The sequence below is a fragment of the Scyliorhinus torazame genome, chromosome 16 (genome assembly GCF_047496885.1).
Source record: "Scyliorhinus torazame isolate Kashiwa2021f chromosome 16, sScyTor2.1, whole genome shotgun sequence".
NCBI lineage: Eukaryota > Metazoa > Chordata > Chondrichthyes > Carcharhiniformes > Scyliorhinidae > Scyliorhinus > Scyliorhinus torazame.
The window spans coordinates 121820518-121951479 of record NC_092722.1 but is presented as its reverse complement, the minus strand read 5'-3'; the positions used below and the strand labels follow the sequence as shown (position 1 = coordinate 121951479).

Here is a 130962-nt window from a genome sequence, read left to right as displayed (position 1 = left end):
GTGGTAAACCTCTCAAAATGCCCTCCATAACACGTTGAAAAATTGCGCCGGCAGAGGATACTCCAAAGGGCAACCGTGTATATTCATACAGGCCCATGTGTGTATTAATCCTTACATATGGTCGGGAGGCAGGGTCCAGCTCCAACTGCAGGTAGGCGTGACTCATATCTAATTTTGTGAACGAGAGTCCACCTGCAAGCTTCGCGTAGAGATCCTCTGTGCGAGGCATTGTAGGTGGCCAACCTGGCCTGTGAGTCGGTTAATGTAAGGGTCTGTATACCCTGCTTGATGCGGTCAAATATCCTCTGGGCGATCACCGAGACCGCTGCGCCAGTGTCCAACTCCATCTCAAGCGGGTGACCATTGATCCGTACTGTCACCTTAATGGGGTCACACAGGGAGCTGCCACACAATGCAGCTGCAGGCAGTCGTCCTCCATCTCCACGTCCTCAGGAGTAGTCGCCGCAGGTTCATCCACATGGAAGGTACGACCCCTGGGCTGGTCCCAGTTTCTGTCGGAACGACGGCGCCTCTGGCTCCCCCAGGACCGGCGTCCGCGACGGGGTCGGCGCCTACAAGTCTGACACGGACATGGCTCCTCATCCATTGGTTCTGGAGAAGGCTCCCTTCGGGGAGAAATGTCAGACGGCCACTGGCGTCGGTCTGGACGTCGCCTCGCCCAAGGTACCGCAGGAGTGCGGGGGGACGTTTTCGGGCGGAAGGGGTTGCGCCCCAAGGCATGCACTTCCATTCCCTGTAGCTCCTGCACTCCTCGTTCTGCGCTCTCTCGGGACAATACTATTTGAATGGCCTGTTGAAAAGTCAATGTTGGCTCAGCTAACAACTTTCTCTGGGTGGTGGCATTGTTAATACCGCAAACCAAACGGTCGCATAACATTTCTGACAAGGTCTCACCATAGTCACAGTACTCCACAATCCTGCATAGCCTGGATAGAAAATCGGCAAGGGATTCTCCAGGGGTCCTCTCAGCGGTATTAAACCGGTAACGCTGGACTATCGTGGACGGGGTTGGGTTAAAATGTTGCCCCACTATAATCACAAGTTCATCAAACATTTTGGTGTCCGGCGCAGCTGGGTACGTAAGGCTCCTAATCACCCCAAACGTATGCGGGCCGCAGGCGGTGAGCAATATGACCACCTGGCGCTCGTTTTCAGTGATATTGTTTGCCCGGAAATAGTAACGCATCCGTTGTGCGTACTGGTTCCAGCTTTCCAGTGCAGCATCAAAAACATCCAAACGTCCGTACAGAGGCATGGTATAATAGAAAACAACTTCCAACCTGTATCCAACAAAAATCCAGGGAGGTGGCTTCAGCAGTGTAGACAGCTATTCACTTTAACCCTCGTCGCCAGTTTTGTGAGGGCCACGAAGACTATCCAGCACGAGTTTTGAGGATACAAAGTAATAACATTTATTTACAATAACATATATATATATAACAGCAGCAGCAACTTCGCTTGCTGCGCACTCCTTCCTGCTGGTTCCAAACTGGCCAGCTTTATTGATACTTGGAGTTTACTAATGGTTTCTCCGCCCCCCTCATTAGGGAAGCTCATACTCCCACAGGATTGGGGGATTGTCATTAGTCCCCAGCCAATGGTAAGCAGGCAGGTTATAACAGGAACAAAACTGGGTAAATAGCGTTACGATACAGATCAGACATAATGGTAGGACGCGCTCAAGAGGCTGAATGGCCTACTCTTGTTTGTAAATTCCTATCTTGATTCAATGAATGGGGCTTGACACATGTGTGGAAGCATTAATGAATCAAGCTCTTTCTCCAGTCAATTCAAACCAGATCAGATTTCGAAGAACTATTAGTCAGTTAAATTAATGACTCACATTTTCTCCAGCATTCGAGGTTAAATGTTATCAGGAGTAGCAAATTGAGCCATCTTCAGTGCCTCAAACCAAGCTAAGGTCATTTATGTATTTGCATTAAAGGAGTCAATATCTAAAGCATTTGTATCTACTGCTGTATCATCTTCAATAGTGAAAATGAATATAAACCATATATATTTACATTTCAATCATATCTTACTCCTCTATCCTCACTACCATATTAAATCTTTAAAAGGATCTATGTGGATCTCTGGGCACGAACAGACTTATAAAGTTTTAATATGGGAGTGCCAACTGACCAGTTGTGTTTTTATAATGCATTTTTGGCATTCAATTGTGGCTTCAGTTAACTTCAACTGTATCTGATATCTATTCATGCCATTTTGCCAATGTTTTGTACTTTGTGGAATATTTATTTATTTTTGCAGTTACATTGATTATTTATGTAAATAACTTTATTTTTTCTCTCTGCGACTTATTTCCATCAGCCAGCAACCCCCCCCCCCCCCCCCCCCCCCCAACCCCCCAATCTCCATTTTTGAAATCTTTCTTCATATCTGAAAATTGCACCCATTTTTATGTCCCATGTAAGCTCCTTGAGCTGTTCCTTCAGGCGCTCCTTCAGCAGAGCCGGAACCCGGCGTGGTGCATGGACCACAGGCTTGGCATCAGGTCACAGTAGGATCTTTTACCGATATGGCAAAGTGCCCATCCCATCAAACAGATCTGGATACTGAGCGAGGATGTCGTCAATGCCAGCTTGAAGATCCACATTGGAGGATGTTATTGAATAAACCCACTGCACCAAGGTTAGCTTTTTGCAGGCATGCGTGCCCAGTAGGGATGCCCTGTCCGGCTTGACAATTTCAAACCTTAGCCGTGCATGGGTACTCCGTTTGGAGACGAGTAGATGGCAAGACCCCAGTGCCGTGATGGCATTACTGTTATTGTCCAGGAGCTGGCAAGCTGCTGGAAGGACCTTGGGGGAGCTTCTTGATGCGTTTGAAGTCTGCCTGTGAGAGGAGGTTGGCAGAAGCACCTGTGTCCAGCTTGAACTGGATGGAGCAGCGGTTGACCTGTATCACTGCACACCATTCGTCCTGCGAACCCACAGCGAGGATGGACTGAATGCAAGATGAGTTCTGGGTCCTCTGCTGTTTGTGATTTTCATTAATGACTTGGATGAGGGAGTTGAAGGGTGGGTCAGTAAATTTGCAGATGATACGAAGATTGGTGGAGTTGTGGATAGTAAGGAGGGCTGTTGTCGGCTGCAAAGAGACATAGATAGGATGCAGAGCTGGGCTGAGAAGTGGCAGATGGAGTTTAACCCTGAAAAGTGTGAGGTTGTCCATTTTGGAAGGACAAATATGAATGCGGAATACAGGGTTAACGGTAGAGTTCTTGGCAATGTGGAGGAGCAGAGAGATCTTGGGGTCTATGTTCATACATCTTTGAAAGTTGCCACTCAAGTGGATAGAGCTGTGAAGAAGGCCTATGGTGTGCTCGCGTTCATTAACAGAGGGATTGAATTTAAGAGCCGTGAGGTGATGATGCAGCTGTACAAAACTTTGGTAAGGCCACATTTGGAGTACTGTGTACAGTTCTGGTCGCCTCATTTTAGGAAGGATGTGGAAGCTTTGGAAAAGGTGCAAAGAAGATTTACCAGGATGTTGCCTGGAATGGAGAGTAGGTCTTACGAGGAAAGGTTGAGGGTGCTAGGCCTTTTCTCATTAGAACGGAGAAGGATGAGGGGCGACTTGATAGAGGTTTATAAGATGATCAGGGGAATAGATAGAGTAGACAGTCAGAGACTTTTTCCCCGGGTGGAACAAACCATTACAAGGGGACATAAATTTAAGGTGAAAGGTGGAAGATATAGGAGGGATATCAGAGGTAGGTTCTTTACCCAGAGAGTAGTGGGGGCATGGAATGCACTGCCTGTGGAAGTAGTTGAGTCGGAAACATTAGGGACCTTCAAGCAGCTATTGGATAGGTACATGGATTACGGTTAAATGATATAGTGTAGATTTATTTGTTCTCAAGGGCAGCACGGTAGCATTGTGGATAGCACAATTGCTTCACAGCTCCAGGGTCCCAGGTTCGATTCAGGCTTGGGTCACTGACTGTGCGGAGTCTGCACGTCCTCCCCGTGTCTGCGTGGGTTTCCTCCGGGTGCTCCGGTTTCCTCCCACAATCCAAAGATGTGCAGGTTAGGTGAATTGGCCAATGATAAATTGCCCTTAATGTCCAAATTGCCCTTGGTGTTGGGTGAAGGTGTTGAGTTTGGGTAGGGTGCTCTTTCCAAGAGCCGGTGCAGACTCAAAGGGCCGAATGGCCTCCTTCTGCACTGTAAATTCAATGATAATCTATGATTAATCTAGGACAAAGGTTCGGCACAACATCGTGGGCCGAAGGGCCTGTTCTGTGCTGTATTTTCTATGTTCTATGTTCTATGTTCTATGAGTTAGGTGTGGCATGTTCACGTGTGGTAATGATGCCCACTCAGTAGCGGACTCCAGGCACTCGTCCTCTGGATCCGTTGTACTGCCAGGATCAGAATCCTGTAATCGTCGTTGGACATTCTGGATGCGCCGTCGTCGGAATTGGGAGCGCTGGCCTCTGACTGGTGGTGCAGACCTGCACAAGGCTGCATAGTGTCCAGGCTTCCCGCAGTTTAAACATCGCCTGCCTCTTGCAGGGCAGTGTCCCTTTAAGTGGGCGTTGCCACAGTTCGGGCATGTCATGACTTCGGCGTCGTGACTCGGTGTACGTCGTTGCACATACGCAGTGCGGTCGGCAGGCGTCTGCACCTGTGCAGTGCGGGTGTCGGCCGCTTCGCTATCCCGTTCGCATCACGCATGCCTGGGACTCTGGGAAAAGCGCGCGAGACGGCCACTGTCTTCAATGCTGAGGCACTGCATCCGGGAGATGGCCTGCACACTCTCTGCCTCGTGGGAGGCATGTTTCTCATTTTCAGCCGATTTGTATTGGGAATACCGATTTTATGCGTGCTCATGCACTGTACATGTTTCAATCCCGACTGGCAAGGTCATATGCTTGATTTATAAGAGCTGCTCTCTCAGAGGATCAGAGTGAACTCCAAACACGATTTGGTCTCTGATCATGGAGTCAGCAATATCACAAAAGTTGCAGGACAGCGCTAGCAGGCGGAGGTTTGTTAAGAAGGCATTGAAAGATTCATCTTTACCTTGAAGACGTTGTTTGAATATGTAGCGCTCGAAGATTTCATTGGTGTCCACTTCACAGTGACTATCAAACTTGTCCAGGATGGTCTGAAACTTTGTCTTGTCCTGGCCTTCGGTGAAGTTAAACAAGTTGAAGAGTTTGATGGCTTGATCACCCGCTGTTGAGACAAGAAGCGCGATCTTTCTTGCATCAGACGCACCCTCGAGGTCTGAGGCTTCGATGTACAGCAGAAACTTTTGCTTGAATATCCGCCAGTTGGCACTGAGATTGCCGGAGGTCCTGAGCTGGTGAGGAGCCTGAATCTTCTCCATGGTGCCGGGATACATTTGCTGGCCATCACGGAACGGTCTGAGGTAAGACACCTTCAATTAGTAGTCCCCTGGTATCATGTCGTGTTAGGTACACTGGTCTGACACTGGCTGCAACTGGATGCAGCTTAGATCAGAAAGATACTCCAGACCTTGAAGTTAGTTCAATCAGGTTTATTGAACTAATAGCACAATTAGCACAGTTCTCTGTGAGTTCGACTATCTGCTAACTTAAGTGCGGTTACTCTGTCTGACTGAAGCAGACTAGCTCTTAGCCACGTGGTGGAGGTATGAGATTGTAACAACACCCTTGACTGACTCTCTAGATGTTCATCAGTGGAAAGAGGCGGAGTGTGAGTGCCTCGTGTCTTTTATAGTCAGATCCCACCCCTGAGTGTCCTGCCTGCTTATTGGTCATATCCTGTTCTCTGTGACCATTAGCTGCTTTTCTGTATATCATTATGTGTGTGTCTGCATATCATGACAGATGGGTGAGTGAAGAAGGGAGAATGGGTATGCGAAGGAGAGGGGAAAGATGGGTGAAGGAAGAGGAATGGGCCATGAAGGAGGGGGAATGAAAGAGTAAAGTAGGTGGGGATGGGGGTGAAAGAAGGGGAATGTCGGCTGGGGAGTGAAGGAGGGGATAAGTTAAAGCAGGTTAAACGCCTGCGATCCTGGTTCCTGCCGCCGTGGGCTAGGATTTACAGGTGCGCACCTTAATTTCCAGCCCTGACCACATGACAGTTGCTCCCACTCAAGTGCTCTCTGATGCAAACTCCGAAATACTGGGCATCAACCGCTGCTGTGCTCCGTGGGCTGGGTCTTTCCCTGAAAGGTGGTTCAATGGCACAGTGGTTAGCACAGCAGCTTCACAGTGCCAGGGACATGTGTTCGATTCCAGCCTTGGGTGACTGTGTGGAGTGTGTACGTTCTACCCGTGTGTGCGTGGGTTCCCACCAGATGCACCGGTGTCCTCCCACAGTCCAAAGATGTGCAGGTTAGGTGCACTGGTCCTGCAAAATTGACCCTTAATGTCCAACGGTTAGGTGGGGTTACGGGGATAGAGCTGGGGTTTGGACCTAGATAAGGTGCTCTTTTGGAGGGTCGGTGCAGACTCGAAGGGCCGAACAGACTCCTTCTGCACCACAGCGATTCTATGATTCTAATGCTCCTCACAATGCAGATGCTTGGCTACATGGGTAATGTAGTTCTGAATATGTGACTGTCTCCATGGCACCTGCATAGAACCAAGAGCTGTAACGGATCAGATTAGTTCCGCCCTCTCATCTGCGCTTGTTCGGGAATAGTGATTGATTTATTAATTGTGGACGGGTTTGCAATATATGTCTGCACCTGTGAGTAAGTTTAATCACAGTACCTACATTTTGGGGACCCCCGGCCTTTGGGGTGCCCCGTACTCGGGCACACTATGCTTCATTATAAATCCGCCTTGATATAGGGTGTGCTGTAGAGAGCCAGGCTGCTCTCTCCCCTTGTACTCAGCTCTTGACAAGAGCTTCCACTCTGACACTGTTAATCTCACTGTAAAAACCCTACAAACAATGTACAAACTGTTAACAGATGTGTAACTAGTTTTAAGCATTGTACTAACATAGCCCAGGAAGCTAATCTGATAAATTGTGTGATGCACGATCAATTGCACAAAGACTAAAGTTGGGTACGACTGTGGCTTTATTACAGTCAGATGTGTGGCTTCCTGCTGCAGCTGGCGAAATGGCAGGGCACTGGAGGTCATGCATATTTATACAGTTCTCCGTGGGCGGAGCCAGCCGGCAGGAGCTACCGGCGAACCTGTCATACCTTACATCTCCTATTACAGTGGTTCACCACGTTGTGCAATGCCAAATCTCTCCATAATGATTACAATTTTCACAAACATTTGCATAAACATTAACTTCCTGAAAAATGTAGCATTATTTATTTCATTGTCTGAAAATTGAAAACGAGGGCGATTCAGTGCTTTGAACTTCCTGGTTTGCGGTGCATGAATATTTCCATGTGATTGGCTGCCTGTCTGCTTGCTGATATCACAGCTACTGCATGCCAAGTCAACCCTTGGCTTGGTGCCAGGTTCAAACTGCCATTGCGAATGGGGAAATGCCTGCCACAAAGATTGCCTGACCTTTATGGGCAGCTTTCTTCAAAGTCAGCAGCGAGTAACCCTTGCACTGCAGTTGGCCACAAAATCCAAGCCTGTAACTTTACCGAGGAAGCTATGCAAGTATTAAATGTAAAGGCATCAGCAAAAAGATGTTAAGCCCACCAGTAACGATAGATCTGTGAAGCACGGAGGTCCATGGCCCACTCCAATTCCTAACTCATATCCGGAACATACAATCTCAGGAAAAGAAGGAAAAACTGGCTGCACTATGCACGCCAAACACACTATGCTGCTGCTGCTGCCTATAAATCAATCACCAGGAAGTGGAAACTAGACAAATTTGAAAGCTGAGTGACACAAATATGAGGAAAAGAGGAGAAAATGCAATAATGGTGAGGTCGTTCACCTTCAGTAAAGTGATAATAGAAAAAGAAAATCAGACATGGGGGTCTGCAGAATGGATAGGAAATCATTTTTTAAAAAAGTTTAAATCATCATTTAAAAAAATAATTTCATCTTCATATTCAATCTGTGAATATGAAATATTTGTTGCACTTCCAATCTTATAGAATCAGACTACCATGGCATTATTCCAATGACAGTAATGTTGTTGTTTTTAATGACAATTATTTTTGAGTCAATAGTAAGCAAATATGATACGCATTTTTGTTATTTTTTTCTTCTGATACACTCAACACCACAAATATAATATATTAAAAATGTCAGCACATACTTCCAATCAATTTTTACTGTTAGAAATTTCTATTTCCATTCATATTGGAAATTACCCATGTAAGCTTGTCACACTGTAATTGCATCCTTAGACCAGTGAGGGCAGTGTAGCACCATCACCGGCTTTAATCACAGGTGATATAGTTAGGTAGGCAGTTTACAATATAAATGAGGGGATTGGAATTAGTAATAGAAATATACATGTGTATATATTTTTAAAGGATAAGAATTATGATCTTAAAATGGGAACTGAATCAATTAATATTTCCAAGTTGCACTTTGGTCCGATGTCTCTGTTCTCTAATGCAATCTTGAAACTCAGGGTCGCGACCCACGAGTGAGTCTCGGGAGGGTCGGGGGTTCATCAGTCACAGGGTTCCAGATCACAGAAAGAAGTTCCAAATGGCTGCGACCGGCTTTTAGAATGACAGCCGTCCTGCGCCTGTGTGTCCTCTCAGCAGTGTGCAGGCCCAGATCCAAGCGAGGCAGAATACCTCCACCTGACATCACGTGCTTTGAGCGCGAGAGAGGTTCCTCCATTTTGTAGCAGCCAGCACTGCTGGTGTGAGCTCCTGATGAACAACAAAGCAGTATAAAGATGATTCCTTGAGGAATGAGTTTATTGTGCCAATCAAATCAGGATGCAAAGTTCATGGGCGGGATTCTCCGAACCCCGTGCCGGGCCGGAGAATCGCTGCAACCGCACCATGCCGCCCCGCGCCGGCGCGCTCCACTGAGGAGCGGAGAATCAGCGCCATTTGCGCCGGTGCATTTGGCGCGGCGCCGATCGCGGGCCGCTGTCCGCGCCGGACTGCCGATTCTCCGGCCTTGATGGGACGGCAGAGTCCCGCCGGCGCTGTCCACACCTGCTCGCAGCCGGCGGGAACTCTGCGCGCAGGGTTGGGGGGTCGCCTGTGGGAGGGGGGGGCTCCTTCATCGGGGGGGGGGGGGCCTCCGATGGGGTCTGGCCCGTGATCGGGGACCACCGATCGGCGGGCCGGCCTCCCCAGCCCCGGCCCTATTTTGTTACGCGGCCAGCCCCTGAATCCCCGTGCCATGTTGCATCGGGGCCGGCGCGTTGAGGAAGTCCACCGCGCATGCGCGGGTTGGTGCGGCGCCCAGTTGGCGCTGGGAAGGGAGGCTGGAGCGGTGTGAACTGCTCCAGCGCCGTGCTGGCCCTCTGTGGGGACCAGAATCGGTAGTGCCCGTGCCTGTTTCGCGCCGTCACAGCGGCACGGACACTCTGCCTCCATTTCGGAGAAGCCCACCCCATGTGTGTTATACGCAGGAAGCACTGGCAAATGAAAGTTTAAAACCCTCAAAATTTCAAAGCTATTTGAAGGCGAGTTTGCGAACAAAGCTCTTGATTTTTTTCAACAAATGCAGTGAGACCGTAAATCATTAGCTGAAGTGATTAGCAGGAATGTAACAGTGAAGTGAGATTGTGAGGACCAAGCAGGTCCACCTAAGGCACCAAGCGCAAAATGGTGGGTGGTGAAGCTCGGGGGGCGTGGGTCACTAACGTCGGCCGGTTGGTAAAAACATGGGCAAAAAAATTTGAAAACACGGGCAAAAAAGTTTGGAAACATTGCCCTATCGATCCCTCCTTCAGTTAATCTTGACTATTAGGCAGTCATTGTGCTGGCTCTTTGGCAGAACGATTCAAATCCCATTTATCTTTCCCCAGTCAAGGTATTTACCCAGTTCTCCAATTAAACCTGTTTCCATTACTCTTTCAGATAGTGCACTCCAGATCACAAGAGCAAAAGTTCCCTCCTGTTTGTAATTCAGCACACGACGAACAATGGATACAATTTTAAGTTTAATTGCAAAACAGCAGTGGCGCGTTTTATTTAAAAACACGTTTAATTAATAAATACATTGGGCCAAATTGACACCGGCTTTATTGGCAGTTGTGAGTTCGAACACAGGAGAAATATCAGGCGTGGCATGTTTCTAATCAGCAGGTTTTTTTTTTGCAAATCCTGGTGTTCTCTTTTCTGAATAACTGAGCCGGTAAACAAGTTAATCTTGTAAAGGTCTGATTCCGAACACACAAAAACTGCACCGCTCCATCTAAACATGCAGCAACTTGTTCCCTTCCATTCCAGAACCTCCACTCAGCCGAAGTTTAAACACGACCTTGCCCAATGGACGGGCTGGGGAACTGACACTCCCACTTCTGTGGTCATCGCCAACATTTAGTGTAACCGGTTTTGGGGCACTCTAAGGACATTTCTTTGAAACAGGTTTTGCATTTCGCGGCTGTATTGGATAAAGCTCCAAAGGGCTCCCCCCCCCCGTTTACAAGGTGCCCAGAAGAGGTAGCGACCCCCAGGTTCTCAAACTGTTCACGCTGCCTGGCGCCGAGAGAGTCCACGGCACAGATGGGGATCTTGTATTCCGAGGTAAGCACTGGACTGTTGCCTGCACTAATTGCTGCGAGTGTGCTTTGAACTGTTCAGTAATCCGTGGCTGGGGTGTGATTGCTGCATTGAGAGTCACCGTCAACCTTTCCTGCCTTGTGCTTGTATGATTCTGCTCGAAACTCTTGAACTCTCGTGAAAACCGATTTAGGAGCCACCCACACCTTTGCAAATGAGGTGAAACTTTGGACGCCGATGTGAAATGTAACCAGCGTTATCTGTTTGTTAAAATATGAGAATGAGTTACATTTGTGATTTTTTTTTAAACATCTCTAAACGGCTCTTCTGGATTTCAAAAATGTGGTCAAATAAATCTTGCCTTCTGGATCCTTCCTATTAGGCTTTGCAGATCCACTCTTATCAGTGCTGACCTGTTCCCAGCCCAGTGGATTGTGCCAATAAATGTGTAAGGCTCTGGAATTTAAGGTGTGTCCAAGCTTCAGGTAAAAGTCAGCCTCGAAGCAGCTCCCTTCTGCTGCCACTGTCAATTACAGTAAGAAGTCTTACAACACCAGGTTAAAATCCAACAGGTTTGTTTCGATGTCACTAGCTTTCGGAGCGCTGCTCCTTCCTCAGGTGAATGACCACTGTCAGTTATGTTGTGTTGCAATATGCACGCTGGCTTATGAAGCAAAGCCAATTGCTGATGTTGGGCACGATGGGTGGTATGGTGGCACAGTGATAAACCCTGCTGCCTCACTGTGCCAGGGGCACAGGTTCAATTCTGACCTTGGATGACTGTGGATCTGACCTTGGATCACTTTATCCCCTGTGTCTGCATGGGGGTCCCCCCGGTTTCCTCCCACAGTCCAAATATGTGCAGGCTAGGTGGATTGACCATACTAAATTTAGCCCCTTCGTGTCCCAATGGTTAGATCGGGTTACTGGGATGGGATGGGGTGTGGGCCTAGGTGGGCTGCACTTCCGTGTGGCGAGAGCGGAGGAACGTTTCACAACTGGCGCGTCCCTTCCAAATTCGTCCATACATGTCGGATCGGTTTTTGTTCCACAGAATCTTTAATGCAGCAGGAGGCCATTCCGCCCATTGAGTCTGAGCTGGATCACACCTGTTGTGCACTTTCTGAACAACTTGAACGAGTATAGAAACCTCCTTCTGCATTGTTTTCATTCAGAACATTCGGGGCAGGCCTCTCCGTCGGCAGCATCCTCCGCTTCGCCGGCAGTGCACTCGCGTCTGTGGATTTCCCGACGGTGTGGGGGTGGCCACGATCGGAAACCACATTGGATGGCATCCAGGACGGAGGATCCCATGCTGGTGGGTGGGGTGCTGCACCAGAAAACAGGTCTGGCAGGACTCCGAATCCCACCTCCCTGTCTGTTCTGCCTCTGAAAGTACTGTCTAATTTAATTCCACACCCAATGTTTTACCCATAACCCGAGTCTTCAAGCACATGGCCAATTGACCTTTTGAAAGTTACTGGGGAATTTGATTCCTCCAAACCTTCAGGTGCTATCTTCCAAATCCTAATAACTTTCTGTCACAAAATTCCCTTTAGTTATTTTCTACCAGGGAGGAGGAGGAGGAGGGGATAGAAAGGAGTAACAATCCGGGATAAACCTGAGACTGAAACTGCTTAGCATGAGCTTTTGACAACTGTAGTTTTCAGTGGAGCTACTGGATATCTGCAACTCGCGTCTGATCACTGATATTCAGCACCAGCTTTTACCTCTGGGAGGTAAGAGGCTGGAGACCTCCATTTGAGATGCTCCAGGTTCTATAGAATTTGCATTATAGAATTTACAGTGCAAAAGGAGGCCATTCGGCCCATCGAGTCTGCACCGGCCATTGGAAAGAGCACCCTACCCAAGCCCACACCGTCGCCCTATCCCCATAACCCAGTAACCCCACCCAACACTAAGGGCAATTTAGCATGGCCAATCCACCTGTGATGAATGGTTACTGTAACACTGTACCCTTGTCATCATGTAAGGTGATGTCCCCTTTAAGACCGGGCTTGGAACCCTGGGGAACTCCGCCTCCGCCCATCTGGGAGCCGTATATAAGGAGCCGCCTTGTGGGCAGTGCAGCAGTTAGCACACGTCTCAGCACTAGTCTAGTTCTTAGTTTATTAAAGCCTTCTTTACTGTTTACACTCTATGCGTCGTTATTGAGGGTACCACAATTTAATAAACTAAACTACATCAAGATGGATGCAGGCCTAAAACCAGAGAAGCTCAACCTGGAAGCACGGACACCGGAGGCATTGGAAATGTTTTAATACTGGCTCCGATGCTTCGAGGCTTACCTGGACTCCTCAGAGACTCCCATCCTGGGGCTGCGCAAGCTGCGTCAACTCCACGCCCGGGTGAGTCACAGAATCTCCGCCACGCTCGAAAAGGCAAAGACTTATGAAGAGGCGGTCGAGCTACTCCGCAAGCGGTTCGTCAAGCCTATCAACGTGGTGCACACCAGGCATCTGCTTTCTACCTGCCGGCAGCGCTCGGGGGAATCGCTAGACAAATTCGTCAAAAAACTCACCGCGCTTGCCAGGGACTGTGACCACCAGGATGTGACGGGGGAAGTCCATATGAACCTGCACATCAGAGATGCTTTCGTGTCTGGCATCCACTCAACCTACATCCGGCAGCGGCTACTCGAAAACGGGGCAAAAGACCTCCAGGACACGCTAACGCTCGCCTCTTCGCTGGAGGTGGCCCAACATAACTTGGGTACGTACCCCGTGGACTCTGCCAGCCCCCTCCCGGACTTCCTCAGACTCAGCCATATTACAGGCCTGCGCCACGCGGCGACCCGCTCATCATGGTGGCACACTGTGCTACTTCTGCGGGCAGGGCCAGCACCCACGCCCACGCTGCCCAACCCGCTCCACGATCTGCAGCGACTGTGGGAAGAAGGGTCATTTTGCGAGGGTCTGCCTGGCCAGACCCAGGGGCCAGCAGAACAAAAACCAGCCGGCCCGAAAATCTAGCTCTCAAGCCCACAGGCCTCTCAATGCGGCTGCGCACCGACCCGACACGCCCCCTTCTGACGCGTCATCAGCCTCGTGCAAAATCATGGAAGCGGCCATCTTGTCGGTGGCCATCTTCTCGACCCGACACGCGCAGCTGCAGCAGCGGCCATTTTACGAGTCTGACTCGGCTGAGGACTCCGACTACCCGCTAGTGGGAGCGATCACCCTCGGCCAAAACACCTGCAGAACTCTATGATGCAGGTCCAGGTCAACGGGCGCGACACTGCATGCCTCTTCGACTCCGGGAACACGGCGAGCTTTATCCAACCTGAAACGGTAAGGCGCTGCTCCCTGCGCACCCATCCCGCACCCCAAACCATAGCCCTCGCATCCGGGTCCCACTCGGTACAAATCAAGGGGTACTGTATCGCGATCTCTCAATCCAGGGCGCCAAGTACACCCGTTTCAAATTTTATATCCTTCCCCACCTCTGTGCCCTCCTGCTGCTCGGACTGGATTTCCAGTGCAGCCACCAAAGCCTGACACTGAAGTTCGGCGGACCCTTGCCCCCCTCACAGCATGCTGCCTTGCAACACTGAAAGTCGCACCCCCCTCGCTATTCGTGAACCTCACTCCCGACTGTAAGCCCGTCGCCACCAGGAGCTGGTGGTACAGTGCCCAAGATATGACTTTTATCAAGTCAAGAGGTTCAGCGTTTACTGGGAGAGGGGGGTCATCGAGGCTAGCAACAGCCCTTGGAGAGCGCAGGTGGTGGTAGTCCGGTCCGGGGATAAGAAACGGATGGTCGTGGATTATAGCCAGACCATAAACCGATTCACGCAGTTTGATGCGTACCCCCTCCCTCGCATCGCAGAAATGGTAAATCGGATCGCCCAATACAGAGTATTTTCCACGGTCGACCTCAAATCCGCCTACCACCAGATCCCCATCCGACCAAAAGACCGCCCCTATACTGCCTTCGAAGCAGCCGGCCGGCTCTTCCACTTCCTCAGGGTCCCCTTTGGTGTCACAAATGGGGTCTCCGTCTTTCAAAGGGCGATGGATCAAATGGTGAACCAGTACGGTTTGCGGGCTACATACCCGTACTTGGACAATGTCACCATCTGCGGCCATGACCAGCAGGACCATGACGCAAACCTCAAAGTTCCTCCAGACCGCCCGAGCCCTTAACTTGACCTATAATGAGGAAAAATGCATTTTCTGCACAACCCGGCTAGCCATCCTCGGCTATGTCGTGGAAAACGGGGTCCTAGGTCCCGGCTCCGACCACATGCGCCCCCTTGAAGAACTCCCCCTCCCCCGCAGCCTCAAGGCCCTCAAACGGTGCTTGGGGCTCTTCTCCTACTACGCCCAGTGGGTCCCCAAGTATGCGGACAAAGCCCGCCCCCTCATAAAGACCACCGCTTTTCCCCTCTTGGCTGAGGCTCGATTGGCCTTCAACCGCATCAAGGCCGCTATGCGTGCGGTGGACGAAACTATCTCCTCCCATGTAGAGAGCGATGCATCAGACATCGCCCTGGCTGCTACCCTCAATCAGGCAGGTAGACCAGTAGCATTCTTCTCCCGGACCCTCACCGCCTCCGAGGTTCGACACTCTGCAGTCGAGAAGGAGGCACAGCCATTGTGGAGGCTGTGTGGCCCTGGAGGCACTACCTAGCCGGAAGGAGGTTCACCCTCGTCACCGACCAACGGTCGGTCGCCTATATGTTCGATAACATGCAACAGGGCAAAATAAAAAAGACGATAAAATGTTGAGGTGGAGGATCGAACTCTCCACCTACACGTACGATATCAAGTATCGTCCAGGGGAGCTCAACGAGCCCCCAGATGCCCTATCCCGCGCCACATGCCCCAACGCGCAGGACGACCGCCTGCAAGCCATCCACAATGACCTCTGCCACCCGGGGGTTATCCGGCTCGTCCATTTCATCAAGTCCCGCAACCTACCTTACTCAACCAAGGAGGTCAAGGCCATGACCAGGGCCTGCCAGATCTGTGCGGAGTGCAAACCGCACTTCTACCGGCCAGTCAAGGTTCGACTCGTGAAGGCCTCTGGGGCCCTTTGAGCGACTGAGCGTGGAAATCAAGGGGCCCCTCCCGTCCACCAATCGTTATGCCTATTTCCTCACCGTGATCGATGAGTTCTCCCGCTTCCCATTCGCCATTCTCTGCCCCGACATGACCTCAGCCACTGTGATTAAGGCACTGCACCGCATCTTCACTCTGTTCAGTTTCCCCGCTTATATCCACAGCGACCGGGGTACATTGTTCATGAGCGATGAACTGTGTCAGTATCTGCTCAACAAAGGCATTGCCTCGAGCAGAATGACCAGTTATAACCTGCGGAGAAACGGGCAGGTGGAGAGGGAGAACGCGACAGTTTGGAAGGCTGTCCTTCTGGCTCTACGGTCAATAAGTCTCCCAACTACCCGCTGGCAGGAGGTCCTGTCCGATGCCCTACACTCCATTAGGTCACTCCTCTGCACGGCACGAATGAGACCCCTCACAACCGATTGTTTGTCTTCCCCAGGAAGTCTACCTCCGGGGTCTCGCTTCCACCTTGGCTGACTGCTCCGGGACCTGTTCTTCTCCGGAGGCACACGAAGAGCCATAAAACGGACCCCCTGGTCGAAAAGGTCCGATTACTCCACGCCAACCCCAGTTACGCCTACGTTGAGTACCCTGACTGCAGGCAAGATGCGGGTTCCCTCCGGGATCTGGCACCCGCTGGATTCCCCACTACAGACGCCCGTTCCCATGCTGCTCCCCTGCAGGACCTGGCACCCCCTCCCGGCCGCACTCCCCGTTGGTAAGCACCTACTGCGCGCACCCCCCCTTTACACACCCCGCCTGCACCGCTACCCCCCCCCCCCGGCCCCGACCGCCGTGCTGCCGGACGTACCCTCAACCAAGACGTCAATGTCCGCCGCACCACCGCCCGAACTGAGGAGGTTGATGAGGACGATCCGGCCACCGAGACGGATGGACTTATGATGGCACTTCACCCCGCTGGACTCTTTTATTTTTTTAAACGGGGGGTGAATGTGATGAATGGTTACTGTAACGTTGTACCCTTGTCATCATGTAAGGTGATGTCCCCTTTAAGACCGGGCTTGGAACCCTGGGGACCTCCGGCTTTGCCCATCTGGGAGCTGTATATAAGGGGCCGCCTTGTGGGCAGAGTAGCTGTTAACATACGTCTCGGCACCAGTCTAGTTCTTAGTTTATTAAAGCCTTCTTTACCGTTCACACTCTAAGCGTCGTTATTGGGGGTACCACACCACCTAACCTGCACATCTTTGGGCTGTGGGAGGAAACTGGAGCAAATCCACACGCGCACGGGGAGAACATGCAGACTCCGCACAGACAGTGATCCAAGCCGGGAATCAACCCTGGGACCCTGGAGCTGTGAAGCAATTGTGCTAACCACTGTGCTACCGTGCTGCCCATCTACTGTCCCTCCATTTGGTTTCTTTCAAAATGCATCACTTCACACTCAACTGCATTAACGTGCACCTGCTACCTGCCTTTGTCTATTTTACAAGTTTGCCCATGTCCTTGTATCTGCTACTATCCTGTTCACTACTTGTGTCACCGCAAACTTCAAAATTGTATTCAGCATATCCAAATCCAATATTTCTAACAAGCAAAGCAATGGTCTAATCTTGACACCGGGGGGGTGGGGGGTGGGGGGGGCATTTCTCTCAGAAAAACATTCATTCACCTCTACTTTCAATGATCCTTCAATACCCTGTGCTTCCAATTCCTGAGTAACTAGGGCATCCAGAAGGTGCAAAGCACTGACCAGGTGCAGTCATTATGTTTGGAAATACAGCAGCCAATTTGTGCACTGGAAATTAATGAAAGATTAGATCATGTTATCAGTGGTTGAGGGAAGATGTTGGACAGGATACCAGCTCTTCATTGAAGCATCTTGCAGTCTTTAACTTCCACGACAGTTTAATGCCTCATCCACACTCTCAGTACTGCATCGAAATGTTAGGCTGTATTCTGTACCCAGGTCCAGAATGAGAATTAAATCTTTATTTTTTGTCCCTGAGGTAAGAATGCTTTAACTGTACCAAACTGATCATACACAAAGCCATAACTGCTCTCAAAAGGTGTGGTTGAGAGCATTTCAAACTTTGTGAAAGCTTCATTTTTTTCAGTAAGTACAGGAACAGAGATTAATTTTTCTTTCACAATCCTTGACACCATTGTCCATACAGACCACAACACCCTCAAGTCCTCAATGTGTTCTTGCCTCCCAAAATCCATGCCCATCGTTCCTAGAATTCCAGACTTGGAATTCCTCCAACCAGGTTTCTGAAACAACTTTTCTAAAAATCTCAGGTCACATAATGTGACCTTGACAAAAGTGAACAAATCCCAGGAGTGTGATGACCTTCGATGGCAACATTTTCTTCTAGGTGCAGCTCCAGATTTGGCCACCACTCCCCAGTGACACAGCTGGTCCTCTGATTGGCCAGCAGTTGCTGAGGTGGGAGGCACCATCCCTAAGAGCAAGCAATTACCTGCCTGATCCCTGTAAAATGTGGCTCTGGGTCCCAGGATGCCCCCAGTTTCAGGCCTGTGATTTGGAAGCCCAGTCCCAAAGGCAAAATTCAGGCAGTTAGCGGACTGAAATAGTCAATTGAGTAAAGACCATACTGAGGGCAAATGATTCAGATTGATGAAATGATGGGGTTTGTGAATGAAGTAAGGGGTTACAGTTAAGAATTTATTGTAAAGTAGTAATAACTGAAAAGTCTGTTGAAACCTTTAACTGGAACAGATGTCAAAGGAACAGGATGTTTCCAATAGTTTCTATTTTTAAAGAAAAAGTAACAGATAATGTCTTAAATGAAACATTTGCTAAGCACCAAAGGGTTGGAATTAGGATGGTTTTCTATTCGGAGAAGAGACCAATCTCTCTACCATCAGCACATGTTGAACAGTCCCGATGAGAGATTTTAGTTTACAAATTGGTTTTCAACTGGTTAGAAAGAAGCTTGTACCCATGGTGGAGAGTGAAACAATTGAAAAATATTGTAGATGCTTGAAATTCAAAATTAAAAACATATTATGCTGGCAAACACCCATCTAGTCGGGCAGCATATGAGCAAAGAGGGGGAAATGAGAGGAATTAAAATTTTGGGTCGACGAATGAGGTTTCACCAGGGCAATTTGGTGTGGCTAATTCACCTACTCGCACATCTTTGGGTTGTGGGGACGAAACCCACGCAAACCGGGGGAGAATGTGCAAACTCCACACGGACAGTGACCCAGGGCCGGGATCGAACCTGGGACCTCTGCGTCGTGAGGCAGGAGTGCTATCCACTGTGCCAACGTGCTGCCCTGTGAAATGTTGGGCTGAATTTTAACTCCATAAATTACGGGAACCGAGGCGGAAAGTGTGAGTGATATAACAGGGAGCTGAGTCAGGCTGTCTGTCTTCCCATCCCTGGTAAAACTACCAGGGCAGGCTCCATGGATCTGAGCAGCTAATTTTCATATTAAAGGCCCCAATCGGGCTATTAATATGCATTCTGCCAGTGACCTGACAACCTTCCACAATGTGGGGAGTGTGGTGAACCACTGTTATTGTAGTTCGTGTTGTTCCACTTTTATTTACAGCGCTGTATATATTCTCTGTTACTGTTTGTTCCATTGTTACTGTATTATATATTGTTGTTCTTCCGTGGCTCCGCCCCACTGGGTGTTGTATATAGTTGACTGATCTGTCGCCCTGTCTCCAGTCTGGGTTCAGCAGCAGATAGGCTACATCTTGGAGTATTAGAACCATTACTTCGTCTTCTGCAACTTGCCTTGTGTGTAATTGATGGTGCATCAGGGAGGCAGAACGTGTTTGGGGAAGGAAAAGCAGCCCAACAATCCCTCCGGGAGGAAATTGCTGAACAGTAGTGCAGGCAAGAGGGCCTGAATGGCCTACCTTGCTCCGAACCTAATTTGATCATATCGGCTGTTAATATCTAATCGGTTCTGGGGTTCTTTTTCCAGATTTTTATTTTTTATTCGATCCATAGCCAATATGCAGATTGGACAGGGCAAGACATCAATACATCTAATTCTTTGCTCCAATAACCAATTCAAAATTGAATCCAATTCATGGTCTCCACAACAGACATACAAGATCCAAGCTGACAAGGAAAGGCATTGCACCTCATCTTGTGTTTGATCTTAGCCAGAGAATGTTAAATACCTAGTGGGTAAGGTGAACAGATGTTGGGTATTGATTTAGTTAATTATAATCAGATGTGTATAGAAAGAGTCAGCCAGCACCAGGGGAGACTGAGTTGATTTATAAGGTCTGTGGGCGAATAATAAAGTCTCTAACAAATCAATCTAGTCTCTGTCATCAGAACCAGGTTCGGGGGTCCTCTTATCATTGGTAACAGAGAATGGTTGCCTGAAAATGAAGTTTGAAGACTTGAGATTTACTTCCAGACAAAAGATTAATAGAGTTAATTTATTTTTGAGAGAAGACTGCAGTTGGAGTCTCTTAGAACGATGACTGAAACCAGGTATATTGTGGATGGATATGATTTTCCTTCACTGCTTTGTGAAACAGAACGTTATGATTGATGGAAAAATGACATGGGTTACATCCTTACATAGAAAAAGCAAGATCTGGCTTTGGCCCTTTCACTTCCCCCCCTGAAGCAGGACCAAGTGCAATGTATTTTCCGCAGTAGAGGCTCATCAGTTGGACACCCTGAGGAAGGTTTGGATACACTATTAAAATTCATGGACAAAATCTATATGGAAGATGACATTGAAGCATAAATGGGAGAAGAGGTGGGGGCCAGGACGTGGGCGGCAGCCTTGTGGAGGGTGAGCATGTCCGTGTCATGTGCGAGGTTAAGACTCATCCAGTTTAAGGTAGTGTATAGGAGGGCTCATATGATGGTGGCGAGGAGTAGGTTCTTTATGGGAGTAGGTGTGGGCGATATGCAGTGGTGGGAAGGGGGAGGGGGGGGGTTGCTGTTGGGAGGGTCGCAGGGCCATGAGTCGCAGGAAGTAATGCCAACGGTCGCAGCCAGCTTTTATACAAATGTCGGCCTTTAACTGGCTTTCAGAATGCTGGCCGTCCCATGCATGCAAGCCCTCTTAACAGCGCACAGGCCCAGCAACAAGCTATGGAGTCTTCCTGCGTGGAGTGCCGGCAGGGAGCAGGTCCCATGTCTAAAACACTGATGTCACGTGCCCTTGGCTGAAGTGAGACTCCTTCATTTTGTTAGCAGCAAACAAGCAACAGGACTGAACAATTTAAAATGTACTGTTTGGTATTTGGTAATAAGGAAGAGAGGGCCAGAGACACAAACAGGCCAGGATCTCACAACTAAATCTGTTGGAGAGTGCGGCGCAGGAGAATCCACCAAAGCAGTGGTGGTGCGAGCTGTTCAGGAGAGTCCTCAGCAGGACAAATCGGTTCTGGTGTGAGCTCCAGGGCCCATTTAAGAAGTAGCTGAAATCAAGAACAAAGCAGTTTGGCTTTAGTAATTGTGTCAATGCAAATCAGGATGCAAAGCCCCTGTCTGTTATTTGCAGGGAAGTACTGGCAAATGAAAGTTTAAAATCCTCAAAACATCCAACGGCATTTGAAGACTAAGCATGACAAGTTCGAGGACATTTTTTTTCAAAGGATGCAGCGAGAACTTAAATCGTCAGCGGAAGTCCTCAGCAGCAATGTTACGTTGAACAACAAAGTGCAGTTAGCCTCTTGTACATGGTAACTTAATGTCTAGCTAAAGAGAAAGTACCTCAGGCTGCAGCGAAGAGATTAAAACTCCTTCTGTGGAGGGGACTTGCTAAAGTGTGATGTGGATTCTTTAAATAAGACCGAAGTCAAATAATATGACAGTTCTACTTGTTTTAGATTCAGTTATGATAACACTTGAAATCACTAAAAAGATTCGTAATTCTGTGTAAAATAGCAGGAGTAAATCACTATCAGTATTTGAGTGAAATACTTTTACTGTTAAGCAAGTCTTCAATGCAGAAGGCCCAAATGAAGTTTGACATGGAGCATAGCGAAGCAGTTGTCTTTGGGAGATCTGCAATTTACACAGTCGGGTCATTGTTGTACTCCTTAAAGCTTATCTCTAGACAGAATGCTAGAGGTAATAATGGCAGCTGGGGATTTAAAGGAGAAACAAATTATTACCAAACTACATCGACAATTTGCACATCCCTCTGGCAGTAAGTTATAGATTGTTAAAGGATACAGGGGTACTGGATGAGGAATACACTAGACTTGTTTGAGGCTATTAGTGAAAAATGTCAAACTTGCAAGAAGTACAGGAGAACGCCACCGTGACCAGTAATAAGTCTTCCGTTAGTGAGATACTTTAATGAAACCTTCGTGATGGACTTCCAGCACGGGATAAAGAGAAATATTTTTCTTACACATTTTGTAATTGCAGCAACAACTATGTCAACGGTAATTGGTAGTAAAGACCAAAAGGAATGCAGCTGGGAGCACCACCTAAATTCTTAATGGGACGATGGAGGAGTATTTGCCAATGGTGAATTTAGGAGTATGTATGCAAATCTGAGCAGAAAGTCCTTTTTAGCAATGGCTAAAGAACTACTTGTGAGAGAAATCACGCCGTGATTGATGAAATGCCCCCAAAAAACGTCGCTGACCAACTAAATAGTAAATTGTCAACTGCTCTAGCCTGGGCAGTACATGCAAAGCGCACTTCATGGTGTCCCTATCTGTCTGTGGCAGACCAGGTGTATTCAATTATGTGGGACCATCCCTGGGCTTTGGCGTGGACTATCATTAGTTCTATTTTTGCAGAATATTTGAATGCCGCACATACGGAGGGGAGAGCATTTATTAAGGTAGAAACAATCCGGATGTCTTTAAGGTATGAAATCGGGCCATCAGAGATTAATTTTAAGCCCCGGGACATGGCGTATTATAAAAGAGAAAGGCAGAAAGAATGGAGAGGTTAATGGCACTGATGGCAAAATGATCTTGCAACAACGGCATTCCACATGGCTTATTGCAGATTGATGGAACCTGAACAGATGCTGAAAACTGAAAATGCACCATGAACTACGTACATGTGGACACACACATGCACTGGGTGTGTACAAACAACAGATTGTGGCAGATAACGGGCTAACTGAAGGTAGATCAAGTGATGGTGAAGATTAGGATAGGGCCATTTCTCTCCAAGATCAACTACCAAAAGTTGAAACTAGGGTGACCGGTATGTCAGAAGGGGCGAGTGAGTGGAGGGAAGTCACCATAGTAGGAAGGGCAGGAAAGGCCACAGGGAAATACAAAAACTGGCTGAATGTATAAAACAAAGGGCAGAATATCAGATCTCTGGATTGACAGAAGGAAGTAAAAATGTGGTAAACTTACTGCAAGTTCAGACAGTGGGCCTAATGGTGACCACAACCCAAGGAAGAACTTAGCCTAGTCATAGGAGGAACAGGGTTGATTAGTTCAGAAAGGACATAAGCAGGGAAATCATTTAACGAGAGCAAAACCCAAAGAACCGACAGAATGCCACAAGAAGTAGGAGACCCCACAATAGAGAAGCTGTAGTGGCCACAAGTTAGATGGTAAATTGGTAAAAGAGGCAAAATAGACAGTTTGGCGTATATACTGAGATGCCAGACAATCTTCCCAATGGTACGTAGAAAGCTAAAGCCAGACTTGCAGCTCGGAGATTTGAGGAACAACTGGGCGACCAAGAAGATTGAATAGACTTCACAACAGCAGGAAAAGTACATAGGGCGGTAGCACTGTGGCTTCACAGTGCCAGGGTCTTGGGTTCGATTCCCGTCTGGGTCACTGTCTGTGCGGAGTCTGCACGTTCTCCCTGTGTCTGACTGGGTTTCCTCCGGGTGCTCTGGTTTTCTCCCACTAGTCCCGAATGACGTGCTGTTAGGTAATTTTGACATTCTGAATTCTCCCTCTTGTGCACCCGAACAGGTGCCGGAATGTGGTGACTAGGGGCTTGTCACATTGGAATGTAAGCCTAGTTGTGACAATAAAGATTATTATTATTTTGAAGATTTTCCTAGCTATTTTAACAACATACTCATGGGAGTATAAATCCATTGACATTAAAGCAGAATTTTTTGAAGAAGTATTCTTAAAACCTCCAAAAGAAGCAGGAGATGGGGAGCAGAAATGATGGAGGCTAAATAAGTGTGTTCATGTGCTAAATGATGCATCCAGGGCATGGTATTTATACAGTTGGTTCCGTCTTACTAAAAGGCAGCTGCCTTCAGCTCAAAGCAGGTCCAGCGATGTTTAATTGCGACAATGAAGGAAAACTAGCAGGCATTTTCTTAATGCAGGTGGGGGAAATGAATCTGTGACATTTGAGATGGATAAAATAATAAAGTAATTAATAATTGTAAGTCTTGCTTCTGGAGCTTTGAAGTACATGCGGTTGGATGTTAGGCAGAATAAATTGGGAATAACCCTGACTCAACAGTCTTGTGTAGAGATGTTAATAGGATCCTTATTTAATCCAACCAGATCCTCACAAAAGGAAGACTCTACAACCAAGGCAGAAGCAGATCAATTAAGACGCTTGATTGGGGAATTAAACTGGTTACGCAAACTATCATAGATTATCATAGAATTTACAGACTATGCCGGACAAGTGCTATGATGTATTAGAATTAAGCGCTGAAACCTGAAATATGTTTACTGTTGGGAAAGTGCTAAAAAAGACATTGAAGAAATTAAGTTTTTAGAAGAATGTGTGCGTACAGATTTCCAGACCTGGGTGACCCAGAACGGCTAAAATTAGTCTTTTTTGGTGATGTCTCATGTGAACCATCCAGATGGTTATTTGTGAACAGGATTCATCATGTTTTTAATAGGAAGAAAATATAAATGTTGTCCAGGCAATAGGAAAAAATAGTCGTCAAAAACACCTTTGCTGCGGCCCAGGATAAATGCAGATGGTGGAAGTGGTAGATACGATTATGTCTTTATCAAGTATTTTAAAGGAATTCTTATATAAGGGGGCAACAGGGGAAAATGTGCCCATATAGAATGTTATTGAGATGACCGTTCACAGAGTTCATGGAAAAGAGTTTGAGGATTGATCTTAAGAGTATAAAAGAGATATTGGAAAGGAAAGAGATTTTCAAAATAAAATGGGTCGGCACAAGTCTTCTGGTGCTTCGCAAAATACATTGTCGGATCTCCTTGGAGAGGAAGCCTTGTGTTTTACTGGATTATGCAAACACAGAAATGTTAATGTTGTAACCTTGTATTCTGTATTTTTTCCTTATGAATAGTCTGTTTTGTAGATCAATCTAAAGAAGAGGGGATTCTGATATGTTTTGTTGGATGTTAAAGACCTAGTAGTTAAAGGCAATATGGTGAATAGGTACTGGGTATTGATTAGTTTGTGTATATAAAGAAGCACCCTCAGGAACTATATTTTTGCTGAGTTAAGTTTTCTTTAGTTAGTGTCCCACCAGGGGCTGACCACCCCCACCCCCCAACCCTAAAAGAGTATAGCCCGCACTGCGGAGAGTGTTACAGTGGAGAAGTAAATTTATGTGGCAAGTAATTGAACAGTCTCTACCAAAGCATTCCTAGTCTGTGTCTTCACAACCAGGTGTCGGAATTTCTCTGAACATGGCACCCTCCCCCCACCTAATTTTTTTTTTTGAACTTGCCTGGGAAAGATTGAAGACCCACTGCTTGCCACAACATTAGTGGGGCTGCTGAGGCCTCAAGAGCTGCCAGCCATCTGACCAGGCTGGCAGCATCAAGAGCCCGCACGCAATCCTTAATTGATGAGGTGGAGGCCTTAAGTAAAATTATGGGAGTGGGTCCCTGCTGCAGATAAAATGCAGCTTCAGGACCCCATTTTGTCTTGTTGGCATTCTGAAGATCAAGCCCATTATCTCTGTTTGCTTCTGTATTTGACCAACAATCGGTTTTTGAGCCTCTTGACCAATTGCATAGTACTTAAACTTTGGGGTGAATTGCATTCAGGAAGAAACAATGACTTTTAAAGATTCAGATTTTTCATTCCTCAGCCAATCTGCCAAGCAGCGTATGAAAATGATTTTCCGAAAGTGAGAAAATTGCTGCAGGAAAACCAGAATGTGAATACACAGGATGGGAAATATGGAGACACACCCCTTATCGCTGCAAGCAGAGCAGGCAGAGTTGAAATAGTACGGTATCTTCTGAGAAAAACAGCCAACGTCAATATCAAAAACAAGGTGAACTCTTCTCCCCCCCCCCCCCCCCCACAAGCTTGTCAAAATTGCAACGACGAAAGAGCATTTATCCTAATCTCTATTTTGCTGGGTTCCACATTTAACCAATACAATAGACATTGTGGATTGTTTTAACTGCAATTATGAGCCCTGTAAGACATTCAATTTCCTGTGACCGACTGGAAGAATTTCAAGTTTTAAGACTTTTAATAATCAAACTAAAAGCATTCCACACGGCTTATTGTTCAGTGGGCACCTTATATACTTCAAACTACAGGAAAGAACTCCATTTAAATTCTAAATTGACTGAAAGTCTTCCCCCCATGGTTATCATGTACTTACCCTGTCCCTTCAGTGGACACTTCATTCTCCACAAATCAATTTGAAGCTATTCTCAGTTCCCGATGGCTTGCTTCTGTTTTCCTTTTCCAGCCGAAAAGCCTCTCATCTCTGAGCAGGCTTACCCTGGAAATTCCTCCCTCTTGCTAAAGCCTGGTGAACCTTCCCGTTCCATGTAAATCCTCACTTCAATCTGAACGTGAGCTCCCACCTGCATTCTGCATGGTGGGCCGTAAGATTCTAGCTGCCTCTCTTTTTTGAAGTATAATGGTTCATAAAACCTGACATTCCGAACACCACTCCCCCTGTGAGACCTGGAGACTAACAGTCTACCCACTAGAGATGCACTTGGCATTGTGTACAGGTGTGAGGTCTTCCCAATAAGTGAACTTGCCCCCCACCAATAATCTTAAACAACCAAGCCACCCAAGCTGACAAACCTTTTACTGTTCTACTATCTTGCTGATTGTCTCAAGCAATCATTGCTCTGATCCATCTTCCTTACATGAGTGCTGTTGGGCGATTAACATGATGCCATCTGGGAGAAAGTCTGGCTCCACTTGAATTTTAATTTAAATATCGATACTGCTCGTGTAACAACATTTTTTTTGTGAGCTACTGCTTCATAATTGGCAGTGTTACACGTTGGATTTAATAATCCCTTGTAAATGTTGGCTGTTAAAAACAGCCTGGCGTAGACAGTAGGTGAAAGAATATTAAACTCGAAACATTCCGGAACATTAATACTTTTATTAGTAAATATTTTCTTTTGTATTTTGTTCAATTTTAAAGAAGGAACGAACATGTTTACATTATGCTGTCAAGAGAAGATTCTCTTTTCTGGACTACCTGCTGATCATTATTTTGATGCCCGTCTTGCTTCTGGGTTACATTATAATGGTAGGTATGAGGGTTTCCTTACTACATTTGCAGTATATTGTCTCCATCCAGGTTTTAAAATTGGCACGAGCCTAACTGAATTTAAATGGTACACAAAAGCTGTTGTAACTTGCAGTGGAATTACACTGAAGAGAAATTTTGTTGTCACTTTCTGTGCCGCTGCTTGCTATCTTTATTCATGAAGAATGTTTTTTTTCCCCGCTGAATACCATGGATGTCGGCATGTAAATTACCTTTCCGGGCAGCACGGCGGCGATGTGGTTAGCATTGCTGCCTCGCGGCGCTGAGGTCCCAGGTTCGATCCCGGCTCTGGGTCACTGTCCGTGTGGAGTTTGCACATTCTCCCCATGTTTGCGTGGGTTTCGCCCCCACAACCCAAAGATGTGCAGGGTAGGTGGACTGGCCACGCTAAATTGCCCCTTAATTGGAAAGAAATGAATTGGGTACTCCAAATTTTAAAAATGAATTGACCTTTCCCTCCCCAAAATGGAGGTCAGCTTGTACACCGAGTATAACAGTGGGTGTGGATGGTCACCATCTTCATCGCTCACCACAAGGGGTCTAATCTGTGTGGGCATGTCTTAAACTAGCTGGATACCAGAGCAGACTGCCTGAGAATGTTTTTCCCTCTGTTTGACGTTGTGGGTGCTATGCCTTGAGTGGATAGCTGCAAATGTTTGGTTACTGCTATGCTGTGATTTAAGCCCTCTGGGCATGTACCTTTAATTTTTCCCTAGCCGCAGTTTGTGGATATTTCCAGTCCTCCTGATGTAGTAGGCAGTTGAGGAAAGGGAACTGCCAAGGCTTCTTGCAACAATATGGATAAAATCACAATAAGTAATCCACAAAAAACGCCATTGAAAGTTCTTGCATTTTGAATGGAAATTTGGCTGTGCTCCCTTTCAGGCAGACAGTACTCCCCACCTGATCCTCCTTCCTTTGCTGCATGTGTATCCAGGATGCAGCATCAGAGAGAAGAGTAATTTCTTAAAATTACATTGTAGGGTGCGGTCCCCTTGGACAAATTGAGTGGTTTACTTTCACTATCAAAACCCCAAACATTCCAGTACAGGGAGATGCTTAGATTATCATAGAATTTACCATAGATTATCATAGAATTTACAGTGCAGAGGGAGGCCATTCGGCCCATCGAGTCTGCACCGGCCCTTGGAAAGAGCACCCTACCCAATGTCAACACCTCCACCCTATCCCCATAACCCTGTAACCCCACCCAACACCAAGGGCAATATTGGACACGAAGAGCAATTTATCATGGCCAATCCACCTAACCTGCACATCTTTGGACTGTGGGAGGAAACCGGAGAACCCGGAGGAAACCCACGCACACACTGGGAGGATGTGCAGACTCCGCACAGACAGTGACCCAAGCCGGAATCGAACCTGGGACCCTGGAGCTGTGAAGCAATTGTGCTATCCACAATGCTACCGTGCTGCTTGTCTCCTATTTTAATGAACCGCATTGGGAATAGAACATAGAACATACAGTGCAGAAGGAGGCCATTCGGCCCATCGAGTCTGCACTGACCCACTTAAGCCCTCACTTCCACCCTATCCCCGCAACCCAATAACCCCTTCTAACCTTTTTGGACACGGGGCAATTTAGCATGGCCAATCCACCTAACCTGCACGTCTTTGGACTGTGGGAGGAAACCGGAGCACCCGAGGGAAACCCACGCAGACACGGGGAGAATGTGCAGACTCCGCACAGACAGTGACCCAGTGGGGAATCGAACCTGAGACCCTGGCGCGGTGAAGCCACAGTGCTATCCACTTGTGCTGCCCGATACACCCATGGCTGACTCAATATTTGTACTGGGGATTAGTAACTAAAACCTATTTGTTTGAACAAGAACTCTATTTGCATATTGTTATCAAGTTTCAATGGTGAAATGCTGCTGAACGTCACAGCAAAATCTCTTTCTAAAAATGAAACTCGGGTGGGTGATTGAAGGAGCAGAGAGACTCGGTAGATTAAATTGATCGAATTACTGATACAAAATTATTTTCATCAGTAATTCCGATCAGACTGTCTTTCCTGCAGAGTGGTACCTAAAAGTATAAATCCTGGGACATAGAAACATGGAAAATAGGGGCAGGAGTAAGCCATTAAGCCTGCTTCCACCCCCCCCCCCCCCCCCTTCCCCCTATTCATTATGATCCTGGCTGATCATCCAACTCAGAAACCTGGTCTTCTTCCCCCTCTTTCTCCCCCCCCCCCCCCACACATATTGTTTTGGCCGAAACTGCTTTCTGTATGGTGGAGAATTCCACAGGCTCCCCACTCTTTCTCTGGGTGAAGAAATATCTCATCTCAGTCCTAAATGGTTCCCCATATCCTCAGGCTGTGACCCCTTCTCTCATCAAAAAAGCTCACCCAAAGGCTTCAGACAGAAAGAAATACAAACCTAAACAATTCCCTTAACTTTGTCCATTACGAACTGTGAGGCTTTTTGAATTTGTTCAAAATTTGGGATTTGCCTTTGCTTGTCTCTAATTTGCCTTGTGGTGTTTCTGCTAATTAGTGATGGTAAACTTAAGTTAATACTGAACTTAACCACATACATATTCTGACATGCATATTATCTGCAAGAACAGCAATGTTGCTCCATTCTTTCTAAAACACGAGCCTGGCACTGTTTTCATGCTTGTAACGTGACAGTTTTGGCTTTGAGTCAATGTTCGAGCTCCACTCCTTTGCCTCAATATATAAAAGATAATTGTCTGACCTCCCTTGTGGTGGGGTGGGGAGGTCTGGTGTAGGGTTTTCTGGAATGGCAGGCATGCACTGCACCTGATTTTCTAATCATTTAGTATGTGCCTATAGTTGGAAAATTATTTTTCAAAATTATTTACAACACATAGGTAGGCGACTGTTTGTGAAGGAAGAGGTGGAGTGGAGTCTGAGGAGGTAAATATACATTCGGGTGCCAGAGAAACAATTACAGTGGGCAATACTCGAATGGGTTTGGTGTTGTCGCTTGCTTCTCCCGGACGGATCTCGCTGCCGTCTCGCGCTCACCTCCGCTTCTGCCGTTCCTCCCGTCTTTATTCTCCTTGTTCGCTGCTCCTGGAGATGCCAAGTTCATTATTGTATCCTGTACCTTCCTTCTGGCTCTCATTTCCCTGCCTCCCCCTACCTCCCTGGTTCTCCTCTCTTGTTCCCTGTCTCTTTCCCCCCCCCTCCCCTGTTCGCCTTTCTTTCCTCTTGGGTTTAGCTGTGTCCCCCCCCTCTCCTGGTCTATCTCTCCCTCTCATGCTTTGGCTACATTCGCCTGATTCTTGGCTACCTGACTATTCTTCCTCTTGTTCGTTGGCCACAAACCGGTCCCGGAACAATTACGTGAATGGCTCCCACGTTCTGTGGAAGCCGTCGTCTGACCCTCGGATGGCGAATTTGATTTTCTCCATTTGGAGAGATTCCGAGAGGTCAGACAGCCAGTCTGCAGCTTTGGGTGGTGCTGCTGACCGCCAGCCGAACAGGATTCTACGGCGGGCGATCAGGGAGGCAAAGGCAAGGGCGTCCGCCCTCCTCCCCAGGAATAGATCTGGCTGGTCTGAAACCCCGAAGACCGCTACGTTTGGGCATGGCTCCACCCTCAACCCCACCACTTTGGACATTGCCTCGAAGAAGGCTGTCCAGTACCCAGAAAGTCTGAGGCAAGACCAGAACATGTGGGCGTGGTTGGCTAGGCCTCCTTGGCACCACTCACATCTATCCTCTACCTCTGGGAAGAACCTACTCCTACAGGTTCTTGTTAAGTGGGCTCGATGTACCACTTTTAGCTGCGTCTGGCTGAGCCTTGCGCACGTGGAGGTGGAGTTGACCCTATGCAGTGCTTCGCTCCAGAGTCCCCACCCTATTTCAATCCCCAGGTCCTCCTCCCATTTCTTTCTTGTTGCGTCCAGTACGGTGTCGGCCCTTTCTATCAGTCGGTCATACATGTCACTACAGTTTCCTTTATCTAGTATGTTTGCGTCCAGTAATTCTTCCAGTAATGTCTGTCATGGCGATTGTGGGTACGTCCTTGTCTCCTTTCGTGGGAAGTTTTTGAGCTGCAGATACCTTAGCTCGTTCCCTTGGCTAGCTGGAATTTCTGTCAGTTCATCCAGTGTTGCGATCCTGCCGTCTGTGTATAGGTCCCTGACTGTCAGTGTCCCTCCGTCCTGCCCCCACCTTTTGAAGGTGGCGTCAGTCAGCGCTGGTGTGAACCTATGGTTGTTGCAGATGGGAGCTTTGTCCGACATTTTGGTCAGGCCAAATTGTTGCCGCCGTTGGTTCCAGGATTGGAGGGTGGCTATCACCACCGGGTTGCTGGAGTGTTTTTTGGGTGGGGATGGGAGTGCTGCCGTGGCGAGGGCCCGGAGGAGGTACCCATGCAGGAGGCCTCTTCTGCGTGCACCCACTCGGCTTCTGGCTCCTTATTCGCTCGGCTGTCGCCGCCCAGAGGTAAAATTGTAGGTTTGGAAGGGCTAGCCCCCCCCCCGGATTTTGTTTTTTGTAGGACCTTCTTTGGGATCCTAGCATTCCCCCCCCCCCCCCCATATAAACGCCATGATTAGTTTGTCCAGCACTTTGAAAAAGGCCTTGGGGATTTAGATCGGAATGGATCTAAGTAGGAAGAGGTACCTGGGCAGTACGTTCATTTTGATCGTCTGGACTCTCCCCGCGAGAGAGAGTGGGAGTGTATTCCATCTTTGCAGGTCCTTTTTTACTTCTTCCGTCAGACTGGTGAGGTTCCATTTGTGGATCCCTTTCCAGTCATGGGCTATTTGAATCCCCAGGTAGCAGAATTTGTGTCGGGCTTGTTTAAACGACAGTCCCTTTAGTGCTGCCCCCCCTACTTGTGGGTGTACTGGAAAGATCTCGCTTTTGCTCATGTTGAGTTTGTAGCCCGAGAAGGCGCCAAACTCTTTCAGGAGCGCGGTGATTCAGTCCTTGCTGCTCTGTGGGTCCAAAATGTAGAGGAGCAGGTCAGCTGCATAGAGTGAGACTCTGTGCTCTCTGCCTCCCCTTCGGATCCCCCTCTCGCTTTTTGCTGCTGAGTGCGATTGCTAGTGGTTCGATCGGTAGAGCGAACAGCAGCGGGGACAGTGGGCATCTTGGTCTGGTGCCCCTGTGCAGCTGTAAGTATCAGGAGTTGGCTCGCCATAGGAGCTTTACCCAGGAGGTGAACCCTGTTCCAAGCCCGAACCGCTCCAGTACCTCTGAGGTATTTCCATTCGACTCTGTCGAAGGCCTTTTCTGCGTCTAGAGAGACGATCACCTCTGGTGTTCTCTCCCCGGAGGGGGTCATTATCACGTTCAGCAGGCACCTGATGTTCGAGGTAAGCTGTCTACCTTTGACAAAGCCCGTCTGGTCCTCTGCGACCACCTCGGGTACACAGTCTTCTAGCCTTTTGGCCAGTATTTTGGCATCCGCGTTCAGCAGTGAGATGGGTCTGTATGACCCACATTCCGTTGGGTCTTTGTCTTTCTTGGGTATCAGCGAGATTGAGGCCTGTGATAGCATGGGTGGCAGTGTGCCCCTAGCTAGCGAGTCTGTGAACATCTCCCGCAGGTGCGGGGCCAGGGGCAATTCTTTTGTAGAAGTCCACCGGGAACCCGTCTGGTCCCGGTGCCTTCCCCGCCTGCATGGAGCTAATGCTGTCCATGATCTCTCCCAGTGCTAGTGGTGCTTCCAAGCCCCGTTTTCTGCCCTCCCCCATGACTGGAATGTCCAGCCCATCAAGGAACCGTTTCATCCTGGACTCTCCCATTGGGGGCTCTGAGGTGTACAACTCTTGGTAGAAGGCCTTGAAGGTTTTGTTGATCTTTTCTGTTTCTGTTTCTAACGTGCCTCTGGTATCTCTGATTTGTGCAATTTCTCTGGTGGCTGCCTGCTTTCTCAGCTGGTGTGCCAACAGGCGGCTGGCTTTGTCTCCGTGTTCGTATAGGGTCACACGTGCCTGCCGGAGTTGGTGCACTGCTTTCCTGGTGGAGAGTAGATCAGAGTTCCTTTGTAGCTCTTTCCTCTCCGCCAGGAGCTCTACGGTCAAGGCCTTGGAGTATTTACAGTCTACCTCCAGTATGGAGTGACCAGCTGCTGCGTAGCCGCCCTTTCCTCCCTATCTCTTCGCGCTTTGAAAGCGATGATTTCCAGAACGTGCAGGGTGAGACCTCCCCATTCTGGTTGTTCTCTGTGTACTCTGCTATGGCCCGAAGTTGGAAAATTAGGTGGAAATTAGAGTACAGTAGTGAGGGAATTGTCAGTTGCCACCATTCAAACTGATTGTCCAATATGTCTGTTCTGATTGATGTAAAACATTTTTACATCTGCAGAAGAGCCGGATTCCTGGTGCCCTGACTAGCGTTCTCCCTGTCTGTGTGGGTTTTCTCCGAGTTTCCTACCACAAGTCCCGAAAGACGTGCTGTTAGGTAATTTGGACATTCAGAATTCTCCGTCCGTGTACCCGAACAGGTGCCGGAATGTGGCGACTAGGGGCTTTTCACAGTGGCTTCATTGCAGTGTTAATGTAAGCCTACTTGTGACACTAAAGATTATTATTAGCAGTCCTCCTTCAACGAAACCTGACTTGCTTCACGCAAATTAGCTGCCAATCTTATTTGTGTAACTATGAACGGCTTGTCACGAAATACGATTAAGCTGCTGTATAAACATTCATCCATGGCGATAGTAAAATATAAAGAGATTTTTCAGTTAACTCCTTTTTTATACGTTTGTGTAAACTTGTTGCATAGGAATCAAAGAAGAGTCGGAATGAAATGCTGATCAGGATGTTGCTGAATGCTAAAGCCGATGTTAATGCAACAGACAATGTAAGGATCGATGAATATGATTATAAATATTTCTGTTCATGTGTGGATAAAACACTGGGTTCTGATATAGATTTTATAGAATCATAAAGCACAGCAGACCATTGCTCATCATGCCTGTTCTAACTCTTTTTCAAAGAGTTCCATTGCCCAAGTCTTTCCCGAAGTGTTTCCCTATAACCCAGCAACTATTTTCCTCTGCAAGCATATGTCCAGCTATCTTGAGAATTTTCTTTTTGAATTAGCTTTTTTTTTTACAAAACACATGCTTTGGTGCTGCTTCACCTCAGTGACTGGAAGTAAGATTGATTCAAAGTTTAGCAGCTTATGTTCGATGTTTATGCCCACAGGGGCTATTTTTGTGACTGGTATTAATCCTGAGGGGTCCACTACTTTCCTGGCAAGATTACCCCTGTCCCTTCATTCTCCCTTCCGCCCCCCCCCCCCCCCACCACCACCCCCAGCCAAGAAAGGACAACTGCTCTATCGCTCCTTATTCTATATCTTCTCCATCACCCAAATCAGGTTCCTCTACCTCTGTCTCATCATCTGTCTGTGCCCCTGCCTTATCCCATCTACTGCTGAAACCACCATCCATGGCTGTGTTACCTTCAGACTTAATTATTCCCAAGGCTCTCCTGGCAATAATTATCTTGCATTCTTTGAACTCATCCAAAACTCTTATCGGAACATAAGTTACAACCTGCTCAAATAAAAGCAAATTACTGCGGATGCTGGAATCAGAAACGCAAGAGAAAATGCTGGAACATCTCAGCAGGTCTGGCAGCATCTATAGGGAGAGAGCCCCTTGGTTCTGTGGCCATTAGCACCCGGTTTCCCTGGATTTCTGTGGGTCTGATTCATCTTTCATTCTCACTCCACAGTATAAATATTTCCCACTTTCTCTGTCTGTTAGCTTTGACAAAGAGTCATCGGACTCGAAACGTTCGCTCTTTTCTCTCCCTATAGATGCTGCCAGACCTGCTGAGATTTTCCAGCATTTTCTCTTTCGTTTAAGACCTGCTCACCTGTTTGCTGACTTACATTGGCTCCTGGTCTGACCCCAGAACCAACTACCGGAAAGCAGTACTCCGCGCAAAAGTACTTCAATCCAAAGGAAACAATTGTCCTGTTTGTCAAACTGGACCAAAAACTACTCTTGAACAAATGGCATGGAAAGCTTTCATTCTTCAAACTTCTTGCCTGTTACCAGTTACATTTTTCTGGAATAAATTCTCACCTGTAATTTCTTGTCTATTTCCCAGTGTTTTTTTCCCAATGTCTCACTGCTGCAGCAGTCGGGTGATTTTGTTTTCAGCTGAGTTTGACAGTTTTGCCTTTTGATGAAGATTGGCACCGCGGGAGTGCTCTTGTCTTCAGCCTGACGTGGGTTTTGTGGGGTTTGATATAACATGTTTTAATCTTGTTACAGAAAGGTAACACAGCACTTCACTATGCTTGTCAAATGAAAAATAAAAGGATTGTTACTGTTCTCGTTAAAGCAAATGCAGATGCATTCATTGCTAACCAGGTAAACCATTTCTGTGGCTTATTTAAGGTGTATTTCCTATCGCACATTCTGATGTTGGATCAGAAAGGTTCAATTGCTGTGCTATCTTTTACTGTGCTACACTGAACATCTCCGGAGCGCGCACATCACAGCTGAAAATACCTATTTGTATTTTTTATATGGATGATCTTGGTGGTCTCCATTGAAAACCATTTGTCAGTTTTTTGTCCATTTGCTTAATTCAATACATTTCCCGCTATACCCTATCTTTTTCCATATGGCTCTCTCTCCCATCCACTAAGTTACTAACGCTCTGAATAGTTGAGACCCTAGCACAGGTCCCTGTCATAGAATTCTTAGTGTAGAAGGAGGCCATTCGGCCCATTGAGTCTACACCAACCCTCTGAAAGAGCATGCTACTAGGCCCACTCCCCCACCCTATATCTGTAACCCTATAACCCCACCTGACGCTAAGAGACAATTTTATCATGGCCAATCCACCCAACCTGCATTTCTTTGGACTGCGGGAGGAAACCCACTTAGTCTCTCTGCCAATTAAGAGTACCTGCCTATTATCTCAGCCCTCAGACTCCTTCCACTCAAGTCAATTGGAGTTTCAAATTTTAGCTAGCAGTCTCTTGACATTCCATAGATGTTCCCATGGCCATTACTCACCTCATCCAAAAACTTCAATTCCGGTTCATCAGGCATTTTACAAATCAATGCTGGCTCTCTAATCAACTAACATTTTCAAGGTTTTCAGTCACTTATCTTTAATTATAAACTTTAATAATTTCCACAACATAATGTTGTGTGAGATGGCCTATAACTTCCAGTTTCCTTCTGTTTTCTAAAAATAGTGCAGTGACATGTGCAGTTTTGTAATTGAAGAACTTTGCAGATATCCTAACTATAATCTTCCAGTATTCTCACCAACTTCTTAACTTCCTGTAAGGGGAACCGCTTGGTACTGACGGTTGTCACTTTTCATTGCCATTATTTTCTTCTTTACTGATCATAAGAAATGGGAGCAGAAATGCCAATTTCTACTGTAATTACTGTTATGGGCCAGGGTTTAGAAAACAGGGAATTCTGCCTGGTGTCTGTAGTGGAAAATGCTGGAGTCCATTATAAAAACTTTAATGATGTGGAGATGGAAATAGGAATAAATGGGCCTTTTTCCAAACAGCAGGCAGTGACTGGTGGTGCTTCAGCTATTCACTATGCATATTAATGAATTTGGATGAGGGAATTAAATGTATTATCTCCAAATTTGCAGATGTCACAAAAGTTGGGTGGGAGGGTGAGCCATAAGGAGGATGCAGAGATGCTTCAGTTTGAATTGGCATATGCAGTGTAATGTACATAAATGTGAGGTTAGTCACTTTGATAGCAAAAACAAGACATTATTATCTGAATGGCTTATAGACTGAGGGGAATGTGCAACGAGACTCACCAGTTGTTGAAAGTAAGCATGCAGGGTGCAGTAAAGAAGGCAATATGGTATGTTGGCATTCATAACGAGAGTATTTGCGTACAGGAACGGGGATGTCTTGCTGCAGTTATACAGGGCCATCGTGACATCACACCTGGAATAGTATACAGTTTTGGTCTCCTTATCTGAGGATGGATGCTCTTGTTATAGAAGGTGTGCAGCGAAGGTTTACCAGACTGATTCGTGGGATGGTGGGATTGATGTATGAAGAGATTGAGCCGGTTAGGATTATATTCGCTGGAGTTTGGAAGAATGAATGGGAAGGATCTCATAAAGCTATAAAATCCTAACAAGACTAGCCAGGGTAAATGCAGAAAGGACATTCCCGGTGGTGGGGAAGTCCAAAACTAGGGGTCACAGTCTAAGGGTACTCAGTTTGAGAGGAGAAATATCTTCACCTGGAGGGTAAGCTTGTGGAATTTGCTGCCACAGAAAGCAGTTGAGGCCAAAACATTGGTATGTTTTCAAGAGTTAGATATAGCTCTTGGGGCTAAAGCGATCAAAGGATATTGGGCACGGCAGGGGGGGGGGGAGGATATTGGGCACGGCGGGGGGGAAAGAGGAGATAATCAGCCATGATAAATGGTGGAGGAGGCTCTAAGGGCTGTATGGCCTGCTACTATTTTCTGGCCAATATGCTCTAATTTGTACCATCTAGTTCACATAATCCAGACTCCAATGTCAGAGGTAATATTGTACTGAGGTATGCTGGCAAAAATGTCAGTGGCTCTGGCCCACATTCTGACCTTCAGGCTGATTTCCTTTGGTCATCCTGTGGCATGCAGCTGTGAAATGGTTGGCCTTCCACCCTCTCTGCTTCAACACCCCAGCTATCACTTGTCAGAACTGATGGCCCATGATTCTCGTTTGCTATTCAAACACCAAGGATAATGTTTAAACATGTTAATCAGCATGCAAATGATTCTTGAGCCTTATCAACCATGTTGATGCAGGTTCAGTGCTTCCCTGCTGCTTTATTAATCTGACGATCAATTCCCACCATCTGAAATCTCACCTGATACCAAGGCCCTTCCTGTTACAAAATGTGTTTCAACAGGTTAGTAATTCCAGACCATGTCTCAGTAATGGCTTCCCTGTTGCACCCTCTAACTGTAATTCATTCTTTTTGTTTCTTATCCTCCATGCATTTGTGTAAAGAATGCTTATTTAGACCCAACATCCTAACCTATTCTTCTGCTGTCATATTGTTTTTCTCCTGTTTCTTCTATTTATTTACCTGTAGTGCTTAAAATTTCTGGCCATTACTCATTCGTGTCTCGTTTTCCAGTTATAGAATTAATTATACTATATTTTCCTACCTTGGCACTTTCCTTCTTAGTATACCATAATGCATGCTTATTTAAATTAACAATAGATTGGCCAGAGCTTCTGAATTAACTGAAATTGGAAGATTATAACAAACCTTTTAGGCTGAGAAATGTATTTGATGGCATGCCATTTTACAGGTGCCTAAAATTGTCCAAAAGGTAGGTTGCATGTGTACAAATTCATGACACCAACCATAGTGGTAGAGGCTGAAGTATGGGCATAGAGAACATGTATCCAAGATAGGCACTTGCTTCCCTGAATATAGTTGGTGCTGGGTCAGCTGCGTGGATAACCATGCCCACATGCAGCCAACTGGAGGCTACCACTTAAAATGTAAATTTTAAAAACATTTACTTGAATGTGAAGCCAGGGCAAGTAAGCTTCAGGCTCAACACCAATTCCAACCTTTTTCTCACCTGTAGTGATGCTCAGACCAGTCCAGTTGAGAAAAGTTTGCCTTCAGTCATTTCAACACCCATTATAATTTCATGCTCAGTTATACTTTGAAATATTAACAAATTTCAAATGGCAAAAGCCACCCATTGTAATGGAAATGCAGATTTTCATATTTGCCTGCTTAAAATGAATTTATATAAAATGCGTCAAAGATCATTGTGGATCCTTTGAAATAAGCTACTTGAATTAGCTTTTCTGACTTAAGACAATAAGGAAATAATTGCATGAATTGTTCTTTTTTTTTTAAAGAATGGAGAAACGCCCCTGGACATTGCCACCCGATTAAAGTTCCCACAGATTGTCGCTCTGTTCCAGAAGAAATCGTAGAAAATTCTGAAATCTGTTGTTTGTATGTAGAAAATAAATAAGATCTGTGGAGAAAATGAATTGATGTCTGACTTTGCAGCAAGGAAACAAAATGGTGTAAAAAGCATTGTGGTTTAATGGTAGCTTATCACCCAACTGAAGATTGTGGATTCAGTCCTACTTGAGCACAGGCTGGCATTTCAAAAGGAGTGCTGCACTTTCGGCTGCCTTTCAATGAGATATTAAATTGAGGCATCGCCTGTCCTATCAAAAGGATGTAACCGTCCTTGTGGCACTAGGAATCAACCAACATCACTTTGAAATAAATAACCAGATTTTTTTTTCAAAATCTGTGCAAACTGCCTGTCACATATTCCTACAAAACAACAATGAGTTGACTTAAAGTACTTCCAAATATTTTCAGACGAGCTGGGTAGTGCCCTGCAAAATCTTCTTACATTAGCATTGTTTGGATCCAGGAAATTAGTTAATCCAAGTTTGACAGGTCCCCCTGAGACACCAGGCACAGTAGCATAGTGGTTAGCATTGTTGCTTCACAGCACCAGGGACCCAGGTTCGATTCCCGGCTTGGGCCGCTGTCTGTGCGGAGTCTACATGTTCTCCCCATGTCTGTGTGAGAGGAAACAGGAACACACAAGTCCCAAAAGACGTGCTTGTTAGGTGAATTGGAATTCCGAATTCTCCCTCAAGTGTACCCGAACAGGCGCTGTAGTGTGGCGACTAGGGGATTTTCACAATAACTTCATTGCAGTGTTAATGTAAGTTTACCTGTGACACTAAAAGATTATTAAATATTCCTGTGCAGGGTATGACTTTGAAATGTGAAGTTAAATTTTGTATTTTTGAATGGCAGTATTCTGGAACCATGACTCTATATTTTCAGGAAGCACAGTTGCTGCAAACGGGGGATGAAGATTTCTAAATCAAACCTGCTTTAAAAAAAAGTGGACATTGCTCCATTATCTTGTCAACCATCAAAATTAAATTTAGTCCCACTAACTTTTTATCTAAATGTCTTCTTGAGTTTTTGTTGCAAGACCAACCTGTAATGCAAACTACCTTTTGAGTGCCTTTGTGTAACTTGTTTGTAATAGTTTCTCTGGTCCTTTTTTCTAGCTAAGCAAATGAGCCAGATCCTAAGAGGGCCTTATGAAAGCCACCAGGATAGGCTGGTAACCTCCCATTTAAATTCCAACTCTGAAAATTCAGATGTTGCTCATCAGGATTTACTGCATAAATTAGACATCTGCTAATCTTTGCTTAAAAATCTGGGCAAAATCAAAACCAGCATTGGAATAAAATTAAAACAAACTTTATTGAAAATGGTTCATTGTGATAGCAAGACAATTGTGACAAGATATTAAAGGCTATATCAAAACTGTAATGTGCAGACAAGTTTAATAGTATTCTTCAAACCAGCAGCCTTCCTATTGTGCTTAACACACAGATGTGGGTTTTTAAAAAGGACTCTTTATACACTCCACTCCTAAAACCCACAGACAGCACCCTTTCTTAAACCAGCTTAATTAGTATAACAATGTCTTGATTATTGTTGTCCTAATAATTTTAAATTTACTGCCCGTCCACATTGGGTATTGAGTCTGGTCCTCCACGTGCCCACTCATTGTGCAGGTAACTGCGCAAGATGCTTCAAATCTAAAAGCATTATAAAAATTTTTAAAAACACCCAAGTTCTTTTTAAAGATGTAAAGTCAGCCAAAACTGATTGGCAGTTTTTTTTTCAGGAAGACAAGCCAACTATGCAGCAGGTCAGTGCACAAACACAATTTCTTCAGCTGAAACTAGCACCTAAACTAACCAGATCCATCTTTTCTATAACATCAGAAGTCAATTTGACCAAAGTCATCGTAAAATGATCTGGTTATTCTAGATGTCCACAACCAAAGATCACGCAAGCTCTTCCTTAAACAACATTACAATAAAAGCAAGTACTGCTGCAGATACTGGATCAACACAGTAGGCCTGATAGCATCTGTGGAGAGAGAGAAAAACTCAACGTCTCTCTCCACAGATGATGCCAGACCTGAGTTTATCCAGCATTTTCTGTTTTTACTTAAGCAATATTAGCTGCTGTTTCTCATGTAAACAATTGATCCTACGGGTAAATCCAAACTGTGACATTAAAAAGCACATTCAAAATTAGACCTGAAGCACCAACTGACCTCAGTGGACCTACATTTTAAATTCTCGAGTGAGAGTGCTTGTATGATTTAATAATTCCCACAATCTCCAAGCTCATACACAATATGGTACAATTCATATTTTCAAGTCAGATGCCAGTCAAGTATTTGGACATCAAGCATGAACTGAATCATATTAGTCTACTCCCTAATTCAAAGGTTTTGAATTTTTACCATTTTCTAAATTAAGTGACTTCAAATGAAGAGGTGCAGAAGGTGAAATTTAATTTCAAATCAAGCATACATTTATAACTCTAACATCACTATCAAAATAACACCATGCTCTTACACATGAGCTAAAGAAATTCACTCAAAGTTTGATTTATAAGCTATGTGCCATAAATGTACCTAATATTAAGGTGGCCTCTTTGAGGAAATCACACATCCTGACTTGGAAATGTACTACCACTCCTCCATTGTTGCTCGCACTCCGTACCCAACATCATTGAACCACTGAAGGAAACAGTGGTTCAAGAAGGGTCCTCTAAGGAAGAGATGGTATACTATGGCTTTATCCAATTGCACAAGAGGATAAATTAGCCTGCTTTCGGCAGGAAGATCAAGTCAAAAGAAATTTTCTAAAAACATATCCCTGGTCACTCCCAATTTTTTCTTCCAGTCTCTAAAGAATAATTAATCAGGGCTCAGCTTGACATTTAACCATAGCATTATGACTGTTATGCAGAGTTTATCAAGATAAGGGATTAGGCACTCACTTCTTGCTTATAGACGGCTCAGGCACGATCCGGGCAACTAAATACAAAGCTTTAATAGTTTTAAATCCGTTATATTATCTCTCTTTTTAAAGAATCATTTAAGAACATTGAAGATCCAAATAATGCAGCTGTAAAGGGAAAAATTTTTAAAAACACAAATCTTAAACAGAGCATCCATTAACTCCAGTTTTAAAATAGTGCATCGCAGACTGTCCGCAGCTCACTCATACTTTCTCATGACACTAATCATGTCGTAGTACATGCGCCGCGGAGCATCCATACCCCAGATGAAATCCAGATGTTCCCAATCGGGGATTTCCTTACGGTAAATAACATTGGGTATTTGCTTCAATAACGTATCCACATCATGGGGATCAGCTAGCCAATCATGTCCTCCAGACCAGATAGCAGTAGGAACGTGCATTGATTTTAAGTCGTATGTTGGTGGTTCAGTCTGGAACATAGAAGAAAATTAGAGCTTCAGAATTTAGCCAAGATGCTTAAAACATTACAGTATGTTTGTTTCTGTGTTGTTGAAGGACAGCACAAATGATTTATCCCTGGAATAATCATGTGTTCCTCTGATTCCAAGCAAATTTATTGCAGTGAAATTGGAAACAAGTTACCATGTGTGAAATGAAGTAAACAGAGCAAATGGGGTCAAAGTTAATGAGCAAAATCGATACTTCTGGATCCATATTTAGTCAAACCCCATATTAAATTCAGATATACATTTGTAGATAAGTCTACATCTTTTCTTAATAAGACAACTCCCTATAACAAACTATACTGTACGTAGTTTTAGCACTGAACCGAGCCAGGTTCAGTTAATGCTGCTGCGCCCATCCCTGTGCCACCTGGATGCCTAAGTACCTGAAACACCCCTCCCCTACCACCTTAAACAGCAGCTCTCCCAACCTCCTCTCCTGCCCTTGATTGGGAACAGTTCATTCGTCCCCATATTTAGCTTGTACCCGGAAAACCGGCCAAACTCCTCCAGGATACTCATGATTTCTCCAATGGGTCCAAAATGTAAGCAATAGTCGCCTGCATACAGCAAGACCCTGTGCTCAATCATCCCCTCCCCACACAATCCCTCTCCAAGTCCTCAACGCTCTAAGCGCCATTGCCAGTGGCCCTATTGCAAAGGCAAAAAGCAACGGGGAGAGCAGGCACCCCTACCTTGCCTCACGGTGTAATCCAAGTAACCCTAGCACACACAATTCATTTGCACGCTCGCTACCGGCACCTGTACAACAGCCGGACCAGGTCCACAAACCCCTGTCCGAATGCCAACTGTCCTAACACTTCCCACAGATACTCCCACTCCACCTGATCGAAAGCCTTCTCAACATCCACTGCCACCTCCACGTCCTGGCCCTCCGGGGACATCAATATCACGTTCAATAATTTCCTAATTGCCTCCCCTTTACAAACCCTGTCTGGTCTTCCCTATCACCCCGGGCACACAATCCTCGGTATGAGAGGGCAGGATCTTTGCCATCAATTTGGCGTCCACATTTAATAACGATAAGGGGCGGTAGGACCCACATTGCTCCGGATCTTTATATTTCTTCATTATTCGGGATATGGACGCCGGCGATAATGTAGAGGGGAGCTCCCCACTTTCTCTCACCTCAATATATGCCATCACCAGCAGAGGCCTGAGGTCCCCTCACAAACTTCTTATAAAATTCCACAGGGAACCCATCCGGGGCCTTCCCTGCCTGCATTGCCCCTTTCTCTCCATCACTTCCACTAGCCCAATGGGGGCCCCCAACCCGTCTACCAGGTCCTCCTCCACCTTGGGGAACGCTAACCCATCCAGGAACCACCGCATTCCCCTCCCCGCCCCCCGGCCAGGGGCTCAGATTCACAAAGCATCCTGTGGGAATACTCGCCCCACCGGGTCCAGTACCACTCTTCCCCTCCTGTCCTTCACCCTTCCAATCTCCTTTGCCATCTCCTGCTTCCTAAATTGGTGGGCCAGAATCCTACTAACCATCTCCCTGTACTCATACACTGCCCCTCTGGTCCTCCGCTGCTACCCTACTGCCTTCCCAGTGGACACCAGCCCGAATTCCATGTGGTGCTTCTGCCTTCATTCAACAACTCTGCCTCCAGTTCCCCCGAATACCTCAGAATCTCGTCCACCAGCCGTGCCACCTCTGCTCGTTTTTCCTTATGCGTCCAGATCAAAATGAACTCCCCCAAACCACTGCCTTGAGCGCCTCTCATAGCGTGGCGGCCGAGACCGCCCCTGTATCATTTAGTTCCACATACCCCCGGATGGCAGCCCTCACCAGTTTGCAAACCTCATCCGCCAGTAACCCCACACCCATTGCGGGCACTGTGCCCCACGCCAACTCGCAAATCTATCCAGTGTGGTGCATGGTCAAAACCACGATCACCTAGAACCCAGAGCGACGACCCCCGCCAGCAGCATCTTGTCCACCATGGAAAAATAAATCCAGGAATACACCCAGTGCACATGGGAAAGGTACGAGAACGCCTTCGTCCTCGGCCTCCCAAACCTCCACGGGTCCACCTCCACCATGCGCTCAATGAACCCTATCAGCTCCTTCACCGACACTGACACCCTCCCCGATCTCGGGCTTGACCAGTCCAAACCTGACTCAATGTCCATGTTAAAGTCCCACGATCAACCTGTACGAGTCCAGGTCCGGGATCTTCCCCAACACTCGCGTCAAACTCCACATTGTCCCAGTTTGGGGCATAAACATTAACCAAAACCACCGTATCCCCTCCAGCTTCCCGCTCACCATCACAAACCTACCCCTACCTGGATCAGCCACAATGTCCCCAACCTCGAACGCCACCCACTATTTTACCAGCACTGCATCCCCCTGTAAATGTCCAACCCAGAGAGAAAGACCTGCCCTATCACCCATCCTTTCCTCCAACCTAGTCTGATCCCCGATCTTCATAGAATCATCGAATTTACAGTGGAGGCCATTCAGCCCATCGAGTCTGCACCGGCTCTTGGAAAGAGCACCCTACCCAAGCCCACACCTCCACCATAACCCAGTAACCCCACCCAACACTAAGGGAAAAATGTTTGGACACTAAGGGCAATTTAGCATGGCCAATCCACCTAACCTGCACATCTTTGGAATATGGGAGGAAACCGGAGCACCTAGAAGAAACCCACGCACACACGGGGAGAACGTGCAGACTCCGCACAGTCAGTGACCCAAGCCGGGAATCAAACCTGGAGCTGTGAAGCAATTGTGCTAACCACTATGCTACCGTGCTGCCCTTCAAATGCGTTTGTTGTAAAAAAAGCCACATCCACCTTCAAGCTCCTCAAGTGTGCGAACACGCGACCGTTTGACTGGCCCATTCAGCCCCCTCACTTTCCATGTGACCAACCTGGTGGAGTGATTCTCCAGATCCTCCACCTTCTTTAACCGCTTCTGAGTCTCCCACATCATACCGATTTCAGCCGCTAACGAGTCAAGTTGCTCCTCGTGCTCCCCCACCATCTCCACTTTCCGAATATCCTGGCCTGGGACTCCACCCTCTGTTCCACGCGGTGAATTCCCACTATTAGTGGTTCCACCGCCTTGGCTAGATCCTCCTGGCCTCCCTCCTCTGCCCGCTGAACTTCTCATTCAAGATGTTCACCAGTTGCTCCGTCGACCACTGGGTGGGCAGGACAGGCCCTTTACCCTCCACCATCTTGACCTGTGGCGCATGAAGATTCTCTTGCTCCAACTACTCCCTACTTTTAACCCCACTTCTGGTCCGTGGAACAATCCGCCAGCCACACAAGTGGAGTATCGCTTTCGCCAGTCACTCCTGTCCCTTTTTTTCACCAAAACATCCACCCTACAAGTGGGGAAAATGTCCGAAAAAATCGCCTCGAGAGGGAGCTGCCAAATGTCCGATCACTCACTCCATGGCCACCACCGGAATCAAAGGATTATTACATACCTTGCTGTCTGCAAACTGGCTGCCATAATTACGAGCAAACAGTAACTATTTAAATGCAATTCATTTCATGTGGGATGAATCGGAGGCAGGGTAATGTGATAACGTTATGCCAATCCAAGTTCATCCATAGTTGATGAGGGGGATGATGCAGAGCGGAATGTTTCAACACTGTCGGAGGTTCCAGAACGTTGCATTTCTACCAGCTTCAGGGTCATTCAATATTATAAATGATCAAAAACCAACAATTTTTTAAAAATCAGGAGATAAATTGATACTTTATCTTCCACTGGCAAATTAGTTTCCAGCTGATTCAGATGTTATCAGATTTAAGTGGTCTGTATTGTTGTCTGAAGCCCTTACAAATGTTTGCCTGTTGCTTGGAACAATTATAATGAAATAACATCTGCCCCTGTGTCTGAGTGGGTTTCCTCCCACAGTCCAAAGATGTGCAGATTGAGGGCGGCATGTGGCGCAGTGAATAGCACTGGGACTACGGCGCTGAGGACCTGGGTTCGAATCCGGGCCCTGGGTCACTGTCCGTGTGGAGTTTGCACATTCTCCCCATGTTTGCGTGGGTTTCACCCCACAACCCAAAGATGTGCATGTTAGGTGGATTGACCACGCTAAATTGCCCCTTAATTGGAATTTAAAAAAAAAAAGATGTGCAGATTAGGTGGATTGGCCATGATAAATTGCCCCTTAGTGTCCAAGGATGTGCAGGGGTTATGGGGTTACAGGGGTAGGGTGCTCTTTCAGAAGGTCGGTGAAGACTCGATGGGCTGAATGGTCTCCTTTTCCACTGTAGGAATTCTATAACTAAGTTACCAGTTCACTGCCCAAAAAACATGTAAATATTACACAGCTGGGCCATACATAGAGCATACAGTGCAGAAGGAGGCCATTCGGCCCATCGAGTCTGCACCGACCCACTTAAGCCCTCACTTACACCCTATCCCCGTAGCCCAATAACCCCTCACTTACACCCTATCCCTGTAACCCAATAACCCCTCCAAACCTTTTTGATCACCAAGGGCAATTTATCATGGCCAATCCACCTAACCTGCACGTCTTTGGACTGTGGGAGGAAACCGGAGCACCCGGAGGAAACCCACGCAGACACAGGGAGAACATGCAGACTCCGCATAGACAGTGACCCAAGCCGGGAATCGAACCTGGGACCCTGGCGCTGTGAAGCCACAGTGCTATCTATCTACTTGTGCTACTGTGCTGCCCTATACGCAGGAACAATAAACATGTGAGTCACGCAAAGTCTGAACATTACAGGTTAATGATGCCGGTGTAACTGAGGAAAATCAGTGCAGATATCTCTACAGAAATTAGTTTTCTCAGATACCGTGCACTCTTCCTCCAGAGCATTTCAATTTGTAACCAATCCATATTCTTTTGGCTATGGTTCGCATTTGAATAAAAACTTGGTTTCTGGCAAACCTCATTTTACTGAACTATAAAGCTAGTGGTGCTTCTTTGTAAAAAGGGATAGAGACTCAATTGCATGACCTATCCAGAAAAAGATGAAATCAAATGACTCTTGCACAGTAAAGTTCAAATGATTGATTGGTGTGCATGTCATTTGGTTGATCTGTCAAATCCATCTCTTCCAGAGGACTTTATACCTATCTTCTGATCATAGAATTTACAGTGCAGAAGGAGGCCATTCGGCCCATCAAGTCTGCACCAGCTCTTGGAATGGGCACCCTATTTAAGCCCACACCACCCTATCCCCGTAACCCAGTAACCCCAGCTAACATTTTTTTGGACACGAAGGGCAATTTAGCATGGCCAATCCACCTAACCTGCACATCTTTGGACTGTGGGAGTAAACCAGAGCGCCCAAAGGAAACCCACGCAGAAACGGGTAAACGTGCACTCTGCACAGACAATGACCCAAGCCGGGAATCGAACCATGGACCCTGTGAAGCAACTGTGCTAATCACTGTGCTATCCCTGTAACAGAAGGTTAGTGACAGTATATCAATCCATTTCTTTTAGTGTTTGGAGTGAATTCTTATTCCTTCCCTACCCTTCAGCTAAATTCTGAGTCTAATTTAATCTAGAATCATAATAAACAATCCAAATCAGTGATAGCAATAGAGTACATGTACAAATGGTTGGGGATCGGGAGGGTGGAGATATCGTGGTGCAGTCGTAATGTCACTGGACTAGAAATCAAGAGGCCCAGATTAACAATCTGGGACATAGGTTGAAATCCCACTGATTTAAAAAAAAAAATTTTTAGAGTACCCAAGTATTATTTTTTTTCCAATTAAGGGGCAATTTAGCGTGGCCAATCCACCTAACCTGCACATCTTTGGGGTTGTGGGGGTGAAACCCATGCAGACACGGGGAGAATGTGCAAACTCTACACGGACAGTGACCCAGGAAATCCCACTGATGAAACCGGTGGAATTTAATTTAAACTAAAAAATCTGAAATCGAAAATTAGGCTGACAATCTGAGTCAGGGAGAGTCTGCGATAAACTTTTTGAAAATTTAAATCAATGGTCACTTTTTACGCGTTGGTTTCTTTTTACTTTTTTCCTTTACAGCTGCATTACATGGATCTTAGATGCTCACCATTATTCATCAGTGAGAACAAATGTGAAACAATCAGCGATTGGCTGGTTCACTAATGTCCTTTACGGAAGGTCTGGCCTACATGTGACTCCAGACCCACAGCAATGTGCTGACTCTTTATTCCCCACTGAAATGGCCGAGCAAGCAGGTTTAAGGGCAATTAGGGATGGGGAATAAGTGCTGGCCTTGCCAGCAACGTCCACATCCCATGAAAGAAAAATAATCAATGTAAACTTAGAATTTACAGTTAATTTAGATCCTTCAATCCTGTGATTCGCTCCAATCCCCAAGTCCTGTTTTCGGGTATTTACATTGAAGTGCCACTTTTAGGCTAATGAGGTTTGGGTTAGAATTGAGGAACTCTACCTTCCTGAGATAAATGAATATTCATTTCCCACTTATGACTGAATATACTGTGATGAATCTATGATTTCAAAGCTTGTATTTTTTGAGATGGGCACAAACTGAAAAAAGGAAACGAAAAGGTTTCCCAGTTTCAAAGGAAACTAAAACAGAAACCGCAATTGGAAACTAAAACTTCTAGGGAGACAAACTGGGTGAAAAATATACCATGTGGGACAGACAGAATCTGTGACGGGAGGAGCAGCTCTATCTTTCCAGCGCTGCCTCCTCCTCCATTCACCACTCTGCTGTCAGTTCCTGCTCTAAGCAATTCCCCGTTTAACTGACTAACTTAAAAAAAAATCTGACAGTTGCTGTGAATGGGGGCTGTTGCTCCTGACCTTCAAACAGCTTCATGGTATTTCAAGCCAGCTTTTAAAACTCAGTTCTGGTTTTTCTTTTAAAAACCCATTGGTAAACCATGACGTTGCCTGAAGGTTGGAAGTAGCAGTTCAACCGAGTGAAACTGGCAATTCTGTTTTTTTTTAAGCTGGTCTTTCAGGTCAGAAAGAAAGACACAAATGGCGGATCTTCAAAACCACAATGTTGGAAATCTGTAATTTGCTGGAAATTTTTCATTAATGCGTGTAAAAGGACATAGAGCCCGCCAAGCTCAGAATTTCATTAGTCCAGTGGTGCACTGCAGACAGGCTGAAGTAGAGGGGGACTAGATCCAGCAGCTGAAAATAGGCAAAGGCATAGCTGTGCAGCTGTTTTTGTTACTTGATAATAATATTAGTGGATTTACACCATCCAGGGAGTTGAGGCAGTTCTGCAAGACTTGTGCCATTGTTGGTGAAGACCATGCCCATTGAACCCGGGTTGGTTGTGCGCTGCTGCCGGCTGGCGATCAGTAACTGAAGTCTTTGTGAGGCAGACAGGATTTTGAAAAACTTTGTGACCGAGACTGATGACAAGGCCAGCAACACGGGTTCAATTCCTGTACCAGCTGGGAATTCTGAATTCTCCCTCTGTGTACCCGAACAGGCACCGGAATATGGCGACTCGGGGCTTTTCACAATTACTTCATTGCAGTGTTAATGTAAGCCTACTGTGACAACAAAGGATCTCTATCTTATCTTTCATCTTTAACTGCATCTCCCATTTAATGTGCAATTTATAGTTCACAATCAACTGAAATTTTCTGCTAATTCATGTTTAACATGTTGATTTTGAGCTTTAGAATATTGGAGGTTGTTTAATATAGATTGTGTTTTTCTGCTTGACTTTTGTACAGTTAAAAAAAAAAGTCTTCCTAAACTGTGGAATCTTGTAGTTTTATTATTTAGTAAATAAGTGGGATTTCGTACTTTAAAAAAAAAGTTATTGGTCTCTACCAATACCATATGAAGAAAAGGAAGTTCTGCAGAGTAAGCAAGATTTGAGAGAGGAACATAATTAAAAAGCTACATGTGGGGAAAGTTAGGTTTGGTTCAAGGTATGGTAATTGAATCTTTCAAATCAGCATGAGTATTATGGTACAGTAAAATATTCGACGGATTAAATTTCACAATAGGAAATCTGCTTTTAATGATGAAATGATTATTCAAAGATGGAATAGATCTCATTCTTCAAATTCATGGGGAATTGTACAAAGGTATTGCACACTAAAGTGGGGACTGCATAATTTTTTCAAGTGATGGATTTATCCCTACCTTCCTCCACCTGCACCAGTGCTGCGCCCAGGCCTCGCCAATGATTCAGTACAATAAGGTACACATTCTAAGTGGATAGTCTGAAATATTCTTTCTCTCTCCCCCAGAACATTTTAGCCAGTTCTTGAAAATTAGCAGAAATCAAAACAAACCAATTTACCAAAAGGGAATTCCTCGTTAATTGTCCAGTGTGACAACGGACATGCAGAATGGCGACACGGTTTTAATAATCATCCCTCTGCGGTTGCTTCTTATTGCTACTTGTTTTCCCACAGATGGTAAAACTAAACTGTTAGGTGAAGGAATTGATTTTTCAATTCTTTTAATGTCTTTTAATTCACAATATGTAAAGCCAATTATGTACAAATGACCAGAATCAGTTTGCAGAAAGCATAGGGTGAAGCATTTGTAAATACATAATCATTTTTCGCAAGCAGTTTCGTGTACAATACCTGATTATAATGAGCCATGTTTTTTGAATAAGACCCCCAGTCAAAAGCCTTAAAATGTCCATCTTTCACAGCCTGAAGAACATAATAATAAGTGTATAATCAAAAGATTTGTTTCCAAATCAACCTGTTAAAAGTGCATAAACATAACCTGATGTGATCTTAAACTGCTGCCACACAATAAAAGTATTAACACACTATTGCATGTTAATTTTTAAAGAAAATCTCCACTCGGTGAAAAGTGAACACACTTTTAATGAAAATAAGTTGTACTAAACAAAGGTATTGATGATACATTGAGGCTGTACCTGACTCCAGTGAAGAATGTTTTGTACAGAGGTCCCAGCAGGACAGTGTGCTGAATAGACTGGTACTCTGCTCTGGAAACATATTGGAAATAATAGAAAATTAGTCCTTTAAATGTTTAGCACGGTTAAGAAAATGTATAAAATACATTATTTCCATGGCACGTAGCGGAGTGGATAGCACTGTTGCTTCACAGTGCAGGGTCATTGTCGTGCGGGGTCTGCATGTTCTCCCTGTGTCTGCATGGCTTTCCTCCGGGTTCTCCCGTTTCCTCCTACAAGTCCCAAAAGATGTGTTGTTTGTTCATTGCAGTGTTAATGTATGCCTACTTGTGACAATAAAGATTATTATATAGCATTATTTAATGTAATGAAACATTATGAAACAAGATATGACACCGAGCCATGTAAGCAGCACTTAGTTCAGGCAGCTGAAGGCACAGCCACTCATGTTGGAGATGTCCAAGAGGCCAAAATCAAATACATGAAGTTATCTCACTGGGTTGTGAGGGGATTACAGAGATGGAGAATGGGGTGACGCCAAGGAAGCATTTGAAAACACGGATCAGAATTTTAAAATTGAGCCACTGCAAAAGTCAGTAGGTCAGTTAGCAGAGGGTAATAGGTGAACAAGATTTACTTTGAATCAGGACACACCAAAGTTCTGGACAACTTCAAGTTTTCATTCCAAGAGGCGAGAATCAGAGAGAGCAACGGAGCAATAAAGAGCTCGGAGAGGGGATAATCAGCAACAGAAGCGGGATGACAAAATGCAGAGGGAAGGCGAGAGCTCAGTCTGGGTGGGGATAATCAGCCAGAGCAGTGGGACGACAAAGAGGGAAGGCAAGAGCACAGTCAGGGAGGTGAGAATCAATGAGACAGCGGAGCAACACAGCAGAGAGAGGGAAGATGAGAGCTCAGTCTGAGAGGGGAGCATCAGCGGGTTGACAAAGAGCACAGAGAGGGAGATGAGAATCAATGAAGCGACAAGGAGCGCAGAGAGAGGCGAGAGCTCAGTCTGGGAGTTGAGAATTATTGAGAGCAGCCGAGCGACAAAGAGCACAGAGAGGGAAGGCAAGAGCTCAGTCAGAGAGGCGACAATCAGTGAGAGCAGCGAGATGACAGCACAGAGAGGGAAGGCGAGAGCTCAGTCAGAGAGGCGACAATCAGCAAGAGTAGCGGGATAAAAGAGCGCAGAGGGGGAAGGCAAGAGCTCAGTCAGAGAAATGAGGATCCGCGACAGCAGCAGGGCGACAAAGAGCGCAGAATCCCCCCCACCCTCACCCCAAACTAACAACCAACCAAAGAAATGGCATTGAACCAGCCACAGAACCAGAAAAATAGTATAAGGAGGACCCCATGGGCAGCACAGTCCCATAGTGGTTAGCACAGTTGCTTCACAGCTCCAGGGTCCCAGGTTCGATTCCCGGCTGGGTCACTGTCTGTGTGGAGTCTGCACGTTCTCCCCGTGTCTGCGTGGGTTTCCTCCGGGTGCTCCGGTTTCATCCCAGAGTCCAAAGATGTGCGGGTTAGGTGGGTTGGCCATGCTAAATTGCCCTCAGTGTCTAAAAAAGGTTAAGTGGGGGTTACTGGGATAGGGTAGATACATGTGGGCTTGAGTAGGGTGCTCTTTGTAAGGGCTGGTGCAGACACGATGGGCCGAATGGCCTTCTGCACTGTAAATTCTATGATTCAATGATAACCTCGAACCAGGGGGGACATGCAGAGCAAGGTGGAGCAGAGCATAGCGGACCAAGCAGATTCACCAACACAAATGCCTGCCCACCCATCAATGGAGCAGTTGATGGAGCTTCTTTCAATCGAGCTCCAGAAACACAGAGACTCTTTAAAGGAGCACCTCATGTCAGCCACAGAAACCACTCTGGCCCCCAAGGAGCACTGGTCAGATCGGAGAGGAGACTGGAGACCCAGGAAGTGACAGTGGGGGACCTGGAGAAAGCAACCAGAGCAAACGGATCGCCTTGCTCAAGGCTAAGGTGGCAAGGTTAATAGCATCCCAGAGAGCGATCAAGGAAAAGGTTGATGATCAGGAGAACAGGGGCGAAATTCTCCGTTATCGGCGGAAAGTCCGCCGATCGGCGCAAAAAACGGCGCAAATCCCACTTGCGTCACGTCATAAAAATGGGACGATAGTCTCCGGCCCGAAATGGGCTAGCAGCGACGTAACGGGATCCGCGCTTGCGCAGTGGTTCACGCCGTGCAGCGTCATACGCGCTGCACGGCGTGACGGCTCATAAGGCCGCGCAGCCCCCCCCAACCGACCGGAACACCCGACCGCAACACCCGACTGGATGGCTGGCCGTCGCTCAGCCCCAAGGTTCGAGTCACGCGATGTGGAAGCGCTCCTGGATGCGGTGGAGCAGAAGAGGGACGCCCTGTATCCCGGGCACGGCCGCAGAATTGCCCCACGCCACAGCCGGCGTCTGTGGAGGGAAGTGGCAGAGGCCGTCACCGCTGTGGCCCTGACACCACGGACAGGCACCCAGTGCCACATGAAGGTGAACAACCTCGTCAGAGCAGGCAGGGTGAGCCTCCCCCATATCCCCCCCTCCCCCATATCCCCCCCTCCCCCATATCCCCCCCTCCCCCAGTGAATCCAGCCCTAACCTTAACCTCTGCAATGCACGCACAACCGATGGCGTGCATTCATATACCTGCCTAACACTGTTGCCTTTTACCCCTGCCACCCCCCCCCCCCCCCCCCCCACAGGAGGAGCGCGCACACAACAATAGGGAGCATGTGAGGACTGGAGGAGGGCCCGCTGATGAGAGGCCACTGACCGTACACGAGGAAAGGGCCCTGGAACTGGCTGGCGGACCTGAGGACCGGGAGGTTGCTGATGCAGAGGTCGGGGGCCCACGAGCAAGTGAGCCACCAACAGCCCGTCCCCATATCCCCCCTCCCCTATATCCCCCTCCCCCGTATCACCTGATCACTGCCTGATGTCTAACCATGCATGCTTCATTGTGTATCGCAGGACCAAACGTCCAGGCACCCATCCCCGCAGATGCACACCGCCCGCAGGAAGCCCCTCGGAGACCACAGGAGACGGAGAGACCCGCACCCTCCAGCATGCGACGCCCGCAGGATGCCCCTCGGTGACCACGGGAGACGGAGAGACCCGGACCCTCCAGCATGCGACGCCCGCAGGATGCCACTCGGAGACCACGGGAGACGGAGAGACCCGGACCCACCAGCATGCGACACCCGCAGGATGCCCCTCGGAGACCACGGGAGACGGAGAGACCCGGACCCTCCAGCATGCGACGCCCGCAGGATGCCCCTCGGAGACCACGGGAGACGGAGAGACCCGGAACCTCCAGCATGCGATGCCCGCAGGATGCCCCTCGCACACCATGGGAGACGGAGAGACCTGGAGCAACAGGGAGACGACACCCCCGTCACGTGCGGGAGCGACCACCCAGCGATGAGGGGGGCAGCCACAGGCCCCCGTCACATCCGAGCCAGGACACCACTACCCAGGACATCACTATCCGGGACACCCCTACCCGGGACACCACTACCCGGGACACCCCTACCCGGGACAGCCCTACCCGGGACACCCCTACCCGGGACACCCCTACCCGGGACACCCCTACCCGGGACACCCCTACCCGGGACACCCCTACCCGGGACACCCCTACCCGGGACACCCCTACCCGGGACACCCCTACCCGGGACAGCACTACCCGGGACAGCACTACCCGGGACAGCACTACCCGGGACAGCACTACCCGGGACAGCACTACCCGGGACAGCACTACCCGGGACAGCACTACCCGGGACAGCACTACCCGGGACAGCACTACCCGGGACAGCACTACCCAGGACACCCCTACCCGGGAAGACGAAATACCGGACAGTGACTCAGAGTGGATGGGTGGAGACGAACCCCCACCCCAAAGTGCCATGGAGTCAGAGTGGGACGAAGAGCACGACACAACGCCACTGCTGTCACCAACACCCTCCACCATCGCAGAAACACTCACCACGGTTGGGCCCTTTAGTGATGAGGCGTCTGGTACACTCACTGGTGCGCACAACACAGCCGTCCCGGTACAGCAGGTGGAGGTAGGAGCAGTAGAGGGACCGGGCGGTCAGAGGGCAGCCCAGGCCAAGCGAACATCTGCCGCCCAGATGGATCCCGGGTTCCTGCAGTTACCACACCCACACATAGGTCCGATGCAACCACCGACACGGAGACGAGCGAATAGGGTGACGGGTGGCTTGCGGCGGCTGCGGTCGCAGGTGGAGGAGTCCACCCGCGTCCAGGAGCTGGGAGTGGTCCCGGTCATGCGTGCCACCCAGGCTGACACCGCACGGGTGGCGTCCGCGGTGGAGGCAATGGGTGCGACGGTGTCAGACATGGGGAACGGTTTGCGAGGCCTGGGGCCTTCCGTGCAGGCGGCGTCTGTGGCCCAGGAAATGGCTGCCCTCTCACAGGAGGCCATGAGCCAGTGCCAGCGCCAGATGGCAGAGGCGCTCAACGCCATAGCCCAGTCTCAGCAGGCCATGGCCCAGTCTCAGCAGGCCATGGCCCAGTCTCTGCAGGCCATGGCCCAGTCTCTGCAGGCCATGGCCCAGTCTCAGCAGGCCATGGCCCAGTCTCTGCAGGCCATGGCCCAGTCTCAGCAGGCCATCGCTGAGGGCATCGGCGCCAGTGGCCATGTGCGAGCCGGCGTCGCACTGTCACAGACAGGGTTTGACAACACCCTGGGCTCCATGGCTGCAAACCTGCAGACCCCTGTCGATACCAGCACGGGCCTCCAGGACTGGCAGCGCCAGATGTCGGGGGGCGTCGGATGGCCAGTCCGTTCGCATCCCCCACCCATGTAGAGGCCTGGGGGCCATCGGGCACCCCGAGGGAGGAGGAGGTGGTGTGGTCCGTCCCGGCTCCCTCTGTAGGGGAGGTCCCGGTACACCGCGACACCTCGGACTCCCCCCCTTCCGTCCCAGGTGCATCGGGTGGGCAACGGGCAGGACAGGCTGGCAGCTCGCCATCCCAGTCGCCTGGGCCGCAGCCTGGCCCATCTAGGCCAGGACGCCCCAGGAAACGGCCGCCAAAGGGATCCAGTGTCAGAGGGCAGGAATCACAGGAGTCCACCTCCAGTTCTGCTGTACCGTCTGGGGAACCACGTAGACGTAGTCAAAGGGCCCGTAAGGCCAAACAATTAGACACTGAGTAAGTTGGCATGGGTGCAGGGCACAGATGAGTTTTAGGGGCTAGGGCACGTGCATGAACTCCTTTGGTTATTAAAGTCAATGTTACACCTACCGAAGCTGCCTTTGTGCTCTGTCCAAAGTGTGCGGGCGTGTCATGTACGTTGAGCGCAAGTGTGTGTGTGAGGGGTGGTCTTACCTCAGCCCCAGGTGAGTCTGCCCCCTTCCCCCTGGGCCGCCATCAACATCCCCCGGGCAGAGGACGGGACCGTGCGCTGCAGTGTCACAGCCGCATGCAGGGATGGTCCGGGTGGATGGTGGTACTGTGGCCATGGGTCAGACATAGTCCAACGATGTAGAGCCAGGAGCTCATCGCAGGGCGGGTTGTCATCATCCTCCATGGCCTGCGATAGACACGCGTCCACCCGCAACTGGGTGAGCCCGGCCCGTTGTGCCGCCGGTGGATCGGCAATTGGGGGGGGGGTGGTGTGCATGCGGGTGGGGTGTGTGAGGTTGGGGAGGGGGGTGAGGGTGCTGGGTGGGTGGATGGGTGGGGGGTGTGGGTGGTCGGCTGTTGCCATGGTGTGCGGTCTGTGGCCATACTACCCGATTCCCACGCCCATCTAGTCAGTGAAGCGGGCGGCTATCAGTCTGTCCCGTGCCCGCTGGGCCAGCCGGTAACGGTGGACAGCCACCCGCCTGTGTCTACCCCGTCTGCCCTGACCATTGCCCCCATCCCCCTCATCTGGGGAGGACTGTGCCTCTTCCTGCTGCTCCTCCACTCCGCCCTCCTCTGCCTGCGGCACATCGCCCCTCTGCTGGGCTATGTTGTGCAGGACGCAGCACACCACAATGATGCGGCCGACCCTATCTGACCGATACTGGAGGGCGCCCCCAGAGAGGTCCAGGCACCTGAAACGCATCTTCAGCACGCCAAAGCACCTCTCTATCACTCCCCTTGTCGCTACACGGGCATCATTGTAGCGGTTCTCCGCCTCATTGCGTGGCCTCCGTATAGGCGTCATTAGCCACGATCGCAATGGGTAGCCCCTGTCGCCCAGCAACCAGCCCCTCAGCCGGGGATGGCGTCCCTCGTACATGCCGGGGATGGATGACCGCGACAACACGAATGAGTCGTGTACACTGCCTGGGTGACGGGCGCAGACGTGCAGGATCATCATGCGGTGGTCGCAGACCACCTGTACGTTCATCGAATAGGTCCCCTAACTATTAGTGAACACGGCCCTGTTATCTGCAGGTGGCCGCACGGCGACGTGCATCCCATCGATTGCGCCCTGGACCATGGGGAACCCGGCAACGGCAGAGAAGCCCACGGCCCGGGCATCTTGGCTGGCCCGGTCCACAGGGAAGCGGATGTAGCGGTGCGCCATGGCATAAAGGGCATCTGTCACTGCCCGGATGCACCGGTGCACCGATGTCTGCGATATGCCGGACAGGTTCCCACTCGGTGCCTGGAATGACCCCGTTGCATAAAAGTTCAGGGCCACCGTAACCTTGACGGACACGGGGAGAGGGTGTCCCCCGCCAGTGCCACGCGGTGACAGGTGTGCCAGCAGGTGGCAGATGTGTGCCACGGTTTCCCGGCTCACCCGGAGTCTCCTCCTGCATTCCCGGTCCGTGAGGTCCTGGTATGACTGCCGGGGCCGGTACACACGGGGCGCCCTCGGGTGCCTCCGTTGCCGTGGGGCCGCGACGTCCTCCTCCCCCTCCTCGTCCTGTCGGTCAGGTGTCCCTCCAGCCTGGGCGGCTGCCGCCTGCCCCTCTGCGGCAGCCTGCGCCGCCTCTTTGGCACGCTCCTCCTCCTCCTCCTCCTCCTCATCCAGGGCAACATAGACATGAGCGGCTGCCACCACGGCGGCCAACATCGCTGGATGGTCTGAAAACATGACGGCCTGGTGGGGGGAGGGGAATGACGACATGTCATCATTGCCCATATCCCCTCCTCCCCCCAGCCAGGTGGCATGGACCGCATGGGTCCAAGTGTTGGAGGCTGGCACCTGGCCAGGTGGACCAACTCATTTGCCCTCCCATCACCCTCCTCGGCACCCTCCCCAACCTCCACCCCAGCACGGACCCCCTACAACCCCCAATCTCCACCCCAGCACGGACCCCCTCCCCAACCTCCACCCCAGCACGGACCCCCCCCCCAACCTCCACCCCGGCACGGACCCCCTCCCCAACCTCCACCCCGGCACGGACCCCCTCCCCAACCTCCACCCCGGCACGGACCCCCTCCCCAACCTCCACCCCAGCACGGACCCCCCCCCCAACCTCCACCCCGGCACGGACCCCCTCCCCAACCTCCACCCCAGCACGGACCCCCTCCCCAACCTCCACCCCAGCTCGGACCCCCTCCAACCCCCAACCTCCACCCCAGCACGGACCCCCTCCCCAACCTCCACCCCAGCACGGACCCCCCCCCCGGCAACCTCCACCCCGGCACGGACCCCCTCCAACCCCCAATCCAGCACGGACCCCCTCCCCAACCTCCACCCCAGCACGGACCCCCCCCCCAACCTCCACCCCGGCACGGACCCCCTCCCCAACCTCCACCCCGGCACGGACCCCCTCCCCAACCTCCACCCCGGCACGGACCCCCTCCCCAACCTCCACCCCGGCACGGACCCCCTCCCCAACCTCCACCCCGGCACGGACCCCCTCCCCAACCTCCACCCCGGCACGGACCCCCCCCCAACCTCCACCCCGGCACGGACCCCCTCCCCAACCTCCACCCCAGCACGGACCCCCTCCCCAACCTCCACCCCGGCACGGACCCCCTCCAACCCCCAACCTCCACCCCAGCACGGACCCCCTCCCCAACCTCCACCCCAGCACGGACCCCCCCCCCAACCTCCACCCCGGCACGGACCCCCTCCCCAACCTCCACCCCGACACGGACCCCCTCCCCAACCTCCACCCCGGCACGGACCCCCTCCAACCCCCAACCTCCACCCCAGCACGGACCCCCTCCCCAACCTCCACCCCAGCACGGACCCCCCCCCCCCAACCTCCACCCCGGCACGGACCCCCTCCATCCCCCAACCTCCACCCCAGCACAGACCCCCTCCAACCCCCAACCTCCACCCCAGCACGGACCCCCCCCCCAACCTCCACCCCGGCACGGACCCCCTCCCCAACATCCACCCCGGCACGGACCCCCTCCCCAACCTCCACCCCGGCATGGACCCCCTCCCCAACCTCCACCCCGGCGCGGACCCCCCCCCAAACTCCACCCCGGCACGGACCCCCTCCCCAACCTCCACCCCAGCACGGACCCCCTCCCCAACCTCCACCCCAGCACGGACCCCCTCCAACCCCCAACCTCCACCCCAGCACGGATCCCCTCCCCAACCTCCACCCCAGCACGGACACCCCCCCAACCTCCACCCCGGCACGGACCCCCTCCAACCCCCAACCTCCACCCCAGCACGGACCCCCTCCAACCCCCAACCTCCACCCCAGCACGGTCCCCCTCCCGGCACTCCCCCGGAGCCCAGCCTACTCTAACCCCCCCCGCCGCGCACACACACACACAAGCCGAGACACACCTCTCCTCACGCAATCAGTCTGCGGCCACGCCATTTCCTGCCCAGAGCCAACCCCCCAGGCCGTCACTCACCTCCTCGCTGGTCGGCGTGAGCCTGGAGCACCGGGTCACGCCGATGAAAAGGAGGTTTGATGACCGTTCACGTCGACGGGACTTCGGCCCATCCGGAAGGGAGAATATCGGCAGGCCGAAAATCGGCTGCCTTGCGCAGACCCGTGACATTCTCCGCGGCAAGCGGCGCCATTAACGCCCCGCCGACTTTTCTCCCTTCGGAGACTTCGGCGAGGCGGGATTCACGGCGGCCAACGGCCATTCTCCGACCCGGTGGGGGGTCGGAGAATGACGCCCCTGGTCCTGGCACCAGACCCTGAGAATTGACAGGCTACCTGAAGGCACAGACGGCAGAAAACCGACAGAGCATGTCATGAGGATGCTCGAGAAGCTGGTCGGAGGGGAGGGCTTCGCCAAACCCCCAGAGATGAACCAGGCTCACAGGTCGCTCCAGTGAATGCCCAAATCAAGAGAACCACTGCGAGCGATAACAACGAAACTCATAAGCTTCAGGACAATGAGCAGGTGCTGAACTGGGCGAGGAGCGCGCAGTCATGCAGATGGGAGGGACATACAATCTGCATGTACTAGAACATTGGAGCCGACCTGGCCAAGCACTGGGCAGAGTTTAATGGGGCAAAAGTGGCTTTATTTAAAAACAAAGGTGTGGTTTGGCAAGTTGTTCCCTACGACAACAAAGAACATTATTTTAACATGCCGGCGGATGGAAATGAGTTCATTTGGAAAAACGGGTTGGGAAGACGGCAATAATGGACAATCAAGAACTCATAAATGAAACTTTATTTTGGTTCTGAATGCTTACACAATCGGGGGAGGAGAGAACAAAGGCAGAGGTACAATGAAACGAGATGGGGGGGGGGGGGGGGGGGTGAAAGAGGCTGAGTGCAAGAAGAACTGGAGCCAACATGCTGGCGAGTATGCTAGTATATGGGAATAAGATAGTGGGAGGGGCCCGCAGCACAGCTCCTGAAAGGGAGGGAGCGCCTGGCAGAAGGGGCACAGCTCCAGAAGGGGGGGATGGGATAGAACGCTGTTCGTAATAGGTCGTTCATGGAGATGGCTGCAACAAAGACGGCAACGGTGGCCACAAACAAAGGTAAATCCCGGCTTGCAGGGCCATGACCTGGTAGTAAGCATGGCTGACCCCACAGGAGGGGGGAGACAGAATCCCTCACCAGAATAGTCAGCTGGAACGTCAGGGGACTCCCAAGGCCGGGTGAAAAGATCCAGAGTCTTCACCCATCTAAAAAGCCCGAGGGCCGACACAGTCTTTCCTCAAGGGACACACCTGAGGGATTAGGAGCGACTGAGGGTAAGGAAGAGCTGATAGGACAGACATACCAAGCTTGCTACGGTACGAGGGTGAGGGGGTTGGCCATACCGTTCAGCAAAAGGACGACCTTCAGATGACAAACACAGAGACAGACCCGGGGGTACAGTACGTAAGGGTTAGCGGTTCCTGGAAGGAGCATCGGTGATACTTGTAAATACGCCCCTAACTGGGACATCGCAGACTTCATTAAAAAAATCATGGCGGAGGTCCCAGACCTAGACTCCCATCAACTCATTTGGGGGGGAGGGGGGGGGGGGGGGGGGGGGGGGGGGGGGGAGACTCCCATCAACTCATTGGGGGGAGACTTCAACTGTGCACAGGACCCGACAAAGAACAAATCCAGCCCCAGATCAGGGAAACAATCGGCGATGGCAAAGGAACTCTTTATGGAGTTGAGAAAGCAGGCAGCCACGAGGGAGATAGCACAGGGAAGGGAAGCTAGTCACAGTGTCAGAAGATCAATGAGGCCTTTGCGACTTTCTACCGGGAGCTGTACACCTCCAATCCCCCAGAGGGGAAATGGAAGATGAAATGGTTTCTCAACAGGCTGGACATACCAGGAAAAAAGGCAGAAACTGGAAGCACCACTAGAACTGGGGGAAGTCATGGAGAGCATCAACTCCATGAGTCGGGGAAAGCTCCGGGTCCAGATGGATTCCGATGGATTTCTACTTTAAAAAAAATAAATTTAGAGTACCCAATTCTTTTTTTCCAATTAAGGGGAGGTTTATTGTGGCCAATCCGCCTAACCTGCGATGGATCAAAGAACTGGATGTGGAATTGGAGAGAACAGAGGAAACCTCCTACACGTGGACTTCCCTCCGAGCACTTGCCACGGCCCCATTGACATTTCCCCCCCAACCAACTACTCAAGAAGCCCGGTGGTGGTGGCCACGCTGAGGATGTAGAATCAACTCAGGCATCATTTCAATCTGGGTGCAATATACACTATGGCCCCTATCTACAAAAGCCATAAATACAACCCTGCAACCATGGACGCTCCCTTTAAAAGGTGGAGACAAGACAAAGGGTACTGAGGTTGGGGATCTATATGTAGATGGCAGAGTAGTGAACCTGGGGGAACTAATGGACATTTTCCAGCTCCCGATGAATGAGCTCCAGTACATGCAATTAAGGAACTTCCTCCGCAAGGAGACCCCAACGCTCCCCCAGCTACTCGGTCATATCCTAATGGACAGACTTCTAACATCGGACGAACGAGGGGATGGTAGCTGCACTGACATGTACGGGCAACTGTTAGACATGGTAAGGGCCCTGCCGGATGAGACATTGGAAAAGTGGGAGGAGCTGGGCATGGAGATAGGGGAGGACTTTGGATCAAAGCACTGCATAGGGTGAACTCCAGCTCCTCATGCACAGGGCTGAGCCTAACGCAACTAAACTTGACCAGAACATACATCAGCGGTTTTTCCCACAGGTGGAAGACAAATGTGAATGGCGCCAGGGAGGCCCAGCCAACCACACTCAAGTTCTGGTCCTGTCGCAGAGTTGTTGGGTACTGAACTGCCTTTTTCAAGGCTATGTCAAAGGTTGTGGGTGTGAGGATGGAGCTGAGTCCATTAGTGGCGGTCTTCAGGGTATTGGAACAACCAGAACTCTTTACAGGGAGAGGGGCAGGCGCCCTAGCCTTTGCCTCCCTGATCGTCCGCAGGAGACTCCTATCGGCTAGAGATCAACTGCGCCACCAAGGCCGCAGACTGGCTGTCTGACCAGAATTCCGCAAATTGGAAAAGATAAAATTCGCCAGAGGATCGGAAGACAGCCTCCGCAACACATGGGAGCAACACATGTTCGAGGAAGGGGGGGGACGAGATTGGAAAAGTAGTGATGGGAGACACCACTCAATGTACAAGGGAAGTAGGGCAGAGGAACCGAAGGGTACCAGGAATACGGCCATAGCGTGTGCCTTGGTGGCCTCAAACACGCCCATGTATGTTTTAATACCATGGGGCAACATGTAGATAGTTAAACAGTACAGTTGTGGTAACAAACTACTGGGAGCCCAATGTTAATATGCCTCGTATCTGTATACATGTTCCCTATGAATCCATGCCTGTTTATTTCTTCTCTTTTGATTTTTTTTTCCTGACAACGTTGTTTCAAATAAATGCAAAACCAATAAAAATATATATTTTAAAATAGGTAGAATTATTGAGAGCAGCGGTGCGACAAAGAGCGCAGAGAGGGAAGGCGAGACGAGAATCAGCGAGAGAAGTGGGACAACAAAGAGCGGTGTGGGAAGGCGAGATCAGAGAGGTGAGAATCAGCAGGGACAGTGGGACGACAAAGAGTGAAGAGCGAGCTCAATCTGAGAGAGGACAATCAGCAAGAGCAGTGGGACGACAAAGAGCACAGAGGGAAGGGCAAGAGCTCAGTCTGAGGTGAGAATCAGAGAGAGTAGCAGAGCGACAAAGAGTGAAGAGAGTAAAGACGAGAGCTCAGTCTGAAGGGTGAAGATCAGCGAGGGCAGCGGGACAACAAAGAGCTCAGAGACTATCTTGACTTCCAAAAAGCCTTTGATAAGGTGCCTCACGGGAGACTGCTGAGTAAAATAAGGGCCCATGGTATTCGAGGCTAGGTACTAACATGGATTGACGATTGGCTGTCAGGCAGAAGGCAGAGAGTTGGGATAAAAGGTTCTTTTTCGGAATGGCAACCAGTGGCGAGTGGTGTCCCGCAGGGTTCAGTGTTGGGTCCACAGCTGTTCTCTTTATATATTAACGATCTAGATGACGGGACTGGGGGCATTCTGGCTAAGTTTGCCGATGATACAAAGATAGGTGGAGGGGCAGGTAGTATGGAGGAGGTGGGGAGGCTGCAGAAAGATTTAGACAGTTCAGGAGAGTGGTCCAAGAAATGGCTGATGAAATTCAATGTGGGCAAGTGCGAGGTCTTGCACTTTGGAAAAAAGAATAGAGGCATGGACTATTTTCTAAACGGTGCCAAAATTCATAATGCTGAAGTGCAAAGGGACTTGGGAGTCCTAGTCCAGGATTCTCGATAGGTAAACTTGCAGGTTGAGTCCGTAATTAAGAAAGCAAATGCAATGTTGTCATTCATCTCAAGAGGATTGGAATATAAAAGCAGGGATGTACTTCTGAAGCTTTATAAAGCATTAGTTAGGCCCCATTTAGAATACTGTGAGCAATTTTGGGCCCCACACCTCAGGAAGGACATACTGGCACTGGAGTGGGTCCAACAGAGATTCGCACGGATGATCCCAGGAATGGTAGGCCTAACATACGATGAACGTCTGAGGATCCTGGGATTATATTCATTGGAGTTTAGGAGGTTGAGGGGAGATCTAATAGAAACTTACAAGATAATGAATGGCTTAGATAGGGTGGACGTAGGGAAGTTGTTTCCATTAGCAGGGGAGACTAGGACCCGGGGGCACAGCCTTAGAATAAAAGAGTCACTTTAGAACAGAGATGAGGAGAAATTTCTTCAGCCAGAGAGTGGTGGGTCTGTGGAATTTATTGCCACAGAGGGCGGTGGAGGCCGGGACATTGAGTGTCTTTAATATGAGTTTCCATATCATCAGAACCTCTTGCTGGATAGATAGTGTCTGAGTTCTTAAAGTGTTTGTTCAGGGCAGAGCCACAAATCACCCCGAAAATATATATATATACTATCCCTTGATTTGCATTGAGCTGTTCAGTATAGCAGAACAAAAATGGAGAAATCAAAAGTGGGAATGGGAACCAGACAAAGTGGTGAGTCATAGATAAGTCAAGGTCACAAAACAGCATTTGTCTCATTGATGTTGAGACCACCACACCTTCAACTAATACCACACCCCTAAGGACTTGTCATCTCACTCCTATCTCTATCACGGTGGGGCTGGTTTAGCACAGTGGGCTAAGACAGCTAGCTTGTAATGCAGAACAAGACCAGCAAACTGGGGGGGGGGGGGGAATAAAGGCGTATTGTATCAAAATGTTTTTTTTTTAATTATTAAAATAAGCTTGAAGCAATGAATAATATAGATAGATACATTTTTGGCTACAATAACGTTCCACCTCTCCCCATGTATTTTTTTTAGCAACAACCATTTTTTTTCTCAAATGCCTTTTATCTTTCTTTCCTGCTCCCGATCTCTTCCTTAGACAGTGAGAAGAAACTGTAATTAATGGAGTTAATTACGAACATACAAATTAGGAGGAGTAGGCCATTCGGATCCCATGTCTGCTCTGCCACTTGCAAAGATTATGATTGTGACCTCAACTCTACTTTCCTACAGCCATTGACCCCCTTGTTAATCAAAAATCCCACCTAACTCAGTCTTAAAAATATGCAATGACCCTGCCTCCACTGCTTTCTGGAGCCGAGAATGCCACAGACAACTTCCCTCGAGAGAAAAAAATGTTCTTCATCTTGGTCTTAAATGGGAGACACCCCTTTATTTTTAAACCGTGTCCTCTCATTCTAGTCTCTCCCACAAGGGAAGCAAACTCTCAGCATTCATGCCGCCAAGTTCCCTAAGGATTTTAAATGCTTCAATAAGACCACCGCTCATTCTTCTGAGCTCTAACAGATACAGGTCCAACCTGTCCAATCTTCCCACATAGAATAATCCCTTTAATCTAGAAATCAGTCAAGTGGACTTCCAAAGTGAAGTCCAAAGATGTGCAGGTTAGGTGGATTGGCCATGCTAAATTGTCCCTTAGTATCCAAAAGGTGAGATGGGGTTACTGGGAAAGGATGGAGGCATGTAAATTCTATGATTCTCTGAACCGCTTTCTGATAAAATTATATCCTTTCTTAAGTAAGGCAACCAAAACTGTGCATAGTCCTCCAGGTGGGGTCTCATCAATGCCCTACAAAACTTTCCCACTTTTATATTTCATTTCCCTTGCAATAAATGACAACATTCCATTGGTCTTCCTACTCATTTGCTGTACGTGCCTACTAACTTTTCATGATTCATGTATCAGGACAACCAGATCCCTCTTGTACAGCAGAGTTCTGCAATGTCACGCCATTTACATAATACACTGCTTTTCAATTCATCCTGTCAAAGAGGGCATGTCCGCATTGCCCACATTATGCTCCATCTGGAGTTATTTAAATTATTTAACAATCTTAAAATTACTGATGATTTAAAATTTATTATACTTGTATATGGATTTTAATGTGGGATATTTAATGCTTTTGAATTGAGTGTGATAATGTCAACCAGGTCCTAGAGCACCATCCTCTGAATCAAATGACAAACAGCTCCATGGTCAAGTGAAATTCAAGCCTCTCTGCTACTACTGGCAGGAGTTTGAATCATTCCTAGATACGCTTTGAGCAATTTACATCACAGCCCATGTAAAAACTGACCACCTACAAACACCAAGATGTTTAGCCACAGAGCAACAATCATTATATTCACAGAAAAATCCAGTCTGGATGAACTGAAGGAGGTTTTTTGATATGCAGATCCTGTACATTGTTTCCAACCTTTCTTATCTTTCAAATTACTGTAGTGCTTACCATGTTGAGGTTCTTCTCATTGAATCCACTTATTATGAAGTAAATATTGCCACAGAGCTCTTCAATCAAAACTCGATTGCATATGTGTGTAGCAAGCCAGGTTATTTCGCTATCTTGTGGAAGGAACTCCTTATTTCCAAACAAACCCTAAAGATCACAAAAGAATATAAATAAATTAGAAGTTAAGAAAATTAATCATATAAATAAATGTGTCTAATAAGTGCAGGATAATGTAATCAATCATGGGGAGGGGTGTTGGAAATTTCCGATGGTTGGGGGTGGGGTAGGCATCCTGTTCCCCTGCAGTCATTCTGACAGTTGAATGGGATGGCTGTCTCACCAAGAGTGCACCACAGGTAAATATCATTAAGTAAATATGTGTTTTCTTAAAAGCATTAATAAAACAATCCTGGAGGTTCTTGTGCATATATCTTCAAAGATAGCAGGTCATATTGATAAGAGTTATTAACAAAGCATATGGGATCTGCGGCTCCATAACTAGAGGCAGTTGAGTGGAAAAGCAGAGAAGTTATGCTGCATCGTTATGAATTTCTCATTAGGTCACAACTCGAGCATGGTGTCCAACTCTGGTCATTACACTTCAAAAAAGGATTCAAAGGTTCATGAGAGAGGAGATTTACCAGAATGATTCAAAGGACTTCAGCTACAGGATCAGGTTGGATATAGGTTTAGATGGGGAGACAAAGAAAAGTTAATCGTACAAGAATGAAATTACAAAGATTTATGATTTTGGGCAAGTGATACTGGGCTGGAGAGAGGGGGTACAAGAAAATTATTTTATGTACACCAAGTGATAATGTCCTGGAATTCTACAAGATGGTGGAAGTGGAAACAACCAATTATTTCAATAGAAAGTTGGATGAACACTTAATAACCTTGCATGACGAGAGAAATAAAGCGGGAGAATGCGACTGATTGGATTGATCGACAGAGCGGCAACATGTACTCAATGCACCAAATGGTCTCCTTCTGTGCCTTAATATCTCTATATAACTCTAACTCAAGCACATTCCTGTTATGAGTTTTATACAGTATTATAATTTTGATGGGAGCACATGATCGGGAGTTCATTTCAAAAAGGGTCCTCCAACCAAAAAGGTTCATAAAGCACTGCTATGTGAAATAATAAATTATACACTTATTTATTTAATGATGTCTTTGGTTACCAATTTTCAAAAAAATATTCAGCTGGACAGCAATCCCATAAGGAGCATTTGAGGAAGTAATGAAAACCTGAGTATCCATTAAAGACATAGTTATAAATAGTGGAGGGAGGTTCAGAGCCATAAAATTCCTACAGTGCAGAAGGAGGCCATTCCGCCCATCGAGTCTGTACCGGCCTAGCACCCTACCAAGGCCCAATTACCCCGCTCCCATCCCCGTAACCCCATCTAACGTTTTGGACAATATTAGAATGTCCAATTCACCTAACCAGCACATCTTTGGGCTGTGGGAGTAAACCGGAGCACCCGAAGGAAACCTTCGCAGACATGGGGAGAAAGTGCAAACTATATAGGCAGTCACCTGTGGTTGGAACCGAACCAAGGGTCCCTGGTGCTGTGAGGCAGCAGTGTTAACCACCATGCCGCCCATACCTAAATGTAAAAATTGACAACCTCACCAGAGTCCAACTCTTTCTGGTTTTAATGGAAGGACATTGGGGGAGGTTGTCAACTAACCTGCCCTCGGCTGAGAGATGGACATGGCGTGCTGTGGCTGAAGGTGAAGCCGGTGCTATGACAGGAATTGGTTCCAGGTCTCGCTCGTCATGAACTCAGAGAAGCTGCAGCTCAGCCTGGCGGCCGGGGGCTCCGGGGCCACGACTGCGAGCAGCGCATCCAGGAACATTCCAACTGCTGCTGCCTCTGCATTTCAAATGGTGTTTATGTTCCTCAAGGGATTGCCAATGGCGATATCAAACCTGTTATATCAACGACACCACTAGCAGACTTCCTTGTGCAATTAGAGGATTATACACCAACAATATCAGATGCTGTGACAGGGACCTGAATCGAGCAGGCTTTGAGGCTTCTGATCCTCAATTAGTTTAATATCCTTGGCTGCAAACATTCATCTCATATATTGCAAATGATGCCTTGCAGCATTGCAAAATGAAGGGAACTGCATCAGGAAGCTCCAAAAACAAAAGCAATAACAAAAACAAACCCTCACCATGGAAGATTTAATTCCTGCTCTCACTGAATATGGTATAAACGTGCAGAAACCTCATTACTTTATATAAAGACCTGGAAACATCTTCATCATCAGCTAACTAGTGACTAATTCATAACATCCAACAAATGCTGTACATTGTCAGCTCCAAATGTCTTTCACGAAATACAGTGGTGAAAAAGAAATATGCCACAGGTTGAGTTTTCCAATTTGACAAGTTCGAAAATGGTTTTGAATCTACGTCCAACATTTGTCCATCGTTTGGAGGGCTCCATTATTTTTCAATGATTCTCCCATTTCTTTTTGAATTGTTACTTGTGATGGTAGGGTTGAAATAATTTTTGGATCTGTATACAATGTGTTTTGAAGGTATTATTTCATTTCTGTAAACCGAGTCAGGATCAGTTGGAGCTTAAATTAATACCCTGGTATATAATGGACAGTAGGAAATGTTCTGTAGAATAGTTTTTCCAAATGTAGCAAACTAGTATTAGCAACCAGTAAGAGTATAGCCATATTATTTTCAAATGGAGTTGCATGTTTTCCCATGGTGCATTTCAAAAGTGTTTACTTGTAAATCTGGTCTTGTTTAAAAAAAATGTGTGGTCAATTTTTTTTTAAGGGAAACCTTTACTTGTATTTCTGGGCAAGCTTCTGCTTTTCTCCTGTAACGTCAGGTATTCCAGCTCATCTAAACTAATGTAGAAAGGAAAACAAGTTAGGCTCATGAGAGAAAAAGATGATAATTTTAAGTAATAGCCTAAAGTCTACTGAAATTTGAAACTGCAGTTTCAGATTATAGATCCGAACGGGAGTATGGATTTAAACCTGTTCTAATCGGTCATTTCTGGGACTCATAAAACAAGTCCAACAAAATAATTACCTTTAAAATTCCTTTAAAATTGGGATTTAAAAAAAACAAAATTAGTTGATCGAATCCTTGTTTAAATTGGTCTCATGTTTTTTTTAAAGCTTAGGAGTTCAATTCATATCGTTTTCTTCAATGTTTAAAAAGTTCAGGTAACCAGGGATTGAGAGGCTGGGGGATCTATTTATTGATGGGAGCTTTCCATGTTTAGAAGATTTGGAGCAGGAGTTTGAATTGCCGGGAGGGAATGGGTTTCGATATCTGCAGATAAGGGATTTTGTGCGAAGGCAAGTTGCGACCTTTCCGCTTCTATCACCACAGGACAAGGTAGTTTCTAAAACGGAGAAGGGGATGTATCGGATATCTATAAAGAACTCATGGAGTGGAAGGAAAATCAGATAGGTGAGCTAAAGTGTAAGTGGGAAGATGAGCTGGGAGGGGAGGTAGAGGCGAGTCTGTGGGACGAGCAGAGTTAACACGTTATCATCATGTGCCAGGCCCAGCCTGATACAATTCAAGGTGATTCACCAGACATACATACGGTGGCCCAGATGAGCAAGTTTTTTGGGATAGAGGACAAGTGTGTGAGATGTGCGGGAGGGCCAGCAAACCACATCCATATGTTTTGGGCATGCTCGAAGCTTAGGGGATACTGGCAGGGTATTGCAGATGTCATGTCCACGGTACTAAAAACAAGGGTGGCACCGAGTCCAGAGGTGGCAGTTTTGGGAGCGTTGGGAGTCCAGAGGGCGAGAGAAGCTGAAGTTTTGGCCTTTGCCTCCTTGGTAGCCCGGAGACGGATCCTTATTAGCGTGGAGGGACTCAAAGCCCCCAAAATCAGGGGTTTGGGTTCGTGACATGGCTGGGTTTTTCAGACTTGAGAAAATTAAGTTCATGCTGAGAGGATCAACATTAGGGTTCGTCCGGAGGTGGCAGCCGTTTATCGATTCCCTCAAAGAAAACTAAAGCAGATTCAGTAAGAGTGGGGGGGAGTTAGGTTATTTTGTGTTTAGAGTAGGTGGGAACAATGGGAGATGGAGGAATGTGTTACACACTGAACTATGTGTACATTTGTATTTGTATTGTTTATTTTTATAAAATGCCTTCATCAAATGTTTTCTAAAAAAAAGTTCAGGTAACCATTTGATTTGCCTTTTAACTACCTTGGATTCCATCTCTTTTACCATAGTATTTCTGAAGGATGCAAGTTTTAGGGAACCTTTATACAAGTTGAGTGAGTGGTTTTGCTCATTTTAGGAGTAGGAGACTTATTACATTTAAAGATGTTCAGTCATTATAAATGCAGATTTGCTTTGATTTGCAATCTTGATCAAAGAAAGATTGCTCCATTCCACAAATGCCTAATTCTTACAATAAATTTACCCAATTTTGAAAAATTAACCTGCCCTCAGGAGGCAGGTTGATCACTAAACATTTTAAAAGCTAGAGTTTTGGTTAACTTTTAGTTTCAACAACTGCAGGCTGGGCTTCCCAAGCTGAAGGGAGGCAAGAAGGGCTGGTTTCAACAAATTGTCTTTATCACACTGCTTGTGGGCCAGGAGGAGCAGTGTTTCCACATGACCCACCAAGCCACATTTTAATGACCCAATGATGGGACTACCATTATTGGCAGACCATACTACCCCCTCCCCACGCACCCACTCCCCCCCCCCCCCCCCTCGTTCCCCCCTCCCTCCACAACCCCTCCAAATGTACCCTTTGACAGCCAACTTCTCCGCCACTTGTCGGCCTTAACTCTCCTCCACTCCCTAGCCATTTTCTTGCTCAACACCCAGTCAGGCTGTCAATTTGACCAGTGGCAGTTAGGAAACATGTTGAAAAAATCTGCAACAGGTCCTACCAATAAATTCAGCAGGATCCAAAGAAAACCAGTGTTTCTGGGTTGGCCAGCTGCAAGTCCGCCCCCAAACTCTTCCTACCTTACAGATATTATCATAACCAATAGCTCTTCAGATGAACTCTGTTCCAAGGACAATTTACACCCACAAACATCAAGTCCTACTGACTGTTCACTGAACAGCAAGAAATGCCGTTAGCATAATGTTACTCATCTCTGTTCCTGTTACAGACAAGTGATAATTCTTCTTTCTAAGAGGTCTCCAGGGCATAAAAAGTCTCATTCTCTTACAAATTGCAAAGTGAAAATCAAGCAGTAAATTATTCCTCTTCCCCAGCTTTATCCATATATACACACACATACATACAAATTTAAAAAATAACACTTACTTTGATCAAAAACTCTGGAAATCGCCCAAGTTTAGCTAGTGGACTGATAGAATATTTAACTGTTGCAACAGGAGCCAAGGCAATAAAGACTTTAATCTTCTTTGCTAACTCGGGCATTGTGGAAAAGGCAATGAAACCTGAGTAAGAAAAAGCAGTATGTTAAGGGAGAACTGAAAACGAAATGTTACAATTCGCATTCAACTAGTAAAAATGTTAGATGCAATAAAGAAAACAAGGAGTGGCTCCATTTTACAATTTCAAAAAGTCTACAGTTCTTAAAAAAATTATCAAGTACAATTTATAGTTAACATATGCTGATTCAAATGTGTAAATTGCCTAGATAATTGAAGAATTTTAGTAAACTAAGACATTCAAAAATTTAAGCATATAGGTTCTATAAAAATACTTTAAAAAGTACTAAATATTGTGAACTCAATTCAGGAAACATAGGCAATTATATACTTCGTATTCATAATATTCCCCAAAATTAATATCAGCCATAATTTCATAATTTATGTGCACAGTGGCAAAGGCTTTACACAGAGTGTGATTTGGAGAATTGATTCTCATATCCCGCCATACAGTTACCAAGCCTTGGGGCTGGATTCTCCACAGCCCCGCGCCAAAATCGTGTTTGGCGCGGGGGGGGGGGCAGCGGCGCGGAGAATCCAATTTCACGCTGAAATCGGGTCCGCCACCGGTCCAGCAATTCTCCGGGACCTGAAAAGCGGTGTGTTCGCAGAGTACGCCGCGCGGCTGGGGACCCTTATGCCAGAGGCCCGCCCAGCGATCCTCCACTCCCGACCGGCCGAGTTCCCGAAGGCGTGGAACTAAGTACGCGGCCGTCCTGGTGGGGGCGGGGGAATCGGACACCGAAGCGGCCTTATAGGTGGCCGGTGTGGAGATCTGCACAGTCAGATCAGGGGGCTCTAATTTGTGTGTCTGCCTCCGCGGTCCGAGTCCGCCATGGCGCTCACGCGGACGCTGGAGGCGCATGTGTGGACTAAAAACTAGAAGTGCGCGGGCCCGTATCCGCAGCTAAAGCTGCATGAATTACTCCGGGTCCCTGCTAGCCCCCTGCAGGGCATTGAATTAACTCAACATTTTTCTAGGAAATTCAGGAGTAAAACCCCACCGTTTTTACTCTGGCGTCAACACTTGGCCTCATTTTGGGAGAATCCAGCCCCTGATTTAATAGAAAACATGCTTCAACATAGGAGAAAGATTGGGCAAGCAGTATTACATGCAGCAGTTCATCTCCATAACAATTGCAAAAGAACATGCCATTAGCCAGCCAGGAATGGAACTTAGCCAAAGGTGTTCCATCTCTGATATAAGGTAGATAGTCATGTGGTTTTGTATCAACCAATTTATATTGCTTCTCAACCTTTTGGCTAGGATTGAGCGTGAGGTCAGGTGTAATGCCTGGATCTGGTATGTCTCTCTTGTGGGGACCATGAATTGGATTCAATTTGAATTGGTTTTTGGAGCAGGCAAGGAGCTGGTTTAGGGGTTTGCTCCTACCCACTTCTGTGCTGTGCCTTTCTAACTCTGATAAAGAAACAAAATAAAAAATTAATAAAAATTAAAAAAATTAAAAAAATCAACCAATTTATAAATCGTAATTATATAATTTGTGAACCAAGGCAGCGTCCCTCTAATTTCAAATCTGAAATTGGAGGGGAGCTAATGTAACCCCACTATTTAAAAAGGGAGGTAGAGAGAAAACAGGGAATTGTAGACCAGAAAGCCTGATGTCAGGAGTGGGGAAAATTTTAGAATCCATTTTCAAAGATTTTATAGCTGAGCACTTAGAAAACAGTGGCAGGATCGGACAGAGTCAGCATGGATTTATGAAGGGGAAATCATGCTTGACAAATCTACCGGAATTCTTTGAGGATGTAACTCGTACGGCTGACAAGGGGAAGCCAGTGGGTGTGGTATATTTGGACTCTCAGAAAGTTTTTAACAAAGTCCTGCATAAGAGATTAGCATATAAAATTAAAGTACATGGGATTAGGAGTAGTGTATTGAGATGGACAGAAAACTGATTGGCAGACACCAGTGACTAGTGGGTTACCACAGGGATTGGTCTTAGGACCCCAACTATTCATAATATATATTAATGATTTAGATCGAACAAAATGTCATATCTCCAAATTTGCAGATGACACGAAGTTGGATGGGAGGGTGAGCCATGAGGAGGATGCAGGGATTCTTCAGTGTGATTTGGACAAGTTGAGTGAATGGGCAAATGAATGGCAAATGCAGAATAATTTGGATAAATGCGAGGTTATCCACATAGGTAGCAAAAACCAGAAGGCAGATTATTATCTGAATGACCATTAGGAGAGGGGAATGTGCAACGAGACCTTGGTGTCCTTATACACCAGTCACTGAAGGTAAACATGGTGGTACAGCAGGTGGTAAAGTAGGCAAATGGTATGCTGGCTTTCACTGCAATCGGATTCGATTACAAGAGCATGGATATCTTGCTGCAATTATACAGGGCCTTGGGTGAGGCCACACCTGGAATATTGTGTGCAGTTTTGGTCTCCTTATCTGAGGAAGGATGTTCTTGTTCTCGAGGGAATGTAACAAAGGTTTACCAGATTGATTCCTGGGATGGCGGGACTGACGTATGAGGAGAGATTGAATCGGTTAGGATTGTGTTCGCTGGAGTTCAGAAGAATGAGGGGGGCGGGGGGGGGAAAGAGAGAGAATTTCCTAGAAATCTATAACATTCAAACAGGACTAGACAGGATAGATGAAGGAAGGACGTTCCCAATGGTGTGTCCAGAACCATGGGTCACAGTCTGGGGAAATGGTGTACAACATTTAGATGAGGGGAAGTTTCTTCACCCAGAGACTGGTGGACCTGTGAAATCCATTACCACAAGAAGTAGTCGAGGCCAAAACATTGTATGTTTTCAAGAAGTAGTTAGATATGGAAATTAGGGCAAAGGGGATCAAAGGCTATGGGGGAAAGCAGGATTAGGCTATTGAATTGGATGATCAGCCACGATCATAACGAATTGCAGAGCAGATTCGAAAGGCTGAATGGCGTCCTCCTGCTCCTATTTTCTATGAAACCCAAGGACAAACACTTCAGTCTCACTGAAGTTCTACAATACAATCATCTGAATCTCGTGCAAAAAAGTAAAGTGTCTCTTTCAAAAAGCCGGGCCCCAGTAAACACACGGTTGTACTTTGAAAGCTCTCTGGGACTAATTCCTCCCTGGCTCATCTATTTTAATGGCCCAATCAATGAGTCTTTTCCTCATTAAATCAAAATGGAAGAGGTTCAATACCCATCCAAAGTTAGTCCTCAATTATTACAAATTATGTCTACTGCTTTAACAACTTAGGTTGATACAGTGCCTTCAACATAATAAAACGTGCCAAGTTGGCAAAGTTCATGGAACCAGAATGAGCGAAAAGCTTTTGCAACAATACCATATTCACTAATCAAACTGAATACAAATGAGCAAACTTGAACAAGATCTATTTCCTGAAGCAGAGTAAAGCAAATCTCTCTGTACTCAACAATGTTGCAGTAATTTCCAAATTTCCTCTGGCCTGAGATTATGACATTGGAATGCCGATCTCGTTTCTTCTCTTTTGAGTTGAATTATTGTGCATCACCACAACCCACACTCTGTTTTATGCCACTGAACACACAAAAAATGCTACTGACAACAAGCAAAATGCATTTACTAATTTGTGGGTGCTCGGCTTACCAATTGTTGTTCCCTGAGAATGGCCAACATAATATAACTGTCGTTGTGATGTTTTTTGGAGGATGAAGTCTATGACTGCTGGTAAATCCTTGGTGGCCATTTCATCAAAGCTGAAAATATCAGAAACCCAGCTCATTATAAATAGTGCCCAGGCAGCTACAATAACAATTATACACACACATAAACAAACAATGTAGTCCATTTTTCTGAAAATCTAATGCTATCAACTTTTTCCAAGTCACCATGGGCAGGATTTTTCGGCCATTCACAACGGCGGGATCTTCTGGTCCCACTGACGGTGCACCCCCGCCACGGGTTTCACAGCAGCAAACGGTGCATTCAACGGGAACCGTTGACAACGGAGGGACCAAAAGATCCCATCGTCGGACAATGGCGTACGTCCTCTCGCGCGGTGGGTTGCTCGGTAAATTCCACCCAATGTATTTGTGATCCAGTCAGCATTCGGCTGGCTATTTTGTTCTTCAAATAAAATCAGTCATCTTTTTAATATTAATTTAAAGTGTGGAAGCAAATATGATTCCCAGCAGCATCATGTATCCTCATTTAATATCACATTAGCAGGTTTCAGGTTCAGTTGATGTTGCCACATTACTGTTCTTTTTCTATATCCCTTTAGTGCAATCACTTTACTGAACATGGAGAACAAAACTGTTTTGGGAAGACAATGAGTGAATGTAAAACTTCATCGCTGGCCTTGATCATCAAATTGTACTTTAATTACTTGGGGACCTCACTGCAAATTTGCAACCCAGAATAATGCATCATATAAGAATTGTATATTTTCACAGCAATCAAGAGCCTTATATCTTGAGGAGTTGGGGCGAGGGATAAGATCTGAATACTTTAGCAAATTACTTCCTGGGTAAAAATGCCACTGGATTATAAAGTAGTCCTAAACAAGATACTAGGCTTTTGTACTGCAATGTAAGTTGCAGAATGCCAGCTTGGCTCAGTGGTAGCACCTTTCCAAAATCAGAAAATTGCGGGGTGAAGTCCCACTGCAGTTATTTGATTCCACAATTAGGCCGACAGCTTCAGTGCAGTATCGAGGGAGTCTATTGGATGAGACTTTAAACCCAGGTCCTATCCGCCTCTTCAGATGATTGTAAAAGATCAGAAGACATTATTGGACGGGGAACACTGTTCTCCTGGCGTCCTGGAAAACATTCATCCCTCAACCAAAGCACCTTCAAAACAGATCGACTGGTCATGGATCTTATTGGCTGTGCAAATTGGCTGCTGTGTTTGTCTCCATTACGACAGTGATTACACTCAAAGGTAATTCAATGGATGTAAAAATATAATTCACAGCATTATATAAATGCAAAGTCAGTCTTCCTTTCTTAAAAGATAAAACTAAGTAAAAAAAAAAAAAGGATTTGTCTTGAGGAGATAGCTGTACTTGTCAATTCATTTGGTTAGCTCCTCTAAACATCTGACAGGATTGTTTAAACAAAATAACCACACAGTTTAATTTTGCTCTAAAGAGGAAATTATCCAAACTAAATTTAATACACAAAATGTCTGTTGTATATCAAGCCTCATAACTTTCGTTGGTAGAAATTTTGACTGTGAACTTTAATTATACAAAATACGCAAAGCATTATAATAATATTAAAGCTTTTGTTACCTAAATGTCCAGAACGCCTCCTTATAAGCTGGAATGGTTTTGTGCTTTCTGGACCAGGTATTTCCCCGGCTATTTCCAATCCAGACATCAAAACCAGCATCTGCCAGTATAAAGCCCAAACTGTTGTTTGCCAGGTTTGTAACCCAGTTGCTTCCTGCAGCCAGTAAACCATGTTGCAGAAATACAGCTGGTCGGACTCCTAAAGAAGCAAACAAAAGTACTTCCCATGAAATGAAAACAAAAATAAAATGCTGCTCCTTTCGAAGGCAAGGTATAAGGGTACCCATTATGCACGAGATACTCAATAGGAGTCTATAAGATACCTGTATGACTTAAGTGCATCTAATCCACTTAATTGCATGCGATTTTGCCTGACAAATTCTTGTTCAGTTCTGCAATGCATTTCCAATCTAACCTCCATTAATTACATTTACTATGGCATATTATTTTCAGTAAACAATCTTTACTTACTTATATGTACAACTGCAATGCATTTGTTTTTCAACTGACATGATGCCCGAGTCTTTGTATTTACAGTTCTAGCTTGCAAGCAATAGAAGTGGCACGATGGCAGTGATTAGCACTGCTGCCTCAATGCCCAGGACCCGGGTTCATTTCCAGCCTAGGGTGACTATGTGGAGTTTGCACTTTCTCCCCATGTCTGCGTGGGTTCCCTCCAGGTGCTCTGGTTTCCTCCCACAGTCCAAAGGTGTGGATTGGCCATGCTAAATTGCCCCCGAGTGTCCAGAAGGTTAGATAAGGTTTCTGGGTTATGGGGATAGGGTGGCGGTGTGGGGCTAGGTAGGGTGCTCTTTCAGAGGGTCATTGTAGACTTGATGGGCCAAACGGCCTCCTTCTGCACTGCAGGGATTCTATGATTCTATTCTATGACTCTAATAGTGATTCTGGAAAGGGACTGAGATGAACATTTTAAAAGTTAATTGCTGAAACATATTGTGACATACAATAAACCGAGTTCTGCACATGAAAATGGTCAACTTAGCACCAACAACATTCCAGTTCAGAGTCAACATCACTTCCTCTATGTATATCACCCGACAGAGTTAATATCAAACAGCACAAAATAGGACCTCAACCCAAAGATAAACTCCACTATTGGTCTCGCATCTAAATACAAATGTTTTAGAGATCGTCCTGTGAATATCCATCAACCTTTACTCTACCAACAATGTCCTCCCTTGCGTCAAATCTCATTAACCCATTTCGTCACCAGTGAACCTGGTCTACATAGGCCCATTCTGCCAATAACTTAATTTTAAGATTCTCACCCTTGCTTTCAATTCCTTCCATGGCCTGCCTGTACAACCGTCTGAGATACCTTTACCTCTCCAATTATGACCTTTTGCGTATCCCAGAATGCCATTGTTCCAGCATTGGTGGCTGTGGTTGTCAAGACCATAGGTTCTACAACTCCCCCCTCAAACCTCTCTGCTTCCTTTATGACCCTCAAAAAAATACCCAATGGGGCAGCACGGTGGCGCAGTGGATTGGCCCTGCTGCCTCATGGTGCCGAGGTCCCAGGTTCGATTCCGGCTGTGGGTCACTGTCCATGTGGAGCTTGCCCATTCTCCCCGTGTTTGCGGGGTCTCGCCCCCACAACCCAAAGATGTGCAGGTTAGGTGGATTGGCCACGCTGGATTGCCCCTTAATTGGAAAAAATGAATTGGGTACTCTAAATTTTTTTTTTTTAAATACCCAATGGCCAAACCTCTAGTAATCTGCCCTAATATCTCCTAACAGCTCATTATCAAATTTTGTTTGATAATGATTCTGTGAACTGCCTTGGTGTATTTTATTATGTTAAAGGTGCGATATAAATGCAAGTCATTGTTGCACCTACTGCTGAAAGATTACTGCTGCCACCGAGTCGGGATCAGCACTCTTGAGAAGCAGAACAAACTTTAAACCAACTGACATTCACTTAACTAGTTGCAAATGTCAGCATTAACGGTTCCTCTTTTCAGGCTCCATTCTAGGAACATATTTTGATAATTCTTCCTCTCAAACACAGCAGTTTCTACCCTTGTTGGCCACGATTGTTTCTTCTGCTCTCCTGAAGCTGGATGGTTTATGCTATGCTCCATCTTTACAGGTGTGAGCATCCCTGTAGTGCTTTGCTTAGGTGAGTATTCTGCACATACTATTTGACTGTGTGAGGCACACAACTAAGCATGGCCCTGCCCTTGCTTAATGACCCACATGCATACTATACAGCAGGAATCATCATGGAACAATAAGGAATGGAACCACTTGCAACACCCTCACTATTGTCCTGACTTCTTTAGTGGACTCAGCAGACTCCATCTCTGAACTGTCCTTTCTGTGTAATTCAGTACAGCTTAACATGATGCATTCACCTACTTAGCAGTCTTTTTAAGCATAGATGTCTCAAGGTACTTCACAAGGACAAATGATGCTGAACAGTGCTGAAAGAGCTTGAAGAGATAACTAAAAGCATTGACAAAAGCTTTTTTTTAAAATAACCTTTTAAAAACCATTTAAAGCAGAGAAACAGAAGCATAGGAAATTAATTTCAGACAGCCGGCAGAGGGATCTGCTACAAGTAGAACAGAGGGAAAAGGGAATGCACGGGAGGCAACAGCAGGAGGTTCAAATGGCACAGCCCACGATATGGAGCAAGAGGGGATGCACAGGTAGAGCAGGGCAAGGCCTTAAAAGGGTTTGCAAACAGGGATATGAAGATATTGAATTCAATGCATTGGGGTACAGAGATTTAATAGCTACATTCACGCAGAGAAAGGATAAAGTGGAGTTCGGGCCAGAATAACGTTCTTGCTAGGAGCTGAATAATGATGGTTTTGGCCTGCCCAATGATCAACTTGAATCAATGCTGGTTCCTCAAACGTTTGTTGGACAAGCAGCCTAACAACACAGATGTTATGCAGTCAACATACACAGAGGCTGTCCACTGGATAACATCAAGAGCTCACGTAAACAACGAAAAGGACAGAAGCTCGGGTAGTCTGTTACTACCTCTGGAACAGAAAGTTACAGATACACTGATTACGTAACTGTATCAAATTCATCCAATCGGGCTGCAGAGATTAAACATATGAATATTGATTTCTTGTGTTCTTTAGTAATTTAATTTGCTAATCTACAGTTTGGTGCTATGGCCGTGCAAATTCCTCAGTGGACAGAGTTTGAGAAACAAAACAGAAACAAGAATCTTGGCAAATAACTCAGGGACTCTTGCTAATGCTCATCAACTATATTTCATATATTACACAGATGTTTAATTTGAACAATTAACACTGAAAAAAGCCTCTCGTTCACAATATGCTCTGTCACATTGTTCAAGATGTAAAGTGCTTCAAAGCAGTGCACCAAGTTCTGAACAATTACCTTCAAATCATCGCGTTCAATCCAAAAAAGATATGATCCAAATATAATAATTTACTGCAGTTAAACCTAATAACCTCACATACATTGGACAAGGCCTATTTCACTCATTAAATACCAGGAAATTCAGCACTTAGTACTCTGCACAGTGAACCATCTGAATTGGGTAAAGGGCAGGGGAAGGAGGAAGAGTAGGGAACACTGACACAAACATGGGCTAATCAGTCCCCACTCAGTGTGACGGCTTCATCTCTATACCAAAAAGTTAAGAGTACAAGGCACAATTCAGAAACCTGGAACGCATAATCTAGGCTGACTTTTTGGAGGGCTACACTGTTGGAGGTGATGCCTTTCGACTGATGTATACGGAGAGCCTTTCTGCCTATGCAAAAAGATAAAACTCCAATATAGTTTTATTCATAGAATAACAGAGATTCACCAACCAATATTTATTTCTCAGCAGGTTAACTAGTCATTTAGCTCATTGCTGTTTGTTGGACTTTGCTGTTTGTGGGACTTTGCAGTGTGCAAATCAGCAGTTACATTGCTCTGCATTCCAATAAGGGGAGATAGTGGCATAGTGGTAATGTCACTGAAATGGTATCCAGAGGCCCAGGATAATGCATGCTGTGGTCCCTCTGAACCAGGTCTCCAGCACGTTCAAGCCATCTGATCTGACGGCGAAGGAGACAGAGGATCAGTCAGCCCAGTTCCCAAAGACCATGGCCTCGTTCTTGCCACAATTTACCATGGTACCTGAGGCCAGTTTGACTCTGTCACAGATGTTGATCAGTCTGCACACAGACAGCAGATCCGAGCAGAAGACGGTGACGTTGTCCATGTACAGAGAGGCTTTAACTTGAGCACCTCCACTGCCTGGGATTGTCACTCCTCTAATGCCCGAATCCTTCCTGATGGACTCAGCAAAGGATTCTACACAACACATGAACAGGATAGGAGAGAGAAAGCAGCCGCAAAAATAAATAAATAAATAAATCTAGAATCAGTAATGGCGACCATGAAACTACCATTGATTGTCATAAAAATCCCTCTGGCCCAAGCCTTTTAGAGAAGGATATCTGCCATCCTTACCTACATGTGGTTCCAGACCCACAACAATGTGGCTGACTCTTAAATGCCCCCTGAAACCACCTTGCAAGTCATTTAGTTCAAGGACAATCAGGGATGGGCAACAAATAATAATATAATAATCTTTATCAGTGTCACAAGTAGGCTTACATGAAGTTACTGTGAAAATCCCCGAGTTGCTACACTCTGGTGCCTGTTCGGTACACAGAGGAAGAAATCAGAATGTCCAATTTACCTAACAAGCACATAGTTTGGTACTTGTGGGGGGAAACCGGAGCATCTGGAGGAAACCAACGCAGACACGGGGAGAACGTGCAGACTCCACAGACAGTGACCCAAGCTGGGAATCGAACTTGGGTCCTTCGTGATGTGAAGCAACAATGCTAACCACTGTGCTACTGTGCCGCCCGCAATTCTAGCTTTTGCAGCAATGCCCACATTCTAAGAATTTTTTTAAAATTCCACCAATGAGTGCTTCTTGCCCTCTGTGGAAAATGTTTAAATGCAATTTTTTCTTTCAGTTCGTAATTTATTTATTTTCAGGAGGGTGAAATAAAAAATACCCAAGTGCCTTTATTGAAGAAGTTACTATTTTACCATTCTTCTCACTTCTTCCTTTTGTTTTTAAAAAAAATATACTGATTAAAGTTTTTTAACAAAACAAAACAATTTTTTCCCCTTACAAACAATAAACCCCCCCTCCCCCCATAACAAAATAACGCAAAATCGCCCTGAGCAAGATATATACATGGTAAGATGATATATTTACAGAGCTTTATACACTGGCTCTCGCCCGTTCGTGCCAGTTTCCCCCACCCTCCATGTTATCCCCCGCTCGTCCGTCCCCTCAAACAATCTCTCCTTCCCCCCTCCCCCCCAGGGTTGCTGCTGCTGCTGACCGACCTTCCTCTAACGCTCCGCGAGGTAGTCTAGGAATGGTTGCCACCGCCTGTAGAACCCCTGCGCAGACCCCCTTAAGGCAAACTTAATCCTTTCCAACTTTATGAACCCAGCCATGTCGTTTGTCCAGGCCTCCACGCTTGGGGGCTTCGCCTCCTTCCACATTAGCAAGATCCTTCGCCGGGCTACTAGGGACGCAAAGGCCAGAATGCCTGCCTCTTTCGCCTCCTGCACTACTCCAAATATTGCTAGCCCCCAGCTTGGCTTGACCCGGACTTTCACCACCTGAGATATTGCTCCCGCCACTCCTCTCCAGAACCCCTCCAGTGCCGGGCATGACCAAAACATATGGACATGGTTCGCCGGACTCCCTGAACACCTTCCACATCTGTCCTCTACCCCAAAGAACCTACTCAACCTCGCCCCCGTCAAGTGCGTTCTGTGAACCACCTTAAATTGTATCAGGCTGAGCCTGGCACATGAGGAGGAGGAGGAATTGACCCTACCCAGGGCATCAGCCCACAAACCTTCCTCAATCTCCTCCCCCAACTCCTCCTCCCATTTACCCTTCAACTCTTCTGCTAGCGCTTCCCCCTCTTCTTTCATCTCTTGGTGTATTGCCGAAACCTTGCCCTCCCCGACCCATACACCCGAGATCACCCTGTCTTGAATTTCCTGTGTCGGGAGCAGTGGGAATTCCCTGACCTGTCGCCTCACAAAAGCCCTCACCTGCATATATCTGAATGCATTTCCCAGGGGTAGCTCAAACTTCTCCTCCAGTGCCCCTAGGCTCGCAAATGTCCCGTCGATGAACAGGTCCCCCATTCTTCTAATCCCCGCCCGGTGCCAGCCCTGGAGCCCCCCTTCCATCTTACCCGGGACAAACCGGTGGTTACCCCTAATCGGGGACCACACCGAGGCTCCCACTGCACCGTCTCCACTGGCCCCAGATCCTTAACTTTGCTGCCACCACCGGGCTCGTGGTGTACTTTGATGGCGAGAGCGGCAACGGCGCCGTCACCAGCGCCCCCAAGCTCGTTCCTTTGCAGGACGCCATCTCCATCCTCTTCCATGCTGCCCCCTCCCCCTCCATAACCCACTTACGGATTATCGCCACGTTTGCTGCCCAGTAGTAGCTCCCTAGGTTTGGCAGCGCCAGCCCTCCTCGGTCCCTACTGCGCTCCAAGTACCCTCTCCTTACCCTCGGGGTTTTGTTCGCCCACACAAACCCCATAATACTCCTACCTACTCTCTTGAAAAAGCCTTTGGTGATCACGATGGGGAGGCACTGGAACACAAACAAAAACCTCGGAAGGACCACCATTTTTACCGACCGCACTCTACCCGCCAACGAGAGCGGCAACATGTCCCATCTTTTGAAGTCCACCTCCATTTGGTCCACCAACCTCGTCAGATTCAGTTTGTGTAGGGCCCCCCAGCTCCTGGCTATCTGGATCCCTAGATACCAAAAACTCCCCTCCGCCCTCCTCAGCGGTAGGTCCCCTATCCCTCTTGCTTGGTCCCCTGCCTGTAGTACAAAAAGCTCGCTCTTCCCTACATTGAGCTTATAGCCCGAGAACTCCCCAAACTCCCTAAGAGTCTGCATGACCTCCACCATCCCCTCCATTGGGTCCGCCACGTACAGCAGCAGGTCATCCGCGTATAGCGACACCCGATGCTCTTCCCCCCCCCCCCCCCCCCCCGCGGACCACCCCCCTCCATTTATTAGACTCCCTCAGTGATATGGCCAAGGGTTTGATCGGCAATCAAACAACAGGGGGGACAAAGGGCACCCCTGCCTCGTTCCTCGGTACAGCCGAAAGTACTCCGACCTCCGCCGGTTCGTCACCACACTCGCCACCGGGGCGCAGTAAAGGAGCTTAACCCAGCTAATAAACCCTCCCCCGAACCCAAACCTACGCAACACCTCCCAGAGGTACTCCCACTCAACTCGGTCAAAGGGCTTTTCCGCGTCCATGGCTGCCACTATCTCCGCCTCTCCCTCCTCCGATGGCATCATTATCACGTTTAAGAGCCGTCGCACATTCGTATTTAATTGCCTGCCCTTTACAAGTCCTGTCTGGTACTCATGTATCACCCCCGGGACACAGTCCTCAATCCTCGTGGCCAGCACTTTTGCCAATAGCTTAGCGTCCACATTTAGGAGCGAAATCGGCCTGTACAATCCACATTGCAGTGGGTCCTTGTCTCGCTTCAGGATCAGGGAAATTGTCACCTCCGACATTGTCGGGGGCAGGGACCCCTTGTCTCTTGCCTTGGTGACCGAGGGAGTTAGGTGAGGAGGGAGTAAGGCGCTCCTTTCATTTTGTTTCCGACATTTCCGCAAAGAGTGCGAAGAGAGCCAGGAGTTTACAGAAAGTGTAGCTGACTGGGAGCAGGGTCGGAGGGCGGAGATCTAGTTAGTCCACAGGGCAGCTATATTCTGTCAGGTAAGAGGGGATGGAGGCTAGGCCAGTTACATGCTCCTCCTGTAGGATGTGGGTGGTGAGGGATACCACCGGTGTCCCCACTGACTATACCTGCGGGCAGTGCACCCAACCTCAGCTCCTCAAAGACCGTGTTAGGGAACTGGAGCTGAAGCTGGATGAACTTCGGATCATCCGGGAGGCAGAGGGGGTGATTGAGAAGAGTTACAAGGAGGTAACCACACCCAAGGTACAGGACAAGAATAGCTGGGTTACAGTCAGGGGGAAAAAAACAAACAGGCAGAAAGTGCAGGGATCCCTCGTGGCCGTTCCCCTTCAAAACAAGTATACCGTTTTGGATGCTGTTGGGGGGGATGACCTACCGGGGAAAGGCCCTAGCGGCCAGGTCTCTGGCACTGAGTCTGGCTCTGGGGCTCAGAAGGGAAGGGGGGAGAATAGAAAAGCAATAGTTGTAGGAGATTCAATGGTTAGGGGAATAGATAGGAGATTCTGTGGTCGCGAGCGAGACTCCCGGAAGGTATGTTGCCTCCCGGGTGCCAGGGCCAGGGATGTCTCGGATCGTGTCTTCAGGATCCTTAAGGGGGAGGGGGAGCAGCCAGAAGTCGTGGTGCACATTGGTACCAACGACATAGGTAGGAAAAGGGGTGTGGAGGTAATAAACAAGTTTAGGGAGTTAGGCTGGAAGTTAAATGCCAGGACAGACAGAGTTGTCATCTCTGGTTTGTTGCCGGTGCCACGTGATAGCGAGGCTAGGAATAGGGAGAGAGTGCAGTTGAACACGTGGCTGCAGGAATGGTGTAGGAGGGAGGGCTTCAGGTATTTGGATAATTGGAGCGCATTCTGGGGAAGGTGGGACCTGTACAAGCAGGACGGGTTGCATCTGAACCAGAGGGGCACCAATATCCTGGGAGGGAGGTTTTCTAGTACTCTTCGGGAGGGTTTAAACTAATTTGGCAGGGGAATGGGAACCGGATTTGTAGTCCAGCAACTAAGGTAGCCGATATTCAGGACGCCAAAGCGTGTACTGAGGCAGTGGGGAAGGGAACACTGACAAAGGAGAGTACTTGCAGGCACGGAGAGGGGTTGAAGTGTGTATACTTCAACGCAAGAAGCATCAGGAATAAGGTGGGTGAACTTAAGGCATGGATCGGTACTTGGGACTACGATGTGGTGGCCATCACGGAAACTTGGATAGAAGAGGGGCAGAAATGGTTGTTGGAGGTCCCTGGTTATAGATGTTTCAATAAGATTAGGGAGGGTGGTAAAAGAGGTGGGGGGGTGGCATTATTAATTAGAGATAGTATAACAGCTGCAGAAAGGCAGTTCGAGGAGTATCAGCCTACTGAGGTAGTATGGGTTGAAGTCAGAAATGGGAAAGGAGCAGTCACCTTGTTAGGAGTTTTCTATAGGCCCCCCAATAGTAGCAGAGATGTGGAGGAACAGATTGGGAAACAGATTTTGGAAAGGTGCAGAAGTCATAGGGTAGTAGTCATGGGCGACTTTAACTTCCCAAATATTGAGTGGAAACTCTTTAGATCAAATAGTTTGGATGGGGTGGTGTTTGTGCAGTGTGTCCAGGAAGCTTTTCTAACGCAGTATGTAGATTGTCCGACCAGAGGAGGGGCAATATTGGATTTAGTACTGGGTAATGAGCCAGGGCAAGTGATAGATTTGTTAGTGGGGGAGCATTTTGGAGATAGTGACCACAATTCTGTGACTTTCACTTTAGTAATGGAGAGGGATAGGTACGTGCAACAGGGCAAGGTTTACAATTGGGGGAAGGGTAAATACGATGTTGTCAGACAAGAATTGAAGTGCATAAGTTGGGAACATAGGCTGGCAGGGAAGGGCACAAGTGAAATGTGGAACTTGTTCAAGGAACAGGTGCTACGTGTCCTTGATATGTATGTCCCTGTCAGGCAGGGAAGAGATGGTCGAGTGAGGGAACCATGGTTGACAAGAGAGGTTGAATATCTTGTTAAGAGGAAAAAGGTGACTTATGTAAGGCTGAGGAAACAAGGTTCAGACAGGGCATTGGAGGGATACAAGATAGCCAGGAGGGAACTGAAGAAAGGGATTAGGAGAGCTAAGAGAGGGCATGAACAATCTTTGGCGGGTAGGATCAAGGAAAACCCCAAGGCCTTTTACACATATGTGAGAAATATGAGAATGACTAGAGCGAGGGTAGGTCCGATCAAGGACAGTAGCGGGAGATTGTGTATTGAGTCTGAAGAGATAGGAGAGGTCTTGAACGAGTACTTTTCTTCTGTATTTACAAATGAGAGGGGCGATATTGTTGGAGAGGACAGTGTGAAACAGATTGGTAAGCTCGAGGAAATACTTGTTAGGAAGGAAGATGTGTTGGGCATTTTGAAAAACTTGAGGATAGACAAGTCCCCCGGGCCTGACGGGATATATCCAAGGATTCTATGGGAAGCAAGATATGAAATTGCAGAGCCGTTGGCAATGATCTTTTCGTCCTCACTGTCAACAGGGGTGGTACCAGGGGATTGGAGAGTGGCGAATGTCGTGCCCCTGTTCAAAAAAGGGACTAGGGATAACCCTGGGAATTACAGGCCAGTTAGTCTTACTTCGGTGGTAGGCAAAGTAATGGAAAGGGTACTGAAGGATAGGATTTCTGAGCATCTGGAAAGACACTGCTTGATTAAGGATAGTCAGCACGGATTTGTGAGGGGTAGGTCTTGCCTTACAAATCTTATTGAATTCTTTGAGGAGGTGACCAAGCATGTGGATGAAGGTAAAGCAGTGGATGTAGTGTACATGGATTTTAGTAAGGCATTTGATAAAGTTCCCCATGGTAGGCTTATGCAGAAAGTAAGGAGGCATGGGATAGTGGGAAATTTGGCCAGTTGGATAACGAACTGGCTAACCGATAGAAGTCAGAGAGTGGTGGTGGATGGCAAATATTCAGCCTGGATCCCAGTTACCAGTGGCGTACCGCAGGGATCAGTTCTGGGTCCTCTGCTGTTTGTGATTTTCATTAATGACTTGGATGAGGGAGTTGAAGGGTGGGTCAGTAAATTTGCAGACGATACGAAGATTGGTGGAGTTGTGGATAGTAAGGAGGGCTGTTGTCGGCTGCAAAGAGACATAGATAGGATGCAGAGCTGGGCTGAGAAGTGGCAGATGGAGTTTAACCCTGAAAAGTGTGAGGTTGTCCATTTTGGAAGGACAAATATGAATGCGGAATACAGGGTTAACGGTAGAGTTCTTGGCAATGTGGAGGAGCAGAGAGATCTTGGGGTCTATGTTCATACATCTTTGAAAGTTGCCACTCAAGTGGATAGAGCTATGAAGAAGGCCTATGGTGTGCTCGCGTTCATTAACAGAGGGATTGAATTTAAGAGCCGTGAGGTGATGATGCAGCTGTACAAAACTTTGGTAAGGCCACATTTGGAGTACTGTGTACAGTTCTGGTCGCCTCATTTTAGGAAGGATGTGGAAGCTTTGGAAAAGGTGCAAAGAAGATTTACCAGGATGTTGCCTGGAATGGAGAGTAGGTCTTACGAGGAAAGGTTGAGGGTGCTAGGCCTTTTCTCATTAGAACGGAGAAGGATGAGGGGCGACTTGATAGAGGTTTATAAGATGATCAGGGGAATAGATAGAGTAGACAGTCAGAGACTTTTTCCCCGGGTGGAACAAACCATTACAAGGGGACATAAATTTAAGGTGAAAGGTGGAAGATATAGGAGGGATATCAGAGGTAGGTTCTTTACCCAGAGAGTAGTGGGGGCATGGAATGCACTGCCTGTGGAAGTAGTTGAGTCGGAAACATTAGGGACCTTCAAGCAGCTATTGGATAGGTACATGGATTACGGTTAAATGATATAGTGTAGATTTATTTGTTCTCAAGGGCAGCACGGTAGCATTGTGGATAGCACAATTGCTTCACAGCTCCAGGGTCCCAGGTTCGATTCCGGCTTGGGTCACTGACTGTGCGGAGTCTGCACTTCCTCCCCGTGTCTGCGTGGGTTTCCTCCGGGTGCTCCGGTTTCCTCCCACAATCCAAAGATGTGCGGGTTAGGTGAATTGGCCAATGATAGGGAAATTACTGGAGAGAATTCTTCGAGACAGGATCTACTCCCATTTGGAAGCAAATGGACGTATTAGTGAGAGGCAGCACGGTTTTGTGAAGGGGAGGTCGTGTCTCACTAACTTGATAGAGTTTTTCGAGGAGGTCACTAAGATGATTGATGCAGGTAGGGCAGTAGATGTTGTCTATATGGACTTCAGTAAGGCCTTTGACAAGGTCCCTCATGGTAGACTAGTACAAAAGGTGAAGTCACACGGGATCAGGGGTGAACTGGCAAGGTGGATACAGAACTGGCTAGGCCATAGAAGGCAGAGGGTAGCAATGGAGGGATGCTTTTCTAATTGGAGGGCTGTGACCAGTGGTGTTCCACAGGGATCAGTGCTGGGACCTTTGCTCTTTGTAGTATATATAAATGATTTGGAGGAAAATGTAACTGGTCTGATTAGTAAGTTTGCAGACGACACAAAGGTTGGTGGAATTGCGGATAGCGATGAGGACTGTCTGAGGATACAGCAGGATTTAGATTGTCTGGAGACTTGGGCGGAGAGATGGCAGATGGAGTTTAATCCGGACAAATGTGAGGTAATGCATTTTGGAAGGTCTAATGCAGGTAGGGAATATACAGTGAATGGTAGAACCCTCAAGAGTATTGAAAGTCAAAGAGATCTAGGAGTACAGGTCCACAGGTCATTGAAAGGGGCAACACAGGTGGAGAAGGTAGTCAAGAAGGCATACGGCATTCTTGCCTTCATTGGCCGGGGCATTGAGTATAAGAATTGGCAAGTCTGTTGCAGCTGTATAGAACCTTAGTTAGGCCACACTTGGAGTATAGTGTTCAATTCTGGTCGCCACACTACCAGAAGGATGTGGAGGCTTTAGAGAGGGTGCAGAAGAGATTTACCAGAATGTTGCCTGGTATGGAGGGCATAAGCTATGAGGAGCGATTGAATAAACTCGGTTTGTTCTCACTGGAACGAAGGAGGTTGAGGGGCGACCTGATAGAGGTATACAAAATTATGAGGGGCATAGACAGAGTGGATAGTCAGAGGCTTTTCCCCAGGGTAGAGGGGTCAATTACTAGGGGGCATAGGTTTAAGGTGAGAGGGGCAAAGTTTAGAGTAGATGTACGAGGCAAGTTTTTTACGCAGAGGGTAGTGGGTGCCTGGAACTCACTACCGGAGGAGGTAGTGGAAGCAGGGACGATAGGGACATTTAAGGGGCATCTTGACAAATATATGAATAGGATGGGAATAGAAGGATACGGACCCAGGAAGTGTAGAAGATTGTAGTTTAGTCGGGCAGTATGGTCGGCACGGGCTTGGAGGGCCGAAGGGCCTGTTCCTGTGCTGTACATTTCTTTGTTCTTTGTTCTTTGATAAATTGCCCTTAATGTCCAAATTGCCCTTGGTGTTGGGTGAAGGTGTTGAGTTTGGGTAGGGTGCTCTTTCCAAGAGCCGGTGCAGACTCAAAGGGCCGAATGGCCTCCTTCTGCACTGTAAATTCAATGATAATCTATGATTAATCTAGGACAAAGGTTCGGCACAACATCGTGGGCCGAAGGGCCTGTTCTGTGCTGTATTTTCTATGTTCTATGTTAAAGGTCCTCACTAGTAACGGGGCCAACAGGTCCGCATACTTTCTATAGAACTCCACCGGGAACCCGTCCTGCCCCGGGGCCTTCCCCGCCTGCATGCTCCCCAAACCCTTACTCAGCTCCTCCAACCCGATTGGTGCCCCCAAACCAGCTCTTGCTCCTCCACCCTCGGGAACCGCAGTTGGTCCAGGAATCTTCCCATCCCCTCTTCTCCCTCTGGGGGCTGGGATCTGTACAGCTCTTCGTAGAAGGCCTTAAATACCTTATTTATTTCCGTTGCACTCTGGACCATAGCTCCCCCACCATCTTTGACTCCCCCTATTTCCCTCTCTGCAACCCTCTTACGGAGCTGGTGTGCCAGCATCCGACTGGCCTTTTCCCCGTACTCGTAGGTCGCCCCCTGCGCCTTCCTCCACTGTGCCTCCGCCTTCCCCGTGGTCAACAGGTCAAACTCCGTCTGGAGCCATCGCCTTTCCCCAAGTAATCTTTCCTCCGGGGCCTCTGCTTATCTCCTGTCCACTCGCAAAATCTCCCCCACTAACCTCTCCCTTTCCATGCCCTCTGTCTTCTCCCTATGAGCCCTGATGGAGATTAGCTCTCCCCTGATCACCGCCTTCAACGCCTCCCATACCACCCCCACTCGCACCTCCCCGTTGTCGTTGGCCTCCAAGTACCTTTCAATACACCCCCTTACCTTACCACACACCACCTCATCTGCCAGCAGTCCCACATCCAACCGCCACAGCGGGCGTTGGTCCCTTTCCTCTCCCAGCCCCACTTCCACCCAGTGCGGGGCATTGTCCGAAACGGCTATGGCCGAATACTCCGTCCCCCCCCACCCTCGGGATGAGCGCCCTGCCCAGCACAAAGAAGTCTATCCGGGAGTATGCCTTGTGCACGTGGGAGAAGAAAGAAAATTCCCTGGCCTGCGGTCTTGCGAACCTCCATGGGTCCACTCCCCCCATCTGGTCCATAAACCCCGAGCACCCTGACAGCCGCCGGCCTCTTTCCCATCCTTGATCTGGAGCGGTCTAGTGCTGGGTCCAGCACTATGTTGAAGTCCCCTCCCATTATCAGTCCTCCTACCTCCAGGTCCGGGATGCGTGCCAACATGCGCTTCATAAATCCAGCATCATCCCAGTTCGGGGCGTATACATTTACCAACACCACCCACGTCCCTTGCAACCTACCACTCACCATCACGTATCTCCCTCCATTGTCCGCTACGATAGTCTTGGCCTCAAATGACACATGTTTTCCCACCAGAATTGCCACCCCTCTGTTTTTCGCGTCCAGCCCCGAGTGAAATACCTGTCCTACCCATCCCCTTCTTAACCTAACCTGGTCCCCGCCACCTTCAGGTGTGTCTCTTGGAGCATAGCCACGTCTACCTTCAGTCCCTTCAAGTGCGCGAACACTCGAGCCCTCTTCACCGGTCCGTTCAGGACCCTCACGTTCCACGTTATCAGCCGGATTGGAAGGGCTAGCCATCTCCTTTTCTGGGCCAGTCCCGTGTCCGCGTCTCCCTCACCTCCGTTCCGGCCACCTCTTCTGTGTCCCATTCCCTTTCGGCCAGTGCAGCAGCAACCCTGTTTTTCCCCCCCTCCCCCCCGCTAGACCCCTGTCTAGCTTTTTTGCTCCCCCCATATCACTCCCGTAAGTCAGCTGACGCCTGCTGACCCCGGCTTCCCCCGCCATCCCTTTGACCCCCCCGTGTGGGAATCTCCCCATCAATAGATGTTCCTATGCTCCCCCTCCCACCTTTCTTCCCGCGCGCGGGAGAAAAACCCCGCGCTTTCCAGAGCCTGCCCCGCCAACCCTAACGCAGCTTCTGTTGCGGCCTTGTCTCTCGTCCCCAGCCCATATAACATTCCCTGCGCGTGCTTACCCCCCTATATACAACCGCCATCATACTTCAACCCACAAATACCCCCCACCCTCACAAACCCTCAATTAGAGTCCAACTTTTCAGTTAATATAAAGGTCCACGCCTCTTCGGGAATTTCGAAGTAGTGGTGTTGGCCGTTATATGTGACCCACAGTCGCACTGGCTGCAACATTCCAAATTTCACTCCTTTCCGATGCAGCACCGCTTTGGCCCTGTTGAAACCCGCTCTCCGCTTAGCGACCTCCGTGCTCCAGTCCGGGTATATTCTAATCTCAGCATTGTCCCACTTGCTGCTCCGCTCCTTCTTGGCCCATTTCAGGACCCTCTCTCTATCTGTGAACCGTTGAAATCTCACCACCATCGCCCTTGGCGGCTCGTTTGTCTTGGGCTTCCTCGCCAGCACCCGGTGTGCCCCTTCCAGCTCCAGCAACCCCGGGGGGGCCTCCGTGCCCATCAGCGCCCCGATCATCGTGCCCGCATATGCCGCGGCGTCGGCCCCCTCCACTCCTTCTGGGAGACCCAGGATCCTCAAATTGTTTCTCCTCGACCTGTTCTCCAGGTCTTCGAGTCTTCCCGCCCACGTCTTGTGTAGCGCCTCGTGCCGCTCCACTTTCACCGCCAGGCCCAAGAGCTCGTCCTCATTCTCACTCACTTTGTCCTGGATCTCCTGGATCTTCACCTCGTGGGCTTTCTGGGTTGCCCCAAGTCCTTCAATTAATGCCAGCATCGGCGCCAGCATCTCCTTGTGCAGCTCCTCGAAGCAGCGCTTAATGAATTCTTGCATCTCTTCTTTGTCCCCGGCCGCCGCCATTTTGTTTGTTTTCCCCTTCTTCTCCTGCTGCTCCAGTGCCGTTTTTTTGGCCGTTTCGCTGCGGGTCCGGTCCATACAGGTTAGTGGGGGACCTCTCTCCTCTCTTCCCCACGGGTTGGCTGTGTACAAAATCCCATTGGGGCTCTTCTTTCGAGCACGAAAGTCCGTCTTCGCGGGAGCTGCCATTTCATGCGGCTTAGCTCCGCATAGCCGCAACCGGAAGTCACTTCTTCCTTTTGTAACACCCCCATTTAGCTTACAGGAAGTCCTCACCAAACTTGTGGCTGCATTCCTGAAAATCGCAACTTTATAAGCGAAACAACTTCATGTGAATTATGGGTTCCCGAAGGAATCAGTATTAAAGCCAGAGTTAGTTTCCTTCAGATATGTGTTGTCCGGGAAAAGTAATATACAAGTTGAAATACTGGAGTACACATGTGCACTACATGTTTAGCACAGGGCTAAATCGCTGGCTTTGAAGGCAGGCCAGCAGCACAGTTCGATTCCCGTAACAGCCTCCCCGAACAGGTGCCGGAATGTGGCGACTAGGGGCTTTTCACAGTAACTTCATTTGAAGCCTACTTGTGACAATAAGCGATTTTCATTTTCATTTTTCATTTCATTTTCAGTACCGTGGATTCCTAACTGAAATAATTTACAAACTAAAATCATGACATATAAATCAAAGACAAGATATGATTGTTGAAAATTACACTCACGACTTCCGGTTGCAGCTATGCAGAGCTAAGTCGCACGTTCGGCAGCTCCCGCTTGGAACGGACTTTTGGGCTCTTTTCAGGGCCCCCAACGGCATTTTCTCGACATTTCTCGGTGTGGGAAGAAGATTGCAATATTCCCCCAACCAGTGTATGGCTTGGACCAGGAGCGGGGCGACTAAAAAAGTGGTGGTGAACCCAAAGAAAGCACGAGGGAAGAAGAGCAAGATGGCGGCGGGCGGGGACCTGACAGCGTGGATGCAGTGGGCGCAGGAGCAGCAGGAAGTTATCCAGCGCTGCTTCAGGGAGCTCAAAGCGGACATGCTGGAGCCGATGAAGGCTTCTATCGACAAGCTGCTGGAGACGCAGACGGCCCAGGGGGTGGCGATCCGCGAGGTCCGACAAAAGATCTCCGACAACGAGGACGAGATCTTAGGCCTTGCGGTAAAGCTGGAGGCGCACGAGGCGCTCCACAAGAAATGGCAGGAACGGTTCGAGGAGATGGAGAATCGGTCGAGGCAGAAAAATTTGCAGATCCTGGGCCTCCCGGAGGGGCTGGAGGGGTCGGACGTGGGGGCCTATGTGGTCACCATGTTAAACTCGCTGATGGGAGCGGGGTCCTTCCAGGGGCCCCTGGGGCTGGAAGAGGCCCATAGAGTGCTGGCGAGGAGGCCCAAGGCTAACGAGCCGTCGCGGGCGGTGCTGGTGCGGTTTCATCGGTTGGCTGATCGGGAGTGCGTGCTCAGGTGGGCCAAGAAAGAGAGGAGCAGCAGGTGGGAGAACGCGGAGGTTCAAATATATCAGGACTGGAGTGCGGAGGTGGCGAAGAGGAGGGCCGGGTACAACCGGGCGAAGGCGGTGCTGCACAGGAAGGGGGTGAAGTTTGGCATGCTGCAGCCGGCGCGACTGTGGGTCACCTACAAGGACCGGCACCATTATTTTGAGTCCCTGGAGGAGGTGTGCGCCTTTGTTCAGGCCAAGAAGCTGAACACAAACTGAGGGTTGGGATGGGTGGGCGGGGATTGCTGTTGGTGTGTTACATTTTGAGGAGGGGTTCCTTTGCTCTTGTTTCTTTTTGGTTCGGTGTGGGTGGTTAGGGTGGGTTGGGCACTGTTTTGGTTGGGTCTGTCGGGTGGGCTCTTGGATGGGGGTAAGTAAATGGAGTAGGGGTGGATGGTCGGTAGGGGGGATGGGGCCCTGCGGGGGAGGGGGAGGCCCGAGTCGGGGGTGAGGGGACTGGGCCTGTAAAAGGAGCTGCGTCAGAGGTGGCAGGGCCGGGCAGGTGGAAAGCACGGGCTTTTTCCCGCGCTGAAGGCTGGAGGGGGTGGGGCCGGGGCGGGGGAGCGAGGGTTGTTTCCCGCGCTTGGGACGGAAGGGGGAGGCGGAGAGCCTGCTGATGGGTAATGGAGGAGGAAGGTATGTCCCACAATAGGAGGAGTCGAAGGAGAGGCGGGAGTGGCCGGGTCAGCAGGAGTCAGCTGACTTGCGGGAGTGCAATGGGGGGAGCAAAGCAGCTAGGAGGGGTCCTAGCTGGGGGGGGGAAACCGGGTTGCTGCTGGTATGGTCAAGGGGGAGCTGGAGCGAGTAGAGGGGGTTGGGACGGGGGTCTGCCGCCGTGGGGAACGAGCCGGGCGTGGGGTGCGGGTGCATGGCTGGCATGGCATGGGGGCGGGTAGCCCCCTGATCCGGCTGATAACCTGGAATGTAAGGGGACTGAACGGGCCGGTCAAGCGGGCCCGGGTGTTCACGCACCTGAAGGGGATGTGGTCATGCTCCAGGAGACACACCTGAAGGTGGCAGACCAGGTAAGATTGAGGAAGGGGTGGGTAGGTCAGGTGTTTCATTCGGGGCTGGATGCCAAAAATCGGGGAGTGGCGATCTTGGTGGGAAAGAGGGTGTCATTCGAGGCGTCGAGCATTGTGACAGACAACGGCGGCAGGTACGTAATGGTAAGTGGTAAGCTGCAGGGGAGAGGGTGGTGCTGGTCAACGTGTACGCCCCGAACTGGGACGATGCGGGTTTTATGCTGCGCATGTTGGGTCGGATCCCGGACTTGGAAGTGGGGGGCCTGATAATGGGGGGGGACTTTAACACGGTGTTGGATCCGGCACTGGATCGCTCCAGGTCTAGGACGTGTAGGAAGCCGGCAGCGGCTAAAGTGCTGAGGGGGTGTATGGACCAGATGGGAGGGGTGGACCCTTGGGAGATTTGCAAGGCCGGGGGCTAGGGAATTTTCATTCTTCTCGCATGTTCATAAAGTTTATTCCCAGATCGACTTTTTTATTATGAGTAGGGCGCTGATAGCGAGAGTAGGGGATACCGAGTACTCGGCGATAGCCATTTCGGATCACGCCCCGCTTTGGGTAGACCTAGAGCTGGGGGGAGGAGAGGGACCAGAGCCCGTTGTGGCGCTTGGAGGTGGGGCTGTTGGCGGACGAGGAGGTGAGTGAGCGGGTCCAAGGAAGCATAGAGAGATACCTGGAGGCCAACGATAACGGGGAGGTCCGAGTGGGGATGGTCTGGGAGGCGCTGAAGGCGGTGGTTAGGGGAGAGCTGATCTCCATGAGGGCCCACAAGGAGAGGAGAGAGCAGAGGGAGAGGGAGAGGCTGGTGGGGGAGATGGTGAGGGTAGACAGGAGTTATGCGGAGGTGCCTGAGGAGGGTCTGTTGAGGGATAGGCGTAGCCTCCAGGCCAAATTCGACCTGTTGACCACCAGCAAGGCGGAGGCGCAGTGGAGGAAGGCCCAGGGGGCGATTTATGAGTATGGGAAAAAGGCAAGTCGGATGCTGGCGCATCAGCTTCGGAAGCGGGACGCAGCTAGGGAGATCGGGGGCATCAGCTTCGGAAGCGGTACGCAGCTAGGGAGATCGGGGTAGTTAAGGATAGGGGAGGGAGTGTGGTGCGGACTGGGGTTGGCATCAATGGGGTCTTCAGGGACTTTTATGAGGAACTGTATCGGTCCGAGCCCCCACTGGAGGAGGGAGGGATGGGCCGCTTTCTGGACCATTTGAGGTTTCCAAAGGTGGAAGAGGGACTGGTGGCGGGATTGGGGGCCCCGATTGGGCTGGAGGAGCTGGCCAAAGGGATAGGGAGCATGCAGGCGGGGAAGGCACCGGGGCCGGACGGTTTCCCGGTCGAATTCTACAAAAAAATATGTGGACCTGTTGGGCCCGGTGCTAGTTAGGACCTTCAATGGGGCAAGGGGTGGGGGGCTTCGCCCCCGACGATGTCCCAGGCACTGATCTCCTTGATCCTGAAGCGGGACAAGGATCCCCTGCAGTGTGGGACTTACTGGCCGATTTTGTTGTTCAACGTAGATGCCAAGGTGCTGGCGAAGGTCTTAGCCACGAGAATAGAGGATTGTGTGCCGCAGTTGATCCACGAAGACCAGACGGGGTTCGTGAAGGGGAGGCAGTTGAACGCGAATGTGCGGAGGCTCCTGAACGTTATTATTTTATTTTTATTTTTTTAATTTTAGAGAGCCCAATTCATTTTTTCCAATTAAGGGGCAATTTAGTGTGTTCAATCCACCTACCTTGCACATCTTTGGGTTGTGGGACCTAAACCCACGCAAACACGGGGAGAATGTGGAAACTTCACACGGACAGTGACCCAGAGCCGGGATCGAACCTGGGACCTCGGCGCCGTGAGACTGCAGTGCTAACCCACTGCGCCACCGTGCTGCCCTTCATGAACGTTATGATGCCGGCGAGGGAGGGGGAGGCGGAGATAGTGGTGGCGATGGACGCTGAGAAGGCCTTCGAAAGGGTAGAGTGGGGGTACTTGTGGGAGGTGCTGAAGAGGTTCGGGTTTGGGGAGGGGTTTGTCAGGTGGGTTAGGCTGTTGTACGAGGTCCCGATGGCGAGTGTGGCCACGAACAAGAGGAGGTCTGAGTACTTTCGGTTGCATCGAGGGACGAGGCAGGGGTGTCCCCTGTCCGCCCTGCTCTTCGCACTGGCGATTGAACCCCTGGCTGTGGCACTGAGGGAGTTGAAGAACTGGAGGGGGTTGGTGCGGGGTGGGGAGGAGCATAGGGTGTCGCTCTATGCGGACGACTTGCTGCTATATGTGGCGGAACTGGTGGGGGGAATGCCGGAGGTAATGAGGATCCTCAGGGAGTTCGGGGATTTCTCAGGGTACAAGCTCAACATGGGGAAGAGCGAGTTGTTCGTGGTTCACCCAGGGGACCAGGAGAGGGGGATTGGCGAGCTCCCACTAAAAAGGGCGGAGAGGAGCTTCAGGTATTTGGGGGTTTGGAGAGGGGATGATCTCGGCAACTTACCAGGTGATGCAGGAGGAGGAGGAGGCCTCGGTGGTGGAGTTGAAAGGTAAGTGGGAGGAGTAGTTGAATGAGGGGGGAGGAGATCAAGGTGGGGACGTGGGCAGATGCCCTTGGGAGGGTGAGCTCTTCCTCTTCGTGCACGAGGCTCAGCCTCATGCAGTTTAAGGTGCTGCACAGGGCACACATGACCGGGACAAGGATGAGCCGGTTCTGTGGGGGTGAGGACAGGTGTGTAAGGTGCTCAGGGAGCCCAGCAAATCACACCCATATGTTCTGGGCATGCCCAGCGCTGGAGGAATTTTGGAAGGGCGTAGCGAGGACGGTGTCGAGGGTGGTAGGATCCAGGGTCAAACCGGGCTGGGGGCTCGCAATATTTGGGGTTGCAGGGGAGCAGGGGGCGAAAGAGGCCGGTATTCTGGCCTTTGCGTCCCTGGTAGCCCGGCGAAGGATTCTTCTTCAGTGGAAGGATGCGAGGCCCCCCAAGCGTGGAATCCTGGATCAACGATATGGCAGGGTTTATTAAATTGGAGAGGGTGAAATTTGCCTTGAGGGGATCGGTGCAAGGGTTCTTCAGGCGGTGGCAACCGTTCTTGGACTTCTTGGCAGAACGGTAGACAATGGTCAGCAGCAGCAGCAACCCGGGGGGGGGGGGGGGGGCAATGGTCAGCAGCAGCAGCAACCCAGGGGGGGGGGTTCTATTTTATTTTTGTTTGTTTACACTGTGGGACCTGAGGGGGTGTATATATTTGCTATGTGTTAATTCGGGGTGTTAATGTATTATTTATGTATAGGGGGGAGGGGGGCACGGGGGTTGTTTTATTTTGTTCTGTATTTAATTCTATTGGGTTCCTTTTTCATTTTGTTGTTGATGTTTTGTGAAAACCTCAATAAAAATTATTTTTTTTAAAAAGAAAATTCCACTCACCTCAGTATAACGATTTTAGATTGACCAGGTTCCATCCAGTGGTAGAAGTCGGTCAGTGCAGGAAGCACCAATAGACCTCTGCCACTAATTAGATAGGACCCAGGCGCTACAGCTCAGAAACACAGAAGCAGAAGTCTGTGGCAAAAAACTTTAAACTGACATTAACTTGATATATCTGCAGAAATATGCATTAACAATGTTAAAGTGAAACAACGTTAAAGAGTACTGACGTTAAGCAAAGACTTTACCTCTCTTATGCCATTTCCACTACCACTTTCTCGAGGGCAATTAGAACTGGACAATATCTGTTGGCATTGGCAGCAACACTTACTAAATGTCCCATGACTGCATTAAAGAAAAATGCCCTTTATCTAACATACAACACTCCAATCTCAGCATTCAGATATCTGAGCTGGGCCAATTAGATTGGATTGGGAAATTCAGGAGCATGCAATTTCACATCAAGTCCATCAGATTTGTTAAAAATAAGATGTTAATGAGCCAACAGCTAGTTTCTTAAAGCTTCAATTACCACTTCAGAAAGCCTCAAGTTATTTTAAAAAGTGGAAGAGAGCAATGTGGCACCTGCATCCCTCATGTCTCCTCACACAGCACCCCTACCCCCCACCCCCCCAACTCACAAAAACATACCAATCGGCCTCCAGGTTTTTCTTGAATAGTTCAAGCATTTAATACGCTTCCTGGCAGTGTAAACATCTTCCAGTCCTAAATCTGTCCGTAGATCATTTGAACCTGTTCGATTGGTCCACTTTCACTGTGGAATTTGCCTTTTTAGCACCCTGTGCCAGCTTATTTACTTCCAGAAAAGGTGAGGGAGGAATAAAGGCAGGAAGAAGGTTAAACACTTCACTATTTCCTCATGAGTTGTTTACTATTTATTTCAGTTATCTGTTACTTGCAGCTCACAACATTGCAAATATTTTTACTCAGTTATCTCAAAAAACACATGCCCTCCTTTCAGCAACAAAAGATATGCATAATCCAGTGAGCAAGCTTTTGCTTAAAGTTGAGAAATGTGTAACATCAATCTAATGTATTTAAACCCTTCCTTGCTGAAGACACCAAATTGCCTTGTAGTTACCTTCGGTATTAGTCTCTAACACTCCATGAGGGATTCTGTTTATACTGAGGATATAGCCATCGTCAGTAACCACATCATATTCTTCACTTGGGTAACCACGGTAAGCGATAAGTTGACGCTGGGAAAGCAGAAGCACAATTAGTCACTTTTCTTTTTGAATAGGAAAGAAAAAGCCTAAGTGAAAATAAAACAACAGGCTGGATTAGAACATTAAGAAATCTGAAAGTCAATTATTAAACAATAATGAATCATCAGTAATGAATCAATAGAAGACGTTCATAGTAGTGCAAGTCATCAAAGTGAATATTGTTACAATTATTAGACATGCACGGATTTTGAGCAACATTTTTGTTTTTAAAATAGTGTTAATAGCTTGTCCCACTAAAATAAATGAACCACAATATGCTAAGAGATACATTTTATGGTGATTATCATGGCGAATTTTAACCTATATATAGGCTGGAATAATCAGATGAACAAAGATAATTTAGAAGAGGAATTCATAAAATGTTTTTGGGTAATTTCTTAGAATAGCACATTCTGGAGCCAATCAGGGAGCATGGTGTACTAGACCTGAGGCGAAATTCTCCTACCTGCCCCGCCACATTTCTGCCCTGACCGGCAGGCAGGAGTCTCCGTAACACCGGCCGGTCAATGGGGTTTCCCATTGTGGGGCAGTCCCACGCCGTCGGGAAACCCCCGGGCGCCGGCAAAACGGAGACTCCCGCCGGATGAGAATGACGCCCCTGGTATTGAGCACTAGATAGGATTAATCAATGACCTCAGTGAAGGTGCTCCTAAGTAGGCGTGACAATAATATGATTGAATTTTACATTCAGTTTCAGGGAAACACATTTTTTAAACTTAAATAAGGACAATTATGAGGACATGAAAGCAGAGTCTGTAAAAATGACTTGGCAAACGAGGTTAAGGAATGGGTTAATAGATTCAGAGGCGGACATTTAAGGGGATCTTTCAGAATATACAGAATAGATACAGTCTAATGAGAATTGGTTTTTTTTAATGGGGCGAACCCACCGTGCATGGTTAACTAAAATATTATCAAACTTAGAAAAAGCATATAATTGCGTACGGGTGGTTGGCAGGTCAGAAGATTGAACAGAATATTTAAAAAAGCAAAGAATGACTAAACGATTAATAAGGGAGGGCAGCATGGTAGCGCAATGGTTAGCACTGCTGCCTCACGGCGCCGAGGTCCCAGGTTCGATCCCAGCTCTGGGGCACTGTCAGTGTGGAGTTTGCATATTCTAACCGTGTTTGCGTGGGTCTCACCCTCACAACCCAAAGATGTGCTGGGTAGGTGATTTGGCCATGCTAAATTGCCCCTTAATTGGAAAAAACGAATTGGGTACTCAAAATTTTATTTTTTTTAAAGATTAATATTGGGGGAAAATAGAGTACGAGTGAAAGCTAGCTAAAATATAAAGACAAATAGTATGAGTTTCTATAGATATTTTTAAAAGAAAAGTGTTAAACAAAGTGAGCGTCAGTCCTATAGGAAATGACACTAGAATATTAACAATACAAAACGAGATGGCTGATGAATTGAACCGATATTTCACGTTGGTCTTCACTATACAGGATACAAGACCCCAGAAGTGGCTGTTAATCAAGAAGTGGTAGACACTTCCGGTGACGGCGGGCAGGAGGCAGCCGCGCGTTGGAGGGCTCCCGTTCGGGAACGGCATTGTCGGGGAGTATCGCCCGGTCCTAGGGCCAGCGACGGCAGTTAAAGTCGGAAGACAGCGCACAGAGAAGGATGTCAAAAAACAGCCAAAAAAAATGGCCGTGAAAAAAGCAGCTGAAAGTCCATTGGGGAGTGGAAAGGTCACCATGGGGTCAGCAAAGAAAATGGAGGCTGGAGCACCAGGGGAGGCCGCAGTGCTTACATCTGAAGAAATAACTAAGGTGATGGCTGCGGAATTCGAAAAGCATTTGGTGCAGATTGCGAAATCCATGGAGACGGTGAGGAAGGAGATGAGGGAGGTGTTGAGTGCGCTGGTGGAGGAGGCGGTTTCCCCGGTGATGACGGCGGTGGCGAGCGCAGTGGCGGAGGTGCGAGAGCAAGGGGTGGCGCTGAAGGAAGTGGAGGAGACGTTATTGCAGCACGGTGATCAACTTGCCTCGATGGGGAAGGAGATGCGGAAGGTGATGGACACTAACAAGGATCTGCGAGGAAAAATGGAAGACCTGGAAAACAGATCCAGGCGACAGAATTTGAGGATTGTGGGGCTGCCCGAAGGAGTTGAAGGACCGAAGCCGACGGAGTATTTTGCCGCGATGCTGGCAAAACTATTGAGGGAGGGGGAGGATCCCTCCCGATATGAACTGGATCGGGCTCATCGGTCGTGGAGGCCTGTACCAAAGGCGAGTGAGCCGCCAAGGGCAGTGACACTGTGCTTCCATAGGTACAGTGTGAAGGAGAAAGTCCTGAGCTGGGCCAAGCAGAAGCGGGTGGTGCAGTGGGCTGGAGCTGGTATACGTGTATACCAGGACATTACGGTGGAGCTGGCGAGGAGGCGGGCTGCCTTCAACCGGGTGAAGAGGGCACTGTACATTAGCAAGGTGCAGTGCGGCATTGTATATCCAGCGAAGCTGAGGGTGACTTATAAGCTCAGGGACTTTTATTTTGGAACGGCGGAAGCAGCGGAGGAGTTTGCGAAGGCAGAAGGATTGTGGCAGAACTGACAAATTGAGGAACGGCCATGTGCCGATGTAACCTCATGACTGTATTTTCTTCTTTTTGTATCACTGCGTGCGGGTGTAGAGGCTAAAGGTGCCAATGTTGTATATATGTGGACAAGGGTAGGGACAGGACTTTCACTCGAAATGAGGGCTCTTTGGGGTGTAGGTGGATATGCGGGGTTTGTGTGCTAAAAGGGGATCTTTGGGCTTTCCTAGGGCCGGGCAAGGGGGTAAGGGAGCCGGGCGGGGGCCTCCACGCTGGCCGGTTTAAGCCGGCCAGTGAACGGGAGTGAGGTGGGGGGAGGGGCTGCGGCCATCGGAGCCTGGCAGAACAGGGTCCGAGTGGTCTAGCCGGGGTGGAAAGTTGGGGGGAAGGAACAGAGGTTGGGAGGAGGAGTTTTACAAGAGGCAGTGGATGGGAGGAGCTGGAGACTTGGGAGGGGGGGGGGGGGGGGTACAACTCTGGGGTATCATGTACGGTACTCTCTCAGAGGCTGGACGGCGTTGGTTGGGGGGGGGGGGGGTGGGGGGGTGGGGAGCTGTGTAGATTAAGGGTGACTACGGGTAATCCCCGATTCCTTTTTGTCATTTGTTTATGTAAACACGCGGGTTGAGGTTTGGGGGTTGGTGGGCGGATGGGATCGTTGTTATTATGGGGATTGGCATAGCTTGCTGATTATTGTTTGTTGTTGATGGGTGTAAATGTGGGAGAAAATGTGAAAAAGGAGGAGGATAAATTTTTTTTTTTTAAATAAAAAAATCAAGAAGTGGAAGGGAGGGAGGAACTTAAGAAAATTACAATTACCAGGGAAGTGGCACTGAGCAAATTGTTGAAACTCCAGGTTGACAATTCCCCGGATCATGATAGATTTCACCCTAGGGTCTTAAAAGGGGTGGCTGGTGAGATAATTGATTTCGTTGATTCACTGATTTTAATTTTCCAAAATTTACTCAATTCGAGAAGGTGCCATTAGATTGTAAAAACGCCTTTAAACAGAAGAGGGAGACAAAGCAGAAAACTACAGGCCAGTTAGCTTAGCATCTGCCATAGGAATAATGTTAGAAGCAATTAAAGATGTTATAGCAGGGCACTTAGATGAATTCAAGGTAACCAGGCAGAGTAAACATCCCTTTGCGAAAGGGAGATCATATTTCATCAATTTATTTGAGTTCATTTAAAAAGTAACACGCGCTGTGGATAAAGGAGAACCGATGGATGTACTGTACCTAGATTTTCAGAAGGCATTTAATAAGGTCGCACATCAAAGGTTATTGCGGAAAATAAAAGTTGATGGTGTAAGGGGTAGCATATTAACATGGACAGAAGATTGGCTAGCCTACAGGAAACAGCAAGCATAAATGGATCATTTCTAGTTGGCAAAATGTAATGATGATGTACAACAGGAATCAGTGCTGGGCCCACAATTCTTTACAATTTATTTACATGATTTAGATGAAGGAATCAAGGTTTTGATTGCTTTCTATATTAATGCTGATGACAGAATGGTAGGTAGGAAAATAAGTTGTGAAGATGCCCTACGGAAGCTACAAAAGAATATAGATAGGTTGGGTGAGTGGGCAAAGATCGGTAAATGGAAATAAAGTTGGAAAATGTGAAATTGTCCATTTTGGTAGGAAACTTAAAAGGCGAGAGATTGTAGAGCTCTGAGACACAGGGGGATCTTGGTGTCCTAGTAAATGAATCACAAATAGGTTATATGCAGGTACAGAAGTAATAAGCAAAGCTAAGAGAATGTTATTGTTTCTTGCAAGGGGAATTGATACAAGAGTAGGGAGATTACACTTCAATTATACAGGGCATTGGTAAGATCACATCTGGAGTTCTGTGTACAATATTGGTCTCTTAAGGAAGGATGCAAATCACTGGAAGCAGTTCAGAGAAATTTTATTGGACTAATACCTGGAATGAGTGGTGGTCTTTTGAGGAATAGCTACACAGGCTAGGTATGTATTCACTGGAGTTAGAAGATTAAGAGGCGGCTTGATTGAAATATGTAAGATCCTGAGGGATCTTGACAGGGTCAATGTACAAAGGATCATAGAATCCCTACAGTGCAGAAGGAGGCCATTTGGCCCAGCGAGTCTGCACCGACCCTTCAAAAGAGAACCCCACCCAGGCCCAATCCCCCACCCTATCCCTGTATTCCCACCTAGGAGCAATTTAGCATGGCAAATCCACCCAGCCTGCACATCTTTGGACTGTTAGGGGGGAAACCGGTGCACCTGGAGAAAACCCACGCAGGATCGGGGAGAAATTTAAAACTCCACACAGTCACCCAAAGCAGAAATCAAACCTGGGTTCCTGGTGCTATGAGGTAGCTGTGCTAGCCACCATGCTGCCCTTGTTGTAATGAATAAAATAAAGGGCATTTCTCATAAACTTCTCATCTCTCCCCACTTCCAAGTTTATAAATCTTCCTTTACTGCTGTCCTACATGATCCGTTACCAGTGTGAACAATTTTCATGTCTAATCTTTTGTGAAGCCAACAAAATCAAGGTAGCAGCAAATGCATTCTGTATTAAAAATGGATACAGAGGTTTAGGTAGAATGAAGGGACAGTTGAACACATGCTGGAGTTAAAACATAGGCCCAGGAGACCTTGCATAGGATAAAGTAGATCTGGGTGGCTAACTGCCCTATTGGTTACCAGACAAAAAACAGAGAATAGGAATGTGGTATTGAGATCGAGGAACAGCCATGTTCATACTGAATGGCAGAGCAGGCTCAAGAGGGCTATAGCCCGCTCCAATTATCTATGTTTCTAGGATACCCGATAGATTACTTTCAAGGGATCTTGGGAGATGTACTTAAACAGAACTTTGATGAAGCATTTCAAATTTTTTTAGTAGGATGGTTAGATGGGACTGTCTTCATCAAGATTCAAGTTATGTTACTGAAATTACAATTTACCATTCAAGAGCAAAATGTTTAGAGACATGACCCAGTGTCACTCGAACAGCTGTTTGAAAAAAAGCAGGTTTCAATTGACAGCAGTTCTGATTTCTCACCTGCATGTTGTCACCAAAAAAAGCTGATTGTAGGAAGATGGAACAAACACAACAAGCGAGAAGAACTGCATCACATGGAAGACAAAGTTTACCTCACTGGGAGAATAATAAATAACTAATAAAGTCCTGTCCTGCTTGCGTTTGAAACTTTTTATAAGAACCATTACAGGTTTGGAGCCGTCAAGGTTAGAGGTCAGATATGTTAGAGTTCCTTGACGGCTTAGAGTTTCCTCAGGTGGGGAAGGAAGTGCGTGAGTTATGGGGATAGGGTGGAGGTGTTGACCTTGGGTAGGGTGCTCTTTCCAAGAGCCGGTGCAGACTCGATGGGCCGAATGGCCTCCTTCTGCACTGTAAATTCTATGAAATCTATGTGAGGAGCTGGAGGACCAGCTAGGCTCAGAAGAGGTATTGGTAGCAATAGGGCGGATGCAAACAAGTATGGCCCTGGGGCCAGACAGGTTCCCGATGAAGTTTTATAAGAGGTTTGCTAGACAGTTGGTTCCGTTATTGGTAGGGATGTTTGAAGACTCGAACCCTCCTGTGACACTGATGCAGGCATTGATTTCCCTTCCATTGAAGGAGGATAATGACCCCTTGGAGTCATTACTTAATGTGGATGCCCAAGATATTGGCCAAGCTGCTAGCGCTGAGATTGGAAACATGTCTTCCTCTGTTTCCTTATGTGGGAGAATCTAGAAGTCGGGTCACTGTTTAAAAATAAGAGGCCACCCATTTAAGACAGAGATGGGGGAAATCTATTTCTCTCAGGGGTTGAAAGTCTGGAATTCGGTTCTTCAAAAGGCAGTAGAAATAGAGTCTTTGAATATTTTTAAGGCAGAGCTAGATAGATTCTTGATAAACAAGAAAACTAAGGTTATCAGGGGTAGGCGTCATTGAGGTGAAAACCAGATCAGTCATGATTTTATTGAATGGTGCAGCAGGCTCAAAGGTCCAAGTGGCCTACTCCTGCTTATAATTCATATATTTGTATGTACTGTGCCTCTCTACTCATCTGTATGGCTTCCACCAAAAGCTTCGAGACCAAAGGGGTTGATTCCACCTCCCTCTCTATTCAGAACAAAATGAGAGGTCTGCACCTTCAGTGTCCGATTCAACCTTGACTGAACTTCAACTCCAAGACCAGGCCTCGGGTAAGGTGGCCTACATCCACTGGTGGAAATCTACTCTTGTCCCCTCTTCACCCAATCAGCACTGCAATCCTGACAGAACAACTCTGTCATCTCAAGATTCAAACCTCTCCCTGGCCTAGCCAACTAAATCCAGATCAAACTTTAAATACCATTCAATGCTTCATATCCTGCATCATTCTAGCTACCATTGCTCTCTATTGCTTTCTGCCCCACAATGCATCAGCATTATAATCATTGCCCTTATATTCGAATTGTTCCATACATCGACTTGCCACTTTAATGTAATAAAAGCACCTCACAGTGCCTCACGGAAGCTTTATCAGGAAAACTTTTGACACTGAGCCAATGGAGAGTGTATGAATGCTGTAGTCAAGGATGTATATTTTAAGGAGCAAGAGAGAAGCAATGCTCGAGTTTATGGCCTGAGCAGCTGAAGGCATGGCAGTCATTGGTGCAGTGGTGAAAACTGGAAGTGCACAGCCTTTTCCCTACAACTCCAGTCCTACTTCCCAGCACAATATTCACCACTCTTTTCTCTCCCAAGGGTTCAGCCTCAGTCTTCCACATCTGCACTCTGGAACTCAATTACTAACCCTGTCATCTTCAAATGTTACCTCACAACCTATGCTTGGGACTAGCGGAGGTACTCCTGGAGCTATGAATAGAAGCAAAACCTTTTACATGGAGGATGAGGGTGAAGGCCAACGAGAGCAGCTGGATAGATTCTGTACAACATTGCGTATTAACCATATCCATGGGACAGGATTGGAAAACATTCTCCTTTCACCCACTTCCTGGTATTCCCTGTAAAGTGATCCTGTCATGCCAGTACATGAAAGGTGGTCCTTAAATCCTGCTGCACATTGTTTATGATAATCTTAATTATTTTTCTTTAAGATGACTCATCAGCCTTGAACCTCTGCTGTTTTATTGCCAGTTTCAAAAACAAATGAGACCTGATGAATGACCTTTGGCACAACATATATAACATTTTTTTTTAAACACACCAGGAGTGGCGTGCCATGTAACATACATTGAACGGAAGAGCAGAACAGTCAGAACACTGACCAGGAAAAAGAGCAATTGGTGAAGAAGGAACTGGAGTGAAATTGGAAAGCAATGTCAGGCGTCAAGTTGAAGGATGCAGAAGAATCCATCACTGCTAATTGACAGCCAGGAGCAAAAAAAGCACGTCTGAATCTCAGATCAAGGGCAGGGTGGATATAGAGAGATATGGTCCAAATGCGGGCAAGTGGGACTAGGTTAGTGATAGAAACTGGGCGGCATGGAAAAGTTGGACCGAAGGGCCTGTTTCCATGCTGTAATCATCTATGATATCTATCTATGATAAACATGCACAAATATTAATTGCAAGCCAATATTGGAAACCCCAAGCCAAGGTACTGTTGATAATTCGCCTTCATGTGTCTCCTTTTTAAAAAAAACTACACAGCAATCGAGATTGGGAGGGGATTAAGGATGGAGAGAACTAGGCAGAGACGTTCTGCTATAAATGCAAAAGCTAATCACCAAAACAGCTCAGGAAAAATGGAGCTAGATAAATTAATAGATATGGCTGTAGTTAGTAATACCAAGAGCATTAACTGAATTGAACTAGATAGGCTGAATGTGAATCAACTGTAAGGGTTTAGAAGAGATTTCTTCCAATAGGTGTACATCACAAATATTGTATACTGTAGTGTTTACATGTTTTTCGATAGGCTCAAAAGGAGCCAATCAGCATGATTTGTAACCTAGAGAGGTAGAGAAAGCAGCCAATGCTAAAATGAAGAAAATGACAATGTTTTTGTTTGAATGAAATGTCCATGCCTAATTTGGAAACAAATAATCACAACTACTTCCACCATTTCCTACCAGATAAATGAACCTGGGGACAATGCTTCAGCCCAAGCTTCACTGAAATCTTGGTGCTTTGCAGTTTGGAGATAAAATTAAAATAGAATACAGACAGAGGCAATGGAAGTGCAATAACTGATAGGAAAAAAAGGCAAAAAGGGAATTCCAGTTCAGGAGTAGACACGATCAATTTAGATACGCAGACCTAAGAGAGGACTTTGTATTCAAAACGAGAACAGCAATGAGGAGCCAAGATTTGGAATTGCGCAAGACAGATCAGGGAGCAACCACATTCTAAACATGGATTTACGTATCACCCTTGGCTCAGTGATAGTTCTTAAGCCTGAGTCAGATCTTGGCTTCAATCCACACAACCTACATTGACATTCCAGTGCAGTCAGTACAGAGGGAGTACAGAGATGTTGCCTGTTCATTAAGGCATTAAACCAAGGTTGTGTCTGCCTTCCCTCAGGTAGACAGTGGATAGCACTACGAGAGTTTCTGAGGAAGAGAAGGAGAGCTCTCTTAGCATTCAGGCCAATATCTAGCCTATTCTTTTTTATAGATGTTAGCTGAGTACAAGGTAGTTAATCACATTGCTGTTTGTTGGAGCTTGTTGTGCACAAATTAACTGCCACCTGTTCCTGCTTAGAACAGTTTATACACTTACAAAGTATTTTACAAGTTTGGGAGCACATTGGAATAACTTGAAAATTTTAAGACCGCTTATATAAAGGCAAATTATTTCCCCAATCTATAACAAGCTATCTCTGAAATTGCAGGTAGCTTGGCCAAAGCATAATATTTAGCATATTTAGAGACCACATGCCATGGGAAATATTAAATACATTGGCTGGACATAATTCTGTGAATCAGAAATCGAAATTTGCTGGAAAGTCAGAAATTTCTCATCCCTGCACAGCTTGGTGTGAATTCTAACCTCTTGTGGAAAGATCAGCCATGATGCTTCTGAATTATGGAGTAGGCTCGAAGGGCCATACTTCTGCTCCTATTTCTTATGTTTGTTCTAAATTATCTTTGGAGATATATAAATGGGGATATGTAGTTCTGGAGGCACCACTTAGCAGATTCCCAGTTTGTGATAGCTGTTTTGAGGTCCCCTGGATGAGGGAAAGCAAAATTCAGCCAGAAACCCAAGTTTTTATCACTTTTAGAAACCCTGCTGGAAGTAAACATGTCAGGAGTACAAGGTCTGATTCAGCGGTGTTGCCCTCCACAGGGACAGTTCTGCAAGAAAGCCACTAAATCATCACCGTTTACAATACAGAAGGGTCATCTCCAGCTCAATGTGTCTGTTGCAGTTCTTTGGTTCAGTTATGCCAAACCAGTCCCACCACATTGTCCTCTTTCCCAGTGATCTAAACATTTTCCTCTGCTTCAAATCTTTGTCCAATGGCTTCAACCTCAATTATGACAAAGCACTGCATATAAGAACATTTCTCCTAACTTCTCTCCCTTCCATTCATTATAAACTGTGTAATTAACGGAAATAGTCTCTCTCTCTATTCAATCTATCCATTATATTGTGAACAACTTCCAATAAAATCTTCCAAGCTCCAATGGAATCCTGCCCCCTCAAGAGGAGAGAAGAGGAGAAAATTGGGGAAAACATTATATCGGAATTTCTGGAACATAAATTTCCCTATATTGTATGTCGCGTGCATTGTAGGACACAACATATAAACTTCTAAATTATTTTGTAAGTGTTCAAATCATTGATTTTGTCATCCTCCAGGAAATGGAAACGAGTACTGGAACTGAAAAATATATATATTTACATTTTAATATTGAGCAATATTACTATTTTAGCTGGCAATGAATTTCTAACTTACAATGTTCATGAAGGCTTCAGGGTCCACAGGTACGTGACGGTGGCTGACCACCTTATCGCATATGCTCTCCTCTTGCATCAGCAAGAGCAGGGCGAAAAACAGCAGGCTCATCTTCAATCTACATAAAATATACACAAAATGCATTGTTTCTTGTGAAAGCACCAGCAAACGATTGGCAATGCGGTTAACATGCTACAGGTAAAAGTGATGCCAAACAAATCACTATCGATGATCAAATTGTAGGGGAGAGGACCTTATTAAAGAACAGGTTTATACAGTAAAAGCAACATTAGGCCAATAAAATTCCAACGCCTTTCATAATGCACTGATGCACTGACTGGGTGGATGGGTGGAAGCAGGCTTGGTCATAACTTTCAGAAAGGCATCGGACATATATAGTTAAAACACTGTACTGGCAATTGTATGAGCTTTGAAATTTCTCCTTCAGGCCAAAAGTCGATAAACGCACCATTTACAATTATAAACACATTAATCCTGCAATAGGCTACAACTGCAAAATCAAAGACAGTCTACTGAAAGCTATGATGTGCACAAATGTAAATGCAGAACACAAATCTCAAAATCATGCTGCTTTTCCTCTGACTAAATGCACTCTACAAAATACCTGTAAACATAAACTGGCTTTGCTAAAAACATCTTGATAGTTGCAAATAGTTTGAATTTCGGTATTACTTTAGACAAAACCAGCAGCAGGCAGTAAACACAAAAGTACATACAACAATGCCAAATGAGATTTCAAGTAGGCCTGTTTGCAACAAGTCAAAAGGAAAAACATTGCAGCATATGAGCGCGAGGTCAGGTGCACTGCCTGGATCTGGTATGTCTCTCTTGTGGGGACCATGAATGGGATTCAAGTTGAATTGGTTTTTGGAGCAGGCAAGGAGCTGGATTAGGGGTTTGCCTCTGCCCATACTCTTGAGCTCTGGCTTTGTAACTCTGATATAAAGTAAAGCAGACATTGCTACAGATGTCACTGAATGAATACTTTATTACATAGCAGATCACTGACACCAACTACAAGCAGATGTTATTGAGAAAGGTAGCACGTAAACAATTAGATAAAACAAACATGTTGAATTTAGTTTAAAATATACTTGGATCAAAAACTACCAACCTCCCAACCTGAAAGTGGCAAAGACCCAGTCAGAAGATTGAAAAACTCCAACGGTGCTCATCTGAAAAGGAAGGATGCAAATAGAACCTAGTTATCAGCTTAAAAAATAAACAATTGTCGCAGGAAAGAAAGCAAACCAAAAGGTTCACAAACGTAATTTAAGAGACAAATTCACTTTCTTTCCAGAGAGATAGTTACAAAATAGGTAATTTTCTAGAAATACATAAAGATCTTATAGTGCTCAGAATATCAATCAACTGCGACACTTAAAAAGCTTGCTCAATATTCCAGTTCATCCTTTGTATTCCGCCAGAAGGTTCGGTTTAACCTCTGATATTTCCTGATATCCTCTTGACACAATTAACTCACTAATTGCGGTAAACATTAAAACGGACACTAGGAGCAACAACGTTTGCTCAACAGATTGTCAAGCTCTGATAAAGTTTAATACTATCTTAAATTATTTGGGACTGGCTCGTTGCGCTTGCAGCTATCATTTGTATCATTGCCTGTTACCATTGGAGTTCACAAATCTGAAAAAAACAGCAGCAATTTGAATCAAACTATTTGCTTGTCTGAAGTGTAAACGCCAATGCAGAATGATTGGACTATATGACCCGTGAGCAAATACTGTAAGAGGAAAAGCCTTTCGCCCATCTCGCCGTTGAGACGCCAAATGTAGGCTGTTCCGGACTGCCAGAGGAAAGCAATAAATTATATTAACCACATCAGCTGCTAATCGAGTACTAGTATGGTCAGAAGCTAAAAGGAAAACGGGTCCTCTGCCAACGCAAGTCCAAAGAACAGTCGAACAGAAACGCATTCAAACAGACGTCAAAAGTTTTTTTTAATGGAAATTAATCATTTGGTGACAATGCCACGCATTAAATAGAAAACTAATGACGTGCTGAATTGCTTGTTCAGCCTAGTTCCTGTTTTTTGAACACCAATAAGGAAGGTACATTCCACTGGGAATGAACTTGCCTACAAATAGAGAAACGAAGGTTGTAGGTTTTGAAGGTTATAGGGGTGAAGTTGCTTAAACATTGAACTGTGACATAACTACACTGAAGAAATGGTGCAGCAAACCATGCAACAGCTGCAGTGCTAACGAGCTAAACAACAGCAACAGGAAGCTGGGGGGACGGGGGGGGGAGGCAGAGGAGAGATTGAACATTTTCTGAACTTGACCATCTGTAATTAGAAACAAAACTTCACATGCAATGTAGCAGCTTTTGCAGGAATTGAACAAGTCTAAAAAGAGAAATCAAATGGGTCACCCCAAGAAGGGAATCATATGCACATTAAAATGGAGAGAGACTGAAGGTGCACACCAATCAAATTCTTCCCAAGCAGAGCTGCCGGAAATAGCTGATTCAAGAGCTGGTCATTGACTTCAGGAAGCAAAGTATCGCACACACCCCTGCCTGCATCAATGGTGCGGAGGTGGAGATGGTTGACAGCTTCAAATTCCGAGGTGTGCACATCGCCCACAATCTGTCCTGGTCCACCCACGTCGATGTTACAACCAAGAAAGCACAACAGTGCCTTTACTTTCTCAGGAAATTAAGAAAATTCGGCATGTTCACATTGACTCTTACCAATTTCTACAGATGCACCATACAAAGCATCCCATCTGGCTGCATCACAGCCTAGCTCGGCCCAAGAACGCAAGAAGCTACATAGAGTCGTGAACACAGCCAGTCCATCACACAAACCCGCCTCCCATCCATTGACTCGGTCTACACTACACGCTGCCTTGGCAAAGCAGGCAGCATAATCAAAGACCTCTTCCACTCGGGTTATTCACTCTTCCAACTTCTTCCATCGAGCAGGAGATACAAAAGTCTGCGAACATGCACCTACGGATTCAAAAACAGCTTCTTCTCCACTGTTACCAAGGTCCTAAATGACCCTCTTATGGACTGATCCGATCTCTTCACACAGTATCTCTACTGAGTAGTACTACACTCCTGTATGCTTCACCCAATGCCTGTGTATGTATTTACATTGTGTATTTATGTATACCCTATAGTTTTTTTTCATATATGAAATGATCTGTCTGGACTGTAGGCAAACAATACTTTTCACTGCACCTTGGTACACGTGACAATAAAACAAATCCAAATCTAAATATAACCACCTTGTCCCATATCCCTAATACATTAATCAGTCTCAGATTTAAAATTAACAATTGACCATCATTGACCCAGCATTGATCATCATTTGTGGAAGAGTGTTCCAAAATTCTGTCACCTTTTGTATGCAGAAGTGTTTTCTAACTTTGCTCCGGCAAGGCCTGGCTTCAATTAAGCTGTTGCCTTGTCCAAAGTCACCACCACTTCCTCGATGACAGTTAGGAATGTTCAACAAACTGGCCTTGCCGGTGACAATCTCATCCCATCTTTGTGTCACCAGCAAATTTAGCCCTGTGGTTCTCTATCACCTCAGCTGCACATTAATAAATCAGTGACTAGTTGAGGCACCACTGACACATCCTGCCTCTTGGGAGCACCTGCCCATTTTTCCCTATATCTTATCCCCTGACATTCAGGCAATTTCCTGACCACGCGAATAATCTTTCCTCAATTGCCAAGTTTCAGAATTGCAGCAAATATGGAGGTCAAATATGCGCACATAGGTTTCATTAGTATGATCCACTCGTAAGGAAAAGCAGAAAGTGACAATTAGTAAATGACTGGCAAGAGGGAAGGTCATTTTGTAGAATCCCATTATGCATTGGTAATGGTAATGAACACTCCCTGGAGTCTCTCGAAATCTGTCTGGCACTCAGCCAGGAAAGATGGGCAAGAAGAGGCAAAAAATTCAGTACACAGAGAGCGTCATGATTCTTTATTTTTATACAGTGGATGTGGGTGTCGCAGGCTGTGCCAGCATTTACTGTCCATCCCTAATTGCCCTTGAGGGGCAGTTAAGAATCAACCACATTGCTGTGAGTCTGATGTCACATATAGGTTAGACCAGGTAAGGATGGCAGATTTCCTTCCCTCAAGGACATTAGTGAGCCAGATGGGTTTTCACAACAATCGACAATGGTTTCATGGCTATGGCCATCACAAGACTTTTAATTCCAGATTTTATTTTTATTGAATTCAAATTTCACTATCTACAGTGGTGGAATTTGAACCTGGGACCCAGAGCACTCTGGGTCTCTGGATGACTGGTCCAGTGACAATACCATTACGCCACCACTTCCCCAGTCAACAAAGAGACTCTTGGGTCCAGTAAAGAATAGCTGAAATATCCAGTCACTAAAGCAACATTAAATTCAGGAACTTTTTTGTTATAGATTGCAGGTCCATCTGCTATGGGCTCCCAAAAGTAAAAGTTTACATTAAAGGAACATATTAATTTAATGAAAAACCAGGAGATGTACAGGTGCAATTAGTTTCTTCCAGTACTGAAATGATCCAAACACTCAGATGCCACAGAGGACTTGTCAACTCACTACTATCTCTATCAAGTTGGGGCTGGTTTAGCACAGTGGGTTAAACAGCAGGCTTGTAATGCAGAACAAGGCCAGCAGCGCGGGTTCAATTCCCGTACCGGCCTCCTTGAACAGGCGGCGGAACGTGGTGACTAGGGGCTTTTCACAGTAACTTCATTGAAGCTTACTTGTGACAATAAGCGACTATTATTATTAAGTTGGGATCACTGATTCTGGCTGTGTGCTCCTCTGTAAACTAGAAATCCATTTAAATATGTACCATATAAATGGCAATTAACCAGAGTTCAATATTAAGCACAAATCTTGGCCATACATCTGTTGCCATGAGATTTTAAATTGTCTTTCAGTGAAGAACAGCAATTACTTTCACCAGTAATGCTACTTGACCACTCCAGTCTCAGCCAGAAAAAAACGAGCTAGCAAAAACAAGAAAAACATTGAACAGAGCAAAAAAAAGTTAATTATTTATTTAGTGTCATACAAAGTATTGGTACACGAGTGATTGACTGAATGTATTCCAGTTCATTCCCTTTTCAGGCAGTACAGGTTAAGGTTACATTTTGTTGCTTAACCCAATGAATGAGCTGGTTCATGCTTATGTAGCCATGTTGAGACATGCTGAACTTGGGTTTAATTGCCAGTCTGTTCATGGTTAACTGCTCACGGCTAGAATGGAAACGACATTACAACCAGCCTTAGGGCAGCACGGTAGCATGGTGGTTAGCACAATTGCTTCACAGCTCCAGGGTCCCAGGTTTGATTCCCCGCTGGGTCACGGTCTGTGCGGAGTCTGCACGTTCTCCCTGTGTCTGCGTGGGTTTAACTGTCCAAAGATGTGCAGGTTAGGTGGATTGGCCAAGCTAAATTGCCTTTAGTGTCCAAAATTTCCCTTAGTGCTGGGTGGGGTTACTGGGTTATGGGGATAGGGTGGAGGTGTGGACTTGGGTAGGGTGCTCTTTCCAAGAGCTGGTGCAGACTCGATGGGCCGAATGGCTTCCTTCTGCACTGTAAATTCTATGTAATTCTATGTTAGTGCACCAGAGTTTCGGAGAGAAAAGACCAGCCAGAATTTCAGATCACCTACCCCAAGGGCAAATACATGCACGGTCATCAGGTGAGAGCAGGATTGAGATCAGCCATGATATCCTGCCGATAATCAAATAGCCCCACCAGCACTCAATATCTCGCCTTGCACATGATTGGGTGAGGTGACACATGGGTGTTTTTTTCTTTGTTCGTTCTTAGGCTAGGGCATCGCAGGCAAGGCCAGCATTTGTTGCCCATCTCTAATTGCCATCAAAATTTACCGAGATGGCAATTAAGATTACTGGAGCACTTCTTCACAAATCCTCACAAGGATCAAAAATATTGCAATGAGAACAAAACCAATGCCTGTAATTCCACATTCACTTTGCATTTGACTGCACTCACTTTCTAAAAATAACTATGCTTTTATCTGTTGAAAAATGTAGTCATTTTCTCTGAAATTTGGCAGTTTCAAACTTACTAGCATAAAGTATCCAAACCAGATTTAACATTTTTACAGTAAATAATTTAGGGAAACAACCTGTACTTAAAAATATACGTTAAAGCATATTATTAGAGTATAATGTGAAAGCTTTGATGGACAAGTGCGTAATTTACCAAAATGTGGTGTCAAAACTACTCCAACAAATGCTTGCTCCAAAAACCAGATTCCAATTGAATCCAATTCATGGTCATCGTAAGAGAGACACGTACAACAAGATCCAATTTAAAACTTAATAAAAAATACGTGTGTTGTTGAAGTTTGACTGCCAGGCTGCAGGTGGGGATTAATTACGAACATGGATAGCCCGTCCGATGACTCGTAATGTTTTTTTAATGAATTCCTTTCTTAAAAGATACAATGCACAGAGTGGACATAGCAAGCCCTTAACCTATCTCATAGGGGTCAGTTATCTCAGTTGGTTGGATGGCTGCTTCGTGATGGAGAGCAACACCAACATCGTGGGTGTGATTCTTGTACCAGCTGAGGTTATTTTAGCGTCACACCAATTGGTTGACTTTGAAGTGGCACAGCAAACACTCACTTTGTATCTCCAGCTGCTCAACAATCAGATATGGAGAATAAAAGGATGGTCTCAGGCCGAGAATGACTATTAATTTCTTAGTATAGTTAAGATTCAAGAGGATCAATAAACAAAGAACTAGACCAGACTGCAGGGATATAAGGGGCGCGATTCTCCGCTCCCTGGGTCGCCAAATTTTCCTGCGACGCCAGTCCGACGCCCTCCCGCGATTCTCCCAAGCGTCGGGTTCCGTGCGGCGCAGGCCGGAGAATCGCCTGAGACACCCAAAATGGCGATTCTCCGGCACCCCCGCTATTCTCAGGCCCGGATGGGCCGAGCGGTCAGCCCAAAACGGCGGGTTCCCCTGGCGCCGTCCACACCTGGTCGCTGCCGGCGGGAACAGCGCGGGAACACTGGGGGGGCGGCCTGCGGAGGTGGGGGGGGGGGGAAGAAGAGGGGATCCTGCACCGGGGGGGCCTCAAATGGGGTATGGCCCGCGATCGGTGCCCACCGATCGTCGGGCTGTCCTCTCTGAAGGAGGACCTCCTTTCTTCCACAGCCCCGCAAGATCCGTCTGACATCTTCTTGCGGGGCAGACTCGGAGAGGACGGCAACCACTCATGCGCGGGTTGGCGCCGGCCAACCCGCGCATGAGCGGGTGATGCCAGTTATGCGGCGCCGGCCACGTCATGTATGCGACGCTGCCTTTACGCGGCGCCAAGGCCTGGCGCGCGTAAATGACGTGGCGCCGCTCCTAGCCCATTATCGGGCCCTGAATCGGTTGGGATAGGGGCCGTTTCGCGCCGTTGTGAACCTCGACGGCGTTCACGATGGCGCGAACACTCTGCCTTCATTTCGGAGAATCACGCCCAAGATATGGGTGTTTTCATGTCAAACGCCAATTATCTTGAAAATGGTGGGGAGGTCAGTTGGTTGGATCACTGGTTCATGATGCAGAGCGATGCCAACAGCCCAGGTTCAAATCCCGTGCTGGCTGAGGTTATTCATGAAGGGCCCACATTCTCTACCTTGTGACGACCCTCGGGTTAAATCACCACCAGTCAGCTCTCCCTCTCAAAAAGGCAAAAGCAGCCTCTGGTCCTTGGGGTCTCTGGTGCCTTTTCTTTACTTACTTTAATCCATCGCCTTGCTTGCTCCAAAAACCAACTCAGATTCCAAATGAATCCAATTCATGGTCGCCACAAGAGAGACATACAAGATCCAAGCTGACAAGAAAAGGCTTTGCATTTCCTCACCCTGTTAACCAGGCAGCAGGGCTATCTATTTCTGATGGACGGAGCCAGTTTGGGATCAGGTTGCTTCAGTGACATTGCTGGGCAGGTACAATTCCAGTTCAGTCTTGGTCTGGGAGGGACTGGTTCAGAGTTAATGCCCCCCGGGGTCGCCCACCCCGCTAGGAGGCTCTGGTGGAAGTTGCTCTGTACCCTCTGCATCCCCAACTGTAGCTGCCGGTTGCCTAGGTGATGAGGGGGAGGGGGCACAGGCCCGGCTCCTCCACTCCGAAGCCCAACATCGACCAGCCCCGCTCCCGGCCGCCCATCAACAACTCACCGGCTTCCTCCCCGCCAGCGGCCGCGATCCCGAAGCACGTGTCCGCCCCGGCGCGCGACCGCTCCTGTGCCCCTTTGCTCCCCGCCTCCCCTCGGAAGCTGCAAGCGCGCGCCCACCACGCCATCCCGCCAGCAGCGCGCGCCCCCGCTCCACCCATTGTGACTCGCGTGCACACGTTCGATCCCGCGTCAGCGCATGGGTTTGACCAACCGGCGAGCGGCAGCGGCCTTCCTCTCTGTTCACGTCACAGTCAGCGCCTGGCTCTTGCTCTGCTCCTGTCAAACCTGACAACACACCTATCCCACGATACACACAGGACCGTGTACCCATCCCATAATACACACAGGGCCGTGTCCCCATCTCATTATACACACAGGGCGTGTACCTATCCCATAATATACACAGGGCGTGTACCCATCCCATAATACACAAGGGGCCATGTACCCATCCCATAATACACACAGGGCCGTGTACCCATCCCATAATACACACAGGGCTGTGTACCAACCTATTAATACACACAGGGCCATGTACTCATCCCATAATACACACAGGGCCGTGTACCCATCCCACGATACACACAGGACCGTGTACCCATCCCATAATACACACAGGGCCGTGTCCCCATCTCATTATACACACAGGGCGTGTACCTATCCCATAATATACACAGGGCGTGTACCCATCCCATAATACACAAGGGGCCATGTACCCATCCCATAATACACAAGGGGCCATGTACCCATCCCATAATACACACAGGGCCGTGTACCCATCCCATAATACACACAGGGCCGTGTACCCATCCCATAACACACACAGGGCTGTGTACCAACCTATTAATACACACAGGGCCATGTACTCATTCCATAATACACAAGGGGCCATGTACCCATCACAATACACACGGGGCGGTGTACCCATCCCATAATACACAGGGCCGTGTACTCATTCCATAATACACAAGGGGCCATGTACCCATCCCTAATACACATGGGCCGTGTACCCATCCCATTATACGCACAAGGTGTGTACCCATCCCATAATACACACAGGGCGTGTACCCATCCCATAATACACACAGGGCCGTGTACCCATCCCATAATATACACAGGGCGTGTACCCATCCCATAATACACAGGGCGTGTACCCATCCCATAATACACACAGGGCCGTGTACCCATCCCATAATACACACAGGGCGTGTACCCATCCCATAATACACACAGGGCCATGTACCCATCCCATAATACACACAGGGCCATGTACACATCCCATAATACACATAGGGCCATGTGCCCATCCCATTATACACACAGGATGTGTACCCATCCCATAATACATACAGGGCCGTGTACCCATCCCATAATACACACAGGGCTGTGTACCAACCCCTTAATACCACAGGGCTGTGTACCCATTCCATAATACACACATAGCCATGTACCCATCCCATATTACACACGGGGCTGTGTACCCATCCCATATTACACACAGGGCTGTGTATCCATCCCCTAATACACACAGGGCCGTGTATTCATTCCATAATTCACAAGGGTCCATGTACCCATCACAATACACACAGGGCGGTGTACCCATCCCATAATACACACAGGGCCGTGTACTCATTCCATAATACACAAGGGTCCATGTACCCATCACAATACACACAGAACTGTGTACCCATCCCATAATACACACAGGGCCATGTACTCATTCCATAATACACAAGGGTCCATGTACCCAACACAATACACACATAACTGTGTACCCATCCCATAATACACACAGTGCCATGTACTCATTCCATAATACACAAGGGGCCATGTACCCATCACAATACACAGGGGGCGGTGTACCCATCCCATGATACACACAGGGCTGTGTACCCATCCCATAATACACACAGGGCTGTGTACCCATCCCATAATATACACAGAGCTTTGTACCCATCCCTAATTCACATGGGCCGTGTACCCATTCCATAATACACAAGGGGCCATGTACCCATCCCTAATACACATGGGCCGTGTACCCATCCCATGATACACACAGGGCTGTGTACCCATCCCATAATACACACAGGGCTGTGTACCCATCCCATAATACACACAGAGCTTTATACCCATCCCTAATACACATGGGCCGTGTACCCATCCCATAATACACATAAGGGTGTGTACCAACCCCTTAATACACACAGGGCCATGTACGCATTCCATAATACACAAGGGGCCATGTACCCATCACAATACACACGGGGCAGTGTACCCATCCCATAATACACAGGGCCGTGTACTCATTCCATAATACACAAGGGGCCATGTACCCATCCCTAATACACATGGGCCGTGTACCCATCCCATGATACACACAGGGATGTGTACCCATCCCATAATACACACAGAGCTTTGTGCCCATCCCTAATACACATGGGCCATGTACCCATCCCAAAATACACACAGGGCTGTGTACCAACCCCTTAATACCACAGGGCTGTGTACCCATTCCATAATACACACATAGCCATGTACCCATCCTATATTACACACGGGGCTGTGTACCCATCCCATATTACACACAGGGCTGTGTATCCATCCCCTAATGCACACAGGGCCGTGTACACATTCCATAATACACAAGGTGCTATGTACCATCACAATACGCACGGGGCGGTGTACCCATCCCATAATACACACAGGGCCGTGTATTCATTCCATAATACACAAGGGGCCATGTACCCATCACAATACACACGGGGTGCTGTACCCATCCCATAATACACACAGGGCTGTGTACCCATCCCATAATACACACAGGGCCATGTACTCATTCCATAATTCACAAGGGTCCATGTACCCATCACAATACACACAGGGCGGTGTACCCATCCCATTATACACACAGGGCCGTGTATTCATTCCATAATACACAAGGGTCCATGTACCCAACACAATACACACATAACTGTGTACCCATCCCATAACAATACACACGGGGCGGTGTACCCATCCCATAATACACAGGGCCGTGTACTCATTCCATAATACACAAGGAGCCATGTACCCATCCCTAATACACATGGGCCGTGTACCCATCCCATATTACACACGGGGCTGTGTACCCATCCCATATTACACACGGGGCTGTGTCCCGTCCCATAACACACAGGCCGTCTACCCATCCATAATACATATAGGGCCGTGTACCCATCCCATAATACGCACAGGGCCATGTACCCATTCCATAATACACACAGGGCTGTCAATCAATCCTATAATACACAGAGTAGTGTACCCATCCCATAATACACACAGGGCTGTGTACCCATCTCATAATATGCACTAGGCAGTACGTGCCTTGTACCTAGTGGGTGCTGTTCTCACGTGTGATGGTAGTATCCAACTCAATGATCCAGCATGTCTTGCAGCGGTTCATGTGGCAGAGGGGAGTGGTGTCATGGTCGCTGTTCTCGGTACATACTCATGCGCCTCGGCCAACACTGTCTACCTTATACTTTCCGGGAAAGGATGTCCCGAGGTGTGGTCCATCGACGAGACCATGCAGACGCTACAATAATGGATGAACGGACACCGCGCAACAATCGCCAGACAGGAGTGTTCCCATCCAGTCGGGGAACATTCTTGCAGTCAAGGATATTCAGCCTCCGATCGTCCGGTAAACATTCCCAAGGCGGTCTTGAAGACACACGGCCAACCAGAATCGCCAAGCAGAAACTGGTGTGCACGTTTCTCACGCGTAAGGATGGCCTCAAACGGGATCCCGGGTTCATGTCACATGTAACCCCCACCATACTGCCTGGGTTTGTAGAATCCTACTAACTGTCCTGGCTTGAGACAATTCACACCTCGATTACCTGTGATTATCCCTGTGGTAGTCACCACTAGCAGGATTATATGTATTACGGTAAGACACGTATAATAGAGGTACATGGGTAAATCCCTGCCTGCTGGCTCCGCCCAGTAGGCGGCGTATAAATGCGTGTGCTCGCCGGTGCTGCAGCCATTCTGGTGGCAGCTACAGGAGGCACAACATCTTTGCTCAATAAAGCCTCGATTATTCACTACTCTCGTCTTTGTAGTAATTGGTAGTGCATCAATTTATTGAGCAAAGATTTTTAAAACGATGGATTTTCGCATCAAGCTTGATCGCCTGCAGCTGAGCCCTCAAGCAGCCAACGCTACGTCCGCCTTTGACCACGGGCTAGCCTGCTTCGAAAGCTACTTCCGAACATCTGCTGAGGAACCCTCGGACGCGCAGAAGCTCCAAGTCCTTTGTTCACGGGTGAGCCCTGACATTTTTCCTCTCATCCGGGGTGTGCCCACTTACCCCGAAGCAATGGAGCTCCTGAAGGGACATCAGGTTCGGCCAGTCAACCAACTATACGCCAGGCACCTCCTGTCCACGAGACAGCAACTCCCCTGTGAGTCTCTGGACGATTTCTGGCATGCCCTGCACACCCTGGGGAGGAACTGTGACTGCCAGGCAGTTTCGGCAGTCCAGCACAGAGAGCTTTTAATCCAAGACGCCTTTGTTACGGGCATGAGGTCTGCGTACGTCCGCCAGCGCCTACTGGAAGGGGGTACGCTTGATCTTGCAGTAACTAGGCAGCTCGCGAACTCATTAGAAGTTGCATCCCGTAACGTCCAGTCGTGCGCCCTCGACCACACGGCACCCTCGTGGGCATCATGGGCCCCACCAGCTGCCGACTCCAGCTTACCGCAAGCCTGCGCCGCGCGGCAGCCAGCCAACCCTGGGGGGCCCAAGTGCAGGCAGAACAAACACCCACTGCAGCGCTGCCCGGCGCGGAGTGCGACCTGCAATTCGGAAAGAATGGACACTTTGTTTCTGTTTGCGAGGCCCGGTTGGTCGCCGTTGTTTCCAGGCCCGGCGTTCCTGCACCCCCCACGTGCGATCCAGGGGCGCCGCCATTTTCCTCCTCGCAAGCCATGTGCGCCCCGTGGGCGCCGCCATCTTCGGCGCCATTTTGGCCGGCGCCTCAGGATCCCTGCTCGTCTGGCCATTCATCGCCTGCTGCTACCTCCAGCACCGGTGACGAGCCGCAGATCGCCTCGATCACCTTGGATCAGTCCTGGCCCCGCAACCTCGCGACCGCAACAACGACGGTGAAAATCGATGGGCACGAGACGGCCTGCCTTTTTGACTCCAGGAGCACAGAGAGCTTCATCCACTCCACGACGGTAAGGCGCTGCTCCCTCGCGGTAAACCCCGTTACCCAGAAAATCTCCCTGGCCTCCGGATCCCATTCCGTGGAAACCGGGGGGTATTGCATCGCGACCCTCACCGTCCAAGGCATAGAGTTTAGCAACTTCCGGCTCTACATCCTCCCCCACCTCTGCGCTGCCCTGTTGCTCTGCCTGGACTTCCAGTGCCACCTCCAAAGCTTACCCTTAAAATTCGGCAGACCCCTATCCCCCCTCACTGTATGAGGCCTCACGACCCTTAAGGTCGATCCACCTTCCTTGTTTGCGAACCTCACCCCGGATTGCAAACCTGTCGCCACCAGGAACAGACGGGTACAATGCCCAGGACAGGACCTTCATCAGGTCGGAGGTCCAATGGCTTCTGCGGGAAGGGGTCATTGAGGCCAGCAACAGCCCCTGGAGAGCTCAAGTGGTTGTAGTAAAGACTGGGGAGAAGCACAGGATGGTCATTGACTACAGTTAGATCTGCGGTAAACGCAGCTCAACGCGTACCCCCTCCCACGCATACCTGACATGGTCAATCAGATTTTCACAGTGGACCTGAAGTCCGCATACCACCAGCACCACATCCGCAAGGAGGACCACCAATAGACTGCGTTCGAAGCAGATGGCCACCTCTATCACTTCCTTAGGGTTCCCTTCGGCGTCACTAATGGGGTCTCGGTCTTCCAACATGAGATGGACCGAATGGTTGACTGGTACGGACTGCGGGCCACCTTCTCGTACCTAGATAACGTCACCATCTGCGGCCATGATCAGCAGGACCACGACGCTAACCTCCAAAAATTCCTCCAGACCGCCGAACTCCTTAACCTCACGTACAATAAGGAGAAATGCGTGTTCCGCACCAACCGCTTAGCCATCCTTGGCTATGTCGTGGAAAATGAAGTTCTAAAGCCCGACCCCGACCGCAAGCACCCCCTCATGGAACTCCCCCTCCCCCACTGCCCCAAGGCCCTGAAACGATGCCTGGTGTTTTTCTCCTACTATGCCCAGTGGGTCCCTAATTATGCAGACAAGGCCCGCCCACTCATTCAGTCCACAGTTTTTCCCCTGATGACTGAGGCCCGCCAGTCCTTCAACCGCATCAAGGCAGACATCGCCAAGACCACGATGCACGCGGTCGAGTCCCTCCCCTTTCAGGTCGAGAGCGATGCATCGGACGGAGCTCTGGACGCCACCCTCAACCAGGCGGGCAGGCCCGTGGCCTTCTTTTCCCGCACCCTCCATGCCTCCGAAATTCGGCAGTCCTCTGTCTAAAAGGAGGCCCAAGCCATTGTGGAAGCTGTGCCACATTGGAGGCATTACCTGGCCGGCAGGAGATTCACTCTCCTCACTGACCAACGGTCAGTTGCCTTCATTTTCAATAACACACAGCGGAGCAAGATCAAAAACGACAAGATCTTGAGGTGGAGGATCGAGCTCTCCACCTATAATTACGAGATTTTGTATCGGGGAAGCTCAACGAGCCCCCTGATGTCCTATCCCGCGGTACATGTGCCAGCGCATAAGTGGACCGACTCCGGGCTCTCCACTATGACCTCTGCCACCGGGGGTCACCCTGTTCTTCCATTTCATCAAGGCCCGCAACCTGCTCTACTCCATTGAGGAGGTCAGGACTGTCACCAGAGACTGCTAGGTCTGCGCGGAGTGCAAGCCGCACTTTTACCGGCCAGTTCGAGCGCACCTGGTGAAGGCCTCCTGCCCCTTTGAGCGCCTCAGCATGGACTTCACAGGGCCCCTCCCCTCAACCAACCGGAACAAGTACTTTCTGAACGTGGTTGATGAGTATTCCCGGTTCCCTTTCGCCATCCCATGCCCCGATATGACTTCTGCCACGGTCATTAAAGCACTCCACAGTATCTTCACTCTGTTCGGTTTCCCCACCTACATCCACAGCGACCGGGGATCCTTTTTATGAGTGATGAGCTGCGTCAGTTCCTGCTCAGCAAAGGCATTGCCTCGAGCAGGGCGACCAGCTACAACCCCCGGGGAAACGGACAGGTGGAGAGGGAGAACAGCCGTCCTGCTGGCCCTGCGGTCTAAAAACTCCCGGTCTCCCGCTGGCAGGAGGTCCTCCCTGACGCGCTCCACTCCTTCCGATCGCTCCTCTGCATCGTGACTAACGAGACCCCTCATGAACATCTCTTTGCCTTCCTCAGGAAGACCACCTCCGGGGTCTCGCTCCCAACATGGCTGACAGTTCCTGGGCCCATCCTCATTCGCAAGCATGTGTGGACCCATAAGTCGGACCCTTTGGTCGAATGGATCCACCTCCAACACACAAACCCGCAGTACGCCTACGTGGCACACCCCGACGGGCGCCAGGACACAGTCTCCCTCGGGACCTGGCACCCACTGGATCCCCACCCACGGCCCCCGACCTGACACCACCCCCCCCCCCCCCGCCCGGGTGCCTCATTTACCCTACCCCCCAGCGAACCTCACCGCAGCCCCCGCCCCAGGAGGATCCGTCCGTCCTCCCATTGGTTCCACTCAGGGGTGACGAAGATAAGGACAACACGCCCCCGGAGTCACAGCTGACCAAGTCGGCGCACATCAGGACTGAGGCGATCGCAGAGGAGGGTCAAGGCCCCCAACAGACTGAACTTGTAATTCTTTTTCCACCACCCCCGCCGGACTCTTTTTTTTAAACAGGGGGTGAATGTGGTAGTCACCACTAGCAGTATTATATGTTTTACGGTAAGACACGTATAATAGAGGTACATGGGAAAATCCCTGCCTGCTGGCTCCGCCCAGTAGGCAGTGAATAAATGTGTGTGCTAGCCGGTGCTGCAGCACCATTTGCACAACACCTTTGCTCTATAAAGCCTCGATTATTCGTCTTTGTGGTAATTGATAGTGCATCAATCCCTACTCCACTCAGACTGTTTGTACTTGTAAAGACTTGTTTACCTGTAAAGACTCGCATTGCAACCATTCTTCACATTCCAATCTGTAATTATCTTTCAATTGTGTCTCTGCCTATATATGCTGTGTTTGTGAACCTGCCTCCACTTCACCTGATGAAGGAGCAGCGCTCCGAAAGCTTGTGATTTGAAATAAACCTGTTGGATTTCAACCTGGTGTTGAGAGGCTTCTTATAATTCACACACGCTGTGTACCCGTCCCATAATACAAACTGCTGCATATCTATATCACAATATACACTGGGCTATGTATCCGTCCCATAATATACACAGGACTGCGTACTCATCCTACAATATACACAGGTCAGGTCTTCTGAGCCCATGGCAGACGGCTCAAAATCTGATAAATGTAAGTTTCTCAATAAAGTATTAAACTAAACTAAACTCTCAGACCTAGAACTATATACAGTTTACAGTGTAGGAACAGGTTCAGTTGGTCCATGCTAGTGTTTATATTCGACACATAACGTCCACATACCACTTCAGGTAATGCCATCATTCATTTCTCCCTGATGTTTATCTAGCGTCCCTTCAAATGCATCTAAGCTATTTGCTTCAACCACTTTCTGTGCCACTGAGATCTGCATTCAAACCATTGTCTCGGTAAAGAAATGTCTCCTGAACTGACCATTGATAAAATAAAGCAGAAATCTAAAGTTCTTGTGATGGAAACTCAATAGGCCCTCACTGCAGACAGGTTATCAAGGCAACAATGATAAGACATACTATTTACCTGGAACAAAGACAATGTAAGGAGGTGAAACAACGATTGGGCTGGGATTAACCATTATTGGCATTGCAAAGAGTGACACCATGGATTAGATTATAATCTGCAATGTTTATTCTAATGATTGTGAAGCTGTAAGAATGAGGTTGGGAGAGTCTGGGCGCAATTCTCCCATCGGGAGACTAAGTGCCAACGGCGGAGTGAAAACCGGAGTGTTTCACTCCGGCGTCGGAGACCGTTCCCAGCCCCCTATTCTTCCGTCCCAGGGGGGCTAGGAGCAGCGCCGCGTCATTTACGCGCGCCGGGCCTTGGTGCCGCGTAAAAGCGGTGCCGCGTAAATGACATGGCCGGCGCCGCGTAAATGACGTCATCCGCGCATACGCGGTTGCCGTCCTCCCCGCGGTCGCCCCGCAAGAAGATGTCAGATGGATCTTGCGGGGCAGCGGAGGAAAGGAGGTCCTCCTTCAGAGAGGCCGGCCCACCGATCGGTGGGCCCTCGGTGCAGGAACCCCCCCCCCCCCACCCCCACAGGCCGCCCCCCCCCCCAGCGTTCCCGCCAGCAGCGACCAGGTGTGGACGGCGGCGGTGGGAATCTGTCGTGTTGGAGAATCGTTGCTCGTCCGTTACAAACAGCGAGCGGCGATTCTCAGAGCGGCCAGCCGTGATTCTCGCCGCGCCGGTTTGGGGGGGGTGGGTGGGAGAATCACGTGCGGGTGCCAGGGTGGGGTGGCGGGACTCGCGCAGCGCCCCAGCGATTCTCCCACCCGGCGTGGGCGGGGGGAGAATTCCGCCCAATGTTACACAATAGAATCTAAATCATAACGTGGACTTCTAGGGCGTCATTCTCCGACCCCCGCCGGGTCGGAGAATGGCCGTTGGCCGCCGTGAATCCCGCCCCCGCCCCCGCCGAAGTCTCCGCTCCCGGAGATTGGGCGGGAATCCGGCCGCGCCGGTTGGCGGGACCCCCCCGCTGGATTCTCCGGCCCGGATGGGCCGAAGTCCCGCCCAGAAATTGCCTGTCCCGCCGACGTAAATCAAACCTGGTATTTACCGGCGGGACCAGGCGGCGTGGGCGGGCTCCGGGGTCCTGGGGGGGGGGCGCGGGGCGATCTGACCTCGGGGGGTGCCCCCACGGTGGCCTGGCCCGCGATCGGGGCCCACCGATCCGCGGGCGGGCCTGTGCCGTGGGGGCACTCTTTCCCTTCCGCCTCCGCCACGGTCTCCACCATGGCGGAGGCGGCAGTGACTCTCCCCACTGCGCATGCGCGGGAAACTGACAGCGGCCGCTGACGCTCCCGCGCATGCGCTGGGAAACTGACAGCGGCCGCTGACGCTCCCGCGCATGCGCCGCATATCCGCGCCAGCTGGCGGGGCAACAAACGCCATTTCCGCCAGCTGGCGGGGCGGAAATCCCTCCGGCGTCGGCCTAGCCCCTCAATGTTGGGGCTAGGCCGCCAAAGATGCGGAGACTTCCGCACCTTTTTGCCGGCGCGATGCCCGTCTGATTTGCGCCGGCTTTGGCGCCAGTCGGCGGGCATCCCGCCGTTGGGGGAGAATTTCGCCCCTAATCCTTCATCAATGGCATCTCTTACTTATGACACTTATGGCACAGGTACCATGATGAAGAATAGAGAGAGCAATAAGGAATACAACAACCTTACTTAAAAAATAAATAACACAGGCAGCAGTGTGGCAGAGTCTTAAGTTATGATCCCACAGGAGTAAGTTCCAGTTTTGTAACTCCAAACCTCGATGTGGTATGTTTTCAACCTGAGCCATTCCTCTATGAAGAGACACCAGGGAAAGACCAGACCTCCTGAGTCACTCCTGTTGCACCTGTTGAGCAGCCAGTTGCAAAAGAACATTTTAAGCCCACACACACCTGTTGGCAATAGGTTATTGGTTGAAACTAGAATGTCACAAGGAACCACCACGTAGCTTCCCCTGAGAGAATAAACATTAGATGGGGAAGTGCACCCAGGAGGGTGTTGTCGTACAGCTCATTGTATTCTGTAATACTGTTCCATTGTTTGAGGTTTAGGAGTAAGCCACCTACCCACTCACTCCATTGCTCAGTGGTGCAAATGTTAATTGAATGAGGGGTGTTCAATAATAGCTTTAAGAAGGGAATGAGATCTTAATGTAAAAATAAATTTAAAAGGGTAATGGGGAAAGAGCAGGGGAGTGGGACTAATTAGTGGCTCTTAATGAGAACAAGCGCAGGTAAAATAAGCTGAATGGCTTCCTTCTGTGCTGTGTGATTCTAAGATTATAAGCAGAATTATGTTAATAATAGAGAGGAATGAACTAACTGTTATCAATCTTAAATGTACAGTCAATCTAAAATATGTATTT

General features: G+C 48.1%; 2 protein-coding genes and 1 pseudogene across 4 annotated transcripts; 2 read left to right on the top strand and 1 right to left on the bottom strand.

The window, feature by feature from the left end:
• Window positions 1-10380: 10380 nt before the first annotated feature.
• ankrd22 (ankyrin repeat domain 22) lies at window positions 10381-40062 on the top strand. Of its 2 annotated transcripts, XM_072478966.1 has the most exons (6): window positions 10398-10641; window positions 25674-25862; window positions 26991-27098; window positions 33859-33936; window positions 35366-35464; window positions 38973-40062. In XM_072478966.1, the coding sequence occupies exons 1-6, from the start codon at window positions 10621-10623 to the stop codon at window positions 39048-39050; spliced, it is 573 nt and encodes a 190-aa protein (XP_072335067.1). In that variant the 5' UTR covers window positions 10398-10620; the 3' UTR covers window positions 39051-40062. The 2 variants fall into 2 exon arrangements, with proteins under 2 accessions (XP_072335068.1, XP_072335067.1); XM_072478967.1 differs by lacking the exon at window positions 33859-33936 and having other exon boundaries at window positions 10381-10641.
• Window positions 40063-40346: 284 nt separating this feature from the next.
• lipf (lipase, gastric) lies at window positions 40347-119799 on the bottom strand. 2 transcript variants are annotated; one of them, XM_072478964.1, is made up of 11 exons: window positions 119705-119799; window positions 112613-112673; window positions 111478-111595; window positions 100880-100997; window positions 77687-77885; window positions 76036-76145; window positions 72296-72432; window positions 66988-67134; window positions 51334-51405; window positions 51029-51100; window positions 40347-42421 (listed from the first exon to the last, which is right to left on the bottom strand). In XM_072478964.1, exons 3-11 carry the CDS (start codon window positions 111586-111588, stop codon window positions 42188-42190), a joined length of 1200 nt encoding a protein of 399 aa, XP_072335065.1. In that variant the 5' UTR covers window positions 111589-111595; window positions 112613-112673; window positions 119705-119799; the 3' UTR covers window positions 40347-42187. The 2 variants fall into 2 exon arrangements, with proteins under 2 accessions (XP_072335065.1, XP_072335066.1); XM_072478965.1 differs by lacking the exon at window positions 119705-119799 and having other exon boundaries at window positions 112621-112673.
• LOC140392477 (transcription initiation factor TFIID subunit 10 pseudogene) lies at window positions 68777-69250 on the top strand (annotated as a pseudogene).
• Window positions 119800-130962: the final 11163 nt, after the last annotated feature.

Excerpts from the sequence above, each read along its gene's own strand:
- ankrd22 (XM_072478966.1), top strand. The coding sequence starts at position 10,621 with ATGGGGATCTTGTATTCCGAG. Across the intron at positions 33,937-35,365 it reads ATGTTAATGCAACAGACAAT|AAAGGTAACACAGCACTTCA; the intron begins GTAAGGATCGAT and ends ATCTTGTTACAG. Across the intron at positions 35,465-38,972 it reads ATGCATTCATTGCTAACCAG|AATGGAGAAACGCCCCTGGA; the intron begins GTAAACCATTTC and ends TTTTTTTTAAAG.
- lipf (XM_072478965.1), bottom strand. The coding sequence starts at position 112,673 with ATGAGCACCGTTGGAGTTTTTCAATCTTCTGACTGGGTCTTTGCCACT. Across the intron at positions 111,596-112,620 it reads TGGGTCTTTGCCACTTTCAG|ATTGAAGATGAGCCTGCTGT; the intron begins GTTGGGAGGTTG and ends TATTTTATGTAG. Across the intron at positions 51,406-66,987 it reads ATGAGAAGAACCTCAACATG|AGCAGAGTACCAGTCTATTC; the intron begins GTAAGCACTACA and ends ATATGTTTCCAG.